General features: G+C 45.0%; 7 protein-coding genes across 13 annotated transcripts; 2 read left to right on the top strand and 5 right to left on the bottom strand.

Moving 5' to 3' along the window:
* Window positions 1-8,898: 8,898 nt before the first annotated feature.
* Window positions 8,899-9,956, bottom strand: ccl20a.3 (chemokine (C-C motif) ligand 20a, duplicate 3). Its single transcript, XM_055884250.1, has 4 exons — window positions 9,826-9,956; window positions 9,565-9,679; window positions 9,308-9,385; window positions 8,899-9,199 (listed from the first exon to the last, which is right to left on the bottom strand). Exons 1-4 carry the CDS (start codon window positions 9,911-9,913, stop codon window positions 9,118-9,120), a joined length of 363 nt encoding a protein of 120 aa, XP_055740225.1. The 5' UTR covers window positions 9,914-9,956; the 3' UTR covers window positions 8,899-9,117.
* Window positions 9,957-19,496: 9,540 nt separating this feature from the next.
* On the bottom strand, window positions 19,497-21,200 carry LOC129824507 (uncharacterized). Its single transcript, XM_055884205.1, has 2 exons — window positions 21,131-21,200; window positions 19,497-20,289 (listed from the first exon to the last, which is right to left on the bottom strand). Exon 2 carries the CDS (start codon window positions 20,103-20,105, stop codon window positions 19,497-19,499), a length of 609 nt encoding a protein of 202 aa, XP_055740180.1. The 5' UTR covers window positions 20,106-20,289; window positions 21,131-21,200.
* Window positions 20,650-37,693, top strand: capn10 (calpain 10). 4 transcript variants are annotated; one of them, XM_055884060.1, is made up of 14 exons: window positions 20,650-20,759; window positions 25,879-25,989; window positions 27,796-27,917; window positions 30,082-30,213; window positions 32,169-32,365; window positions 32,580-32,812; window positions 33,077-33,218; window positions 33,799-33,965; window positions 34,127-34,407; window positions 34,550-34,752; window positions 34,985-35,240; window positions 35,551-35,750; window positions 35,873-35,918; window positions 37,206-37,693. In XM_055884060.1, the coding sequence occupies exons 2-14, from the start codon at window positions 25,971-25,973 to the stop codon at window positions 37,233-37,235; spliced, it is 2,028 nt and encodes a 675-aa protein (XP_055740035.1). In that variant the 5' UTR covers window positions 20,650-20,759; window positions 25,879-25,970; the 3' UTR covers window positions 37,236-37,693. The 4 variants fall into 4 exon arrangements, 3 of the variants coding, with proteins under 3 accessions (XP_055740035.1, XP_055740037.1, XP_055740036.1); XM_055884062.1 differs by having other exon boundaries at window positions 34,145-34,407; XM_055884061.1 differs by lacking the exon at window positions 20,650-20,759 and adding an exon at window positions 20,795-22,204.
* Window positions 37,694-38,635: 942 nt separating this feature from the next.
* eif4e2 (eukaryotic translation initiation factor 4E family member 2) lies at window positions 38,636-48,398 on the top strand. 3 transcript variants are annotated; one of them, XM_055884064.1, is made up of 8 exons: window positions 38,636-38,744; window positions 41,285-41,429; window positions 45,409-45,543; window positions 45,663-45,767; window positions 46,221-46,373; window positions 46,472-46,608; window positions 46,720-46,796; window positions 47,020-48,398. In XM_055884064.1, the coding sequence occupies exons 1-7, from the start codon at window positions 38,725-38,727 to the stop codon at window positions 46,766-46,768; spliced, it is 744 nt and encodes a 247-aa protein (XP_055740039.1). In that variant the 5' UTR covers window positions 38,636-38,724; the 3' UTR covers window positions 46,769-46,796; window positions 47,020-48,398. The 3 variants fall into 3 exon arrangements, with proteins under 3 accessions (XP_055740039.1, XP_055740040.1, XP_055740042.1); XM_055884065.1 differs by having other exon boundaries at window positions 46,720-46,779; XM_055884067.1 differs by having other exon boundaries at window positions 41,285-41,399.
* On the bottom strand, window positions 47,553-54,693 carry LOC129824421 (phospholipid scramblase family member 5). The gene is made up of 8 exons (XM_055884063.1): window positions 54,572-54,693; window positions 53,063-53,420; window positions 52,831-52,908; window positions 52,445-52,637; window positions 51,258-51,369; window positions 50,967-51,066; window positions 50,764-50,822; window positions 47,553-48,849 (listed from the first exon to the last, which is right to left on the bottom strand). The coding sequence occupies exons 2-8, from the start codon at window positions 53,415-53,417 to the stop codon at window positions 48,823-48,825; spliced, it is 924 nt and encodes a 307-aa protein (XP_055740038.1). The 5' UTR covers window positions 53,418-53,420; window positions 54,572-54,693; the 3' UTR covers window positions 47,553-48,822.
* An 8,966-nt stretch (window positions 54,694-63,659) lies between these two features.
* Window positions 63,660-78,673, bottom strand: prss56 (serine protease 56). Its single transcript, XM_055884068.1, has 14 exons — window positions 78,257-78,673; window positions 76,076-76,234; window positions 75,580-75,834; window positions 75,127-75,316; window positions 74,832-74,940; window positions 74,507-74,663; window positions 74,030-74,172; window positions 73,073-73,232; window positions 72,703-72,891; window positions 68,019-68,195; window positions 67,483-67,670; window positions 66,673-67,213; window positions 66,262-66,368; window positions 63,660-66,027 (listed from the first exon to the last, which is right to left on the bottom strand). Exons 1-14 carry the CDS (start codon window positions 78,351-78,353, stop codon window positions 65,854-65,856), a joined length of 2,646 nt encoding a protein of 881 aa, XP_055740043.1. The 5' UTR covers window positions 78,354-78,673; the 3' UTR covers window positions 63,660-65,853.
* Window positions 78,674-85,122: 6,449 nt separating this feature from the next.
* On the bottom strand, window positions 85,123-89,923 carry LOC129824424 (COP9 signalosome complex subunit 7b-like). 2 transcript variants are annotated; one of them, XM_055884069.1, is made up of 7 exons: window positions 89,847-89,923; window positions 89,359-89,528; window positions 89,090-89,165; window positions 86,899-86,987; window positions 86,508-86,710; window positions 86,165-86,270; window positions 85,123-85,653 (listed from the first exon to the last, which is right to left on the bottom strand). In XM_055884069.1, the coding sequence occupies exons 1-7, from the start codon at window positions 89,866-89,868 to the stop codon at window positions 85,480-85,482; spliced, it is 840 nt and encodes a 279-aa protein (XP_055740044.1). In that variant the 5' UTR covers window positions 89,869-89,923; the 3' UTR covers window positions 85,123-85,479. The 2 variants fall into 2 exon arrangements, with proteins under 2 accessions (XP_055740044.1, XP_055740045.1); XM_055884070.1 differs by lacking the exon at window positions 89,847-89,923 and adding an exon at window positions 89,674-89,802.
* Between the last annotated feature and the right edge of the window lie 33,989 nt (window positions 89,924-123,912).

A 123,912-nucleotide genomic window follows, 5' to 3' on the forward strand; every position in this document is an offset into this window, starting at 1 on the left:
GCCTGCCTCAATATGGCTTAGATTTGGCTTTGAAACACGATAACATTTCACAAGGCAAATAGTTAGTAGGAAAACCTTTTTTCATGATTGTGAGGTCGCCAGATTAACTTTAGATGCAGTATTACTTAAGCCAGCTAACTAAGATTGTGGGGACCACCGTATTAGTACTGCTAGCCATTTTTATCAAATTTGCTAGTAACAGTTATGGCAAGATTGAAATCTCTAAAATTTGACAACATCATAATATGGCAAAGTTGTTTCCTACAAAGGATTTGCCTACTTTTCCCAGTCTTTCTTTTTCTCGCCATCCTGGTTTTGACCCTTGCCTGTCCTGACTCTAAGCCCGCCTGCCTGACCACTCTGCCTAACCTGACCCTGAGCCTGCCTACCGTCCAGTACCGTTGCCCCACCTCTGTATTATTGACCTCTGCCTAACCTGACCCTGAGCCTGTGTCACGACCGTCGTAACTTTGAGGAAGAGTGGACCAAGGCGCAGCATGAGAGAAATACATCTTCTTTTATTTAGAGAAGACGAAACACGAAAAACAAACACTTTTACAAAACAACAAACGACCGTGAAGCTACAAACGTAAGTGCATACACAAGCTACAAACGTTAAACATAGACAATTACCCACAATAGCCTAATGCAGCTGTCTCTGATTAAGAACCATTCAGGCAACCATAGACTTACCTAGACACCTACACTAAACACAACCCCATAACCTCTACAAAACAACCACCCAAGACGAGACAAATACACACAAACATGCCCCCTGTCATACCCTGACCTAACCAAAATATTACAGAAAAAAAGAATACTAAGACCAGGGCGTGACAGTACCCCCCCCCCCCCCCCCCCCCCCAAAGGTGCGGACTCCGGCCGCAAAACCTGACACAGAAGGGGAGGGTCCGGGTGGGCCTTCCTACGGCGGCGGCTCGGGTGCGGTACGTTGTCCCCACTCCATCATATTTAATAACCGCTCTGGTGGCTCTGGCAGATCCTGGCTGGCTGGCGGCTCTGGCAGATCCTGGCTGGCTGGCGGCTCTGGCTGGTCCTGGCTGGCTGGCTGCTCTGGCTGGTCCTGGCTGGCTCTCGGCTCTGGCTGCTCCTGGCTGGCGGGCGGCTCTGGCTGCTCCTGGCTGGCGGGCGGCTCTGGCTGCTCCTGGCTGGCGGGCGGCTCCTGTCTGGCGGGCGGCTCTGGCTGCTCCTGTCTGGCGGGCGGCTCTGGCTGCTCCTGTCTGGCGGGCGGCTCTGGCTGCTCCTGTCTGGCGGGCGGCTCTGGCTGCTCCTGTCTGGCGGGCGGCTCTGGCTGCTCCTGTCTGGCGGGCGGCTCTGGCTGCTCCTGTCTGGCGGGCCAGACATCTGCTCCGACCACCCAATCCATCTCCGCTTCCTGTGCCTCGCTCCCAGTCGAGGTACCGGCATCTGGGGAAAGTCGCCATTGGTAATTACAAGCTTCCTGAAGAATGCTACACGTCATTCCAGGGAATTTGCACGTAGTGCGTGGCAATGGACACATGGACTGGTGCACAGGACTGGTTCGAGCGAGCGCGCCTGAGCGTGATCCAATCCAAGACAAACTGCTCATAGATTGGGAGTATCTTTCAGAGAAATGCTATAATCGCATGACTGGGGGCATGTGCTTAACCCCAAACCCGTTTTAGGCATTGCCGTCTCGGTCGTTTTCTTAGCCATCTTACTCATTGCACCAGCAAATTGAAGAATAACTAATTGTTTGTTTTAGTAGTGTAAATCGTTCCTGTTTACACCGAGGTGATAAGCGAAATAATTGAAAGAATGAATCCAGCCTCAGGCTTATCACCTGGCCTTGTCAGGCGTGATTGTAGATCTTTCGACCGAAGTCGCAAGAGTGCAACTCCCCATAGTATGTTGTAATGAAGTTGCCTGACTGAAATGGAACTAGTGGCAACTGAGCTGCCACCAATGTTTAGGAGCGACTGCCCCTATAAATCAATTAATCCTTTTGAAATGCCTACGTGGCATCGATATGAGTCAGAAACATTTATTCACGAGTCAAAATTGACTACAAAGTTTAAATAGGATCATTATAGTCATAAAGTCAGTATTGTCTGAAATGGAGTTTGGAACCTCAGTGTGTCACAACAAGTAAATTAAGGTTGGGTTTGGATTACAATTGTGTCAACAAATCATGCTTCCTTTTGCCAAGCTCCAAGTGCAAATCGCCCCTCTGCCACCTCGCTTCTCTTCATTGAATAGGGATCCTTTCTTTCATCGCCCCCATCCAACACGTTCAAAGGATCACGGACATTTGAGACTAGCTAGCTGGCTAACGTTAACCTGCCTCAATATGGCTTAGATTTGGCTTGGAAACACGATAACATTTCACAAGAAGGCAAATAGTTAGTAGGAAAACCTTTTCTCATGATTGTGATGTCGCCAGATTAACTTTAGATGCAGTACACCTTACGCCAGCTAACTAAGATTGTGGGGACCACCGTATTAATATTGCTAGCTATTTTTTTATCAAATTTGCTAGTAACAGTTATGGCAAGATTGAAATCTCTCTAAAGTAAATTTGACATCATAATATGGCAAAGTTGTTTCCTACAAATTATTTGCCTACTTTAGCAATGTCATCATACTGTATTTCCATACCACGCTGCATTAGTGTAATTTAGATGAAACAGTCATTAGCCTCTGAGGTGTAACCCATGTCTAGGGCACAAATAAATATTGTATGCAGCTACTGTATGGCGGTATAGCTAACTCATGTCTGACTACAACTAGCAGCAACAAATTCAAACCAACCCGAGGGCCATAGCAAAACATGTCAAAGTTGGTTGCATGGTGTAACAGCGTCACCAACCTGAATCTTATTGTCACGGCTGTCTTCCTCCTCCTCGACTGAGGAGGAAAAGTTTGAAGGATCGGAGGACCAATATGCAGCGTGGTATGTGTTCATCTTGTATTTAATAGAAAGAGAACACTTAGCGAAACTAATCCAAAAACAATAAACGACGACCGTGAAGTAAATAACAAATAGTGCTGACACTAAACACTACACATAGACAATCACCCACAACACAAAACAGGCTACCTAAATATGGTTCCCAATCAGAGACAACGCAAAACACCTGTCTCTGATTGAGAACCATATCAGGCCAAACACATAGAAATAGACAAACCAGACATACAACATAGAATGCCCACTCAGATCACACCCTGACCAAAAAAAACATAAAACATACAAAGCAAACTATGGTCAGGGCGTGACACTTATCCAATTTGGGGCCAGTCAGTCTACATCTATAAAGAATATAATTATATTACAAATGAGATTACGTTATTTCTCGAGCTATGTTTATAATTGAGGGATGGTGACAACCGTTGACCCTGTTTTTCTGCCAGACAAAGTGCATCATTGGGTGCCAGAGTGATTCCCTGGTCAGGCTCCCGAGTGGCGCAGCGGTCTAAGGCATTGCAGTGCTAGAGGTGTCACTACAGACCCTGGTTCGATTCTGGGCTGTATCACAACTGACCATGATGGGGAGTCCTATAGGGTGGCGCACAATTGGCCCAGTGCTGTTAGGGGAGGGTTTGACCAGGGTAGGCTGTCATTGTAAATAAGAATTTGTTATTAACTTACTTGCCTAGTTAAATAAAGGTTAAACAATTTTTTTATGGATGCCAGGACCTACCAGAAGAAGCAGGTGGGTATCATAACATGTCTAGCAATGTGATTGCAATGGTTTAGCAACCTCCAAAAAATCATTAAATTCACTATTCATTTACTATTTTCACAACTTGTCAGGCAAGACCTCAGAATAAAAGTGTATAATTTGACACAAGTACCCTTATGACACCACCTCCATTGTTGCCAGAGTCTGCCTCAACTCCTATGAAAAGGACACGCCATCACGAGGCCTCTGATAGTGACCCGATCTTTTCTCAAAAGAACCCCATCAGGTGGATGGAAAGTGTCATTAAAATGGACGTACGACTTGATACTTCAGACAAGGAAAAATGATGGATAGCTAATTCAAATGAAAAACAATCCACTCAAATCTTAGCATGAAGCTCTAGAATTGCATTGTTGTCATCACTGGGAGTCTGTGTAGAGCTTTTTGTCAGTCAGTCAACTAGTCAGCTAACCACTAGCACACTTTTATGATATCAATGACAATAGACTTTGTATTGCTCAAATTATGCATAAACTGAATGGATTCTGAATTAACAGCAGAAAAATGCATATTAAACACACTTAGAGAAAAATATGGACTACACAATGCAGGACAAGGACATACATGAAAAAAATCCTTTTCTTAATTTGAGTCACTGTAAGCATCCCAAAACTGTTTCACTTACTTGTCCACTTTGGGGTTGTAACATGTACGCTAATAGTCGGGAAGCATGTACAGGGAGTGAATTTTATAAATAAACGAACATGGAACAACACAAGAAACACGAGTAGCGTACAGACATGAAACAGAAACAATAACACCTCAGGAAAGAACCAAGGGGAGTGACATATATAGGGGAGGTAATCAGGAAGGTGATGGAGTCCAGGTGAGTCTCATGAGGCGCATGTAACGATGGTGGCAGGTGTGTGTAATAATGAATAAACTGGCGACAACAAGCGCCAGAGAGGGGGAGCGGGAGTAGACGTGACTGTATCCCCTCCTTGACTCGCGGCTCCAGCCGCAGGACGCCGACCAGACCGAGGACCAAGAGTGGGCCGGTCGCTTCTGCTGAGGCGCGGAAACCTGTAGAGCCAGCTGAGGCATGGGAACCTGTAGAGCCGGCTGAGGCGAGGGAACCTGTAGAGCCGGCTGAGGCGAGGGAACCTGTAGAGCCGGCTGAGGCGAGGGAACCTGTAGAGCCGGCTGAGGCGAGGGAACCTGTAGAGCCGGCTGAGGCGCGGGAGCCTGACGAGCCGGCTGAGGCCTCCCCGGTAGCTTCGGCAATGTAAGTCTGACGAGCCAACCGAGGCTTGTGAACCAATCGAGCCAGCTGAGGCATCCCCGGTTGCGTCGGCAGCCGCCCTTGGACCCGATGTTACCAGTAAAAAAAAAAACGGAAAAATCCCTGTTGCTTCCCTTTGGGGAGCCCTTATTCTGTAACGTGTACGCTAATAATCTGGAAGCATGTACTGGGAGTGAATTCTATAAATAAACGAACATGGAACAAAACAAGAAACACGAGTAGCGTACAGACATGAAACAGAAACAATAACTCCTCAGGACAGAACCAAGGGGAGTGACATACATAGGGGAGGTAATCAGGAAGGTGATGGAGTCCAGGTGAGTCTCATGAGGCGCAGGTGCGCATAAAGATGTTGGCAGGTGTGTGTAATAATGAATGAACTGGCGACAATGAGCTCAAGTGAGGGGGAGCAGGAGTAGACGTGACAGGGGTGATAAAGTTTTATGATGATTTTCACGAAGGTCCATGTCTGTGGGTCATATTCTGGTATGGTAGCTACTTATGGGAGGATACAAAATTAGAATCATATATATTTTTTTAAATTGTTTCACTCATGCTCTGTTGGAGCGCGGCGTTGAAGTATTTCACTGTACCCTGCAACTACACCTGAGACCCTGTGCATGTGACTAATCTAAATGGGGCATTGGTTATTTGGGTCAAGAGGACAGAGGGTATAAATGTAATTTTGTATTATAAGGGAACAATCGTTGCAAAATAAAAGATTATTATGTGTTGAATACGTCAGGTGTAGACTTTACTAAAGAAAATGACATTTGACATTTGAAAAAAGCAAGTGAGAAATTATAAATGTAATGTTTTCCGGGTAAGACGATTTTAACTTTTTGGGTTACCATAACTCCTTGGCCGGAGCGTCCATTGTGTGCTATGAATGCTCTGAGAGCAAAACACTCTGAACTTACAAACGGACAATCTGACAACGCTCTGGGTTCTCGCTGTGATTTGAAACTCCAGGCAGCTGCGACAATAGTCTTCCACGGCCCTCCTCATCCCAGGCCAGTGGAACCGGGCGGCGATCCATTTCCGGGTCTTCTCTATTCCCAGGTGCGCACCCAACAGGTGGCTGTGGGCCAGCTGAAGAACGGTTCCCACATACCGTTGGGGAAGCAACAGTACCTCTTGAAGTTCCCCCTGTTGGCGTGACTGCTGATACAAAAGGTTATTCTTGATTTGGAAACGGGGGTATCGCCAGTCACTCACCCTCAGAAGTAGCTGTCCATCAGCAGCTTTCAAGTTCGTATCCTCCCACTCGGCAGTCCCGAATTGTCCCCTCAGTTGGCCCCCAGTGGGTGTCTCGACTTGTCCCTCGAAATTGAGGATGGGTTCACCAGGGGGGTCGGGTTCCCGGCGTCCCTTCCGACTCCGACTCCGTCCCTACCGACTCCGACTCTTGACACGTAGATCTGGGTTTGTCAACCGCTTGCTTCCGGACCGCGCAGGCGACGGGTTGTCCCCGCTCTTGTCTTCGGCCGGGTCGTACCTATTTCCTCAGTTCGTGCCTCCACAGTGCCGCGAACAGCGGACAATCTCGTCCCACGAGGAGGTGTACCGGCATCACCAATACGGCACCCACCATCATCTTGCAGCTCCCTTGTGGTGTCACGATATTAGCCCGTACGGTTGGATAACGCTTTGTGTCACCGTGGACACAGGATATGGACATCTCCCTACCACATTCGGTCTCCTGATTCAGCAGGCTCGTGGTTACGAGCGTAACCATACTTCCGGAGTCTAATAGAGCTTCCGTGTCGTGTCCGTCAACCTTCACCGGGACCATGGGTGCCGTTGGTTCGTGGTGTGCCCAACAGGAGGTGACGTAGTTCTGGCCCACCTCGCTTCCGGGGTTTGCTGACAGCATCGACTCTTCTCGAGGCGGACAATTCCAGGCCACACTCAAAACACCTGCTTTGGTCTCCATCTACCTGGGGGCGTCAGGGGCGGGTCGGCTCTCCCCCAACAATCTCTCCACCGGTCTGCGGCCCTTTGGCCCTGCTGGCTGTCGGTTCGGGGTATACAGGGGTGGGGCTGTCCTTCCGTCCCCTCGGACGGGTCCCCAAATCGGCCCGGCTCCCACTCAGCAGGGCCTCAGTGTTCTGATGCGTCTTCACTGCTCCCAGGAGGCCCTCCAAGGTCTGGGGTGTGCATAGACTCACTGCTCTCTTCATATTGTGGTGTAGGGCCCGTAAGAAGCGATCCAGGACCACTTTGTCTAGGATGGAGAGGGTGGATACGTTGGTTAGGAGCCATGCCCTGGTGACGCGCAGTAGGCTGCTCATCTGGGCTCGGGGGGGTGCGTCAGCCACGAACCTCCAGTTGTGGAACAGTTGGGCCCGACGGGCCAGGCTGTACCCATAGTGGCTGAGTATCTCCCATTTGAGTCCATCGTAGTTAGCCGCTTGTTCGTCATTAAGGTCCATTTTGGGCATTCCCGGAGAGGAACGGGGCCAGCCGACTTACCCACTTCGGCCTTGGCCATCCTTCCCGTAGTGCTGTCCGTTCAAACGTACAGAGGTATGTTTCGATGTCGTCGTCTTCCGTTAGCTTGATTAAAAACTGGTTTGGATGTGATTCAGTAGGAGCTCCTCCTTGTAGCTTCCGGATTTCCTCAACGTGGCGAACATTTTGTAGCCCTGTTCCTCCAACGTTCGTTCCTGAACCGCCTGTTGTGCTTGTTGGGCCCAGACGAACTGAGCTATCAACTCGTCCATGCTGATGCTGCATAAACGTCAACCCTGATCTGACCACGTTATCAGAATGCTCACCACCACTTGTGGCAGACCAGGGGGGTTGGTCAAGACGTTTACACAGATCAGACACGGACAGAGTTGGGTTATCTCAGTTTCAAAGGTGTTTATTTAAATAACAAACAAAAAGAAAATAATAGTTCTCCGGAATACCATAATCTGGGCTCCGGGTCTTGCTGTCTCCTGTGGGGAACAATACTGAGCTCCCTCCGTTATCCCTGGGACTGAGCACGACTATACAGTAGCAACCTCTCTTCCCCCAGTCCCCTTTCCCGTGTGCTGCCCTTCCGGCAGCTTTATGGGACTCGTCCAGCTGGTGAGCGATCAGCCCCTTGATTACTCACTAACCACAATCAGCCCCAATTTGTCCTGGCCGGAGAGCCCGTCGAGACCAGGCATGTCCAGCAGAGGGAGCCATCGCCTCGTGATGTAGACTCCGTCTGTCACCAGGCCTCGACGAGTCTTCCCCTGGTGGCTGACCTGTTGTACTCTCCAATTAATTAAAATATTATCTGAAAAATCATCGTCAATCAATATTAACGCTATAAATCCTTTGCAATTTAAAACCATTTGATTGTATGAGAGACTGCGATAACATACTTCTTGTGTTTTGATGATGCCTTTTACATGCACGAAAACACCAACAACGGTTTTCACAGTACTAACAAGAACCCACCAATGTTCCGATTGAAGGACCACTTTCGGTGTTTCCGAGTACTTCCATTCTGTTTTGAAATACATTCAGTGTATTATAACACTTACATTGGGGTGACATTCAAACACCCTCCAAACACCAGATCTCAGCTAAGGATGCACTACTTTTCATGGTTTGACTACACGATCATGGTGTTTTCAGTCTTTCTGTTTTAACAGTGCATACAAGGATTACTTTTATAAGAAGCCCTACAAGTGATCCATCCACTGGTGAACTCTCATGATGTAGTGTACTTCACACAGTAACTAGGCCGACACAATATCTTCTCTATCTGCTTTATCCGTTATCTGTCACTGTGCTTTCTATGCTACCTCTTCCTTTCACCACACACAAGATGAAAACACAGGTATGTATTCTTAGTAAAATATAACACATTTATTACAGATGACAAAATGTAACAGAAGTAACAAAAGTTTATGAATTAAAAACACACAAAGTATGACTTTTCTGATGGTCTCACAATGAGATCATAAGCCTCTTGTATATAAAAAAATTGTATTATAACAATATCCTTCATATTTACAAAATATATTCACATAAAATCATCCCAGAAAATATAGAATTTAGAAGAAACAGGTCTTGTGACACCCTTGTCATTGATTTTATTCTTGGTGCTGAGAGGACAGATTAACAGTGGGTGTTGTGTTCAGTTTCTGACTGCGTACTGTTCCTTTATACCCTGAGTCCCCCTCTGATAGTTGTGATGTCATCGTTGGATTTGGCCTGTGAGGTCTTGATGTGAGCCGCTTTGGTCCTAAAACGGATATAAAATGTCAAATGGATATCATTCATTTGTGTTGTCACGGCTACAACCACACTTTTAGTCTCACTTTTAGTCTCTGTTCATGAGAATGATTCTTACCCCAGTCGGCTGACGTGCTCTTTCACCCAGTTCTTGTCTGGGTCTGCACACACATCCTTACCCTTTTCAGTGTGGAACCTGGAAGAGACATAAAGCATAAGTTCATATTCAACTCTCTGTTTTTACACTTACAGCATTGTATAATTGTTTGATTGCTAAAACTACAGTACAGTAGGCTATTTATAGTAGCTTTAATGGCATTCTTCTGGCTTTATCACTTGCCATACAATGCAATCAGATACTCCAAAGAAACTCACCTGATGGCAAAGATACGGCAGGTTTCTGATATGGTCTGTAGTGTATAGCCTTCGATAACTGCAAAAGGTATTTTACGAGGAGTATAACTCTCACAGCATCCTCTCCTACGACGTGCTGTCAAAAAGGAACAAATGAAGGATTTACGAGGAATGTTGAGAAACACAAAATATTACCCTAATTGTCCAGTTGTTTATTTCTGTATTCAGTAATTAAACACAGAGACTCAGACTAAGACAAAACTTTCACAGCACAATATTTACGTTGTTTAGCTGCAGAAGTTTCCTTAGCAAAGACCCCCAAAGCCAGTAGCACCAGCAGTACAATCACAGGGGCTCTCATCTGGGCCATTTCTTCTTCTGTGATGCTGTGGTTAGGGATGAGTTGAGCTGCTGTCTTGTCTTCAAAGAGAAAGCTTCAGTGGCTGTGTGAGGTCCTACTCTCTATATATACTCCTTCTGCAGGTGGAAACGTCTGCTTTGAGAGTTGAAATAGGCTTTCTTACCCACCCCTTAATGGCAACGTCCCACGAAAGAATTTCCCCATCACTAACCCACATTGAGCAAGAAAGCGAACAACATTACTCAAAAGACGGACAACAAGGGATGTTTTAACACAAATGTTATTTGTTTATTCAAACATTTATCCTCAGATGGTTAAAATGTACTACAAAGTACAATGAGTTGATACTCTGTCCTATGATCCTTTATGAGCTACTCAAACATATTTCCAAGCGTCAATTTAACATTTTTACAGTATAGACTATCGAGTGGCGCAGCGGTCTAAGGCACTGCATCTCAGGACTAGAGGCATCACTACAGACCCTGGTTTGATTCCAGGCTGTGTCACAACTGCCTGTAATTGGGAGTCCCATAGGGTGCACAACAATTGGCCCAGTGTCGTCCGGGGTTAGGGTTTGGCCGGTAGGCCGTCATTGTAAATAAGAATTTGTTCTTAACTGACTTAAGAACAGTTAAATAAAGTTTAAATAACTTTGGAAGCTTTCAACTTTCCAGCTGAAATAATACATTTGATAAAAATATGATATACATGTCCTGAAGCTAAAATATACACAAATAATACATTATCTGATAAAATTGCTTTAGAAAGGGGCACAAGACAGGGAAGTCCCCTCTCCCCCCTCCTGTTTGCACTGGCAATTGAACCGCTTGCAGAAAGAATTAGACAGCACCCAAACCAAAGTATCAGTATTGGTAAAAGTGAATATAAACTAAACTTATTTAGAGATGATCTCCTGATATACCTGACCAATACTGAAAACTCAATGCCCCCTTTGCTAAAAATATTTTCAGAATACGTGGAGACATTTTTTTATTTTACAAGAACCAATATCACTCCCTAAAAACACAACCTTATGGAATAATTCTTGAATAGTTTTTCAGAATTCACAGTTAAATTGGACCACATGGAAAACTATAGGCATAGAAACCGTAAATGACTTGGTAATAGGAAATGCTTGTATTTCCATGACAGCTTTAAAAAGCAATTTTGGATTGGCCAATGTAGATATTGTCAAATACAGTGGGGCAAAAAAGTATTTAGTCAGCCACCAATTGTGCAAGTTCTCCCACTTAAAAATATGAGAAACGCCTGTAATTTTCATCATAGGTACACTTCAACTATGACAGACACAATGAGGAAAAAAAATCCAGAAAATCACATTGTAGGATTTTTTATGAATTTATTTGCAAATTATGGTGGAAAATAAGTATTTGGTCACCTACAAACAAGCAAGATTTCTGGCTCTCACAGACCTGTAACTTCTTCTTTAAGAGGCTCCTCTGTCCTCCACTCGTTACCTGTATTAATGGCACCTGTTTGAACTTGTTATCAGTATAAAAGACACCTGTCCACAACCTCAAACAGTCACACTCCAAACTCCACTATGGCCAAGACCAAAGAGCTGTCAAAGGACACCAGAAACAAAATTGCACCAGGCTGCGAAGACTGAATCTGCAATAGGTAAGCAGCTTGGTTTGAAGAAATCAACTGTGGGAGCAATTATTAGGAAATGGAAGACATACAAGACCACTGATAATCTCCCTCGATCTGGGGCTCCACACAAGATCTCACCCCGTGGTGTCAAAATGATCACAAGAACGGTGAGCAAAAATCCCAGAACCACACGGGGGGACCTAGTGAATGACCTGCAGAGAGCTGGGACCAAAGTAACAAAGCCAACCATCAGCAAGAGCATTGAAGATGAAACGTGGCTGGGTCTTTCAGCATGACAATGATCCCAAACACACCGCCCGGGCAACGAAGGAGTGGCTTCGTAAGAAGCATTTCAAGGTCCTGGAGTGGCCTAGCCAGTCTCCAGATCTCAACTCCATAGAAAATCTTTGGAGGGAGTTGAAAGTCCGTGTTGCCCAGCAACAGCCCCAAAACATCACTGCTCTAGAGGAGATCTGCATGGAGGAATGGGCCAAAATACCAGCAACAGTGTGTGAAAACCTTGTGAAGACTTACAGAAAACGTTTGACCTCTGTCATTGCCAACAAAGGGTATATAACAAAGTATTGAGATAAACTTTTGTTATTGACCAAATACTTATTTTCCACCATTATTTGCAAATAAATTCATTAAAAATCCTACAATGTGATTTTCTGGATTATTTTGTCTCATTTTGTCTGTCATAGTTGAAGTGTACCTATGATGAAAATTACAGGCCTCTCTCATATTTTTAAGTGGGAGAACTTGCACAGTTGGTGGCTGACTAAATACTTTTTTCCCCCACTGTACATGCAAATTAAATCACATTTTGACTTGGAAAAAATCCCCAAATTTCAACTTGAATTTTTTTTGCCCGGCATCCCACCTGGGCGAGCCTGACAGGCCAGTGACAAATATAGTGGAGGCAATCAATAAAGTAATAGAGTCGAGGTGAGTCCCATGAACGCGTAACGATGGTGACAGGGGTGCGTAATGATGAGCACCAGACGAGGGGGAGCAGAAGTGACAAGTAGAAAGTTTACTTTTAATCCGTCTGTATATTTCAAGACATGGCATATGATGGAACAGTGACATATCCCATGGGTTGGACAATACTTTTCTTAAATAAACGTATACTTAAAAACGGGAAATTAACCAATCCTCCATCATTAACGCAATGGTAAGATAAAATGCTTTATTAACAAAAAAATATAAGTGCGTGGGCTACCGAGAAAAACAAAATGGTGCAGTTTGAGGCCATGTGGTGTAAGGTGACGCGGGCATTTGATATGGGGATGTGTGCTAGTGGGTCTGGGCAGATGTGATGTTGTTGATGTTTGTATGATGTTGTCGTTTGTATGTGCTTCTACACCTGCATTGCTTGCTGTTTGGGGTTTTAGGCTGGGTTTCTGTACAGCACTTCGAGATATTAGCTGATGTACGAAGGGCTATATAAAATAAACTTGATTTGATTTGATTTGTGTATGTTTTCTATTGTTCATAAAAATAAAAAAAATCGTACAACAACAAAATAGTGTCACAGTATAATGCACTTTTGGCCTCATAACCAAATCAAGGCCTATATTCAAACAGAACAACACGTTGGTCTCAAATTCACACCTTTGCAGTGATTTGGGTTCTACATGGAACCCAAAAGAGTTCTACCTGGAAGCAAAAGGGTTTCTTCAAAGGGTTCTCCTATAGGGACAGCCGAAGAACTGTTTAAGGTTCCAGATAGCACACTTTTTATTTATTTATATATACACACTTTTTTTCTAAAAGTGTGTATATACAGTTATCAGATTTTTCAGTTGATCTACCCCAATGGGTAAGGCTATACAGTCATACCAAGGGATTGCCACTGTTTGTGGCCTTTGTGGCCTGGTGAATGGCACATTTGAGATTGTGATATTGATCAGATAATAAAATTAGCAAAAGAAGATACGTCACTTTTTCAGGACCCTGTCCTTCAACGTTAATTTGTAAAAATCCAAATAACTCCACAGATCTTCATTGTAAAGGGTTTAAACACTGTTTCCCATGCTTGTTCAATGAACCATGAACAATTAATGAACACGCACCTCGTTAAGACACTAACAGTTTACAGACGGTAGGCAATTAAGGTCAGTGACTCTGACTCTGAAAAACACCAAAAGAAAGATGCCCAGAGTCCCTGCTGATCTGCGTGAACGTGCCTTAGGCATGCTGCAAGGAGGCATGAGGACTGCAGATGTGGCCAGGGCAGTAAATTACTGTGAGATGCCTAAGGCAGCGCTACAGGGAGACAGAACGGACACCTGATCGTCCTCGCTGTGGCAGACCACGTGTAACAACACCTGCACAGGATCGGTCACATTTGAACATCACACCTGCGGAACAGGTACAGGATGGCAACAATAACTGGCCGACTTACACCAGGAATGCATAATCCCTCCATCAGTGCTCAGACTGTCCACAATAAGCTGAGAGATGCTGGACTGAGGGCTTGTAGGCCTGTTGTAAGGCAGGTCCTCATCAGACATCACCAGCAACAACATTGCCTATGGGCAAAAACCCACCATCGCTGGACCAGACAGGACTGGCAAAAAGTTATCTTCACTGATGAGTCGTGGTTTTGTCTCACCAGGGGTGATGGTCAGATTCGCAATTATCGTCGAAGGAATGAGCGTTACACCGAGGCCTGTACTCTGGAGCGGGACCGATTTGGAGGTGGAGGGTCCGTCATGGTCTGGGGCGGTGTGTCACAGCATCATCAGACTGAGCTTGTTGTCATTGCAGGCAATCTCAACGCTGTGCGTTACAAGGAAGACATCCTCCTCCCTCATGTGGTACCCTTCCTGCAGGCTCATCCTGACATGATCCTCCAGCATGACAATGCCACCAGCCATACTGCTCGTTCTGTGCGTGATTTCCTGCAAGACAGGAATGTCAGTGTTTTGCCATGGCCAGCGAAGAGCCCGGATCTCAATCCCATTGAGCACGTCTGGGACCTGTTGGATCGAAGTGTGAGGGCTAGGGCTATTCCCCCCTGAAATGTCCGGGAACTTGCAGGTGCCTTGGTGGAAGAGGGGGGTAACATCTCACAGTAAGAATGGGCAAATCTGGTGCAGTCCATGAGGAGGAGATGCACTGCAGTACTTAATGCAGCTGGTGGCCACACCAGATACTGACTGTTACTTTTGATTTTGTCCCCCGCTTTGTTCAGGGACACATTTTTCCATTTCTGTCAGTCACACGTCTTGGAACTTGTTCAGTTTATGTCTCAGTTGTTGAATCTTGTTATGTTCATACAAATATTTACACATGTTAAGTTTGCTGAAAATAAACACAGTTGACAGTGAGAGGACGTTTCTTTTTTTCCTGAGTTCACGTGATCTGTAAGATAGCAAATAAACCATAATGGCACCACAGAATCCGTAAGAAAACTAGGAATTCAGGTTGAGTGCTGCACTGACGATGATCAAAAACTATAAGCTTACAAAACGTATGACAACTATTGAACTGTTTACATAGACAATATTACATAATGACCTCAGAGCTCTGATGTATGGTCAAAATTCCACACTACCGCCTCCCGAGTGGCGCACTGCTAGCTGTGCTACTAGAGATCCTGGTTCGAGTCCAGGATCTGTCGCAGTCGACCGCGACTGGGAGACCCATGGGGTGGCGCACAATTGGCCCAGGGTCGTCCAGGTTACGGGACGGTTTGGCCGGCAGGGATGTTCTTGTCCCATCGTGCACTAGCGACCCCTGTGCTGGGCCGGGCGCAATGCACGCTGACACAGTCGCCAGGTGCATGGTGTTTCCTCCGACACATTGGTGCGGCTGGCTTCCGGGTTAAGCGGGCATTGTGTCAAGAAGCAGTGGGGTTGGCTGGGTTGTGTTTCGGAGGACGCGCGGCTCTCGACCTTCGCGTCTCCCGAGTCCGTACGGGAGTTGCAGATATGGGACAAGACTGTAACTACCAATTGGATGCCATGAATTTGGGGAGAAAAAGAGATTAAAAAATTTACAAAAATAAACAAAAACAAATAACAATAATTGTCCACACTATAGGATCCCTCCTAGAACGTGTGGAGAATGGGGGAGCTATGAGAGGAACTTTCATGTGTAACTTTGTTTGGGTAGTGCTATAAATCTACACAGCACTGAAATACAATTCAACGAAAGACAAAGAAAAGTAATATCTTATCTGTTCAATCCAATAGTCACGTCTGTGTGTGTGTGTGTGACTTGCATGGATGTGGGCTGTTGCATATAGGTTGTCTTGAGGTTATAATATGGTTCTTTTCTAGGTCAGAGGAACACATAGAAGTGATGATGTGACAACTAAATAGGTCATTATCAAGTGGTTTTGAGTTCTTCTTCATTTGTTGCATCATAGCTGTCCCTGTGACAACCACAACCTTTTTACCCATGCATATGTCACACAACGCTTGAATTGGGACATTTGATCATGTTCATATGAATACTGAAACATTTCAAATGTTGGTGTTGCTTTAGCACTACAAACATGTATTTGCATGGTTATTACAATGGTAGGTACAATGTGAAAACTGCAGTTAAGCTGTTGTTACATACAACTTAACCTTAAACAACTACCATATGAAAACTCAGCCTGGTCTCAATGACTAGACGTAACATAGTAAATGTAAATCCAGGACACTGAAATTAGTATGATATGTTATGTTCGGGATGGTTACATAAGACAGAAGGCTACTTACACTACCGTTCAAAAGTTTGGGGTCACTTATAAATGTCCCTTGTTTTTGAAAGAAAAGCTAATTTTTTGTCCATTAAAATAACATCAAATTGATCAGAAATACAGTGTAGACATTGTTAATGTTGCAAATGACTATTGTAGCTGGAAACGGCTGATTTTTAATGGAATATCTACATAGGCTTACAGAGGCCCATTATCAGCAACCATCACTCCTGTGTTCCAATGGCACGTGGTGTTAGCTAATTCAAGTTTATAAGAGTCTGCGGTCCAGAGAAGGCAGTATATTTCCAACTATGTAAGTATTTAAACTACATTACAATGCCAGATCATTGTATCAGATTATCTTTGTATCTTATTCGGACAATAGAGTTACATGTATCTATCCAACTTTACTGCCTGCCTAGAACTCTGAACCTGACAAGATAACAAAGCTTCTGGTGACTCTCTCTACACTGCATGTGCTGCCGGTGGCACTGACGACTCTGTGCGAAAGTAGTAAGTAGGACATGAACTGTCATTTATTGTGGGTTTAGTCATATTTTAGTAGAGAAAAGGTTGTGCATTGCTTCTGTTTTGAGCTATGCTTTGTTTCTTTGTTTTTACCCTGAAAACGGCAATCTATTTTTACGATGTCTTTTCTACCAATACGTCTAAATATCTGAGATGCCGTCTGTCTTGTGGAGGTCCACTCGAAGCTGCACAGAATACACAGAGAACGCTATCCCTGTGACGAAACCGGAAAGAGTACAGAATCCAACATGAGACTGGGATCTGCGATCTGCGACATCAATGCTGTGATGGAAGCGTATAGCTACTGTATATTATATTGTCTTTAAACAGCTTCAGTACATAGAAACAGGAAAATTGTTTTTTAGAATGTTCAAGTGACATTATTGGATTGATTGTTGAATCTGATGTAACATTTCTGTCACGTTCTGACCATAGTTCCTGTGTGTTTTTCTTGTTTTAGTGTTTGGTCAGGACGTGAGCTGGGTGGGCATTCTATGTTGTGTGTCTAGTTTGTCTGTTTTTATGTTTGGCCTAATATGGTTCTCAATCAGAGGCAGGTGTTTGGTGTTGTCTCTGATTGGGAATCATATTTAGGTGGCTTGTTTTGTGTTGGGATTTTGTGGGTGGTTGTTTCCTGTCTTTGTGTTTTCTCTGCACCAGATAGGGCTGTATCGGTTTGCCACATTTGTTATTTTGTATTGTTGTAAGTGTTCACAGTTTCGTTTTATTAAACATGTTGAGCACTGGCTACACTGCGTGTTGGTCCGATCCCTGCTACACCTTCTCTTCTCGTGAAGAGGAGGAAGGCTGCCATTACAATTTCTAAATCCACCTCTCCTCTCTTTTATAACAGGTCCACCACCGTGAAGGACAGACTTGTCTGTGCTGACCCCGACAGCAAGTGGGTAGAGGAAGCCATTTAGCACATAAAGTAAGATAAACCCATCACAGTAGCAACACTTTTCCATTTTATTAAACAGTAACACAAAACTGTTCGAACTATATATGATGTTGTAAATGACCAAACATTCTTTTTTCTTCCCAAGGAACAAAAGGACCGCAGCCTGAACGTGATGGCACCCACACAAACAATCTGTTGGGTGATGACAGATATGACACAAGTCTCTTTCCCAGTTATGGTGTCTGTCTGTCCACTGTTAAGAACCACATTTGAATTCCGTTTCATTTGTTATTGAATGTGTAGTAGTTGTGGCTGGGAAAAGTACTGCAATGTCAAGATGTAAATGTTCAGTACAAGACGTTATACCGTAGCTATATTTTTGGAATCGTGGTGTGGTTCACTGAATACTCCAGGTCAATGGATACCAACACTGAGCACCAGTGCTGGTATCTGTCCAACACTGAGCACCAGCCATTACTGGCCACCATATTATCGCTCCCTACATTTGATGTCGGTGTTTAACTTTAAGTCCTGGTTGCTGCCACCATTTTTCAAGACTATTTATGCCTCTGGTGGGTATTATGTTCAGTATAAAATGAAACCTAATATTTGAGCAGACTAAGTCCAAATAGAACTATTTCACATAATTTCATACAATTGAAATAAGGTATTTCCTCATTTACCAGAGAGAATCTACTGTGACAATGTACTCTACACATTTTGTTAATGTAAAGCTTATGTTGGTATACTTACTTGTAATTTCCAAATCATTTAACCCATGAATAAAACCTTAATACAGTATGGTCATTTCTTATCAAAAGGGAAAAATAAAGTATTCCTGTACTGTCTACAACTAAAATTGGTAACTTAATGAAGACAATTATGATTGAGTTAATACTGTTAAATCTGTTTTCATTCAATTCAAATTGAATCAAGGTATGTCAAATGACATATTAGTATATTCTAATGTGGCCCAAACATAGATGTCTATAATGCACTGTATTGTACTTGACAGTAAACTCAAGTATAGTTCTGTGCAGTACAGGAAAGTACAGTACAGATCAGTGCAGTATAGTTCAGTACAGTACGGTACTCTACTTTTCTATACTGATTTAAACTGTACTGTACTGAACTATACTCTACTTTCCTGTAAAATCAAATCAAAATGATTTTGTTACATGCGCCGAATACAACCGGTGTAGACTTTACTGTGAAATGCTTGCTTACGAGCCCTTCCCAACAATGCAGTTTAAAAATAAAATAGTAACACGAGGAATACAATAAAATACACAAGAATTTAGGAGCTATACTGAACTATACTGTACTAAAGTTTACTGTACTATAGTTTCTTACAATTCACAGGGTATACATTCTTACAATAAATAGTTTGAATTAAATACCAGCCTTGCTTTTTTCAATGGTCCTGATAGGTCGTATTTCATTGGGGCCTGGAGTAGAGAACCTAGACACAGCCGTCTGATATCAAACTCGTTTGACACAGTTCCAACGGGAGATCAACTGGTCTGCTGGTTTATTCTTGTGGGTTTTTGGTTGCAAGCTAGTTTGTTTTAACACGCAGGTGCATGTAATCTCCCATTAGTAACGTTTCAAGAAATCCAGCGCTAAAAGTTCTGCCTGTTGGTTACAATTGACCATTGCTTGTTTTCTGCTGGACACACAAACAATGATACAGAACATAGACAGTACACCTTGGGATCAAAATGGATCTACAGGGTTATAACCAACCTCAACACACACCATAGGGTAATATCTAAAAACCACTATATTCTGGATGTAATTTAGTAATCTCAGAGCTCTAGCAAAACCATAACTTTACTGAAACTGTCTCATAGGAACCACTGTGGCACTGTGAAGGATGTTGTTTGACTAATTCCTTGTACTGGGCCACTGTCTTTGGCCCCATCCAGTCTGGCCAGCTGAATCAGCATCTGGACATGGAAGGACGCTCCGTTGACCCACATCCTCAGAGCCCACGAGCTCATCTGTCCGTCCAGCAGCATGAAGTTCTTCAACTGAGTCAGGGCAAAGCTCAGGTTACGCTCCACGTGCTGGATGTCACTCTTAAGCTCTGCCTTGTTGCGTATGTGCATGAGGTGCCTCTTGAGGTACTCATCCATTTGGTCTTTCACAGCGGAGGCCTTCTCTGCAAAGATACGACGCAGCAGATAATCTGTGCTATCCTTAGGGGGCTCTATGGCAGATACAAATCTGTCTATTACTATAGAGATAACCAGGGACCCCAAGCCTGCAGCATCAGGTATCGCAATCAAGCCGACAAGCTTTTCAGTAAGATCCTTTATCCGTGCTTTAGCATTTTCATTCAGTTCCATCTCTCTTTGTTTGTAGTGTTGGATCAGCTTCTCCAAGGACCTAGGACATGAGAATTGCAGCAGAGCTTTGTCTATGTCCACATCTGGAAAGTATTTTGAGTTCATCTGATATCATTTGCCTTTCTTCCTTTATCTTTTATTCTGTACTCTTTGATTGACCCATGTTTTCTTTGTTCTGGTCTCTGGTAGAGGGTGTTAGAGTAATTTCCTTTAGTGTGAGCAAGCAGTCGTTGGTCTCTGTTGAGCATGTCTGGTCTAGGGCCCTTAGACACGTTCGTTCAGTGAAGGCCTAAAGAAAACACAAAAACAAAAGGACAAGTCCAAATCAGATTCAGAATACAAATCAGAATTAAATATCCTGTGTAGGGCAGTAGCCGGATTGTGTGCAAACACATATTAAAAAACAGGAGAGGGCATTGATCTCAAGATCATTAAGCACTTAACCGTGATTGCTCCTGTAATTTGGTTTGGATAAGAGCGTCTGCTAAAAGTTGGCTAAATGTTATTCGAAGTAGCCTACAGCGGTAACCCTCTTAACCTCAACCTGTTTTCTTATATCCAAACTTCCATCCAAGCAAGCGAAAGTTATGTCATGTGACGCGATGCCTGTCCATTCCAGATAAACCTTGTGTAATGCAATGTATAGCCACGGGGTGGCACCATAATAACAAAAACTCGCGAACTGGAAGGATTCGCATTATGAATGGGCAGCTTGCTGTCACTGTCCTTCCGGGAGAGATTTGGCAGGACTATATTCAGGTAATTACCTGCTACGTTTCTTTGCAGTTTTATAAATTGTATTATGCACTCTTATGGTAACAATGTGTGATTTCAGCGTTTCAAGTAGATGCTATCATTGTCTAATAACGATGTAATAACGTAGTTAGCTAACATGCCTAGTTTACTAACGTTAGCTAGCTAGCTGGTTTGCTAAAGCTAACTAACGTTAGCTAGCTAGCCATCATCCACATTATTTTAAAAACGCTGACTGCAGTGCATAGAACGATGCACGACTTTGGCAAGTAGCTAGCTAGATCTCTCACTCTGAGGCTGTAAACCAGGGTTCTTTAATGACTAGTCTGATACGCGTGCCATTGTGTTTGTTCTCTATTGTTTCTGCATGGGATTACCTTTATAGCTAGCCTACTACCAAAGATGTTTATAACCAACCCAAGATAGACCAGAGCCTGTCGTTTCCCATGGGAGCAGATTAATCATAGTAGTGGGCAGAACAAACAAGGAGGTGGGCAGAGCCAAGCGTGAGCTAGTGAGATCCTATTGGCGCGTTCAATCATTTATTTGCATATATCCGCTAGGGAACGCCTCACCTGTGAAATGCGTGTGTGCACACACTTAATTCGACCTTGCACTCCTAAACAACGCAATAAAAAACATAACTAAACTTTGGCAAAGTGCCAAGTCTATAAAACGTAGTGCACTGTGTTGGTAACATATTTGTAGTTTTGGGAAAAAATATTGAGAAGATGTTTCATCCTTGAGAAAATGTGCAGAATGTCGGCCAGTTTCACCTAGTTCTATCCTCTTCCAATACCCGCGACTGGACTGCCTCCCACTACCATATTCGGTGGTTAGAAAACGTTCTGAACGATGCTTCATCTTTATAGCCCCTGTGACGTGTCTCGGTTTCCCCTTTGTCTGCGCTTGCACTCCTAAACAACGCAAAACTGTGTGGCCACTGGGCTTCCTCCCGTCACCGTATTTGGTATTGAGTGGAAACGCCAACTGAATGATTCACATTTAATACATCCGGTGAAATATCTGTCTCTTTGTTCTATCTGTGTTACTACTGTTCTCTTGAGACAAACTCCACTCTGTTGATCTACGTGCGTGCGTACACGTGTGATTTTTGGAGTAGCAGCAGGGTTGCCAGGTCGAAAAATAATTAATCAAATCAAATTTTATTTGTCACATACACATGGTTAGCAGATGTCAATGCGAGTGTAGCGAAATGCTTGTGCTTCTAGTTCCGACAATGCAGTAATAACCAACAAGTAATCTAACCTAACAATTCCACAACTACTACCTTATACACACAAGTGTAAAGGGATAAAGAATATGTAAATCAAGATATATGAATGAGTGATGGTACAGAACGGCATAGGCAAGATGGAAGGATTCGCATTATGAATGGGCAGCTTGCTGTCACTGTCCTTCCGGGAGAGATTTGACAGGACAATATTCAGGTAATTACCTGGTTTCTTTGCAGTTTTCTCAATTGTATTTATTCACTCTTATGGTAACAATATGTGATTTCAGCGTTTCAAGTAGCTTATGACAACTCAACCCGCCCACAAGGCTTGAAAACTAGCACCCAATTTTTACGCAGCAGGTGGAGTTGGCACATGTTTCCAACAGGTGTCTCTACAATGACAATCTATGTAAATACAACTGGTAAAATTGCTCTAACTTTAAACTGTTCTCTGCTTATCTCCCTTTGTTATTGGTTTACACCAAATTATTTAATATGAACTATAGAAGTGAAAAACCGAAAAGCCCCAACATTTTGCTATTTGTCTTTTATTTAATACAACATTTAAATGAATATGTGGCTGCAGGCAGCCTGATGTCCCAGTCATTTATTTTACCTTTACCGTTAAAAAACAAATTCTTATTTTCAATGACAACCTAGGAACAAGGTTAACTGCCTTGTTCAGGGGCAGAACGACAGATGTTTACCTTGTCAGCTCTGGGATTCGATCTTGCAACCTTTCGGTTACAAGTCCAACGCTCTAACCACTAGGCTACCTGCCACCCCTGACTATTTAGTAGTCAGTAATTCAGTTAATTGGCTCCTCTCTGTCCTCACCTCCGCTGTGCTCCGCACTGCTGCACGCCGCTCTCTCTCTCCTCTGACTTCAACTTTCTAGCCAATGTTAGCTAGCTAGCTTGCTACATGTATGTAGACTAACTTTTTTTCCATCACCGTCCCAGAATTGTCCTGAAGTGCAATTTAAATAGTCCCAAACTGAAGATGATCTTCCCAAATTCAAATACGTGTTTTTGTTGTTATATGCCAACATGGGTCTACTCTATAACATATAGGTCATTCATTCATAGTGATTTAAACGGCTAATAAGATTAGCATACTACTAAAATAAATAAATGGAACTGTCAACTGAGCCAGATATTAACATAAAATTGCCTCTAAAATGGACAACAATAATATTTACATATATTATGCATAAATATACATAAATAATTAGCCTACATGTAAAAGTGTAGCCTAGGTTATTTAAGCAATAAGGCCAGAGGGGGTGTGGTATATGGCCAATATACGACGGCTAAGGCTGTTCTTATGCACGACGCATCATGGAGTGCCTGGACACAGCCCCTAGCCGTGGTATATTGGCCATATACAGTGCCTTCGGAAAGTATTCAGACCCCTTGATTTTTCCCACATTTTGTTAAGTTACAGCCTTATTCTAAAATGGTTTAAATTAAATCCTCAGTAATCTACACACAATACCTACACACAATACCTAATACGGATCTGGGGACCCCTGCCAAATCTTTTCAGTCTCCTGAGAGGGAAAAGGTTTTTGTCGTGCCCTCTTCACGACTGTCTTGGTGTGTTTGGACCAAGATAGTTTGTTGGGGATGTGGACATCAAGGATCTTGAAACTCTCGACCCGCTTCACTACAGCCCTGTTGTTGTTGTTAATGGGGGCCTGTTCGGCCCTCCCTTTCCTGTAGTCCACAATCATCTTCTTTGTCTTGCTCACATTGAGGGAGAGGTTGTTGTCCTGGCACCACACTGCCAGATCTCTGAGCTCCTCCCAATAGGCTGTCTCGTCATTTTCATTGATCACCGTTGTTTCATCAGCAAACTTAATGATGGTGTTTGAGTGGTGCTTGGCCACACAGTCGTGGGTGAACAGGGAGTACAGGAGGGGACTAAGCACGCACCCTTGAGGGAGCCGGTGTAGTAGGATTCAATCTTAGTCCTGTATTGATGCTTTGCCTGTTTGATGGTTTGTCTGATAGCACAGCGGGATTTCTTATAAGTGTCCGGATTAGTGTCCTGCTCCTTGAAAATGGCAGTTCTAGCCTTTATCTCGGTGCGGATGTTGCCTGTAATCCATGGCTTCTGGTTGGAATATGTACGTACTGTCGCTGTTGGGACGACGTCTTCGATTCACTTATTTGATGAAGCCTGTGACTGAGGTGGTATACTCCTCAATGCCATTGGATGAATCCCGGAACATATTCCAGTCTGTGCTAGCAAAACAGTCCTGTAGCGTAGCATCCGCGTCATCTGACCACTTCCGTATTAAACAAGTCACTGGTACTACCTGCTTTAGTTTCTGCTTGTAAGCCAGAATCAGGAGGATAGAATTATGGTCAGATTTGCTAAATGGAGGATGAAGGAGAGATTTGTATGCGTCTCTGTGTGTGTTTGTAAAGGTGGTCTTTTCTTTTTTCTCTGGTTGCACATAGTTGCTGGTAGAAATGAGGTAGAATGGATGTAAATTTGCCAGGATTAAAGTCCCTGGCCACTAGGAGAACCATTTCTGGATGAGCATTTTCTTGTTTGCTCATGGCCTTATATAGCTTGTTGAGTGCGGCCTTAGTGCCAGCATCGGTTTGTGGTGGTAATAGACGGCGACGAATAATATAGATGAGAACTCTCTTGGTAGATAGTGTGGTCTACAGCTTATCATGAGGTACTTTACCTCAGGCGAGCAATACCTTGAGTCTTCTTTAATATTAGACATCGCGTACCAGCTGTTATTCACACCTATATCAGCTAAAAATAGTTTCGGTCATGGAGAAAAATAATATGCCTCGCAGCTGTAACCTGGAATCACTAGGTTACAGCAATCACAAATACATTTAGGAGGGGATTCTAATAAGGCTACAATGTTGTTTGGTTTATCTTTTGAACAGTCGCTGAGATTATGTTTGCTTATCAATGTCAAATAGGGTACTTCGATGCATAGCCTGTAGATCAGATCAAGGAACCAAGCAAGCTCCATTGCCTACACAACACTGCCCCCGCGGCTACTGACGGGATGATATTGCGCGTTACAATTTGCATGTGGCACGGGATTACGTCGAATGTCGGAGCGCACTTCAAGGAGTCGCCCCTTTTATGGCGGAAAAAAACGACATTGCGATACTGCGCTACCAAAGCCTTTATAACTAACCCAAGAATGACCATAGCTTGCCGTTTCCAATGGCAGCAAATTAATCATAGTGGGCAGAACCAGCAAGGAGGTGGGCAGAGCCAAGCACGAGCTAGCGAGAGCCTATTGGCACGTTCTAGTATATATTTGCATATTACCATTAGGGAACGCCTAGTCTGTGAAGTGCGCGTGTGCAATACCTACATTTGCCCTTGCACTCCTAAACAACTATTTATATTTTTACTTTGGCAAAGGGTAAAGTCTACAAAACGTAGTCCACTCTGTTCGGAACAGTTCTAGTTTTGGAAACAGAAAACTGTATTGAGCTCAAATGTTTAATCGATGAGAAAAGTTGCCGAATGTCGGCCAAAATCTATCTCACTCTATCTTCTCCCACTACTGGCCACTGGGCTTCCTCTCACCACCATAAGGGTTACATTAAATACATAAAACGCTCCATCGACTCCGTTTGTGTATTCTGTGTAGACCCCTTTAGCCTATGGCCATAGCCAATGATAAAGGGAATCACTATAGGATATGGTAATTAAAGAGTACAGGAGCATGGTTTAAATTGAGCAATGGTGAATCTAGCTAATAGTCTATATTTGCATCAAAGCCCATCTGTTTATCTGGGCGGTTTGTTTTGATATGCAAATGCTGGCTACCAATTTATCTTGCCATTACAGTCTGTTCTGATTATTTTGAAGAAAACATAATGCTGTATTTTCAAGAATGGTGGGGTCATGAAAAACCCAGCTCCTTGGTTGTGGAGTAGAGGAGAAGTAGTGCATCGTGGGTGATTCCCGGACAAGACAGGGAGGCAATGGAGGAAGATGAGCGGGGTAAGTTTGAGGGTGACAGTCTCTTTTTAGTAAACAACTGTTGGTAACTTGACATTACGTTGCCCCTATACCTGTGTACTGCTGCTATTAGCCTATGTATTTATTTCGCTTTACTGCTATGTTGAAGGATCAATTACAGTTGAAGTCGGAAGTTTACATACACCTTAGCCAAATACATTTAAACTCACAATTCCTGACATTTAATCATAGTTAAAAATTCCCTGTCTTAGGTCAGTTAGGATCACCACTTTATTTTAAGAATGTGAAATGTCAGAATAATAGAAGGGAGAATGATTTATTTCAGCTTTTATTTCTTTCATCAAATTCCCAGTGGGTCAGAAGTTTACATACACTCAATTCGTATTTGGTAGCATAGCCTTCAGATTGGTTAACTTGGGTCAAATGTTTTGGGTAGCCTTCTACAAGCTTCCCACAATAAGTTGGGTGAATTTTGGCCCAATCGTCCTGACAGAGCTGGTGTAACTGAGTCAGGTTTGTAGGCCTCCTTGCTCGCACACGCTTTTTCAGTTCTGCCCACAAATGTTCTATAGGTTTGAGGTCAGGGATTTGTGATGGCCACTCCAATACCTTGACTTTGTTGTCCTTAAGCCATTTTGCCACAACTTTGGAAGTATGCTTGTGGTCATTGTCCATTTGAAAGACCCATTTGCGACCAAGCTTTAACTTCCTTACTGATGTCTTGAGATGTTGCTTCAATATATGTACATCATTTTCCTGCCTCATGATGCCATCTATTTTGTGAAGTGCACCAGTCTCTCCTGCTGCAAAGCACCCCCACAACATGATGCTTCCACCCCCGTGCTTCACGGTTGGGATGGTGTTCTTCGGCTTGCAAGCCTCCCCCTTTTTCCTCCAAACATAACGATGGTGATAATGGCCAAACAGTTCTATTTTTGGTTCATCAGAACAGAGGACATTTCTCCAAAAAGTACAAGCTTTGTCCCCATGTGCAGTTGCAAACCGTAGTCTGGCTTTTTTATGGTGGTTTTGGAGCAGTGACTTCTTCCTTGCTGAGCGGCATTTCAGGTTATGTCAATATAAGACTTGTTTTACTGTGGATATAGATACTTTTGTACCTGTTTCCTCCAACATCTTCACAAGGTCCTTTGCTGTTGTTCTGGGATTGATTTGCAGTTTTCGCACCAAAGTACGTTCAGAGACAGAATGCATCTCCTTCCTGAGCGGTATGACGGCTATGTGGTCCCATGGTGTTTATACTTGCGTACTATTGTTTGTACAGATGAACATGGTACCTTCTGGCATTTGGAAATTGCTCCCAAGGATGGACCAGACTTTTTTTCTGAGGTCTTGGCTGATTTCTGTTTATTTTCCCATGATGTCAAGCAAAGAGGCACTGAGTTTGAAGGTAGGCCTAGAAATACATCCACAGGTACACCTCCAATTGACTCAAATGATGTCAGAAGCTTCTAAAGCCATTACATAATTTTCTGGAATTTTCCAAGACATTTAAAGGCACAGTCAACTTAGTGTATGTAAACTTCTGACCCACTGGAATTGTGATACAGTGAATTATAAGTGAAATAATCTCTGTAAACAATTGTTGGAAAAATGACTTGTGTCATGCACAAAGTAGATGTCCTAACCGACTTGCCAAAACTATAGTTTGTTAACAAGAAATTTGTGAAGTGTTTGAAAAACCCGTTTTAATGACTCCAACCTATGTGAACTTCCGACTTCAACTGTATATGTTGCAGGAAATTACATTTTATAAAATAGATTTGAATATCCCTTCTAGTGTTGATAACATCTCCATCACTGTTTTAGCTGTAGAATACAAGGGTCTGTTTGAGGACCCTGCCTTCATCTGTGAGGACTCCTCCCTGTTCTCAGACTACTCCACCCCTATCGCCAGGTTCCAGGATGACATCACATGGCTCCGGCCACAGGTGAGACCTGGGCCTACAACTTATCCAATCAGAATTGGCCTTAGGTCACTAATAATATGTCATAATAAAATATAGAGTGCCTTCTGAAAGTATTCAGACCCCTTGACTTTACATTTTTTTTGCTACTTTACAGCCTTTTTCTGAAATTGATTAAATCGTTTTCCCCCCTCGTCAATATACACACAATACCCCATAATTGACTGATTTATAAAAAAAATAAAAAATAAAAACTGGAATCACATTTACATAAGTATTCTGACCCTTTGCTCAGTACTTTGTTGAAGCACCTTTGGCAATGATTACAGCATCAACTCTTCTTGGGTATGACACAACAAGCTTGGCACATCCGTATTTGGGGAGTTTCTCCCATTATTCTCTGCAGATCCTCTCACGCTCTGTCAGGTTGGATGGGGAGCATTGCTGCACAGCTATTTTCAGGTCTCTCCAGAGATGTTCGATCTGGTTCAAGTCCGGGCTCTGGCTGGGCCACTCAAAGACATTCAGAGACTTGTCCCAAAGCCACTCCTGCGTTGTCTTGGCTGTGTGCTTAGGGTCATTGTCCTGTCGCCCCAGTCTGAGGTCCTGAGTGCTCTGGAGCAAGGATCTCTCTGTACTTTGCTCTGTTCATCTTTGCCTCAATCAAATCAAATCAAATGTATTTATATAGCCCTTCTTACATCAGCTGATATCTCAAAGCGCTATACAGAAACCCAGCCTAAAACCCCAAACAGCAAGCAATGCAGGTGTAGAATCACGGTGGCTAAGAAAAACTCCCTAGAAAGGCCAAAACCTAGGAAGAAACCTAGAGAGGAACCAGGCAATGAGAGGTGGCCAGTCCTCTTCTGGCTGTGCCGGGTGGAGATTATAACAGAACATGGCCAAGATGTTCAAATGTTCATAAATGACCAGCATGGTCAAATAATAATAATCACAGTAGTTGTCGAGGGTGCAGCAAGTCAGCACCTCAGGAGTAAATGTCAGGGAATCCTGACTTGTCTCCCAGTCCCTGCTGCTGAAAAACATCCCCACAGCATGATGCTGCCACCACCATGCTTCACCGTAGGGATGGTGCCAGGTTTCCTCCAGACGTGAAGCTTGGCATTCAGGCCAAAGAGTTACATTTTGGTTTCATCAGACCAGAGAATCTTGAGAGTCTTTAGGTGCCTTTTGGCAAACTCCAAGCGGGCTGTCATGTGCCATTTACTGAGGAGTGGCTTCCGTCTGGCCACTGTAACATAAAGGCCTGATTGATGGAGTGCTGCAGAGATGGTTGTCCTTCTGGAAGGTTCTCCCATCTCCACAGAGGAACTCTAGAGCTCTGTCAGAGTGACCATCACATTCTTGGTCACCGCCCTGACCAAGGCCCTTCTCCCCTGATTGCTCAGTTTGGCCAGGCGGCCAGCTCTAGGAAGAGTCTTGGTGGTTCCAAACTTCTTCCATTTAAGAATGATGGAGGCCACTGTGTTCTTGGGGACCTTCAATGCGGCAGACATTTTTGAGTACACTTCCCCAGATCTGCGCCTCAAAGGAATCCTGTCTCGGAGCTCTACGGACAATTCCTTCGACCTCATGTCTTGGTTTTTGCTCTGACATGCACTGTGGGACCTTTATATAGACAGGTGTGTGCCTTTCCAAAACATGTCCAATCAATTGAATTTACCACACGTGGACTCCAATCAAGTTGTAGGAACATCTCAAGGATGGTCAATGGAAGCAGGATGCACCTGAGCTCAATTTCAAGTCTCATAGCAAAGGGGCCGCTCCGACAACGGATCAGAACCAGGGGGCTCTGCCAACGAGGCCTCCAACCACAGCTCTGGCTCTGACAGTGACTGAGGCTTCAAACTCAGAACGGACTTTTTTCCTACTGAATACTTGTGTAAATAAGGTATTTCTGTTTTTTATTTGTAATAAAAATTTGATAAAATTTGATAAAATGTATAAAAACCTTTTTTCACTTTGTCGTGAGTGAAAAGGGTTCTGAATACTTTCCCGAAGGCGCTGTATATGCGATTTATATTCTGTGTTCCTTCCAATGCATGTTCTTTTTTCCTCAACACATTGTGAACACTTGATCACATAATGGAAGCAAGCATGTGTAATCTTCTCACAATGATTCTGTGTGTCTGTTAATGGTGACATATTTCTTTCTCTGTCCCTCCAGGAGATCTGCCCGTCTCCTGCACTCTTCCCTGACAACACCAATGACGGCCATGCAAAGCAAGGCCTCCTGGGAGACTGCTGGTTCCTCTGTGCCTGCACAATCTTACTGAAGTACCAGCATTTGATGAACAAAGTAAAGCTCCACAAATCTGTAACGTATATGTGACCGACCGGCTCGATTCGGTCTTACGTAGCAAAATTTGAAATGGTGTTTTTAACAAACACTTTTGAGAAAATGGCCCTTGAATTTTTTGGTACCTACTGGAGAGCTGTTTTTTGTCTGCACCCAATCAGCATCGTTCACACCCTTTTAAGCTTTAGCCCCACATGTGAGGCTATGTACTAAACAACCAAAGATTTCAACACTAAAGGCTGGTTTATACTACGGGTGTGTTCGTACATTTTATCTGGAGTGCCAGAGTTTGCTCTGGGCGTTCGTAAACTCAGAGCGTTGTAAGATTGGCCGTTCGTAAATTCAGAGCGTTTCGCTCTCGAAGTGTACACTAGTCACTCTGGCCGAAAAGTAGGGTTGATCCGAACGTTCTGTCCTAACAACAGCAGTCAAGCACCCAAGCTAACTGGCTAACGTTGGCTTGCTTGCTAGCTACTTCCAGACACAAATGAAAGAACAGCTCACTCTGACCATTTTACTCGCCCTAGCAAAGCTGGTTAGGCTGTTTACATGTTATCCCGAGCGTTGGTGAATGCAACTGTGCTGCAGGCAACAATTTAATTACGCTTTTTTTGCCAACGTTTACTGACACCGGCCATATTCAACGGGTGTTGAACGTTCCTAAATTCGTCAGTTGTTCTGCGCTCTGACACTCGTCTGAGTGTGCTCTGATATCGGAGTAGATAGCCAGAGCGAATTTACCAGCTACGTCTAGCGACGGTTGTTGCAGTGACATCATACAAATTCTATTGGAATAGTTACTTGCATAGCGGAGTCTTTTGTTTAGACATGTAGCTAGCTAGCTAAACAATGAACCATAAACCCAAGTTATAACGTTACTTCCCTGCATGAATCTGCAGGTAGTTAACCAGGTTCAATGTTAGCTAGCTAACATTAGGCTATATCTAGCAATGCAAATGGCTCTGTGATACGAATAACATTACTACACAGATCATACACGTAACGTTAGCTAACTAGCCAGCCAGCTAACGTTAGCTAGCTAGCTAACAGTACACTTTAACTTGAAATTAAAATGACTTTCTGACCAAATTTGAAACGTGTAATATCTGAAAATGTAGCTAGCTAGACTCTCATACCCGTATACATGGATGGACTCTTCTCCCTCTCTGTCACGGATGCCATGATTGCCCTTAGCTTGAAGATGTAATCCGGAGCCTTCTGTGTTCTCTTTTTGACTCTGTCTGCTTATTTGCTATCAAACGGCAGTATTTTCTCCATCTTGTTAGCTATCATACTCTAATTCCACTGATTTCAAAACTTGGTCGTCCCGAAAGTGGAGAGCAACACTGATGCAGTTCTACTATGTGATGTCTTCCAAAAAAAGCACCGTTAGAAACGATTACCTACACATTCTGACCAGCTCATATTAAAGGCAGAAGCATGCTACATGGCAGACCAATCCAAACTCATCTCTTGGATTGTCCAGCCCACTCATTATCTCAGCCAATCATGGCTAGCGGGAAGGTTCCTGTCTCTTTCCATGGCTAAACCAACTAGGCTTGTAATTTAACATTTTTTTTGTATTTACAGATGGCATACAAGTTTTGTTATTAAGGCACATGAACGTTCACATGTTTCAGAAGGCATTTCTGCCAAAAAACACATTTTGATTTTTAAAAAAAAGGTTACGTTCAAATGGCGCTCCTGTGAAGCAGCGACATACGTCTAGTTTCCTGAAACGAGTCACGCATGTTTTTGCGTTGAAGTATTTTTTTGCTTTTTGGTTTTGCTGTGAACAGTAAAACTACAACTGTAGGTTACTACCACAAATTCAAGTCTTACAGCAAATACACTATGCTTCTGCCACTGACCTAGTCCATTAAGTGCTTGGTGACTTTTATCAATACCAAAATACTGTGAAAAACTCAGTGCCCTGTACCCTTTCTGTCCCCCAGGTGGTACCCCCTGCCCAGCCCCAGTGGGGGGAGAGGGGGTACCGGGGCTCCTTCCTCTTCCGTCTCTGGCAGCATGGCTGCTGGACAGAGGTAACCGTTGACGACCGGCTGCCCTGCCTCAGCGGCAAGCTCTGCTTCTCGCGCTGCCAATCCCCCACTGCTTTTTGGGTTGCTCTGCTGGAGAAGGCCTACGCCAAGTGAGTGACAGGTGGAAGGTTGAAAGTGACCTCAAATTTTTTTACTAACAGCGTTTCTGCATCTAGTCATTAAATTGGGTCTCCAAATATTCTATACTGTTCCAATCACATACCATTCCATACTGATCCATTCCACACCATACAATACTGTAGTTAGGTTTTGTGATATTCTCTGATACCCCCATGTTGTCTCCTGTCCCTACTCCTCCCCCAGGCTGCAGGGGTCATATGAGCGCCTATGGGCAGGGCAGGTCTCTGAGGCCCTGGTAGACCTGACAGGGGGGCTGGCGGAGCGCTGGAGCCTGGGGGATTGTGGGACAGAGGAGGACCAGGGTCGGGGGTCATCTGACAGTGACTTGGTCAGGAGGAGGAGGCTGGATCTGGACCTGTTGCATGCGGTCAGAGAGGGCTGTTCAGTCAGCTGCTCTGTACACAGCGCCCCCGGAGGTGAGGAGGAAAAATGACTGGTCTGGAAATATTCTGCTGTTTTCACATTTTAAACACAAAAATAGCTCTGGGGCTATGCAGACCATCGTTCTCCAATGGAGAAGGAGTGCAGTTTTCTAAGAATCTTACTGAAAGCCTTCCATTGAAATCTTGTGACTGACCTTTTAAAGTCAGGTACTGGCACACCCCCAAGTCTGCTAATAGGCCAGTAGCTAAAATATTGTTTAGGGCTATATTTACACCCACTGCCCCCTTACACCCTAGGTGCCAGTGAGTTGGGGCAGTTCCATGCCCTGAGTGTGATGGAGTGGGTGGACGTGAGGACGGTGGAACGTGGAGGAGTACGTCTAATCAGGATCAGAAACCCCTGGGGCAGACGCTGCTGGGAGGGAGCATGGAGAGAGAGGTAGGGTGTGTGTGTGTGTTAGAGCTGTACTACCCGAGCCCACACAGCTGCGGTCCCAGCGGTAGTGTTCCCCCCTCCCCTTCTGCTTTTCTGCCTGTGTGTGCGCCATTGCTGTGACTTCTGTTGCACAGACAGCTGCTCCCACTCTTGTTTGCAGCAGAATTTACTGGGAAATGTGTAGCTAGAATCCTTTACCGATTTAAAGTCGCTGGAATGGTCTGAAAAAACTCACTAGATATAATTACAAAGGCTCTAAGTTGGCAACACTGCAGAACTACAAGCATTGCAGAGCCACGCACACAGTGTATGCTGCGCAGGGTGCGAGGAACAGACAGACAAACAGCTAATTGGGTACTAATTATGTTATTTTGGGCAGGGCTGGGCCTTAAATTTGGCAGAAGCAATCGGGCCTGGGTAGGGCCTGAACACCACGGGCTTGAGTAGGGCTTAAAATTCATGCCCGTGCAGGGCTCACGCGTGTGTGTGTGTTCTTTTGTGTCATTTTGAGCCTGGATCCATCTATAATTATTTTCTTAAGAACCTCTGTCTTAGTAATAAACTGGCCACTCTTGCCTGGCAGTGGAGAAGGCTGGAACTCTCTGGACCCGGCCTGTACTCTGAACTTGCTGAGCCGGGCCCAGGAGGCAGAGTTCTGGGTGGACGAGACTGAATTCCTGTTGCAGTTTGATGATGTCACAGTGGGGTATCCTATCAATGAGGAGGGACACCTGCAGAGCATCTATTCTGGTATACTCACTCAATACTTCCTCATTATACAAGCATTAGACAAAGTTGAATAGTTTTGAATGTATGAGAACGTCTGACGATCTTTGGTTTGGGGGTGAACTATCCCTTCATAAAAGGAAAGCTAAGCAAAGCCAGTGTTGTTGTGATTGTGTGATTCACAGCCCCTATCTGTCCAATAGGAGAGCTGCTGACTCACAGCCACCAGACTGGCGATCGCTGGGTCAAAGGTCACTCAGCAGGTGGTTGCCGTAACAACAGTAGCTTTGGCAGCAACCCTCAGTTCTGGCTGCGGGTGTTTGAGAGGGGAGAGGTGCTGGTGTCTCTGCTACAGCACAGAAGGTATAGCAGGAACACAGGACGTCACTACACACAGTCACCAGAAGAGGGCAGAAGCACCACACGACACCAGCACTACCAGGCCATCGCTTTGCACATGTGGAAGGTTGGTACTGCACTGTGGCCTTGTAGCTGATAGATGTTAAAATAAGAATGTGTGTGTGTGTGTGGCTTTTAATTATTTCATCTTTATCTGTGTGTGTGTGTGTGTGATACATCTGTCTCTCTGTCTGTCTGTCAATCCCCAGGTAGAGAAGAAGTGTTTGAACCTGTCTGGGACTCTGAACAGCCCTCCCTGTGCCTCCACACACTGCCACGCCTACGAGCGCGAGGTGGTGCTACACACACACCTGGACCCTGGCTGCCACCTGCTCATCCCCAGTACCTTCCTCCAGGGGGGCGAGGGGAGCTTCCTGCTCAGGGTCTTCTCCTCTTCCCCCACCTCACTCAGGTCAGTGGGACTAACATTGACATTTGAGTCATTTAGCAGAAGACTGTGACCATAAAGAGATGGGTCAAACGGGGAGGCTGGACCAAATACGCATAGGATTAATCAAAATGTATCAGAAGTTTTGCTTTTCATTCATCAAAAGTGGTTTATGTATCATTCCATTTGTTTTGTAGATCATGTTGTCTTACAAGTCTAGGAAACTGGATCTTTATGTTCCCCCATCCTCCTGCAGTGCTGTGAAGACCCCGGGGCCCTCTTTGCCATTGGTAACAGAGGGGGAGTGGGAGACAAGCTACTTACGGGGCGCATGGGTCACGGGGTCATCGGCCGGGGGGAGCAGGAACTTCCTGTCTCACTGGCAGAACCCTAGGTTCCCGGTCACCATGGGTGACAACTTAGCGGGGTCAACAGGGGTCAATGTTAGGGTCACCCTTCACCAGAACTGCCCTGACACTGATCTCCAGGCCATCGGCTTTCACCTGTACAAGGTGAGCTGAGTTGTATTCATTAGGGAATACTCTAGCAAAACGTTTTGGAATGAAAAAAACTAAATGAGTTTATTATTGAAGAAGTCCAATTAGTCCCTCCTTGTTTTAGTCCATTTTCTTCTGTTTTGTGCCAAATAAAATATGACCTTGGTTTATTAAGAGTATGTGGTTAGCCTATCTAAAAGATGTCCTTAATGTAGAATCTATGTTTTAGCCTGTTGATATGTTGTTTTAAACCTCCTTTAAAATCTGTGCATATGAAGATGATTATGTTGTGACTAGTTACATGTGAACCTCTCTGTGTATCCAGGCTCCAGAGGGACAGGAGCAGGCCGAGTCGCCAGTACCCAGGGAGGAGGAACCGGTGGCCAGCTGCATTCCTCACTGCTACACCCAGGCTGTCAGTCTGGCCTGCTGCCTTCCTCCAGGGGCCTATGTCATAGTGCCCTCCACCTACCAGCCTGACTCCCCAGGCCAGTTCACCCTCACTGTGGCTCGCAAAATACACAGGTAGACCTGGTTCTATTCCACTCCCCACCCCCTTAATACCTTCTCCTAGGCCCTATGCCCTTGTGATTGTGTTCATTTTATTTTGGGGAATAATATGATGGTGTTTTGTACATGTGTTTCAGGAGAGTTGTGAAGAGTCAGGAACGTCTGGGGAGAGCCATTCAAGAGGTGAGTGAGTGTTGGGCTGTGTGTACAAGACCTATACTTTGCAACAAACACACTTCCTAGACCGATTTAGTGTACCATAGTGCACAAACACTTTTCAACTGTGTTGAATGGCAGTATTTAATCAATGTGTGTTAGTGGTGCGCGGGTTAGTTGTGTGTTAGCAATTGCTAATAACCCATCCGCAACGGCCCGACTATATGTGATAAAGTGAACATCTGAGGCCCGCATCCGACCCTAACCCGCTAATATAGAACATGTACTGTAGGCTACATTCAGAGACGGCGGAACAGTGTTTTGACAGGGTGCAGGATTTATTTAGCCTGATTTGAAATGTTTCTGTTTTTAATTTACAACATTTTTGGTTGGCTATTTGTTTTTCAACTCTTAATTCGATACAGACAGCTTCTCTTCTGTTAATGATATGTTGCCCTAGAAGACAAAATAAACCCTTTGCTCACCAGAATAATCGATAGAATCTAAAGTTCTCCGTCATCTCTGCTTCTTTCGCAGAGCGAAATGTCCAAATGACATCAGTTTGACCGGTTGTAGGGAGATAGAAATCTGTGAAAACAACCAACAACAATGTTTCTGATGACATTTCAGTTCGAGTTGGGTGCATATTTCATCTGGTTGAAATACTATTTTACGATGCAGATACAGATAGATATCATCTGTAGAGGTGGTAACTGCGCATTTCGCATTCTCTCAAGATGCTGAAAGAAAGTCATTCTATTTCTCTACTCCTGTTCCCCAGTCAACATTTTGTTGCGAGACATTCTTAGTTCTGCAGGAGTTAATATGAAGGCTATGTGAGAGGTTATAGACCTACAGTCAGTGCCCAGTCAGTTTCCATTTAACCCATCTGAACAGTAGGCTATAGTTCCCTTGACGTGCCGTAGGCCTATATGAAGTCCCCATCTTGTGACTGTGCTTCACAATCATCACACATAACATCGCCGGCACTATCATCCTCTTTCACCACATCACCAAGTCTTTCCCAAACATACCCTTCTCTTTATTTTCAACTCTCCATTTTGCAGATTTTCTCTTATTGAATTGAACTCAAGACGTTTCCTTTTTGCGCGTTCCCAAAGGCATTTGGCGATTGGCGGTGTCGGCTATTTTGCGAGTGTGCAGTTCGGCTCTAAAGCTCATTATAACACACTAATATCAGATGACCTCAAATAATTCAAGGAAAGCCTCAATGTAGCCTGTAGATATAAATTGCACAAGAATGATACATTGATGGATTTTATAAGGTCTCTCTCTCTCTCTCTCTGGCGACAGGTCTCTCACATATCTGTGATGCGTAGTTAGCTCTGGGAGCTGTGCTGCCGCTCTGCTGACGTGGGCTCACATCACTTCGGCCCTTGGCCACAGATGAAAGGAGCGGGTCTACCCCCTCCTCCCCATGCCGAACACTGTGTGTGTTTGTGTGCGCACGCACGGCCTGGGCTCAGGGCCTTTATCCCCAGCCTGGCGAGGCTCAGGGAGCCGACCGGCATCTCTTCTTTCCGTCTCTCTCTCTCTCTCTCTCTCTCTCCCTTTCTCTCTCTCCCGGCTGCGATTAGCACATCACAGGTTGTCGTTGGGCCAGGCGCTAATGGGAGCTGACGGGGCTGGCCGGTGTAAACAAACAGCCGCCATTGAAGAGGCCCGCTCACTATGCTCACTCGCTGGCCCGTCGGCCTGGGACAAAGGGCCCACTCATGGAGCTCCTTGCTGGGGCAGAGAGGGCAGAAGCAAGGGGTCGGACCTCACCACACTGCAGTGCACCCACCCAGCCTCAGACCCAAACCCCAGGGCTGCCTGTGACTGAACTTTGCCTTCATCCATGCCCCCAGAGTAGGTAGAAGTGTCCCCGAACCATTGATATTTTGTCAGCCCCTTAATGTTTGAGTTTAGGATTAAGGGTATGGTGAATGTGATTATAAATATGTGGCTAAGGACAGCTTTAACATCAAACCCTTGCCCTCCGACCAAAAACAGAGTAGCCCCTTGCCCCCTCACCCCCACACCTGAGACTCTGCTGCAGCCTCCGTCCCTATCCTTCTCACACCCTTAGAACTGGACCTGACCCGGACTGCTGTTTGAAGTGGCTGCATGATGAACAGATGAGGCTGAGGGGGAAGTACAGGGGGCGATATAGGGCGAGGCGGCACTACTTAGGCAACAGATTCTTTGGAAGAAGCCGCCAGTGTTTTGGCTCTGCACGCAGTGGCTGAAAAGGCAGGGTGGGTGTGTGTTTGTTTGTGTTTGTGTGTTGCTGGTGGGGTAACTTGGGTACCACTGCCACTCCAACTGTTGACTGATGACAATGGTTTCATTATCTAAGAGTATTACTGTGTTATTGTACTTTTGTTTTCAGTGTGTTTGTGTGTTTAATTATACAGAAGGTGCAGGTGCTGATGTTACTACAATAAAGTTGTTTCCTGCAAACCACACTTCAGCTGTGACCATCATGATTGAACTATTTTGTGTTATCTAATGATGATTTTTGGACCATATCAAAATACCACACAATTCTTTACACACAACATGTCTTGAGGATCACAATAACTACTCCGTATACTCTAGTGTCCACGGATGAGGGACAGTACTTTTTCTGCAACACACAAACTGTATTCTGCTACTGTAGGCCTATCTACTCATTAATCTGTAAGCAATATGCGCTCTGGGGCACGTCAACATCGCACGATACTGTAGGCTACGCGCGCGTCCCCCGCTTCGGTCGTGCGCGCCGCCGTTCCTGCGGAATTCAGGGAGCTGTGGTCGGACTGAAGACTCCCACCCCACCTAGAGAATAATGAACAACAAATTTGATGCGTGAGTAATCAATGCTATTTTGAATATTTGGTGGACAATGGGCGCCCCGCTGTGAATGCAAATTCGTTGAGCAATTAGGCCTATGCCTTGCTCGTGGGTTGCTTGGAGAAAAAGAGGTGTGTCCGGTCTGGTCTGCATGCCTTGCAGGGACTGGGGGACACGCGAGTGCTTGTCATGTCTCATCGTAGTTACGCATTTCACATAACAATATTCATGGTGACAACGAATCAATCGTTTAATAGGGAATGCTTGACCCTTCTTGCGATAGCCCTTTTAGCGTCGAGCCCCGCGGGCCGTGGCTGAATCCTCGGCTTGCAAGTGGTTGAAAGTCAGGGGCAGGTGCGCGCAGAGTCGGCTAAAACTATCCCCCATGCCCCTGATCACATTTAGTTATTTTAGGAGAGACAGGTGGGGAAAGGTTTTTATTTAGCAAATATTAATACGCTATTCCGCATGGAAACGTTGACAGCGACAAGCAACCGTGTGTTATGTGTATATTGGAACCACTAAAGTGGCCACTGGCGAGGCTACAATGTTGCACTGGTGAGTGCATGCTTATAACTGTCAACACTGCACATTCGACCACATTGCTAGTGAGAGATGTTAACAAGACCCTGTTACTATACACGTTGATCCAAGCAATGAAAAGCCAATCACTTTCAGCTGACAACTGTGACCCACCATAGTATTCACATTTATATAGTGATTATTACAATGTAATAACATAGTACATGTACACTGAACAAAAATATAAATGCAACATGCAACAATTTCAAAGTTTTTACTGAGTTACAGTTGATATAAGGAAATCAGTCAATTTAAATAAATTCATTGGGCCCTAGTCTATGGATTTGGGAATACAGATATGCATATGTTGGTCACAGATACCTTTAAAAAAATGTAGGAGTGTGGATCAGAAAATCAGTCAGTATCTGGTGTGACCACCATTTGCCTCATGCAGCGCTACACCTCTCCTTCGCATAGAGTTGATAAGGCTATTGATTGTGGCCTGTAGAATGTTGTCCCGCTCCTTTTCAATGACTGTTAGAAGTTGCTGAATGTTGTCTTGAATTGGAACACGCTGTTGTACACGTTGATCCAGAGCACCCCAAACATGCTCAATGGGTGACATGTCAGGTGAGTATGCAGGCCGTAGACAGACTGGGACATTTTCAGCTTCTAGGAATTGTGTACAGATCCTTGCGACATGAGGTGATGGCGGCAGATGAACGGCACGACAATGGGCCTCAGGATCTATGCATTCAAATTGCCATCGATAAAATGCAATTGTGTTCGTTGTACGTAGCTTAAGCCTATTCATAGCATAACCACACCTCCACCATGGGGCACACGTTGACATCATTAAACCGCTCGCCCACACGACACCATACAGTACATGATGTCTGTCATCTGCCTGGTAAAGTTGACACCGAAGAGCACACTTCTCCAGCATGCAAGTGGCCATCAAAGGTGAGCATTTCCCCACTGAAGTCGGTTATGATGCCGAACTGCAGTCAGGTCAAGACCCTGGTGAGGACGATGAGCACTCAGATGAGCTTCCCTGAGATGGTTTCTGACAGACATTTTTCAGTTGTGCAAACCCACAGTTTCATCAGCTGTCCGGGTGGCTCGCAGTTGAAGAAGCCGGATGTGGAGGTCCTGGGCTGGCGTGGTTAGCAGTTGTGAGGCCGGTTTGACGTACTGCAACATTTTCTACAACGACGTTGGAGGTGGCTTATCGTAGAGTAATTTACCTTAAATTCTCTGGCAACAGCTCTGGTGGACATTCCTGCAGACAGCATGCCAATTGTACGCTCCCTCAAAACTTGAGACATCTGTGGCATTGTATTGCGTGACAAAACTGCACATTTTAGAGTGGCCTTTTATTGTCCCCCAGCACAAGGTGCATCTGTGTAATTATCATGCTGTTTAATCAGCTTCTTGATCTGCCACACCTGTTAAGTGGATGGATTATCTTGGCAAAGGAGAAATGCTCACTAACAGGGATGTAAACAAATTTGTAAACAAACATTATCGAGAAATAAGCTTTTTATGTGTATGGAAAATGTCTGGGGTCTTTTATTTCAGCTCATGAAACATGGGACCAACACTTTACTAATACTAATATTTTACAATAACCTAGTTAGATAAGACTATTCAAAGTGTGTACTCAACAAGGACCTTCATTGTTGTAAGTAATTACAGTTCAATATCATACTTTGCTTATGTGTATGAGTACAGAATTTGTGTGGATGGATGGATTAGTCTTGTCATGGTGCCTCATTGTATTTTAGATAAGGTTCTTCTGTACAGTATCTTATGGTCTTATTCTCCTCACTGACTAGATATCCCCTTTCCCTTTCCTCTCCTCGATATATTCTATCTATGCTGTTTATCCTCTATATATTCTGTCTGTGTACTGTTTATCCTCCATATGTTTTGTCTGCATTCAGTTTATTATCTCACAAGGTCAAATTCCTGGTATATATAACTGCACCTGGCAAATAAAGGCAATCCTGATTTTGATTCTGTGTGTTCAGTCTGAAAGATGATGACAGTGGGGACCACGACCAGGATCAAGGCTCACAGAAAGACTGTGAGAAGGAAAAAAATGACAATGATGAGGACGATGATCAGAACACTGCCAAGAAGAAGGTGTGTGTGTCGCCCAAATATAATGCTACAGTATGTATTGTTTGTTATGCTTTCTAAATGAGATACATTATAGATGTGATGGCTCAGTTTGTTAGAGCCAAGGCCGGACTACTGCATTTGGGGCCACGGGGCACCACCCCACAACCCCAAAAATAAAATATATATATGTGACCGACCGGCTCGATTCAGTCTTATGTAGCAAAAATTGAAATGGTGTATTTAACATTGGATAAAAGAAGAGACTCAGAGCAAAACAATTGTATATCATACACTACAGTCGAGGAACAATGGAAAGTAATTCTGCTTTGAAAGTTGATAAAGCTTAAACCCCACTTTTGAGAAAATGTCTCTTGGTACATTTGAGAAAATGTTTTGGTACACCTACTGGAGAGCTCTTCTAATGTCTACACCCATTTAGCATCGTTCACACCCTCTTAAGCCTTAACCCCACCCATCTCTTTAAGGAATCACGTGAGGCCATGTGCTATACAGAGTGAGTATGGTACTGTACTAAACAACCAAAGATTTCAAGATTTAAGGCAGGTTTATACTACTTCTATCGTCATGTCTGTAGACAGTTGTCACAGTGACATCATGAATGTTCTATTGTCGTCCGAGATCAAACTTGTCGTTATGAAAAAGTATAAATACAAAAAATGACAGGCTGCACGATGGTCCAAAATACTTAACTGGTGTATTTTAACACCAATAAACTCATTAGTTTAAAAATAAATGTAGTATATGTCTAGCAAATATCTAGCAAACCAGGCAACTAAAAGCAACTTTATAAACAATGTTTAGTTTCTAGCTTGTTAGCTAGCTAACATTAACCACATCATATAGCTGACAACATCTTAGCTTTAGCTAATTTGTATTCGTTATTACAGGAAAATAAACTCTCAACAAGATCATTATTTACAAGTTAATGGCGAGTGACAGAAAGAAAATAGCTTAAGGTTGTGAGTGTGACGAAATATAAGCATGGCATTCTACCGGAGAATTTTAGAACATGGTCACTGTCTCGTTGGCCTAACGTTATACCCTAATTTGACTTTGGTGTAGGTCATGTTGTTCTTCACATTACCGTCTCTGGAACACACATTATATCAAATAAAATCAAAGTTTATTTGTAACATGCACAGGATACAGTAGGTGTAAACGGTACAATGAAATGGTTACTGTAAGCTAATGCACTTCTGTACATAGCGCTGTAATGTACAATTGACCTTATTTTAGCGCCCCAAAAAATGACGGGTGGGGAAGTGAAACCTACTGCGTGATAGGGAAAGGGGGAGATAAGCCGTGTGGGGAAACAGCTTTTTTCACCCGATCTGTCCAATTTATCACCTCTAATATGTAAATAAAACACTATAAGGAGTTTATATAATGTGTCATTGCATACCTATTTGAGGGTTTGTTTCGAATTTGAATCAGGTTTTTAGGGCTGCGCTAAAGTTATCTTCAGAAGTAAACAGCGGCTGTTGCGGCTTTTGAGAGTCATGATGGCTTGCGGTAATGATGCAAAAAAGGAAAGCATTCAGTTGTACAATTGACTAGTGATCCCTCATTACCCTGTCCCTGTTCCTTTCTTAATTTTAAACTGCGTGAGAAGCGCTACACACCTGTTGGAGAGCTGTACGACACAGAATGAGTTGGTTTATGCGTGCTGTACGTTACGTCATGACACGTCAACATTTAACGTAGTGTTGGAGGGGTCCGTTTTTTCAACTTTTCTCCAATACTATTGGGCCATTACCATGTCAATCAACGCTTGAATATAAACGTAGTTCACACCCCAGATTTTGAAGCCAACACAGTCGCTACATTCCCAATAGTTTTCATTGCAGCCTCGTTTGAATGCCACGGTTGCGCAAATTTGTACGGAATGGGGTTAGTCGACAGTACTTCCATAGTGGAGTCTTTTGTTTAGACATGTAGATAGCTAGCTAGCTAGTTTAACAATGAACCCTAATCCCAACTCATAACGTTACTACCCTACATGAATCTGCTGGTAGCTAAAGCTAACCAAAATGTTACAGTTTTGAAGCAAATTTCCTGCAATTCAACACATTTTGCCATTGCTTATGACCCTGGAGGTTGTGGGCCCCAGGGCACATGTCCTTTCGGTAACCCGGCCCTGTTTGGAGCACAATGTTGATATCTGAACTTTAAGCTTTATGAGTACAATTCCTGCCTCATATGGTGTACTGAATAAAGGAGTTACCATGACTTCAGAAAGTATTCATACCTCTTGACTTATTCCACATTTTGTTGTGTTACAGCCTGAATTCCAAATCTATTCAAGATTTTTTTTTATCTCACCCATCTGCACACAATACCCCATAATGATAAAGTGAAAACATGTTTTTATACATTTTTGCTAATTTATTGAAAATAACTACATAAATATTTACATAAGTATTCACACCCTTGAGTCAGTACTTTGTAGAAGCACCTTTGGCAGTGAATACAGTTGGGAGTCTTTCTGGGTAAGTCTATAAGAGCATTCCACACCTGGATTGTGCAACATTTGCCCTTTATTCTTTTCAAAATTCTTCAAGCTCTGTTAAATTGGTTCTTGATCATTGCTAGACAACAATTTTCTGGTCTTGCCAAAGATTTTCAAGTTGATTTAAGTCAAAACTGTAACTCGGCCATTCAGAAACATTCACTGTCTTCTTGGTAAGCAACTCCAGTGAAGATTTGGCCTTGTGTTTTAGGTTATTTTCCTGCTGAAAGATGAATTCATCTCTCTGTGTCTGGTGGAAAGCAGACAGAACAAGGTTTTACTCTAGGATTTTGCCTGTGCTTAGCTCCATTCCATTCATTTTTTTACTCCAAACATACCCATAACATGATGCAGCCACCATTATGCTTGAAAATATGGAGAGTGGTACTCAGTAATGTGTTGTATTGAATTTGCCCCATGTTTTTGCAGGATTCCTTTAGTGCCTTGTTTCAAACAAGATGCATGTTTTGGAATATGTGTATTCTGTACAGGCTTCCTTCTTTTCACTCTGCCAATTGGGTTAGTATTGTGGAGTAACTACAATGTTGTTGATCCAGTCTCAGCTTTCTCATTTCACAGCCATTAAACTCTGTAACTGTTTTAAAGTCACCATTGGCCTCATGGTGAAATCCCTGAGCAGTTTCCTTCCTCTCCAGCAACTGAGTTAGGAAGGACGCCTGTATCTTTTTAGCGACTGGGTGTACTGATACACCATCCAAAGTGTAATTAATAACTTCGCCATGTGCAAGGGATATTCCATGTCTGTTCCATTTTTTTCCCCATCTACCAATAGGTGCCCTTCTTTGCGAGGCAATGGAAAGCCTCCCTGGTCTTTGTGGTTGAATCTGTATTTGAAATTCAGGGACCTGACAATTATCTGTATGTGTGGGGTACAGAGATGAGGTAGTCATAAAAAAGAATGTTAAACGATATTATTGCACACAGAGTGAATCCATGCAACTTATTCCGTGACTTGTTAAGGACATTTTTACTTATTTTGGCTTGCCATAACAAAGGGGTTTAATATTTATTGACTCAGGACATATCAGCTTTTCATTTTTTATTAATTAACAAACTTTTCGAAAAAGATAATTCCACTTTGACAATAAGGAGATATTGTTTGTAGGTCAGTGATATATATAAATATATTTAATAAATTCAGGCTCTAACACAACAAAATATGGAAGAAGTCAAGGGGTGAATACTTTCTGAAGGCACTGTAAGTGTGAATAAGTGGCGCAGTGGTCTAAGGTTCTGCATCTCAGTGCAAGAGGTGGCTCTACAGTCCCTGGTTCGAATCCAGGCTGTACCACATCCGGCCGTGATTCGGAGTCCCATAGAGCGGTGCACAATTGTCCAGGTTTGGTCGTGGTAGGCCTTCATTGTAAATAAGAATTTGTTCTTAACTGATTTGCCTAATTAAATAAAGGATAAGTTACTTTAGGATAAAAGTGCCTGCTAAATGACTGTATCTTGTCTCTTCTCTGTTCTGTTGTTCAGATTGCAATTCCAGGGGTAGGGGAGCACCCCCTCCAGTATAACTACTCCTTCTGGTACTCCAGACGCACCCCCGGCCGGCCTGCCAGCACCCAGAGTTACGAATCCAACATCAAACAGATCGGCAGCTTCGCCTCGGTCAGTTCCTATTGGGAACCATTGTTCTTTGCCTTTCACCATTGCAGTTTCTAGACTGAGCTGATCTAGTTTAGTATGGATCTAGGGTTCTAGACTAAATCTGTCCTCCGGTCCACCAGGTGGAGCAGTTCTGGCGTTTCTACAGTCACATGATCCGTCCGGGCGACCTGACGGGCCACAGCGACTTCCACCTTTTCAAGGAAGGGATTAAACCCATGTGGGAGGTGGGTAGCAAAGATGGTGGATAAATGGAGATAGTTCACTCAGGCCGTTTACCATTGAACATTTCTGTCTACTTAAGTGGGTGGCTCTACCATAGACACCAATGCGATAGCAGCTGGGTCTTGTCTACTTAGTTCATTTTCTTTTAATTGGGGGAGTGGGATGTCTCGCTTCCTGTATTCTTTTGATCTATCCTTACCTTTATGAGCTCACTCAAGCTGACCTTAGATCACTGTCTTCACCTGTTTATACTGTTATACCAGTACCAGGGTTGTATTCATTAGGAAGCAAATAGAAGAAAACAGACGGGATCAGGAAGGGACTGCCTAAACTAATAAGGAATGCTCATTTTCCTTTTCAATTGCAGAATGTTTTGTTTTGGTGTGCCCTAATGAACATGACATATTTGTTTCCTGCCTAATGCCCATGTCTATCTTCTCTCTGTGTCTCTCTAGGACGATGCTAATAAGCTAGGTGGGAAGTGGATCATCCGGCTGAGGAAGGGCCTGGCGTCTCGTTGCTGGGAGAATCTGATTCTGGCCATGCTGGGGGAACAGTTTATGGTGGGGGAGGAGATCTGTGGCGCTGTGGTGTCTGTACGCTTCCAGGTACACACATACATCGAGCCAGACGTGCAAACACACACATTCACTGTTCCAGTGTCTATTGTTGCCAACACCATGCTTCCCTCATGTCTTTCCTCCAGGAGGACATAATTTCCATCTGGAACAAGACAGCCAGTGACCAGGCCACCATTACCCGGATCAGAGACACTCTACGTAGGGTCCTCAACCTACCCCCCAACACCATTATGGAGTACAAGACACACACCGACAGCATCAAGTAAATACACACACACACACAAACACAGAGCTAATGCCTGAGCTACTAGGCTTTAGCTCAGTAGGCTAACACAGTCTGTGATACCTGGCGGGGGGTTCTGTCTGTTCTCAGGGCCTGGGAGGACTTCCATGGTCTGGTGAACGCTGTTGGTGGTCGCTAGTCTCCAAAGCTGTGAGTTTCTGCCAAGGGTAGGAGCTGCTATGTCTTAATTCATATTCCTACATGCACACACTGGCTTGCCTCATGTTCTTACTTCTGTTGTGTCTCTGTGCATGGAAATCATGACACTAGTCATGATCAGTACTATTAGTAGTACTACTGTATTAGTACGCTAGTAGTCAATTATAGGAACTGAGTGTTTCAATAACCTAACTGTCTCTGTTTATGTTTGTATCTCTCTCATATCTCTAGATTTGTGTGTAGTGTCTTTTGGATGAAATCCGGAGGAATAATACCTTTTTAAGGATCAGTACTGTTTTACATGGCGACAGCGAGGGAGAGATAGAGAGAGAGAGATAAAGAGAGGGAGGGACAGTGGCAAAAGAGCATTCCTTCCTTTCTATGGCTCATGGAACCCATTTGAACTTAACTGAAAAAGAAAATCCACTGTACGGAACACGGAACCAAGCCGGTTGTCGGTTGGTTGGAGCAAATAAGAAAAAATATTTTTTTTATCTGCCTGCCAGTCAGAGATGAATGAAACCTCAGTGGGTGTATTTTTTTCGAGCTACACTGTCCCTGATCTGCCAACAGAGGGAGACTTTGGCCAATGACTGTGGACGGAATCTTCTTCTAACAGAATATTAAACCAAACCCTTCCCATAAATAGGTAGATACAGAATATTCATCATTGTGTAGCACAATCACAGTTCCCTCTGGTAGAGTTTTAAATGTACAGCAGAGAAAATGTATCTGTTTTTTTTAAACTCTGAAACTAAACAGGGTTGCAGGTGGAAGTTATTTTATTATAGTGCAGTATTTTAACTACAATGCCTCTAGTCATTTAAACTAGAAATATTATTGCGTGCAAAAAATATATTTCTAGAAAAAGATATGTCCTTTTGAGAAATCTATTTACTTAACGAGAATCGAGAACAGGATTCTTTACCTTTGACCAGGAAGTTTTCAACCCAAAGGATGGGAACCATCCTAAAGGGGGACTGCGGGTAACGTGAAACGGCCTCTTTAGAATGGACTGCCTAGCTGCCTATATCACTGTGCCTGGCCTCGAGACGGACCCAACCCAGATTAAACATTCAAAATGCCTTTCAAGATCCCACAGTGAAGATGGACATAACATTACAACTTTAACAACAATGTAATAATGTTGTAACAATGTTATCTGTGACAACATAATCTCTCCAGTGTGGAATGGTGGTAGCCTGGGTGTCAGTCTGTTTCTGCTCTCTTGCCAACTCCTTTTGGAATTGTCATGCAAAACAGTTTGGCTTGACAATGATCATGGAGTTAGTCAAAATCACAAACAGATCTGGGACCAGGCTAGAATGGTGGCCCTGCTGTGATATTTCCCCCGGGTAGAAGGAGTCCCTGAACACTGACCTGGAATCAGCTCATCTGACCCCCTCACCATTTAGTGCTACAGAACAGAAACTGGTCCCAGGCCATAGCTTGTGGCTCCTTCTATCTTCTCCCTCCTGATGGTATACTGCCTAGGATTGGGTGGGTGGTGCTGGAAAAAGGGTGTCTTGTCAAAACGAGGAAAGTACTGTCTGATGGATATACACCTGATGGATTATAGCAATAAATGTTGATTATGCATCTGCTGCTAACCAATGGCTTCAGTGTTCTATTCTGTGATGTCACCGGTGGCATATGTATGATGAGGAAAACATGTATCTTTCCAAACAAAGATAGTATGAACTGATTGTCAGTCAGTCAAATTGTTGTGATGGGAGCATAAGCCAATGCAAGGTATCTATTAAGTTTAATTGGATGTATCTCTTCTACTAGGACAACTAAATGAGAACTAAATAAAGGAAAGGAGGTCATGCCATGCAGACTAGTACATCTTTGGTGTCGCTAACATTTGCACCCCTCCCCCAAACAACTGTCCATGTGTTCTATCTCTGATGATGCTGCGGCGTGGCATCGGGCGAAGCTGTGAAACTCGCCGATGGTCATTTGACCTCTGCAGTTCTCATGGTCCACTTTTGATTATCTACATTTTCTCATCTCTGATTGTCTGGTGCCAGTTCAGCTCATCTCAAAGAACATATAATTCTAAAGAGAGAGGGAGAGAATGAGAGAGAGAGAGATGGCATGGTCAATGTAGGGAGTACAGAGTAGAGGTCGACCGATTATGATTTTTCAACACTGATACCAATACCGATTATTGGAAGACCAAAAAAAGCCGATACCGATTAATCGGCCGATTTTTAAAATGTATTTGTAATAATGACAATTACAACAATACTGAATGAACACTTATTTTAACTTAATATACTACATCAATAAAATCAATTTAGCCTCAAATAAATAATGAAACATGTTCAATTTGGTTTAAATAATGCTAAAACAAAGTGTTGGAGAAGAAAGTAAAAGTGAAATATGTGCCATGTAAGAAAGCTAACAGTTTAAGTTCCTTGCTCAGAACATGAGAACATATGAAAGCTGGTGGTTCCTTTTAACATGAGTCTTCAATATTCCCAGGTAAAAAGTTTTAGGTTGTAGTTATTATAGGACTATTTCTCTCTATACCATTTGTATTTCATATACCTTTGAATATTGGATGTTCTTATAGGCACTTTAGTATTGCCATTGTAACAGTATAGCTTCCATCCCTCTCCTCGCCGCTACCTGGGCTCGAACCAGTAACACATCGACAACAGCCACCCTCGAAGCAACGTTACCCATGCAGAGCAAGGGGAACAACTACTCCAAGTCTCAGAGCGAGTGACGTTTGAAATGCTATTAGCGCACACCTCGCTAACTAGCTAGCCATTTCACATCGGTTACACCAGCCTAATGCTTGAAGCATTGCGAAGAGCTGCTGGCAAAACGCACAAAAGTGCTGTTTGAATGAATGCTTACGAGCCTGCTGGTGCCTACCATCGCTCAGTCAGACTGCTCTATCAAATCATAGACTTAATTATAACATAATAACACACAGAAATACGAGCCTTAGGTCATTAATATGGTAGAATCCGGAAACTATCATCTCGAAAACAAAACGTTTATTCTTTCAGTGAAATACGGAACCGTTCCGTATTTTATCTAACGGGTGGCATCCATAAGTGTAAATATTCCTGTTACATTGCACAACCTTCAATGTTATGTCATAATTACGTAAAATTCTGGCAAATTAGTTTGCAATGAGCCAGGCGGCCCAAACTGTTGCATATCCCCTGACTCTGCGTGTAATGAACACATGAGAAGTGACACAATTTCACCTGGTTAATATTGTCTGCTAACCTGGATTTCTTTTAGCTAAATATGCAGGTTTAAAAATATATACTTCTGTGTATTGATTTTAAGAAAGGCATTGATGTTTATGGTTAGGTACACGTTGGAGCAACAACAGTCCTTTTTCGCTAATGCGCACTGCATCGATTATATGCAACGCAGGACACGCTAGATAAACTAGTAATATCATCAACCATGTGTAGTTAACTAGTGATTATGATTGATTGATTGATTGTTTTTTATAAGATAAGTTTAATGCTAGCTAGCAACTTACCTTGGCTTCTTACTGCATTCGCGTAACAGGCGGGCTCCTCGTGGAGTGCAATGTAATCAGGTGGTTAGAGCGTTGAACTAGTTAACCATAAAGTTGCATGATTGAATCCCTGAGCTGACAAGGTAAAAATCTGTCGCTCTGCCCCTGAACAAGGCAGTTAACCCACCGTTCCTAGGCCGTCATTGAAAATAAGAATGTGTTCTTAACTGACTTGCCTAGTTAAATAATGGTGTAAACATTTTTACAAAAATAGGCAAAATCGGCGTCCAGAATTACCGATTGTTATGAAAACTTGAAATCGTTCCTAATTAATCGGCCATTCCGATTAATCGGTAGACCTCTAGTACAGAGTTTGCGTCCCCAGGTCAGGTTCACGTTGTATTCATTGATTCTGGGGAGTTTGTACGTTGTATTTTATCTGGGGAGTTTTTTGTGGGAGAGTTTTTCTTCATGCTTACCAGTAGGAACGTGGCCGCCAGCAGAAGAAGTTTGGTCTGTGATGTCATATCCTGTGGAACTGCAGGATTAAGAGGTTTTAGGAGGGGGGGGGGGGGGGGTTGCACTATTCTCGAACAGTAGATACTTCTATTTGTTTTGAAGGTAAAGCTATTAAGCCAAGGTTTAGCTATATGGCTTCGGGTGTAAACGAAGGAAAGCTCACCCTCTAACCCAAAGTATTCATGATCCATGTTGCATTCTTCGTTAAACCCAGGCCATTTCTTCCATATGGAGCCAATTTTCTCACCGATGGCTGAGACCACCTGATGTTTGACAAAGAGATAAAAATGCATACAGTAGAATGGAAGTGGTGAAACAGATATTTCCATGTGGCATAAATTATCTACTGAAATAATTATTCGAAAATGAATTAAATAATATGATAATCAACCAAATATCCGACCAATCAAAGTCAATCAGATAATGGCTGGTAATGGCCTGAAATGATAATGACCTGGAATTCTTGGTTAGAGAGGCATCGGTAGGGGCAGCACGATCCCTGGATTCTTACAGTGGCGGTTCCATCGGAATCACACACTTCCAGGAGAGGGGTGAACATACTCCATCTGTTAACAGGTACAACTGGTGAACACACAACCCCTCCTGCACCCACTCACAGACGCTGATAAGAGACCAATCCTGGGTGGTGATTGTTCTTGTTTTTTTGTATTTCCTAGCGTGGGTTGATTGGTTGCATGGTCGGATGGATGATCAAGGTTTCAGCTGGTCAGTTTTCTATTGCATTGCACCACTGAGGCCATTGTCCACTTGGTGTCATAAGAGGTCTACCGGGGTGACCCCTCCATACTGTAGAATAGAGATACAACACAGATCTAATTCAAACTTCTACTTTGCTCTGAGCTCTGTTAATTGGATACAGTGATTCTGGTGGCCTTGTCTGCAAGCTCTACTAAATAAACACACAAAGGAGACCTCTTCTAACCCTAGAGAAATACTTGGGAGAGAGAGGGTCAGCATTTCAGAGAGAGAGCGAGGGAAAGAGAGAGGGAACGCAAGAGAGAGGTTGGGCATTTCAGAGAGAGCGAGGGAAAGAGAGGGAACGCAAGAGAGAGTTTGGGCATTTCAGAGAGAGCGAGAGAGAGAAATAGAGGAAACGATAGAGAGAGGTTGGGCATTTGGTCAAAAATAACTAGGCCTAGTCTTTTCCATTTTTCCACTAAATTAGCCACCATTTTGATTGAGTGGTGTGGAAACGGTGATGTAATGAGGGAAAACAAGAGGCGCAGCCGCCAGACACAAAGCTGTTTTTCCTAGTAGGAATGAAACCACATTCCTCCCCACCCAGGACACCAGCAACCTAGGTTAGCCTGGCTCCATCCATCCAGACAGCTGTGCTATGCGCTAACTCCCCCCAGTTTAGCCTCCCTGGAGACTGGGCGGGAGTGGGGAGCGAGGAGAGAGGAGCACCACCCATTCTATTTACAGTCCTGGGTCGTATTCATCAAGCCTCAAAAAGAAGAAACAGTCTGAAATGGAGGGACTATCTGAACATTAACAAACACTATTTTCGTTGTCCGTTGCACCGCGTTTTGATTCTGGAGTGAGTGGGGGTAGGGATAAATGTGAGAAATATTCTGGGAGAGAGGTAGAGGTTGGAGGTTGATTTCAGGATAGACATACCTCTGCCGTACGCTCCCTAAAAGCTGCCGTTGGGGGGTGTAGACCCTCATTTCCATCAAGCAGCAGCCAAGGCAGCACGCGTCCACCCTGAGGGGTCTTTCAAACAGGAAGACCTGGCGGGCCTGGCGGTCAAAACCTTGTAGGGAGCAGGACCGGGCCGGGCCGCAGCACTGCAGACACATACAGGAACTCTCTGAGAAGGAGTAACACAGAGGGCCCAGTTCAATAATGAAATGGTAACCAGAAAAATGTCCATCCCAGATGGGCAATAAAATTATATTCTATTCTATAAATACTATTCTATTCTATGGCCACAGCTCTGTCTGTCTGCAGACACATTCAGGATCTATCAGTGTAATGGCTGCATGTTACTGTTATTGTTGTACCTTCTACAGCCACGAAGAGCTGCTCACTGCTGTCCCCGGTGGCAATGCTGTAGGTCCTGCGGGACACACATTGTGGACCTGGAACACAGCAGCATGACATGACCAGGTCAGAAGGACTATCACTAATACACACATCATACCGTGTCTCATAGAATCAATAGGCAAATTGTTGGCAGAAAATCATTCTTTCCTCTGATGTAACTGTATATGTCACACATGAAGTTGCACAAACCTTGCAGCTCTGGCCTAGCTGTGATACGTAGTTGGCTGACTGCGTCCAGGAGAGCCAGACCCTCCTGTCCACCCGCACCATTCAACCAATGCTCCCCTGCTATCTCTGGCCCTCCAGAAGCCCTGGGCCTCACGTGGCCATTTTCCCCTTGACCCCCCGGACCTCCAGGGCCGAGGCCCAGCTGCTGGTCCTCTGAGCCCAGGTCAGGTGGCCCGTGGTGGGGTATGGAGCAAGGCAAACTCTGGGGATCGGCGGAGAGCCTCGTTCGACTGTGGAAGGCTCTGAAGAACCTCTCGATGTGCTTCTCTCTCTCCAGACGGCCGAAGGGGAGGGGCTGGGCGGTCACTGCTGACATAGTCTGGGACAGGATGCAGGAAGCAATGACAGGAATAACTGTTCAAGGTTGGGGCTAATTTATAGATATAAATAGAGGACTCTGCGCACACAGACGCCAAAATGGGACAGAGTCCTCTATCATTCTCTATGGGTCAATTACATTTGAATTCAGTCTATTCTCAATTCAGGAAGTACACTGAAATTCCAATTCCAATTGTCATCAATGCTCTTCAATGAGGAAATATTGGAATTGGAATTTGGTTTACTTTCAGAATTGACTGGAATTGAGATGGAATTTTCTATCACTCACTTTATCCCAATATCATCACACTATTAACCCCAATAATCTGCAAATTACATCAGGTTCTCAAACAATCCAAAGGATTAGACCCCAAATTAACAAAAAAACAAATGTCTTTATACATGCGTCTGCTTCTTGCTCCACAGTCAACACATCCCTGGCACCGGGACAATCTCAGCTCTCTGAAGACGGAGTGGAAGCAACACAGTGGCCAGCTCCTGGCTATTTCATATTCACGCCACAGCATCACTGAAACCACTACATCCATCTCCTATTGAAAACCTGTCGCAATCTACAATACCTCTGGTTCAGACACTCAACTCTACGGTAATATGTCACCGTTGATTCGTATTTGGTGACACTTTAAGTTCCTCTTCACACTCCGTGTTTCTCAAACCTGTGTAGTTACACCGTAGTTACTCGAGTAACAACATTGTATTAAGGTATTGCTTCTGTTGCTACTTGAGTAATTAGTGTAACTACAGAGGTATAAGAGCCATTTACCGTGTATCTAACCTGTGTCTGAAACCTACTGCACATAGTCTGACTCCATGGACTCACAGCAAAGTGTAGCATATTGCACAGTTGTTCCTTTAACAGTAGTGGTGACACGCTCTATTTGAAAGCTCCGTGTACTCCGCTCCAGAAGCAACAAGTGTTCCAACGCTATTCAATGGCGTGCGAAACAACCTCTCCATGTCTGTCTTTCTCCTCATATGGTCAAATAAATCAAAAATTCTCCACAACATTATTTTCATGATGAGTTACATAACAGCAAAGTATGTACAGTGTTGGTGGTTTACAATGAATATAGATGGAAGTAAGTGAGTAGTTTTTTTTTAAACAAATGTTGCCATTTCTCAAGCTCTTACCGTCTAAGGTGCACTCCCTGGTATCTCTTGATTGAAGTGTCTAGTGTCTAGTAGGCAAGCATCTGGGTTTTTGAAAAAAGGATGGGTGAAGTAGGCTTCTATCTAGCCTTCAAGTGTGTGTGGGGGTGTGTATGTGTGTGTGTGGGGGGGGGGGGGGGGGGGGGGGGGGGGTTCTCAACCCACTGGTTTCTCTGACTCTGTCTCCCCCCGTCCAGTTTCCATCCCAACCAGCCGGATTTTTCTTTTGTTGGACCAGAAAGGCACCACTCACCCATGTAATTGAGATCCTGCTTCTGGGAGAGGGGGTGGGTGGTGGGGGTGAGGGGGGCAGTAGAGAATCGGGGGATGGCTGTGTGAGAGAGGGCGTACAGGGAGACACCCCCCATCTCTCTCCATGCCTCCGGAATTTGTACAACCCAAATGATGAACTGCATTGATCCTTACATGGAGGTTTGGCTGATTTCTAGAAATGATGTTGTTGAAAGTGTGAACATGGCTCCTATCACAAAGAGTTGTTATACCATTACCTTTAATAAGAACAAGTTGTTATACCATTACCTTTAATAAGAAAAAGTTCATATTTGAACAAAAACACTGCATGTTCAACACACTAGATTTCAAGTAAAATAAAAATCATAAAGTCAACCATTTTACAAAAAACATTGAAGAATGATGGTTGCCTTTAAGTAAGTACATATTTATTTTTTATTTCACCTTTATTTAACCAGGTAGGCCAGTTGAGAACAAGTTCTCATTTACAACTCGACCTGGCCAAGATAAAGCAAAGCAGTGCTTTACACTGAAATAAAACAATAGGAACTAACTGAAACAGCAGTAGACAAGGCATATTGACATTAGAGAGAGGCATAAAGCAATCACGGGAGTTGATCAGGAGAGCTAAGACAACAATGGGTAAATGACGATGAATGGGCAGAGCGGGTCAGTTAGGTACACACAGGACCTGAGTTCGAGGTCCCACATATAAACAAAAGGATGTACCTTGTTAGTGAACAGTCCAGCAGGCATCAGCTGTGTAGCTGAGTGATCATAGGGTCCAATGAGCAGCAATAGGTGAGTCAGGGAGCCGTTCGGTAGTCGCTACTACGCTAGGCGAGCGGGAGACACGGCGTTCAGAAAGCTAGCGGGCCGGGGATAGCAGATGGGTCTTCGGCAACATCGCAATAGAAAAGCCTGTTGAAACCACATATTACGATTACGTCGGCAGACGAGTCGTGATGGATCGGCGGGGCTCCATGTCGACAATAAAGGGTCCAGGCCAACTGGCAAAAGAGGTATTGTAGCCCAAGAATTAGCCGATATACTCGTTGGCTAGCCGGTAGATGGGCCAAGCTCGAGGCTAGTTCAAGGCTAACTGATGCTTGCTTCGGGACAGAGGCGTTAGCCAACAATAGCCACTCGGTTGCAGCTAGCTAGCTGCGATGATCCAGTGTAATGGTCCAGAGCTTGCGGCAGGAATTCGGTGATGTGGTAGAGAAAAGCAGTCCGATATGCTCTGGGTTGATATGGCGCTGTGAAAACTGGCAGGTATTGACCGAGCTAAGGCTGACTGGTGTCCGAGCTAAAGGTGAAGACCGCTAGCAGTGACTAACAATGACTAATAGCTAGTAGCTAGTTAGCTGCTGATGGAGGTTCCAGTAATAAAGTATAAAAATAGCAGATCCGTACCACTTTGGGTGAGGCGGGTTGCAGGAAAGTATATTTAGATCGTAGATGGAAAGTGACATTAAAATATATACGAAACCCCCCCCAGAAAAAACAGACTATTTACATGGGACAAGACAAACACATGTCCGACTGCTACGCCATCTTGGAATTGTTAACAGTGTGATACAATTTTTGCATATTACTCAGTGGTAATATCTCTGTTAAAAAACACCTTCAACCATTGCTCTGAATCACACATATCATGCTTCTAGAATATAAGGCATCAGTGCCTATGGTCAAGCCCTCTGTATACAGCACGGATATCTACGGCCAAAACCCTTCTCATCTCAGTGAATGGGCAAACTCATAGACTGCAGAACCTGTGGCAGACCCACATGGTTTAGTTTCAGTCTCAGACCCCCTCTAGCCTCAAAAACCTGTGCTAAACCCCATTCATGACATGCCTCCTTGTTAATGGGTATGTCATGCCCTTTCATATAGTGTTACCCCAGTAGATTTGCTCCAGTTTCATTCCTAGAGGGATTGGTGATGTTATTCCCCATTGGAGGAAGTCACTTCCTGGTATCACCAGGGAAAGACACGGAGGGCGGCCGGTTGAAATGCCCCGTCAGGAAGATTCCAATGGTACCCGTGAGGAACGACAGCGCCATGGTGATGAAGCACACCCTGTCAATCACCCGTCCAACCAGGAACCACATCTTCTGGCACAAAATAGTAGCCGTACATCACCCAGGTGGGCGCGACACTTTGAGGAGACTCACACTCTCTAAGTCATTTTGTTGCCGGGCACCCGGCGCACCTCCTGTGAAGCCTAGGCCAGGCTGGCCCCCAATTCTTGGGTCGTACCCCCCTCCAGACCGATATCTAGGGTCAAACAGAGAGCTATAGTGATAAGGAATCAACCGATACAAAAATTTAGAAGATTTGGTAACATTTTACATTACACTGTCCTTATTAATGTGTAATTATTCCTGTCAGTACAGTGCAACAAGTATTGTAAGTACTCATTGTCAGGGGCTGACTGAAACAATAATTCAGGCCCGGAATTTGACTCCACCCCAAGCCACCCTGTTCACGCAAACCACCAGACCGCTAATTTTGTAGGCTAACCGTATTTGTTGATGTAAAGGGTACAAAAGCAGTTATACATTTGGCCACTATATTTATCTGTGAAGAAAGTTATCCACATTACAAAATACAAACATTTGGGACTGACCAACCTGTAGCCTATCGGAACACTGAGTTTTCAAGGTATGCTATGGCTATGGGTGCACCCTCAAAAACTCACTAGGAATACACCAATCACAGCACATGCAAATGTACAAGGCTAGACGCACAAAACAATTAGCCTACACTTCTTAAAAAGAGAATGAGATATACAGAGTTAGCTCAAATGTTCAAATGATTATCTTCATATTCAAGCATCAAGCATATCAAAAGTATCAAAAAACTTCACACACACACATTCACTGAACTTGAACATAAGCTACAACGATGTAAGTAAGTATAATACAAAAGTCAAAAAAGCACTCTACAATTTTTTTCAGATTACACTGTTCACTCACTGGTGTCCATAAAGCAAACAGCACACAATAAACACTGAGTCAATGAAATTGAACATTGGCTACATAACTGCAAGTATAATACGAAAGCCCCAAAAACGTGCCTCTGTACAAAAGCTTTAACTCACAGCAAATTTTCTTTCACCCTTGTCAGCCTGTTGAGGAAGAGTCGTAGCATAGCTACGAGTAACCAGTAAGTAATTACCACTAGTAAACCAGTAGGTGGCGCAGTAACTCTCTGCCATCATGTCAATGATGTCATCTTTGTCAAGTCCCATAAGAATCTCCTTCTCTGTTGCCATCAAAAGGAACGCTTCAAGGTTCTCTTGAGTGAGGGAGGTTCTTAGGCCGTTCTTCACGAATTTCAGGGTGGAGAAGGTCCTCTCACAAGCCACCTGAGTGATGGATAGGGTGAGGAGGAACTTGTAGCCCAAACCAATGATGTGATACGCATCCGTGAGCAGATTGTACTGAGACAGGAGAAGATAGCAACATATTGGGGGCGGTTTTAACATGTGGAACAACTTCTGCTCACCAACTCCACCCTTTCATCAGGATCCTCAAAGCCTTCCCCTGATTTATCACTGGCGGCGGTGGCCCTGGGGTTGTACTCCTCCAATGCTGACTGTTTCAGTCTTTCCCACTGTTGTGCATGGCTGATCAGTTCAGCCTGCAATGCCGCAACAGCGGAATGTTCATCAAATTCCAGTAAGCATTTGCTGAGCTCCTTCATGGCTGTCTTTGGAAGGCCCTTTTCTCTGATCTCAGGAAAAGGCTTGGGATTCATGCAGGAGACATCTGCACACAGCACGGCATTTGCTGCATAACGGCGGTGAATACTTTCAACAACAGTGTCCAGTACCAGATTGTGGATCTTGATTTTGTAATCCATGTTTGCATTAGCAATGGGCTCGTCTTCTGCCAACTCGCCTGGTTTTCTCTTCTTTATTTTGTTCTCTTCTCTGGGAGAGCAGTCTGAGCTTCGGCATCACAGTCCTGCTGCTCCTCCAGAATGCCATTGGCCCACTCAACAATGTCGTCTGCTGCCCTCTTCACACCCTCAAAGTCTCGGGCACACTTTCTCAGTTTATCCTACCAAGTGCTGTGCTGTTACGATATCCATGCCACTTGTTTGCAAGTATTTAGAGAGAGGGGACGTCTGCTTAAAAATCCTGAGAAAAACCTCAGCTGTAAGTCTGGTTTCATACTTTAGGAGAGCATCCTTGTACCCTTGGGCCTTGCTTCGGATGGCAGGTTTTATGTTCATATCCTTTTCAATTCTTTCCATAGTGATGACCACATCCGTGTAAAGTGTACGGTCAGGCTTTGCAAAGCTTCCGAATACTTTCCTCAAGGCCTCGTCTTTGGCCCACCGGCGTGGTTCACCAATTACATCAAGCCGTCCGTGTCTCCTCTCCTCACTGGTTTCCTCCCATAGCTTCATGCGCTTGTAGGAATCTCGAACGAACACTGCAATGTCATTCAGTAGTGAGAAAAGGGATTCACTTGCCACAACAACCCCAGTGGTGTCAGTTAGCACAAGGTTGAGGACATGTGAGTAACACCATATGTGTACTTGGTTAGGAGACTCTCCTGTGAGCGATGCAGAGAAGCCCCTGTATTGTCCCTGCATATTAACTGCTCCGTCTGTTGCATTACCAACACACTCTGTTTGATATCTATGTCAATCTTCTCAAGGGTCTGTTTCACCAGGTCCACAAAGTACTGTCCAGTCGATGACCGCAATGAGTCTCTGGTGGACAACATCAGTGACATATCGCAGAACTACTGCACACTGGTCTTTGGATGTTAAATCCTGTGTTGTGTCCATTTGTACTGAGAACATCCCTGCCTTTCTCACTTCAACAGCAATTGCCTGCTGAATCAACATTCTGATGACTTCAATTACTTTATTTGCTGTTGTTTTGGACATCAAAGTTACCAAGAACCCTTTTCCTTTACTTCCCATCTGCTTCTTGCTCTTCTCAATGCGATCACTAACATGCTCTTGTAGGCAGACATCATATTTGCTTAGCAACAATATAAGCTCAAGAAACTTGCCATGATTGACGGCCATGTTTTCCAAGTTATATGCAGCTTCGTGTCTGTGTCCTCTGTAGCTAAGCCAAACATTTACCAATAACTTCACATTTACCAATCACACGTTCCATGACCTGCCTCCTCTTTCTGACCTGGTCTCGAACTGACGCTCTAGTGCTGCTGCTGCTTCCTTCTCCACCTTTCTAGTGCTGCTGCTGCTTCCTTCACCTTTCTAGTGCTGCTGCTGCTTCCTTCACCTTTCTAGTGCTGCTGCTGCTTCCTTCTCCACCTTTCTAGTGCTGCTGCTGCTCCCTTCACCTTTCTAGTGCTGCTGCTGCTTCCTTCACCTTTCTAGTGCTGCTGTTGCTTCCTTCTCCACCTTTCTAGGGCTGCTGCTGCTTCCTTCTCCACCTTTCTAGTGCTGCTGCTGCTTCCTTCTCCACCTTTCTAGTGCTGCTGCTGCTTCCTTCTCCACCTTTCTAGTGCTGCTGCTGCTTCCTTCTCCACCTTTCTAGTGCTGCTGCTGCTTCCTTCTCCACCTTTCTAGGGCTGCTGCTGCTTCCTTCTCCACCTTTCTAGTGCTGCTGCTGCTTCCTTCACCTTTCTAGTGCTGCTGCTGCTTCCTTCACCTTTCTAGTGCTGCTGCTGCTTCCTTCTCCACCTTTCTAGTGCTGCTGCTGCTTCCATCTCCACCTTTCTAGTGCTGCTGCTGCTTCCTTCTCCACCTTTCTAGTGCTGCTGCTGCTTCCTTCTCCACCTTTCTAGTGCTGCTGCTGCTTCCTTCTCCACCTTTGCAAAGAAAAGACTCTATTATCGTACTCACTATCATTAGTGTATCAGTAGGCTACATTAATACAGCTCTGTAAAAAATTAAGAGTGGTCTCTTAATTTGGAGTGGCCTCTTAATTTTTCCCAGAGCTGTATATTACTCTAGTAACTTGTCATGTTGGTACTAATGGCGCCTATGATCTTTGTCATTGCCTGTGCGGTGTCACACAGGCTACTGTGTTACGTTCATGGATGTATTATGGTTACGTTACTGTAGCCTGTTTCGCTGTACAGTGTATGTGCTCTTTCCCCAGCTTATGTGGCATGAGTCATGACCGAATGCTGGCAAGTCCATAGTCTAGGTTTACTATTTTTTACTAGTTGAAACATATTGCCTTCAATGTCATATTATGATCGCTATGTTGCACTCATTGCTATGATATAATTCCTCCACGAAGACGTAAGACGTGCAAACTGTTTAGCCTACCGGCCGCTGTGTCACTATTATTAGCTAGGCTACTTAGCTAGCCATTCTGGGTGTCGTGTGTGTGTATCTGTGTGTGTGTTTTTGACTGACCTGCTCCCTAACTGGCGAACATGTCGCTTATTTTGCAGCATTTAGCTGCGTCTGTGGCAAGGGCCTTTCTATTTTTTATTCTCTCTCTCTATGCTCCACCTTTCGATTTCTGACCGTCCAATTTGCCGTGCGACTTGTTTAAAATGTTATCGCTAGAGAAGCAGGTAGACGGTTGCTATGTGCGTCGCGGAGAGACCTGATGTCATTTTTGGCGCACGCACCCTCGCGCGGGGACACTGCAGCGAGAGAGTCATGCCTGATGTGTGGATTCTCTGTCAACTCATTCCTGCTTGATATATTATCGCTGGTCAAGTTGACTATTCATGGCAGGCAAAAACGACCCTCAGGCCAGTGCTCCCGACGGACAGTCCGCCACTGCTCATTGTAACACTGTACTGTACTGACAGCAGTAGCCCTAACCCTAGATCTAACCTTAACCTTAACCCTAACCTTAGCGTCATGTCAACATCCTTGTTTAACCCTTAACTGTAAGTGCAGGGTAGGTACAGTGTAACCAAAAATTCCCATCAATTCCCCATATTCCCCTGGAAAATATCCTAGTAACCCTACTCTAACTTATTTTAGTGTAGAGCTGGTTGATCAGCTTCTTAGCAGGCCTGTGCTTGATGTTCCACTCCCCATTCTCTGGCAACAGTAGAGAGCTAGAGTTAATATGAATAGTGTCATGACTTCCAGATATGCTGCTTAGAACAATATCCAATTCTGGCTAGAAAAAGAGAGAAAAAGAGAGAGAACGAGAGAGCAATGGATGTTGACAGATTTTTTTTTTTTTTAATGGAATATATAGAGGGTACGGATAATGCCTCTACCTGGCCTGCCAATGAGCACACAGTAATTTAAACAACAAATATGAAGAAGACCAAGTTGGTCAACATGATAGACAGCTTACTGATATGTAAGGTATGTGTTTTTGCATTCATCCACCTGATCCACATTTTTTTTTAAACAGTCCAAGAAAATAACAGTTCAAGAAAGGAAGGTACTTTAATATTCAGATTTATTCACGGTCTTTCTTCAATCTCTCCCTGTCAGCCAGGCCAGGGACAATACTCCTAACAAACATGCTAATGTCTCCTTTCAGCATGCTGTCTTGTAAACAGTAATGGATGACTGTGTCTCCCCTGTGTTCAGTTCCCAGACCTACAACGTTAACGAGATAGAACTAGTTCTCACAGAGGAGGACAACCAGCTTGTGGAGTGGGTGGTGATCGACCCCGAGGCTTTTACAGGTAGTAACCCGACGCCTCAAATCACTGAAGAGGTTGGGGGTATGTCTTGGCTAAGGGGATGTTTTGTGTTTTCTGATTGGGAGTGTGTATGATTCCCACACCGGAAGAACATGGTGAAATTCTGCCAGTCGAAGAGGAAGAGGAAGTAGTTGACGATGATGGAGCGGGCACTTCGGTAGATGACATTTTAATTGAAAACAATCACATTAAGATACTTAATTGTTACCCAGAAATGATTTGATATTGAAATAAAAATAGCTGCATTGGACCTTTCACACTTCCAATAGGTAAACACACTGGCATTGATTTGTCAGCTAAAGCAAAAATACTTTGGATACTTTCCCCAACGGTATAGAAATATACACAGAACTAAAATGATCTATGAATGTATACTGTATTCCCCCCCAAAAAACAGCTACCCCCCCATGAAAAACAAAAACATTCATTTCAAAATACAGATTTCCTGAGGGCAAGACACTGTAGCGCACATTGCTCTTTTCATTCTAAGTATTTGTCTATTAATTCACTTTGAACTGAGCAAAACGTGTCTGAAAGCAATATTTTTGAAGCTTCGTTTAACGCATTGTTATTACATAACGTGTCTGCCACACTCTCAGAAAATCTATAGGCTACTGAGCCACACCGTGACATTCCTCCCAAATACCAACTGAATTTCCTCCAATTAACAGCCATGCCAACAGGAAAATTAGACGCTAACATTCTTACCAGCGTTTATACCTTCATGTGGGGGTACAGAGCTATAGGCCTACAGTATGTTGATACAGCTGTTGCCTATGCTCCTTGCCAGCTCTGTTTTAGCTGTCGCAAAGTTGAGAGGTGTTCCTGTAAGTAAGCATTTCATTGTACTGTGTACACCTTGTGTATCCTGTGCATATGACAAATAAACTTGATTTGATTTAGGAGCCCCAAACCTCTTTTGCTGTCCCTCTGTGCAGGCTTTTGTTTCAACCCATCAACTAGTTCTGGTGTTCATAATGATTAGTAATTGAATCTTGAATTGCTCAACATCCATTTTGACTCGAGGCAACGTCCTCACAAAAGCGAGTCTGAGCCATTCATATTCATATATTCAAAAATATATATATTTTTTTTTTTTACAAATGAATGAATCCGAGTTGAAATGAGGACAAGGATTCTCTGTGCACTTCACCAGACATAGAATATCTAACCAAGCACTACAGATAGAATAATAACAATTTTATTGATATTTTATTAGAAAAATACAAAGCAGTTCTCTATACAAATAAATATAGCAACGAAAAATAATATACCAATGTACAGTATGAAGGGGCCTACAGTCTGCTTGCTTCACAAGAGGCTCAACCTTTTGCAGAAAAACAAACATTTTGAATAACTTATTTATTTATACAGGCTCAAAAATTACAAAGGGTTGCGTCCATAGAGATAGACACATGGATATAACCCGTTTTAGCATGGCCATCGCCACTGTGGGCTTCCACCATTTTAGTGGCACAGATACAAAAATGAGTTCTCTATCTACTTCTATGGCTGTCTCACTGCGATACGCCAGCAATGTAAAAAAAAACAACTCATCTCCACGAATGGTTGCTAAGCAGGATGGTCCAATACATTCAGGGCTGTGTGTACATATAGAGGTCAGGCTCTCAGGTGGGTTGACAAGATGTCATATTGTAATGTCACTCTCCTGTCTCTGTTCTTCAGCGTTTGCCAGCAGAGTCACACACTGTGTGTGCGTGCGCGTGTACACTTGCGCCCATTTGCGCGGACGATTTGATACGCATTTGGACACATTGGCCCCAGTACAATACAGGAACGATACGTTTGGTTTGATTAGGGAAACTAATTGATGCAATTCGGTTCAATGCACTTTTTTCGCTGTTGCATTGAACACATTAATTTTCAATTTTTAATTAATAACTGCTGCTGATGGGAAGCTGGGCCTCTCTGAGATGACTTCTCTAAGCTGAGTGGCCCTCAGTGTGTGTGTGTGTGTGTGTGTGTGTGTGTAGATACGTGAGCAGACTGAGCATCTACCACCCCACTATCAGATTAGGAGTGGGGAAATGTATGCTTTTTCTCCCACCACTTTTTCTCTGACATCACCATCGCCCACTGATTAACTTGTCATTTTTTGCAGATTAAACATGTTTCGAGCTAGTACTATGTCAATATTTCTCTTTAGAAATTAGCATGGCATTTAGCCAATTAATATAATGCAGGTTTGGATTTTACCCCGTCTCAAAAGGGAATGGTTTAGACCACAGGTGTCAAACTCATTCCAAGGAGGGCCGAGTGTCTGCGGGTTTTCGCTCCTCCCTTGTACTTGATTGATGAATTAACATCACTAATTAGTTAGGAACTCCCCACACCTGGTTGTCTAGGGCTTTATTGAAAGGAAAAACCAAAAACCTGCAGATACTAGGCCCTCCGTGGAATGAGTTTGGCACCCCTGGTTTAGACCATTTGGAGTTTTATGGAGAGCTTCTCCATTCCGACCAATGAATGAACGCAACCATGCGCAGCTGGCAAAACGTATTTCCGTCCCTAATGAACATACCCTGTTCATGTTGAAATGACCAAATACACCGACTGTTTGAAGCAAAACTACCAAAACTATTTCTTATAGTGAACCTGAACTATTAAATGAAATCTGAATGATTGAAAACCCAAAATCTGCAGTTGGATGCGAGTTGCATCCATTCCGGTAGGCGACACAACTCGAGTAAAAAAACAAAAAAAAACAACTTTCTACAGCTCATTTGGTAACAGTGACCCGAAATGACCCAAATTACATTTGTTGTCACTCAACTAATAAAGCCTAGGATTTGACATTGTGAAAGCCATTACAAGCATCTGAATGCAGATGTACGAATAGCCCATTAGAACAACCTCTCGTTGGCGCGAGCAGCCGTCTCCAGCACTGTATGCACAGTTGCTCTCACACTCATACGCAGTTACGTCAGAAAAAAAGTTTGATAGGCTACTGAACTGAAGGAGGACGCATCAATCAGTGTTTTCCCCCCGGAATAACACTATATAAAGTCAAAAACAGTTCACTGTCAATTTGGAACATTTTAAAATGGGTTTTCTGACCGACGCATGCGTCATTTGGATCAGTTTGAGCTCCCGCCCACCAATAAACTTGACGCACTCGCATCTTACAACATTTGAACCGGATCTGATGTGTATTGGTGAGTTGTTACATTCCTAATGTTTAGGTCTCCTAGAATGCCCAGTGCCTGTCCTTTCGCCTCCCATCTGAATGAGTAGTCGCCAGTTTCAAGGTCCCATTGGGTTCGTTCCCCCTCTCTGGTCTCTGCCACCACCAGCTGACTCGACCTTCGCTGAGCCACCGAGTCTTTGACGCGTGTTCGTTTTTGTTGAAGTTGATGCCGTTTACGTTTTGAGAGCATCCAGAGCCAGCGCAATGATGCGCGGCATGCTACGGTAGAAGGACTCATTCTCCAGACCCACCAGGCTGTAGAAGGTCAGAGGTCGACCCCCCACCACCGCCCTGACCCGAGCCTCGTACAGACCCCGATCGTTCTTAGAGCTCAGGTCCACCAGCAACTGAGGAGGAGGAGGAGGAGAAAGAGAGTGTGAGAGAGAGGGACGTTGGTCAACCACACAGGACATGATGACAGTAACACAGTAACACATTACTTGAATAGAGAAAAAGTGATGGAAAAAGTCTGATTGGTTTGAGTTGACTTGTCTGACATAACATGCACAATCCCAATATCTACATAATTATATCCCTTATTAATAGACCTTGTAAATATTGCCGTGCAGAGATAAACTGACCTCCTGGAAGTTCATGTGGAGGTTCTTGGTGGGGATGCCCAGGATCCACTTGTATGTGTCTCTGATACCACTGACTTGCTGGGTGGACTCTGCTACTCCTGGACAAGCTGTCAAACACCCACAACCTATTATTATGTTGCTAATATCCAACACTGATAATGTTAACATATACACATGCTATGAGTGGGGCTAGGGGTTTCTCCTGACAACGTGACCTGACCAGGAAAAACTCCAAGCCTTATGTTTAGTCTATCTAGGGCCCAGAGTGTTTCCTAGTCATGTCACATGGTCAGAAAAATAAAAAACAAAATCAGGGTCGTAATAATGTGACACTGTTGAATACTGAGTTGTTCCATCTTACCATCACAGACACATACAGTACAGACATACAGTACTAGCTGTGACACGTACCTTTAACCCCAGGGATCTGCCTCTTGCGGAGACTCCTGCGTCTCCGGTGGTCGAGGGACAGCTGGAGGGAGGGAGAACCAGGAAGTAGAGTCTGTCTGGAGTCAAAGGTCGTTGCTACGGGAGACATGGTGCTGCCGATGGTGGACAGAGACGGGAACAGGCGCTGTAAGGATGTCTGCTCGGTCACAGCTCTGTTAAGCCAATCTGTAGTCTCTATAGAACTGACTGGTGTTGGATCAGAAAATGTGTCCTCTTCAAAAGATGTTACACTAATTTCTGCATCTTCTGTCGCCATTTCATTCTGTGTCCCAAATTTCCGGATTTCACTGATGAGGGCTGTGAGCGACTCTGACCCCTGAAGGGGGAATGAGGAGGGCGACTCTTCAGTGGGAACAGCATGAATGTTGGGAGAGTTTTCCTGGAGGAGGGCTGTATTCAGGTGCAGGATTGGAGGAGCAGGTCTGGAGTCCAGTTTGGAGTGTAAGGCTGAGATGATGGTCTGGTACTTCCCCTTTAGCTGATGCAGAGAGGGGTCCTCTGCCTGGAAATGACATCATAAAGAGGGTTAAAAAAGGGTATAGTAAAGCACAGACTAACATTAACGTACAGCAACAGTATAGCACAGTACACCAGTAAAGAGTACTGTTGATAGTGTTGATATAGCTACTGAATATAAAGCAAGAGTACAACACAGTCTCATAAGCCAGTGGTCAACATGGGAGACGATCATAAAGATAGTTCCCAAGATAGACAAAGTGACTGAAAATGACCTTTACAAAGTATTGAAGAGTTGAGTTCACTATGGCCTACCTGGAGGAAAAGACTCTCTTCTTGGCTCAGGGGTTTGGAGCCGTCTGTCTGTCCGTGTGTCTGTGTGTCCAACTCCACAGCGATGCCCCTGAGGTAGTTCTCCCAGTCAGCCACCAGGGGGCCTACCTTCTGGAACAACTCAGGACCAGTTTCCTCTGACCCTGACCGGACAGCACCCCATACCTGTTCTTTAATAAATAATACCCCTGTTAGACACATACAATGGCCATGTGACACACACTTCTGTATGAATAATATAATACATACTGTTAATAAATAGCTTTTTAGCTTTTTCAATAGGTAGTAATGCTAAGGTAGGCTGTGTGGGTAAGATTGTGTTTTTGAACATGGTTTTGAGGAGGAATGGGGTTGTTGTGGGGGTAGCAGGGGTGTAGGGGGTTACAGTACTGTGATGTGGAGTAGTAGGGTGTGTGGAGGTAGGGGATAAGATGAATGTAGGTGATTAACAGAATGTGGAGGAATAGAGGGTACGAGGGGGCTAGAAAGAGTACAGTAGTGGGCTGCCTGTGTTGTACCTGTTTCCTGTGGGATCTCCCTCCTCTCCCTCTCCTTGGCGGTGAAGGCTGTACTGTAGATGTGCTCCACCAGTTGAGGCAGGGTCTGGGTGAAGAAGGTCAGGTCTACCTTGTCTCTGATATAGTCCTCTGCTCTCTGGAGCAAGTCCAGCAGGGTCTGCAGGAACGAACGCAACTCTGAAGAGAGGAGAAATCAAGGATACATTATGTAAAGACCTGCGAGAGACATGATTCATCTGAGAAATCCGCTGAGGATTAGATCATTACAAGATCCAATATCCATCTCCACTGTAACAACAGCATCTCCATTATTGCTTTATACAATAGGTCTTCAAACTGTTCTTGCCCACGGACCCCATCCCAGGCAAACTGGCAACCCACCATCAAAAAAAAAAAAAAAATCTCACATCTGGTCGTATCAGGTGAATGATAATGGCAAGGAGAAGCAACATTTACAAATGAATAGATTTGGTAGATAGTTCATTATTTTGACATCCCAACATTACAATTGAAAGAGGAAGAGTAAACTCTAACATAGCCTATTAGCTAGAAAGGTACGCTAAATTGTATCGCTAAGAGCAGCTGTTTACACAAAGGTTAGCCACAGGGTTGGGGCCAATTCCATTGAAATCACAGTCAATTCCGGATGTATACTGAAATTCAAATTATTTTCAAAGCTTTTCAGCACTTGCTGCACTGGTAGCCTATTCGCGGGTGCTTTTTCAAAGCCTATTTTCTACATTGTAGAATGATAGTGAAGACATCAAAACTATGAAATAACACACATGGAATCATGTAGTAACCAAAAAAGTGTTAAATAAAATTTTTATACATTTTATATTTGAAATTCTTCAAAGTAGCCACCCTTTGCCTTGATGACAGCTTTGCACACACTTGGCATTCTCTCAACTAGCTTCATGGAGGTAGTCACCTGGAATGCATTTCAAATAACAGGTGTGTCTTGTTAAAAGTTAAATTTGTGTAATTTCTTTCCTTCTTAATGTGTTTGAGCCAGTCAGTTGTGTTGTGACAAGGTAGGGGTGGTTAACAGAAGACAGCCCTATTTGGTAAAATACCAAGTCCATATTATGGCAAGAACAGCTCATATAGGCAAATAGAAATGACAGTCCATCATTACTTTAAGACATGGAGGTCAGTCAGTGCGGAAAATTTCAAGAACTTTGAAAGTTTCTTCAAGTGCAGTCCCAAAAACCATCAAGCGCTATGATGAAACTGGCTCTCATGAGGACCGCCACAGGAAAGACCCAGAGTTACCTCTGCTGCAGAGGATACGTTCATTAGAGTTACCACCCTCAGAAATTGCAGCCCAAATAAATGTTTCACAGAGCTCAACAAACAGACACATCTCAACATCAACTGTTCAGAAGAGACCGCTGCAAAGAAACTACTACTAAAGGACACCAATAAGAAGAAGAGACTTGCTTGGGCCAAGAAACACGAGCAATGGACATTAGACCAGTGGAAATCTGTCCTTTGGTCTGATGAGTCCAAATTAGATTTTTGGTTGCAACCGCCGCTTCGTTGTGAGACGCAGAGTTGGTGAACAGATGATCTCCGCATGTGTGGTTCCCACCATGAAGCATGGAGGAGGTGTGACGGTGCTTTGCTGGTGACACTGTCAGTGATTTATTTAGAATTCAAGGCACACAACCAGCATGGCTACCACAGAATTCTGCAGCGATACGTCATCCCATCTGGTTTGCGCTTAGTGGGACTATCATTTGTTTTTCAACAGGACAATGACCCAAAACACCTCCAGGTTGGGTAAGGGCTATTAGACCAAGAAGGAGAGTGATGCATCAGATGACCTGGCCTCCGCAATCACCCGACCACAACCCAATTGAGATGGTTTGGGATGAGTTTGACCGCAGAGTAAAGAAAAAGCAGCCAACAAGTGCTCAGCATATGTGGGAACTCTGTTGGAAAAGCATTCCAAGTGAAGCTGGTTGAGAGGATGCCTTGTGTGCAAAGGGTGGCTACTTTGAAGAATCTCAATTTTAAACACTTTTTTGGTTACTACATGTTTCCATATGTGTTATTTCATAGTTTTTATGTCTTCACTATTATTCTACAATGTAGAAATTATTAAAAATAAAGGAAAACCCTTGAATGAGTAGGTGTGTCCAAACTTGACTGGTACTGTACATACAGTGCATACGAAAAGTATTCAGACCAGTTTCCTTTTTCCACATTTTGTTACGTTACAGCCTAATTCTAACATTGATTTAAAAAAAAATCAATAAAAATAAATACCCACAATACGCCATGATGACAAAGCAAAAACAGGTTTCTAGATTTTTTTTTGCAAATTGTTAAAAAAGAAAAATAACTTATTTACATAAGTATTCAGACCTTTTGCTATGAGACTTGAAATTGAGCTCAGGTGCATCCTGTTACCATTGATCATCCTTGAGATGTTTCTACAACTTGTTGGGAGTCCACTTGTGGTAAATTCAATTGATAGGATATGATTTGGAAAGGCACACACCTGTCTATATAAGGTCCCACAATTGGACAGTGCATGTCAGAGCAAAAACCAAGCCATGAGTTTGAAGGAATTCTCCGTAGAGATCGAAGGACAGGATTGTATTGAGGCACAGATCTGGGGAAAGGTACCAAAAAATGTCTGCAGCATTGAAGGTCCGCAAGAACACAGTGGCCTCCATCATTCTTAAATGGAAGAAGTTTGGCACCACCAAGACTTTTCCTAGAGCTGGCCACCCGGCCAAACTCAGCAATCGGGGGAGAAGGGCCTTGGTCAGGGAGGTGACCAAGAACCGATTCTCACTGACAAAGCTCCAAAGTTTCTCTGTGGGGATGGGAGAACCTTCCAGAAGGACAACCATCTCCGCAGCACTCCACCAAATCAGGCCTCTATGGTAGAGTGGCCAGACTCTCTAACATAGTCAAGGGGTCTGAATACTTTCTGAATGCACTGTATACACACAGTACCGTGCAAAGATTTTAGGCAGGTGTGAAACAATTCTGTAAAGTAAGAATGCTTTCAAAAATAGACATGTTAATAGATTATATTTATCAATTAACTAAATGCAAAGTGAGTGAACAGAAGAAATATCGAAATCAAATCCATATTGTGTGACCACCCTTGGCCATCAATTCTTGTAGGTATACTTGCACAAAGTCAGGGATTTTGTAGGCATACCGTCAGGTGTATGATTAAACAATTATACCAAACAGGTCCTAATGATCATCAATTCAATATGTAGGTTGAGACACAATCATTAACTGAAACAGAAACAGCTGTGTAGGAGGGATAAAACTGGGCGAGGAACTGCCAAACTCAGCTAACAAGGCGAGGTTGCTGAAGACGTTGTATGACTTTTGACAGTAAACCATGGCAAGACTGAGCACAGCAACAAGACACAGGGTAGTTATAATGCATCAGCAAGGTCTCTCCCAGGCAGAAATGTCAAGGCAGACAGGGGTTTCCAGATGTGCTGTCCAAGCTCTTTTGAAGAAGCACAAAGAAACGGGCAACGTTGAGGACCGTAGATGCAGTGGTCGGCCAAGGAAACTTACTGCAGCAGATGAAAGACACACCATGCTAACTTCCCTTCGCAACCGGAAGATGTCCAGCAGTGCCATCAGCTCAGAATTGGCATGAAAACAGTGGGACCCTGGTACACCCATCTACTGTCTGGAGAAGTCTGGTCAGAAGTGGCCTTCATGGAAGACTTGCGGCCAAATAGCCATACCTCTGACGTGGAAACAAGGCCAAGCGACTCAAATATGCACGAACACACAGGAACTGGGGTGCAGAAAAATGGCAGCAGGTGCTTTGAAATATTTGGCTGTAGCAGAAGGTAGTTTGTTCGCCGAAGGGCTGGAAAGCGGAACACAAATGAGTGTCTGCAGGCAACAGTGAAGCATGGTGGAGGTTCCTTGCAAGTTTGGGGCTGCATTTCTGCAAATGGGAGTTGGGGATTTGGTCAGAATTAAGAAATGATCATCAATTCAATGCTGAGAAGTACAGGCAGATACTTATCCATCATGCAATATCATCAGGGAGGCATCTGATTGGCCCCAAATGTATTCTGCAGCATGACAACGACTCCAAACATACAGCGAAAGTCATTAAGAACTATCTTCAGCGTAAAGAAGAACAAGGAGTCCTGGAAGTGATGGTATGGCCCCCACAGAGCCCTGATCTCAACATCATCGAGTCTGTCTGGGATTACATACACTTGAGGCTGCCTGAATCCACAGAATAACTGTGGTTAGTTCTCCAAGATGTTTGGGCAAACCTACCTGCCGAGTTCCTTCAAAAACTGTACCTAGAAGAATTGATGCTGGTTTGAAGGCAAAGGGTGGTCACACCAAATAATGATTTGATATAGATTTTTCTTCTCTTCACTCACTTTACATTTCGTTTTTTTGATAAATATAACCTATTAACATATCTATTTTTGAAAGCATTCTTACTTCACAGCATTTTTTCACACCTGCCTAAAACTTTTGCACAGTACTGTACATATACATACATATACACATACATTTACACAGATCCCCGGTTGAATAACCCTGCAAGATAGGGGTTGGTTCATTTTTAATGCACTAAACATAGGGCAGTTGAGAGTTCATGGTCCTCATGCTCACTTCACAGCCAAAAAATGGCTGTGAACGTTACAAGTCTAACACTTACGGCACTTCTTGAAGCGGCTGCGACATTTCTCCTCGACGAGGCGGTTGCAGGCGGCAGCCCCCTGGCTGGGGGGGCAGGTCTGGGCGTAGAAGCGACACAGAGAGACGAACTCCGACCTCTGCTGCTCCTCCGACAGCTCCGATGTCTTCAGCAGCTCAGGACACGTCGGCTCCCGACTCCCAAAGGACTCTGGGTAAACCAGGGAGTGAATGTTAGATTGCTGGCTCAGTACTGTATCACGATTCACATCAGGATACGTAATATGTTTTAAAATGTTTCACTTCAAAAAGCTTTAGAATCAATAATTTAAATGCATGGCAAAGCATAGTGTCTTCAAAAAAATGATGATGCTTCAAAAAAAATGAGTTACTTTGTATCTCAGCGAGTATCCAATCGGAGAAGGCGCTGACCCGTGTGTAGACCCCAGGTTTGCCCTTTTCCCCACAGCCGTCTCCCCAGGACGTGATGCCGTGCAGCTGGAAGCGACCTGACATACGGTCCTGGTAGATCAGAGGGCCTCCAGAATCTCCCTACAGGACACAGACAGTATTACAGCTATGAAGTACACCCGCTATGAACTCATAAATATGCCATTCAGCAGGCACTTTTGATCCAAAGCGATTTAAGGCGTCCGCATGTTTCCCAGACAAAACAGTTCGGAAGAGTTTGTGCATATATTATGACGACATTTTGTGATGTTTTTGTTCGTTTTGGACTTTTCCGGCTGTTCGAGCACACAACATTTTTTTGGGGGAGGCAAGCCGGAGACAGTAGATGAAGTCTACGCCCCTTCGTCAGTGATTGGTCAACAGTAGGGATTCTTCAATAAGTCTTTGTTGTCATTCAACGAGAGACGCCCCGTTTTCATGCAACATTTTGATTTTGCACCAAACATCTTAGATGGAAAGTTGCACAACACAGATCTCCTCGGTAAAAATGAATGACAGATTTCTTAGATAATACACTTCCTCAGCACACTCGTTTGGTTCGCATAGACGAGGTCCATTAGGCGCCAGCCGAACTGAAGCACGCTGACACCTTAACAGTCATGCATACCGTGCATACATTTTTCACATATGGGTGGTCCCGGGAATCGAACCCACTATCCTGTCATTGTAAGCGCTATGCTCTCTACCAACTGAACACCAGAGGACCTCACTCATCACAATATAAATCCACAGGAGCAAAGCTCTGGAGGACATTTTGAATACATTTAAACAAACGCAAAGACAATCTTAAATCATAAATCTCATTCCTCCGAGTCAGTCCAGGACCTGGGCATGACATGATCTTAATCTCAGTCCATTGATACGGCAGTACCACCCACCTGGCAGGAGTCGATGCCCCCAGAGAGGTATCCGGCACACAGCATGGTGTTGGTGACCAGCTCCTTGCCCAGGGAGCTCTTACAGGTGCTCTGTGGCAGCAGAGGAACCTTAGCCTCCATCACTACGTCAGCTGAAGGACCATCTGAGGTGATAGACAGGAAGTAGTTCAATGAGTACATCTCATACTGTGTGTGATGGCTTCAAACAAAGTTCCATTTAGTCACTTCCTTAAGTCAATGCATTTGCTTCTCTATACAAATGAGGCCTATAACCCTACGCATGTAAATAACCTGGCCCAAGAAAGTTACTTGAGAAACAGACAACTTTGTAACACAGTATGATATATAGAGTTGTATTGTCGCTCACATTTACTTATCCAGAGCGACTTACAGTTATAATGCATTCATCTTAAGATCGCGCCACACGTCTTTGGCGAATTAATCATATATTAATGACGGTTAAAATAATAGCTGTACCTTCGTAGAGGGAGCCCCAGCCGGCCACCAGACAGGGGCTGCCAGTAGGCGGTTCCAGACCTGACGGCAGACACACAGGGGTCACGCGGTCCGACAGGACCGCCGGAGACGTCAGCTCCACCAGCGCTATGTCGTTGTTAAACGTCTTGGGGTTGAACTGCACAGAGGTGGAGGGAGGATTGATTAAGTTGATTGACATCGCTCTAGCCGGGAACATGTGATCTTCGGAGAACAAGGCGGCGGCGCCGCAACACTCACACTGTAGTATAGACGCAGCTCTGCAGGCAGGATGCACAGTAAGAAAACACGTATGAGAAACACACACCTTGGGATGGGAGATGATGCGGTTGACCTTGAGCACCTGCTCGTCAGGGTCGGTCTTGGTGATATCAAACTCTCCCACCACAGCCGTCCAGGAGCTATCACTGCGACTGCTACAGTAGAGAAACACAGAGAGAGAGAGAGAGAGCGAGAGAGGGATAAGGTCAATTATGCGGAACTTTTTACTCTGAGGGAAAACATTCAGAGAGACAAAATTAGAAGAGATGTGTCACACTCTCTCCATTTAACAACCAGTACCAAACAACCAGTACAAAAAGGACCCACACTTACACACTTACCCAGCGAAGCAGTGGGCGGCGGTCACCACCCAGGAGCTGTCCACCAGCACCCCTCCACACATCAGCCCTCCGTCCAGCTGCAGGTTGACCAGCCAGGGCCAGCTGCCAGGGGGGGCCGGGGAACCCCCCACAATACGGGAGCGGGGCTGGGTCACGTTCTGCACCGCCGACAGCCTCTGGCCACACACTGCTGCTGGGAAAGAGAGGGGGGAGAGTCAGGGGGGTTCCGAAGAGTTCCACATTTTCAATCGGCAGAAAGTAATACAGAACTCAGGTTCATATTCATTAGGCACCAAACCAAAGAAAACCCACTGAAACAGAGATGTACTACTACTGGAACTTGTCCAATAAGAAACACTTATGTTTCATTTTTACATTGCAAAACATTTTGCTACGTTGTGCCCTAATGAATACAACCCAATAGAGTGCAAATTGTGTGTGTTGCTCACCCACCCTGTGTGCGTGTCTGTGTGGCAGGCTCCAGGTTCTGCATGGTGTTCAGGAGGCTACACTGGAGCACGCGGGCACTGCAGCTCTCGCCCATGATCCTCACACAAGTCTCCTTCTCCGTTTCGCCCGACGGGCACCGCCGCCGGTAGTACCCACATGCCTGGCTCAGTGCCCAGCTCCGCTCGCCCTCCTCCGGGACTTTCTGAGCCTTGGTAATGACATCACAGCTGGGCTCAGCCAATGTGCCGTCCAGAGAGGCTGTAAAGAGGAAGTAGAGATGAGGCCACGATTATAACCACAATGATTAAATGGCACCATGTACGAACACTTATTCTCATCTTGTGTGATCGTTGTGAACTTCTTTAAACGCCATCAACCGTTCTGTATCCACTTACACAAAATCAGTACAACAAGACATTAAAACACTCTTAAGACCTAGCCTCATGTTGTCACATGGGGGATGGGAAGAGAGAGATAAAAGCTATGGATGTTTCCTTACAGCAGGGTCCGGAGCGCTGTCCGCAGTCCTGAAAGAGACAGGGTACACAGTCTCTACAGACTGCCTCGGCCTGACTCCGCTCCGACGTTGCCAGCTCCAGAGCCGACAGAGCACTGGTCAACGCTGCCTCCAGAACCACAGTACCCCGGTCCGATAGAGCTACAGAGAGAGAGACAAGAGAAGAGAGATGGAGCGAGAAAGGGATATGTGAGCTGGGTAAACTTGAAGAACAGTACGACCAACAGCAAACGGTCAGTGCTGAAATGAACAGTAGAAAGTCAGCAATGTGACTCTCAGCACTAGGACACATAAATGCACATCTTTAGACTACTCAGAACAGTTGAGACTGCATTTACATGGTCTTATACTGTTAGGGCATTACGACAGGTTTGTATGTCATTCAGACAACGTGCATGGCACTGTCTTGGCACTCTTGGAGGAGACAATTATAAGAGGCACATTCGGAGGACATGCACACGACTGACACATTCCTTGAGTGTGGGAAAGTCAGAGTAGTTGACCGCACTCTGTGTTTGTGTGTGTGCTTGCAAGAGCGAGTACAGAGTGCGTTTATGTGTGTGTGTGTGTGTCACTGTGCGGAGCCCCATTTTTCTCATGATGCTCCTTTGAGCCCTTTGGCAGCGCGTTAGTGGAGCGAGCTCACGCACAAACACGCTGGCGAGGGCTGTGCTGACGCACTTCAATTGTGCCGCCGCCCCCCCCCCGCGCCCCTCCTCTGTGCGCGCCACATCACAGGGCAGGCCGCTAGCTAACAACGACAATGCTGATTAGAAGACTTAATTAGATGGCAGAGACGGCCCGAAGCATGGAGGAAAGGGGACACGGGCTGGCAGGACAGGGGCGGCAGATAACCTGCACTCTTGGAACCCTTGTTTCGAACCGCTACAAACACTCAGCACTGTGCGCCGCCATCATCATCGCTTTGCTGTACTCAGCCTCCAAAGAGATCTAGGGATCTCTACTCTTAGGTTTCATGCCGATCAGTGTAGCTGCTGTAACAGCCCTGGGAAAGCTCAGGGAAGAGAGCAAGGTTACCAATCCATTCCTTTTATAAGGAGGTATTGTAAGTGATTGCACTCATCAAGATGAGATTTGGTTGGATATGTGCCGGCATGTGCAAGGTCCATTTGACTGTGATACAACGGTAAACCCCTAATTCACTCACCGTTATGTAGATGTCAAGATTACCTCTGCAGTGAACAGGATTAGAGAAGCCTGCTTCGACAAACTGTTGTATCTATCCTATGCTTATTCTGCTATCAAACCCCTACTGATCCGGGTAATTGTAACGCTTGTGCTTTCCAATGCCGCATGGCTCCAGTGTCTGACCACCCCTACTTGAAATGTATGCACACATGACTAAGTCACTTTGGATAAAAGTGTCTGCTAAATGGCATATGTTATTTATTATTTTAAAACACCGACACCAAACGACTTACTACGGTCACTAACGTCTGGAACATGTCACCATGTTATACAGCAGTGTCTGTTCACTGTGTGAACCCAGTTTACCAATCTGTATCGGTTAGGCTTTTGACCTCAGAGAAATTGCTGCACAGGCCTATAGTTAACCGTGCCTTCACAAGGACAGAGAGAATGTCTGATCAAAACACTAAATAGAGTAGATCCCCCTCGCACTACCAAGACAATCGTGCTTTACTTCGAGTGACAAGCGCAAGATCAGACAGATAAAGGTGAGCTCCTCTGAACTGTGGTGACACCAACTTGTGGCGACGGTAGACTTGTATAGTGCAGCAGACTCGGTGTGCAGTGTGAATGACAAAACCAAGCATCATTAAAGTGAAAAAGTCAGCACTACCACTAATATGCGTATAAAGTACATGTACTCTCTACATCAGTGTTTCTCCAGAATCGCTCCAGATGATTCAAATGATCAAAGCTGGATGATTAGTTGATTATTTGAGTCAGCTGTGTAGTGCTAGGGCAAAAACCAAAACGTGCACCTGGGGGGGGGGGGGGGGGGGGGGGGGAGACCCTAGGACTGTGTTTGGGAAACCCTGGTCTATATCATCCACACTAGGCGACAAGTTATTCAGTGAATAGCCAAGAAATTGACATGAGAAACTAAACCCTCGCCGTGTGCAAAAGGCATGACACGTAGAGACACTGTCTAAATGACACGCAGACATGGCCTTTTACCTTTCAGAGCACTCTGAGGCATCCTGTACACCTCTCTCCCGGCTGGAGCGCCAAGGCAGCAGTCCATCGCCATCAGCAGCAGTAACACCAGCAACATGCCGTCAGATCACCGCTCAGCGGTGGAGAAAGAAATATCACAACAAAAAAAACGAACAAAAAAACACAGAAGAAGAAATGGGCTAGTGGTAGTAGTAAAAGTCTCTGTCCAGCAGCACCAGCTATTGTCTTGAGTCTCGTCTCTGTCGTGGCTGTCTCTCTGCACTCTCCCACACACACTGTGCTGCCGCGGGACATCTGTCTGCAAGTTTCCTTAGAGGAACAATAGGAAGGAGTAGAGTGGTCTGGAGTATATATAGAGTCCCTCGGGAAACACCAGCGAGGTGGAGGAGGGGCGAGAGTGGGGGAGGGAGGAGAGATGCTCCCATGGCCAATGCACAAACAGCTGAATTCATTAAAAACTGTGACAGCAAATCGAGTGCAACTTGCCAAGGCTGGAAATTACAAAGAGGTTTGGTTCTGTGAAAAGGGGGGGAAGAGGGAGGCAGGAGGGAGGGGGTGGAGTGATGGAGCTTGGAGGCAAGGAGGGGGGTGTTTGAATTCATTAACATTGGAGGGAGAGAGTTAGTTGTGGAGCTATGTCTGTGTGAGAGAGTTAATGTTGTGAAAGGGCTGAGCAAAGCGGGGTATCAGTGACAGAGAGATAGGGAAGACAGGGAGACGGGGACGGAGAGATGAGAGGAAGAGAGAGACAGAGCAGAGGACAGAGAGATGGGGGAGGGACAGTGAGAAGAGAGAGAGGAGCGTCTGCCATTCTCCCTGCCCGTCAAAGAGGGCATTGTGCTCGATGTCTCTCAGAGGATGCCCACTTCAAAGCCGTCCCCCGGGAATCACTCGGACACCGCCCCCATTGATCACTTACAGCCCTTTATCCCCCCCATTAAAATATTGTCAGTTCACATCACTTTTGTCTTTCTCAGATGAACTCACCAATCGTTATATAAAGATACATTATAAGAATGGTGGTCGTCATAAGTTGTTAATAAGTTGTGTCTTATAGTAGCAAACCGGTAGGTTTCAATTGAAAAAGTTTCACTCTTGGTAACTTGTTGCTGTATGTCTACGCATTGCAGCTCCACCGTGAGTAGCCAAAACAGCATTGATTGTTATGAAGACTTCTTTGATGTGCTGCCGGTATGTAATGAAGACCAGATTTAAATCAAACCGAATCTTGTACTTTATCCTTGTTATTAACATACCTACTACCTGTGTATACACAAACACACGTCTTACTCTAAAAACTAGTAGGCCAATATCTGTGAGGGCAGTTTACGAATATTTCTACTGGACTGTGAACCGTTCTGCTATTCTATCTGGGAACAGGAAAAGGTGTATGCATCTTCATTTTTAACGCAATGTGGGTTGGACCTGAACCCCAACTTCAGGGCAAAATGTGGTCCTGGGAACATAAGTAGCCTGTATTGGGGGGTAGCATATGTAACCTTGTGTGTTCCACTGTAGCGCTAAGCTGTTACGAACCACAAAGGGGAATGGATATGTGGAAAAAGAAAGAATAACGTCTGGTTTGGCCAGACTGACTTAATTTGTACTAGACAAAATGTTTGCACCTGTTATTTCCTAGAGGAACTAACGCATATTGTAATAGAAGAACCAGGGGGTTTTCCTGCGCATGTCACATGGCCAGGAAAGACTCCTAACCCAATCTATAAGGTTTTACAAATAGGTCAAATAAAGGTCCAGAGTAGAACACAGACCTTGAATCTAAACAAAGTGACTTCCAAGTTGGAACTTAGTGTTAAGTTTGAATTTTCCTCTGAAAATCGCAAGTTGTTCAGACACCCATCACCCAGGTTCTTGTAGAACCGACAACACAATGTGAGACTAACGGCAACCACAGAAGACCATACCACCAACACAGACACAATGTTCTGTACACCCACACACAGACTGTTAGTGGAGAGAACGTGGTCTAAGGTCACACATTAGCTAGACACCCACATAAAACGAGGTCTAGATACAAAGCACCAGTAAGCCAAAAGAGGGACGCAAATTGGAGTCATCTTTAAGCCAAGTGAGCGGCTGAGCGATGAAACGCAGCGCGGCTCCTACAGTAGCAGGACAGCATCAAAGGGTGCCGCTGCAACCCTCCCCACAGGCCAATGCTGACGGCAGGGTTCACACTGCATGACCAAAACCCTTCCCTTTATCCACATTGTTACGTTACAGCCTGATTCTAATATGGATCAAATGTATTTACTTCCTCGTCGATCTAAACACAATACCCCATAATGACAAAGCGAAAACAGGTTTTTCGAAATGTTAGCAATTGAATTTGGTTAGAATATAACTTCGAGACAGGATTGTGTCGAGGCACAAATCTGCGGCCAAGAACCAAAAGTGTCTGCCGCATTGAAGGTTCAAGAACACAGTGGCCTCCATCATTCTTAAAATGGAAGAAGTTTGGAACTACCAAGACTCTTCCTAGAGCTGGCCGCCTGGCCGAACTTAGCAATCGGGCGAGAAGGGCCTTGGTCAGGGAGGTGACCAAAAACACAATGGTCACTCTAACAGAACTCCAGAGTTCCTCTGTGGAGATGGGAGAAACTTCCAGAAGGACAACCATCTCTGCAGCCCTCCACCAAATCAGGCCTTTGTAGTACAGCAGCCAGACGGAAGCCACTCCTCAGTAAAAAGGCACATGACAGGCTGCTTGGAGTTTGCCAATAGGCACCTAAAGGACTCTCAGACAAGATTCTCTGGTCTGACAAAACCAAGATTGAACTCTTTGGCCTGAATGCCAAGCGTCATGTCTGGAGGAAACTTGGCACCATCCCTACAGTGAAGCATGGTGGTGGCAGAACCATGCTGTGGGGATGTTTTTTCTGCAGCAAGGACTGGGAGACTAGTCAGGATCGAGGGAAAGATGAACGGAGCAAAGTACAGAGAGATCATTGATTAAAACAATTCTCCAGAGCGCTCAGGACCTCAGACTGGGTCAACGGTTCACCTTCCAACAGGACCACGACCCTAAGCACACAACCAAGACAACGCAGGAGTGGCTTCGGGACAAGTCTCTGAATGTCCTTGAGTGGCCCAGTCAGAGCCCGGACTTGAACCCGATCAAACATCTCTGAAGACCTGTCAGAGCGTGAGAGGATCTGCAGAGACGAATGGGAGAACCTCCACAAATACATATGTGCAAAGCTTGTAGCGTCATACCCAAGAAGACCCAAGCCTGTAATCGCTGCCAAAGGTGCTTCAACAAAGTACTGAGTAAAGGGTCTGAAAACTTATATAAATGTGATATTTCAGTCTTATTTTTTGTCATTTAGTAACGTAAACAAAATGTGGAAAATGTCAAGGGGTCTGAATATTTTCCAAATGAACTGTATGTGGACACCTGCTCATCGGACATCTAATTCCAAAATCATGGGCATTAATATGGAGTTGGTTCCCCTTTGTTTCTATAACAGCCTCCACTCTTCTGGGAAGGCTTTCCACTAGATGTTGGAACTTGCTTCCAATTCAGCCACAAGAGCATTAGTGAGGTCGGCACTGATGTTTGGTAATTAGGCCCGGCTCGCAGTTGGCGTTCCAATTCATCCCAAAGGTGTTCGATGCGGATGACGTCAGGGCTCTTTGTAGGCCAGTCAAGTTCTTCTTCAACACCGATCTCGACAAACCAATTCTGTATGGACCTCGATTTGTGCACAGGGGCAATGTCATTAGGAAACAGGAAAGGGCCTTCCCTGAACTGTTGCCACAATGTTGGAAGCACAGAATCCTCTAGAATGTCATTGTATGCTGTAGAATTACGATTTCCCTTCACTGGAACTAAGGGGTCTAGCCCGAACCATGAAAAACAGCCCCAGACCATTCATTATTCCTCCTCCACCAAACTTTACAGTTGGCACTATGTAAATCGGGCAGGTAGCGTTCTCCTGGCATCTGCCAAACCCAGATTCGTCCGTCGGACTGCCAGATGGCGAAGAGTGATTTATCACTCCAGAGAACGCGTTTCCACAGCTCCAGAGTCCAATGGCGGCAAGCTTTACACCACTCCAGCCGATGTTTGGCATTGCGCATGATGATCTTAGGCTTGTGTGCGGCTGCTCGGCCATTCAAACCCATTTCATGAAGCTCGTGGCGAACAGTTCTTGTGCCGATGTTGCTTCCAGAGGCAGTTTGGAACTTGGTAGTGAGTGTTGCAACAGAGGACAGATGATTTTTATGCGCTACCAGCTTCAGCGGTCCTGTTCTGTGAGCTTGTGTGGCCTACCACATCGCGGCTGAACCGTTGTTACTCCTAGACTTTTCCACTTGACAATAACAGCCCTTACAGTTGACCGGGGCAGCTCTAGCTAGGCAGACATTTGACAAACTGACTTGTTGGAAAGGTGGCATCCTATGACAGTGCCACGTTGAAAGTCATTGAGCTTTTCAGCGAGGCCATTCTACTGCCAATGTTTGTCTATGGAGATTGCATGGCTGTGTGCTCGATTTTACACCTGTCAGCAACAGGTGTGTCCGAAATGGACTGTATATACACATTTGTGGATTTGGCTATATGTGAAGTGTGTGCGACTGTGTGTATGAGTGGCTGTGCCGCAGTTTGAGTGAGTGCCCAACTTTGGCAACATCAGAGGGCTGTGCTTTGAAGTTGCGGCATAACAGAGAGAATGGGTGTGTGAGAGAGACACACATTGGTGGATGGAAAGAGAGAAAGGAGGAAAAAAGGAGACAGTAAGTAAGTGTAATAGAAAGCGCTCATTTTTCCGCTCTCTGAGTACTTTGTGTGTGTGTGTGTGTGTGTGTGTGTGTAGTGATTGTGGGGGAATCGAAACATTTACATATCGCAATATTATTTTGGACGATATTATGACTGATCAAAACTCATTCTCTCTCGTCTCCCTCTCTGCAGCAGACATATAGTGAGCAGTATGTTTGGAACATCAAATCGCAATATCAAATAGAAGAATCGTGAGAATCGCAATAAATATAGTATTGGCACCAAAGTATCGTGATAAATCAAATCAAATGTTATTGGTCACATACACGTGTTAAGCAGATGTTATTGCGGGAGTAGCGGGATGCTTGTTTCTATCTCCAACAGTGCACTGCTATCTAACAATTTCCCAACATAGACCCAACACACACAAATCTAAATGTCGTGTCGTGAGGTCCCTGCTAATTAGCAGCCCTGGGATGGTGTGAGTCTGTGTTGTTTTTTAAGTTTGTAGTGTTGTGTTGGTAGTGTAGTGTGTATGTGTCGTGTCCCAGCCCCATACATGCACCCGCGCGGCACAATGGCCCTGAGATCTGTAAGCCAACTCAGGCAGAGCGAGATGGCATGGGACAAACAGTCGGCCCGCTTTCATCCTATCCCTCCATCCCCCTTTGATGTCCTTTGATTAATCTGGCTTCCGCTCCTCCCATCCCTCCCCCTCAGCTAGCCAGAGTGGGCATACTGTACTGTAGCCTCCCCCCCCCCCCCTTTCTTTTTGCCAGTCTACCGCTCAGTATTACACCTCTTTTACCAGTGTCAGCGGCACTGACCACACAGAGCTAGACCAGCAAGCAAGGTTGAAGAAGAGAGAGGTCAGCAGTCTTAGAAGGGAAAGTGAGAGATACTAAATGGAAGATGAGAGAGGACAGCTAGACAAACAAGTGGTTTTCAGGCGTCTCACCTCTCTCGCCTCTTCTTGCTGTGACGCCACACCCGCTGCTCTAGACCTGAAATACATCAGAGAACATTAAATCAAGCCAAAGCCACACGCTTAAAATTGAAAACGCACATATCCAGAGAACGCTTAACTTGAAAGGGCATTAATGTACTGTTAAATCATGGCATGACTGACATCGTATGGAGAGGTTTTGGAGGCGCACTTACCAGAGCCATCTCCTCTAGCCGGCCACTTCAGCAGTCTCAATCAAGGGTTACATCTCACTGCCACAAGAAGTGCATTGCAGAAGCCTAGACAGGATTTGCTTTTGCCAGTCCACATCTCCATTGAGACAAGAAACCCAGTATTTGGAGAATTGGGTTTGGGGTCTGTGTGTGTGTGTGCGTGCGGTGGTTCCTGCCCTAGGGGTCAGCGGAGGTTACACATGGTGCTGACATAACACACACAAGCCCTACAAAGACACTACAGTGGGCAAGGGTCTAATAACGGTCATAACCTCTCTGCCAAACAACGCATGCTGGATTTTGGAAAAAAAGACCAACAACGTGAATGAGTTAGTAAGTTGGCGTGAGAAAGGAGAGGTTTTGTAAAGGCTGTCAACGGGGACATTTGAGATCTCGCTATAAGAATTACTTTGAGACCCTAGGGTGAGGACAAAGTGTGTGTGGCAAGGGCGTTGGGTACTGAAACTCCTCGCTGGGGGGGGGGGGGGGGGGGGCTGCATAAGTTGGTTACATAAAGAGTGCACAACGCTCGACACACAATCACACCACAATAGGAACCCTTGACAACAATCGTGTTGAATAACACCCAGGTATTGTGTGTGGTTATGAAACCATTTTCTCCCATTGTCTCAGGCAGAAAACAATTGAAAACTAGGTCAGCGGGGTACGCAGGGCCGGGCAGGGGAGAGAAGGGGTTCCCAACATGGCAGCACAGACAGACCTAAAAACATACACTTCAGCCCCCAGACAATAACTCAAGCAAAAGCATGTCGTCTGTGTAGGGCTGGAGCGGAAACGTAAGCGGAAAATGTTTTCATTTGAATATTCACAGATTTGGATAGGGGACAGGATAAAACCGATAAGATCAGCAACATTTCCTAAACTACATAGCAGTATGCTGATGAAAGTTGTTTGCTTATTCAAGTGATTTGTGATAAAATCTGAAAACATAGCTTTTAATATTAGCAAATAAAATGACAAAACTCAGCACATTTAACAGGAAATACATTCTCTCTTTATCCCAATTTTTTTAAAGACAAAAATTAGAAACAACTTTTTTACATCTCCTTTTTCTAAAACAGGGGAAAGGATTGTGCCTTAAACAAAAGATTCCTAGTCCAGGCCACAAACCCATGGAATACATCTTAAAAGTGTCTTACTCTCCTTGTCTCCTCCCTTTCAGTTGTTTAAAGGCAGTGCAGACTGAGGGAAGGAGACAAGGCGTGGAAGCCCCTTCAGACCATTGAGCAGCCTATGTCTTAATAAAACAGTACATGCCCGTCTCAGGCTACAGTGGTCAGTGTCTCTGGTTGTTGAGGCTCTTGGCCTTGGAGATCATCTGTAGGGGGGTCTGCCTGCGCTCGGCCCCAGAGCCTGCCATGGCCCCTTCCCCCTCCTGCTCCCCCAGAGGGTCCATGTCCTGAGTGGACGTAGACGTGCTTGCTGACATCATCCTGCGGATGTTACCCACCTGACCGAGACAGGAGAGTGACAGAGACCATATTATAGACACATATTATCCTCAGATTACACAGACCCACAAAGAATTCGAAAAACAAATCCAATTTTGATGAACGCTCATATTTATTGGGTGAAACACCACAGTGTACAATCACAGCAGCAAGATTTGTGACCTGCTGCCACAAGAAAAGGGCAACCATTGTAAATACAACCAATATTTATTTTCCCTTTTGTACTTTAACTATTTTCATAGTCACAACACTGTATATAGACATAATAGGACATAAAAAAAAAAAAACTCACAAATGTTATGTCTAATGATCTATTTCACAAGCTTTGGCAATGTAAACATGTTTCCCATGCCAATAAAGCCCCTTAAACTGAAATTGAAAGAGAGGAGGAAGGACAGAAAAGTGACAGGGAGACAACACTAAAAAGCATGCACCACAGAGCACACTTGAAAATGGAGCACTTATTCTTTCTTACCATCCACCTCAACCCTCTCTGAATGTTTCCCTCACCTCGGTCTCGATGTGCTGCACAGCTTTGAGGTGGCTCTCTCTGCAGTGGCTCACCCTGCCCACCTCCTGCTCTATGGACGCAGAGATGCTCTCACAGCCACTACACCTGTGGACACGCATACAATAGAAAGATCAGCAGAATCTATATGTGGACAGAGAAACAGGCATAAAAACATACAGTAGAAAAGCAGGACTAAGGATACAATGATTAATGATTCATCAGATACAGACAACGACATGGCTTTTGTTGGGGAAAAAACGACTCGTAACCGGGTCTATAATCTCAAACATTAATATGCAGAACTGTTCTATACGTAGACCCCCCCCCCCTCCCTCCCCTCACCACTGTGCCAGTATGCTGGCGATGCGGCCCATGCTCTGGGAGCGGATGTCGCGGCCGATGCAGGCGTCCACCTCCAGTTGCTGCCTGCACTGGTCCAGCTTCCCCCGGATCACGTCAGCATACACAGCCTCGATCACCAAGTCCTCTAGCTCACGCACACTGCCCACCTCCAGGTCCTTCAGCAGCACTGAGTACGGGATCACCTGCAGTCACCATAACAGTGAACAGAAGTGTGTGAGAGTGATGCTGCACATTACACATTTGCAAACTGGTGCTGGACCAATAGGAAGAAAGCCTACTGCTCTCGGTTTCTTTGATCAAACTGACTGCACCACACAAACAATAATTAGGGCTGCTTCGGGTCTGTTGCAGTTGACAGTCCTGTACGGACCTGCATGTTTGCAGCCAGGTTGACAATGGTCAGATGCCTTAGTTTGTTCTTCTGGGTCTCAGTCAAGGGGGGTAGAGTATCCTTGAATGCTGAAAGGACAAATAGGACCAAAAAGAATTATATTTTCCTACAAGCATAGATTTAGCTGATAACTAATTATTGAGGGACGATGTACTTTGCTACGACTGTGAATTGTAGGACCCCTTTAGGTATCATTTTTATGGGATGAAATATTGAATTTGGCCTTTACTACTATAGCCCATAGAAACGCATTGAATACCACATTCATAAATGGCAAAAAAAGACTGTCAACTAGCTTAATAAGGATCCGCTCCTTTAAAAATGTTTTTTGCCTAAAATGACATACCCAAATCTAACTGCCTGTAGCTCAGGACCTGAAGCGAGGATATGCATATTCTTGATACCGTTTGAAAGGAAACACTGAAGTTTGTGGAAATGTGAAATTAATGTAGGAGAATATAATACATGAGATCTGGTAAAAGATAATACCAAGAAAAAAAACGTGTTTTTTTACCATCATCTTTGAAATGCAAGGTATCTGTATCAAGACTGCCCAAATGTGCCTAATTGGTTTATTCATACATTTTCAAGTTCATAATTGTACACTCTCCTCAAACAATAGCACGGTATTCTTTCAGTGTAATAGCTACTGTAAATTGGACAGAGCAGTTAGATTAACAAGAATGAAAGTTTCAGCCTATCTACAGATGAGCAGAAGGGGGGATGGGGGGGGGGGGGGGTTTACCGATCCTGTAGAGATTAAATTGATAGATTTTGATGGGGATTTTAAAAATAATGTTAATTAGATTGAAGCAATAGACTTAAAGATGCACTATGCAGAAATCGCTCTGCCATTTCCTGCTTGCTAAAATTCTAATAGTTCGCATCATTTCGGTTTATGCGATAAAACAAGCAAGTATAGTGTAGAGCAGGGTTCTGCAACAGGTTGATCGCGAGCTGCCAGTGGCTCGTAGACTCACATACGAGTAAATCGCTAAACAATTCTGAATGTACATGCAATTTGACAAGTATTAGATACCGCAAGCTCCTTGCTACTATCTAATCAATGCAACATTGACATTATTGCCCGTCTGTCTGTGTGGTGCATGCGTTTTTCTATCATTCCGTGTGTAGCCAGTTGATGCAATAACCATCTTGTGGGTTGACAGAAATACTTTCCCCAAAATCTTCTCAATTTAATGGTAACTGAGAAGGCTTACCTGGCAGAAGTATATAACGAATAAGTATGTCATTTGTACCTATTATTTGTTATTGCAAACTTTGCTGTGAAATGAGCAACAGCAGTACAGAACCATCACTAGACACCCACATTTGATGGCATATTCCTTGCTTGCTAGATGCATAATTAAAGAGCCAGATGCACAACTAAAGGGAAATGACGCAACAAAATCTGTTCTACAAGACCTGATTTAAAAAATAATAATAATTAAACATGTACTCAGAACATCCAATTTAGTTGTTTCTCTATTAACAATTGTAATTGAGACTGAAAAACCAAAAATCTAAAACCAGGATTTTTTTTCCTGAGAAAACAATCTGGTAAAATATATTCCAGAAAATATTGTGCACTACTTTCTATTGTACACTGAGGACCTGGGGAAGAGTCGCAGGGGAGAGAAGATTGTGTCTATTTGAAAGCTAGAAAAAAATGAGTAGCTCAAAAATGAGCAGCTTAAAAATGTAGCTCTCATGCTAGAAAAGGTTGGAGACCCCTGGTGTAGATAATAATTGTATCATCTAAACTGCTGTGAAATCATTTTCATAACCAAAAATATTTCATTTTCAGCTGTTTTAAGCTGGCACACAAAACAGGAATTAAAAAGATGCAAAAACCAAACTTAATGAACAGGAAGCATAGAAATATTATACATTATACAGATCTATCTCTTCTTTGACTTGATTGCAATGAGAATGACAGCTCTATAGACTATTCAAAACATTTCTATGTGAATTTGGTCAGTCGCCCAAAAAGTTACATATTATAGCTTTAAGGATTTTAAGATAAATGCACTAATTGTTATTCGCTCTGGATAAGTGTCTGCTAAATTGACTAAAATGTAAAAATGTAAATCAACCCGTGGATACTGTAGCACCATGACCGTGTAACATGAATAACACAAGCAGAAGAAAGCATGAAAGGATCAACTACCTTTATAATCATGGTATGTGCCATAAGCAAACATGTTGAGCAGTTGACTGTAGCCTTCATTGGGACCTTTTGACATCTACAAAGGGAGAGCAGGGAATTAGGAAAAATTGACAACATTCTACGCAGTCACATACCTTGAAAACAGTGACATCTAGTGTTGTGGGGTTAGCCATTACATTTGAGTAAAAATGAATGCACTCCACATTCATACACAAGTCACTCCACTTTAGAAAACAAATAAAAAGAAACTGGTTAACTAGCTAAGTTACCTGTTGAATGCAGGGGAGGTCTAGGAATTCTCCGAAGACATATACCCCCGGAGCTTCCAGTAATTGTTTTATGAGGGCAATCAAAGCGGGTCCTTTAGTATTTTGGGCCAGCAAAATGAACTGCTCGAGCTGGTTGCTGTGTTTCGGCTCTCCAGCCATCTGAGGAAAAACTGAGAGGAGCTAGCTAACGTTAGCGATGTCATTTTAGCTGGCTAGCAAACTGGCTTATGTTACAAACCACAGCAAGGCAATAAAGTTGACTAGCAAGTTTTGCTCACAGGCAGTTACCGAAGTTTGCTACTGTAAAGTACTCACATCGTTTTTGTTAATCTTGTCAAGAAATATTTTTTCGAGCTGCTTGACTTAATGCCAACTTGTTTTCAGGAGAAAGATGTGGGGGCGTGTCTAGGCAAATGACACACGCTTTTACAGGATACATTAAAGGGATATTTCATCAACATTACAAAATTATGTGTTGGTTTCCTTACTCTGTAAGCAGTCGATGGTCATCGGGAAGTGTGCAATTTACTCCTCATCCTGAAGTGTCGCCACTTGCACCGTTGGCCGACCAACTGGGTCATTCCTACAATGTGGTGTCTTTTGGATCTCATAACTTTTTTGAGGAAAAGTACATGTTTTTTTTGTATTCTATCAGAAAAAGGACATGATTGACTTTCAGAAGAACATATTGGTCAAGTTCAGGCACTTAAATCAGGGCCGGTCCTAGCCTTTTGGGGGCCCTAAGCACCTCGCAGGCAAAACATTTTAGTGGTCCCGTCTTGATGGTGGAAAGTTTTTAAGTACATTTCCTGCAATTCTACACATTTCCCCATGGGGCTTAGAGAAAATGTTGCAGTTTTAAAGCCGTTTTCTGCAAATCTACACACTTTGCCATGGGTGGAGAGAAAATATAGCAATTTTCTAACACATTTCATGCAATTGTACTCATATTGCCATGGGGCAGAGATATATATACACTACCGTTCAAAAGTTTGGGGTGACTTGAAAAAGTCCTTGTTTTTGAAAGATAAGAAAAAAGAAAATAATTGTCCATTGAAATAACATGAAATTGATCCGAAATACAGTGTAGACATTGTTAATGTTGTAAATGACTATTGAAGCTGGAAATGGCAAATTATTTATGGAATATCTACATACACGTACAGAGGCCCATTATCAGCAACCATCCCTCCTGTGTACCAATGGCACGTTGTGTTAGCTAATCCAAGTTTATCATTTTAAAATGCTAATTAATCATTAGAAAACCCTTTTGCAATTTTGTTAGCACAGCTGAAAACTGTTGTCCTGCTTAACGAAGCCATACAACTGGGCTTCTTTAAACTAGTTGAGTATCTGGAGCATCAGCATTTGTGGGTTTCGATTACATGCTCAAAATGGCTAGAAACAAAGAACTTACTACTGAAACTCGTTAGTCTATTCTTGTTCTGAGAAATGAATGCTATTCCATGCGAGAAATTGCCAAGAAACTGAAGATCTCGTAAACGCTGTGTACTACTCCCTTCACAGAACAGTGCAAACTGTCTCTAACTAGAGTAGAAAGAGGAGTGGGAGGTCCCGGTGCACAACTGAGCAAGAGGACAAGTACATTAGAGTGTCTAGTTTGAGAAACAGACCCCAATTAGTCGACTGGTGGATTGCTTGGTCGTTAGGCTGTTGGTCGACCAAGATTGTTTTAGTCAAGCAGATACAAATATATATACAGTACTTGTCAAAAGTTTGGACACACCTACTCATTCAAGGGTTTTTCTTTATTTTTACTATTTTATACATTGTAGAATAATAGTGAAGACATCAACACTATGAAATAACACATATGGAATCATATATTTTATATTTGAGATTCTTCAAAGTAGCCACCCTTTGCCTTGATGACAGATTTGCATACTTTTGGCATTCTCTCACCCAGCTTCATTTGGAATGCTTTTCCAACAGTCTTGAAGGAGTTCCCACATATGGTGAACACTTGTTGGATGCATTTCCTTCACTCTGCGGTCCATCTCTCTCATCCCAAACCATCTCAATTGGGTTGAGGTCAGGTGATTGTGGAGACCAGGTCTTATTATGCAGCACTTCACCACTCTCCATGGTCAAATGATTCCATATGTGTTATTTCATAGTGCTGATGTCTTCACTATTATTCTACAATGTAGAAAATTGTAAAAATAAAGAAAAACCCTTGAATGAGTAGGTGTGTCCAAACTTTTGACTGGTACTGTATATATTTGCGGCCATCTCAGTGAACTAATTAATCCATTGCGGAGGCCTAGACTAAAATACCATTTATGCTTGATCCGAAAATGTGGTCGGAGGCTCCATATCATGGGGGTGAAGCAATTGCGGAGCCTCCAGAGGCCAAATCGAGCTCTACCATTTCGCCATGCGCCTCCCAAATGTTGTAACAATGCGGAGGGCTCTTCATTGACATGATTGGTTGACGGTAGGTGGGGGCGGTACATCCTGTATAAACGCAAACACTTCATTGACGACAGCGCTGCACTGCTCGGTGAATCGCAAACAGTATGATAGCCCTGAACTCTCATATCACCGTAAATGCTGCATGACCAATGCAGAAGTCGGATTGACCATGTCCCAGATGCTCAATGCACTTCTCTCTCCAGAATATGCTCTCTCCCGCCAATTTGTGCACATTCATTGTTTCATAACTTCATTGTGTGAATTGTTAGTGTATATCAATTTCCCATTACATATATCACCCAATAGTAGGCTACATTTATCGTTAATTCCTATGATTTCTATATTCTAACGTTTAGTTGTGGTAATTATTTTAATGCATTCAACATTATTATTCCTGTCTTCCCGTTTTCATTGTCTGAGTGGACACATTGTTGGCAGAGATTGCCCAACCTATACTTACACTTGTGAAAAGCAAGTTTTGGTTTATTTAATTCAATTTATGAGTTTTGTCAATTCAGTCATTGTCTTTTGTGTGGAGCGCTCCTGTCAATGTTGAGTAAGGACGCGCACGCATAGAAGTAGGCCGATATAATAGGCTACCTGAAAAATCTTTCCAGCACTGAAGAGGAACGGGAACTCAAGCAGTAGAACATTTGAAGGACCGGCACTCAGCTCCGGTGAGCTACTGCCCAAGTCAAACACGGCTTCTTATCCCTTGCACAAATAGGCTACAGCTGTGTCTGTCCGGTCCTCACTGCCGTGGAAACTCTGTGTCCAGAACATTTTATGCAATGTTGGAAGTTTGCTAGCGCAAACTCGGGGCTGGACCCAATTTAATAGTTGATACAATGTTTCAAGTTCGTTGCAGACATGTGTAGCCAAAGGGATTTATATGATATTTATTTTTTATCAGGATATTTCATACATGCAAACTGCAATTTTGATGTGTTGTCTTTATGTAGGCTATTTTTACATAGTTGGCAATAGAAGTTCCTTTTTAGGTTTCTATCGTTTTCATTTACATTTGGATATAATTTTGATTAACCACATGACAATGATTTTCAGATATGAATATCTTATTATAAATTAAATGAAACTGTTTCACGAAAATGTGCATATGAAAACCATTACTGGCACGCAAATCGGTAGAAATGGTAAGATACATTGGCATTCAATATGAGAAAGATTGCTGACTCCTCTCAGGAGCGGGAGGAGAATAGTTGGGTCAGGTTAAGGTTGTTTTCTTCTGGTTATCTAGATCTCTGGCGCCATCCTGAGGCAATTGTCTTATTTCATCAAACCATAAGCTTTAAGAATCAGACAAGCTCAATGCATATAGTTAATTTTATTAAAACACAAAGGGTGTGTCTATATATGGAAAAATACACGTTTAACATTTCCAGATTGATCGAAAGAACAGATGACTTTCGGACGACCAAGATCATTTTTAGTCGGGGACAGCCCTAAATTCTACATAGTTTGCCATGACTTATGTCATGTTAATTCTTTAGAGTCGAAGACATTGGGGGAGGGGGCCTTTACTACTAAACCCATAGAAATGCATTGAATAACACATTCATACATGGAAAAAAGGACAGTAAAAAAAATATCATAAGAAACAAGGTTTTGAAGTGTCTGTAGTAAATCTAGGGGATAAAAAAAAATGGAATATATACAGTCGTGGCCAAAAGTTTTGAGAATGAAACAAATATTAATTTCCACAAAGTTTGCTGCTTCAGTATCTTTAGATATTTTTGTCAGACGTTACTATGGAATACTGAAGTATAATTACAAGCATTTCATAAGTGTCAAAGGCTTTTATTGAGTCAATATATGTAGTGTTGACCTCTGTAATCCGCCCTGGGATGCTGTCAATTAACTTCTGGGCCACATCCTGACTGATGGCAGCCCATTCTTGCATAATCAATGCTTGGAGTTTGTCAGAACTTGTGGGGTTTTGTCTGTCCACCCGCCTCTTGAGGATTGACCACAAGTTCTCAATGGGATTAAGGTCTGGGGAGTGTCCTGGCCATGGACCCAAAATATTGATGTTTTGTTCCCCGAGCCACTTAGTTATCACTTTTGCCTTATGGCAAGGAGCTCCATAATGCTGGAAAATGCATGATTTGTCACCAAACTGTTCCTGGATGGTTGGGAGAAGTTGCTCTCGGAGGATGTGTTGGTACCATTCTTTATTCATGGCTGTGTTCTTAGGCAAAATTGTGAGTGAGCCCACTCCCTTGGCTGAGAAGCAACCCCACACATGAATGGTCTCAGGATGCTTTACTGTTGGCATGACACAGGACTGATGGTAGCGCTCACCTTGTCTTCTCCGGACAAGCTTTTTTCCGGATGCCCCAAACAATCGGAAAGGGGATTCATCAGAGAAAATTACTTTACCCCAGTCCTCAGCAGTCCAATCCCTGTACCTTTTGCAGAATATCAGTCTGTCCCTGATGTTTTTCCTGGAGAGAAGTGGCTTCTTTGCTGCTCTTCTTGACACCAGGACATCCTCCAAAAGTCTTCGCCTCACTGTGCGTGCAGATGCACTCACACCTGCCTGCTGCCATTCCTGAGCAAGCTCTGTACTGGTGGTGCCCCGATCCCGCAGCTGAATCAACTTTAAGAGACGGTTCTGGCGCCTGCTGGACTTTCTTGGGCGCCCTGAAGCCTTCTTTACAACAATTGAACCGCTCTCCTTGAAGTTCTTGATGATCCGATAAATGGTTGATTTAGGTGCAATCTTACTGGCAGCAATATCCTTGCCTGTGAAGCCCTTTTTTGTGCAAAGCAATGATGACAGCACGTGTCTCCTTGCAGGTAACAATGGCTTACAGAGGAAAAACAATGATTCCAAGCACCATCCTCCTTTTGAAGCTTCCAGTCTGTTATTCGAACTCAATCAGCATGACAGAGTGATCTCCAGCCTTGTCCTTGTCAACACTCACACCTGTGTTAACGAGAGAATCACTGACATGATGTCAGCTGGTCCTTTTGTGGCAGGGCTGAAATGCAGTGGAAATGTTTTTTGGGGATTCAGTTAATTTGCATGGCAAAGAGGGACTCTGCAATTAATTGCAATTCATCTGATCACTCTTCATAACATTCTGGAGTATATGCAAATTGCCATCATACAAACTGAGGCAGCAGACTTTGTGAAAATTAATATTTGTGTCATTCTCAAAACCTTTGGCCACGACTGTATATACTGTATATATACACACACACACATACTGAACAAAAATATGAATGCAACATGTAAAGTGTTGGTCCCATGTTTCATGAACTGAAATGTAAAATCCCAGAAATGTTCCATACACACACACACACACACACACACACACACACACACACACACACACACACACACACACACACACACACACACACACACACACACACACACACACACACACACACACACACACACACACACACACACACACACACACACACCTTATTTCTAGCCAATTTTGTGCAGAAATGTATTTTCATCCCCGTTAGTGAGTATTTCTCCTTTGCCTAGATAATACATCCACCTGACAGGTGTGGCATATCAAGAAGCTGATTAAACACCATGATCATTACAAAACAAAGATACAGTAGTTCTATCTTAAATTGATACATTTTGATGGGGATTTTTTGTTATATAATTTATTGTAGATTGACACACCGGTGCGTCAATCGACTCTAAAGGGGGTTAAAGATATCTGAGTGAGAGTGAATTACAAAATCAATGGGGGCTTCCTGTAGGTGAGTGCCCCTGGCCACGTGCCCTGCGTGCCTGGTCGGTATTCGGCCATGATTACTACAAGTTTAGATAGTTGGCTTGACTAATTTACCAATTCAAAAATTGGTAGCTGACATGGCTAATTGAGTGACTGTCAGTGACTGACATCACAAGAGAAAAACCGCTGATGCACAACCACATTTTGAAATTGCACTTCGTCTATTCTACTATTCTAACTCTCAACATTAAGTTAAGACCCTAGCGGCCGGGGGTCCTAAGTGGCCGCTTATGTCACCTCTGCCTGGAGCCGGCCCTGACTTAAATCCTAATAATTATAAGCAGATTATTCACACATGGACCATGAGATATTTCCACCCTGTTAGGGACATACACATAACTATCTCAAAGTGTTAACAATGCATGTACACAGCTAGATTTCGATTTTCTAAGACATCAAAGGTTCATTTATTTCTTCAAATAATTATAAAACAATGATTATTGAGTGAAACGTATGTTATTTATAGGGGTCGTTGTCCTGTTGGAAGACAAGCATTCGCGCCAGTCTGAGGTCCTGAGCGCTCTGGAGCAGGTTTACAACAGGGATCTCTCTGTACTTTGCTCCGTTCATCTTTCCCTCGATCCTGACTAGTGTCCCAGCCCCTGCTGCTGAAAAATGTACCCACAGCATGATGCTCTCCCCACCATGCTTCACCGTAGGGATGGTGCCAGGTTTCCTCCAGGGGTGACGCTTGGCATTCAGGCTAAAGAGTTCAATCTTGGTTTCATCAGACCAGAGAATCTTGTTTCTCGTGGTCTGAGAGTACTTTCGGTGCCTTTTGGAAAACTCCAAGCGGGCTGTCATGTGCCTTTTACTGAGGAGTGGCCACTCTACCATAAAGGCCAGATTGGTGGAGTGCTGCAGAAATTGTTGTCCTTCTGTAGCTCTGCCAGAGTGACCATCGGGTTCTTGGTCACCTCCCTGACCAAGGCCCTCCTCCCTTGATTGCTCAGTTTGGCTGGGCGACCAGCTCTAGGAAGAGTCTTGGTGGTTCCAAACTTTTTCCATTTAAGAATGATGGAGGCCACTGTGTTCTTGGGGACCTTCAATGCTGCAGAAATATTTTGTACCCTTCCCCAGATCTGTGACAAGCGTCACATCTGGAGGAAACCTGGCACCATCCCTACGATAAAGCATGGTTGTGGCAGTATCAGCGACACTCCCCATCCAACCGGACAGAGCTTAAGAGAATCTGCGGAGAAGAATGGGAGAAACTCCCCAAATACAGCTGTGCCAAGCTTGTAGCGTCATACCCAAGAAGACTCAAGGCTGTAATCGCTGCCAAAGGTGCTTCAACAAAGTTCTGAGTAAAGCGTCTTAACACTAATGTAAATGTAATATTTCAGTTTATTCATTTTATATACATATACATTGCCCCCCAAAAAATACATCAGTTTTTGCTTTGTCATTATGGGGTATTGTGTGCAGATTAATGAGTGGGAAAAACTATTTTATCCACTTTAGAATAAGGCTGTAACGTAACAAAATGTGGAAAAAGTCAAGGGGTCTTAATGGCTTATATTTGAGGAATATAACCCGGGGTACATGGCAAAAACCCCTACATCCACTGAAAACAAAATGCCTAAAATTAACTTTGAGATCCATATTTTGGGGTTTTTATGGTAAAGGGACAACTAACTTTATATTTATTGCCATTTTGAATCCACATTTTACCCCAAATATGAGGTGATATTTCCTCGGGACAGAAAGTGCACCAGATTTTTAATTTTAATTTCCCCCTTATTTTACAAGGCAAGTTGACTGAGAACAGATTCTCATTTACAGCAACGACCTGTGGAATAGTTACAGTGTCACGCCCTGACCTTGGAGATCCTTTTTATGTCTCTATTTTGGTTTGGTCAGGGCGTGAGTTGGGGTGGGTATTCTATGTTTTGTGTTCTATGTTTTGTATTTCTTTGTTGTTTGGCCGGGTGTGGTTCTCAATCAGAGGCAGTCTCTTTGTCTCTGATTGAGAACCATACTTAGGTAGCTCTTGCCCACATGGGTTTGGTGGGTAGGTGTTTTCTGTCTTTGTGTCTGTACCAGACAGGACTGTTTCGTTTCATTCTCTTTGTTATTTTGTTTAGTGTTCTGTTTTTTAAATAAATTAACATGAACACTTACCACGCTGCACTTTGGTCCGACTATTCCTCATCTTCAGACGACGAATGTTACATACAGGGGATAGGAGGGTGGATGAATGAGCCAAATGAATGAGCCAATAGCATTGTAGGAATGACCCGACTGGTAAGATGCAGAGGTCCTGGGTTTGAGCCTTGGGGTGAGATGAATAATGGTGCCTAGTGTGTGAAAGCCCCTTAGATATTCATTTACAATTAGATCTACAAGGCCGTTTTATTGATCTGCCAGTATTTTCATTTAGAGATTCTGGTCAACTCTTTGATGTTTCCTTTCATGCATCCTACCAATTATTATTGGATTATTCACCATGGCAAACATTTGTTAGTATAAAAACAAAACTTATTTCTCAGTTTGGTTGGCTTTCGTGGAGATCAGACCATTTTCATTTGCAGAGATATTTGTGCGCTTTTGACCAAGTAACACATGTATACTCTGGTTCATCATTGAACTCAGACTGGTTTTCTTTGTCTATCATCACTCTTTAACCAGAGTACAGTCTTGTATCCGTTTACTCCCAGTAGCCTATCCACACATTAGAGAGCACCAGACTCCGTTTTACCTAGTGACTTGGACCTACAGGTGCGCTCAGCTCAACACTGGGGTCACTGTTGAGTAAGGTTAAAGGGTGAATGTAGCACATTATCACAATGTAGCCTGAAGTGTCGCCCTTATGCCACCGAATTGTTAAAGTCCTCCTCCAGTCTCCTTTTCAACTCATTTAACAAATGATTTACTTCGCAAAAGGCACATCTCAATTGGTCGTCCAGGCATGACATGACTTGGCACAAGTGGTGGGGTGGAACGTTCCTATTTTGTTCTCTATTGGTCCTCTACTGTTCCTCAAGCAAGGGAGGAGGCTGATGACATCACTTCTGACCTTCAAACTTCCTCAGAACTCCTTGAAGTTTGCAGTTGTGTCTAAAAAACACTATTTTGCTCAAAACATATTTTTTTTACCCTGTAGTGATTAGAAGATAATAAAATAAGGAGGTGCAGTTCCCCTTACTGGTCTGTAGACAAGCACCAGGGTATTGAGGATGATGCGAACTTTGACTGGAAGCCAGTGAAGTTTGCGAAGGAGCGGGGTAACATGGGAGAGCTTAGGAAGGTTGAACACTATGCGGGCAGTGGCATTCTGGATAAGTTGCAGGGGTTTGATTGCACAAGCGGGGAGCCCAGCCAACAGAGAATTGCAGTAGTCCAGACGGGAGATAACAAGTGCCTGGATTAGGACCTACACCGCTTCCTATGTGAGGAAACGTCGTGTTCTACGGATGTCGTAGAGCATGAACCTGCAGGAGCGAGTCACTGCTTTGATGTTTGCAGAGAACGACAGGGTGTTGTCCAGGGTCACGCTAATGTTCTTTGCACTCTGGGAAGGTGACACCGTGGAGTTGTCAACAGCGATGGAGAGGTTTTGGAGCGGGCAAGTCTTTCCCGGGAGGAAGAGCAGCTCCATTTTGTCAAGGTTGAGCTTGAGATGGTGGGTCGACATCCAAGCTGAGATGTCTGCCAGGCACTCATAGATGCATGTCGCCACCTGAGTGTCAGAAGGGAGGAAGGACAACAGTAGATGAGTGTCATCCGCATAGCAATGATAGGAGAGACCATGTGAGGATATGACAGAGCCGACAGAGCCAAGTGCAGACACAGATCCTCTCCACGCCACCCGGTAGGAGTGACCTGCCAGGTAGGATGCAATTCAGGAGTGTGCAAAGCCTGAGACACCCAGCCCTGAGAGGTGGAGAGGAGGATCTGAGGGTTCACGGTGTCGAAGGCAGCAGATAGATCTAGGAGGATGAGAACAGAGGAGAGAGATTCAGCTTTGGAAGAGCGGAGAGCCTCCGTGACACAGAGAAGAGCAGTATAAGTTGAGTGAGCTACCTTGAAGCCCTACTGGTTAGGGTCAAGAAGATTGTTCTGAGAGAGATAATGAGAGAGTTGGTTCAGAGACGGTACGCTCAAGTGTTTTAGAAAGCAAAGAAAGAAGGGTTACCGAAGGGGAAGGTCGGACCGGACAGGAGGAATGGGGAAAATGAGAGTCAAATGATGCAGAAAGGTAGAAGAGTAGGGTCGAAGAGGCAGAGTCAGTAGACAGAAGGGAGAAGGACGTAGCAGAAGAAAGAGAGGATGTGACAGAAGAGGGGAGAGTAGCAGGAGAGAGAGCGAAGTTTGCGGTGGCGCATTACCATCTGGCTTGGGGCTGATGGATGGATAGAAAGGGAAACAAAGTAGTGATCAGAGACACAGAGAGGGGGTTGCAGTGAGATTAGTAAGCGAACAGCCTCTAGTGAAGATGAGGTCATTCCTTTTGTCCAGGTGGGTGAAGGCAGTGTGTAGTACAATGACGATTGCGACGTCCATGGATGTGTCGGGGCGGTAGGCGAATTGGAGAGGGTCGAGTGTGTCGGAGAGGGAGGAGGTGATGTAGTCTTTGACTAGCCTCTCCCAGCACTTGATGATGATGGAAGTGAGTGCTACTGGTCGGTAGTAATTCATTTCAGTTACTTTCCCTTTCTTGGGCACGGGATGATAGTGGACAACTTGAAGCAGGTGGGGATAATGGCCTGAGCTAGAGAGATATGAAAACGTCTGAAAATACAACAGCTGGCTGGTCTGCACATGCTGCGAGGGCGCGGCTAGGGATGCCATCTGAGCCGGCAGCCTTGCGAGGGTTAACACCCTTGAATGACTTCCATACGTCCTCCGTGGAGACCATAAGCACCTAGCCCTCGTTGTCCTCAGGGGCTCACCTCGGCAACTCAGAGTCGCTATGCTCGAAATGTGTCGTCTGGTAGGGAGGCGTTGGAGTCTGCAACGTGATTGGCTTTCTTTTTGTAATCCGTGATCGTTAGAAGCCCCTTCCACATACGCCTCATATCCGACCCGCTGAATTTCTCCGCCACTTTGTCTCTATACTTGTGTCTCGCCATTTTGATGGATCTGCGTAGGTCGTATTTGCAGTGTTTATCCATACAATTTTCCCCGGTCACCATGCCATGTTCATAAGCAGCATCTCTCTCCTTCAGTTTCCCAACCATGCTGGGTATGTTTTGAAAGACACCATCGCTATCACGTCATCCATACATTTTTTTTTAATCCGGTGACTGAATTGGTGTATTCATTGATGTTATCCACAGAGGCGCCCGGAACATATTCCAGTCTATGTGATCAAAACAGTGTGTGTTCTTTACTGTATTTGTATATTTGGGATATCGCTTTTCAACAGGAATTGTTCAGAAATTGCTGGAGGACGTCTTTAACTTTTCGTGGCACCGACTCGTAAGATGCTTTGGGAGGGCGGTCACTTGTGCTAGCAAAGCAGATGTCCTGGGTTTGAGCTAGTCGGTGTGAGATGGCAACAGTAACAAGGTGTAATGAATACTTTTTTTGGGGGGGGGGGGGGTGTTTCTTTAAGACCATCAGGAAATGTCCTGACAACTGATAACTGTTCTTGCAGCATTCCCATTAAACATGTCTACAACATAAATATTGTATGTTCTAAGAATATGGCAACCATGTTCTGTGTATGTTTGGTAGGACGTTGATGGGAAAATTTCCAAACCCTCAGAAAACTGGACACCTGAATGTTCTTGCAGCTTTCCTATGAAACATGTTCAGAATATTAACCATGTTGTGGATAAATTCTATTTGACATTAAGGGAATGGTCTCTTGCACATCACCCTAATGGGAGTCTTAAGGGAAAGTTCTGTAACGTTTTGGGGACGTTTCTTTTTATCTGGGCTACTATTCCTATTGTAATGAGTAGATTGCATAGTCATAATTTAGGCTGATAATATACCTCAATCACTGTTTGCAAAACAGACAGCTCTGAACAATGCATGACTGACCGCGTAGTGACATAAAGTAGGCCTAATCAGAGACGTTTCTTCTCTTTTCTCTGCATGGGAAAAATGTGGCCATTTATAAACACATTTCATGCAATTCTAGTACACTTTATACGACTGAAGACATAAGCAACATGTCTTTGTTAATACGACACAAATTAGTAGCCTACTCTGCTGACACTGACAAACAGATCAGTAAAAACGGCCTTGTCTGCAACCATCTGATTTAGGCCTGCGAAATGGGGAGTTGTGTACAATATGACATCCATCTAGCCTGGAGGAGGAAATGATTGTCCCCAGAAAAACTTCACAGTGGTACTGATCCAATGATAAAGAGTGAATATGCGCACATATCCAAGATATGGCCAAAAAGATAGGCTACTGGTCGCTCAATTGGGGGATGGGAATTTTGATAACTTGAGACAGATTCGAGTATTTTCTTTGTCTTCTCTTTTCAGCAATAGCCACTTGCTTTCTAAACTATGGTTTTCTACAATGTTTGATAGGCCTATTTAACTGCTTTTCTGTCACGTTCCTGACCTGTTTTCCTTTGTTTTGTATTCATTTTAGTTGGTCAGGGCGTGAGTTGGGTGGGTTTGTCTATGTTTGTATTTCTATGTGGGGTTTTGTGTTCGGCCTGGTATGATTCTCAATTAGAGACAGGTGTGTATTGTTTGTCTCTAATTGAGAGTCATACAAAGGCAGCCAGGGTTTCACTGGTGTTTTGTGGGTGTTTGTTCCTGTGTCAGTGTTTGGGCCACACAGGACGGTTGAAGGTTTGTTAGTTTGTTGTTTTGTAGTTTGTAGTGTCTTGTTTGCTGTTCTTCATTAAAAGATGGCTTATTTCCCTCAATCCGCATCTTGGTCCTATCCATGCTCCTTCTCGTCTAAGGGGGAGAACAACATTGACTGCCTTTACAGAAACACCCACCACAACAGGACCAAGCGGATTGAGGAGAGAGAGAAAGAACTAAGGCACTGGACACAGGAGGAATGGTCTTGGGAGATCATGGACGGAAAAGGACCCTGGGGAAGGGTTGGAGAGAATCGCCGCTCTCGGGAGGTGAAGAAGGCAGCCACAGCCCAGGAGCGGTGGATTGAGGAGGCAGCACGGATGAGAGGCTGGAAGCCCGAGAGGCTCACCCAAGAATTTCTTGGGGGGGGGCTAAAGGGGAGTGTGGCGAAGCCGGGTTGGATACCTGAGCCAACTCCCCGGGCTTGCCGTGGAGTAAGAGGGCGTCGTACTGGTCAGACACCGTGTTATGCGGTAAAGCGCACGGTGTCCCCAGTACGCGTGCTTAGCCCAGTGCGGGCTATTCCACCTTGCCGCACTGGGAGGGCTAGGTTGGGCATCGAGCCGGATGCCATGAAGCCGGCCCAACGTATCTGGCCTCCAGTACGTCTCCTCGGGCCGGCGTACATGGCACCAGCCTTACAGGTGGTGTCCCCGGTTCGCCTGCATAGCCCAGTGCGGGCTATTCCACCTCGCCGCACTGGCAGGGCTACGGGGACCATTCAACCTGGTAGGGTTGGGGAGGCTCGGTGCTCAAGAGCACGTGTCCTCCTTCACGGTCCGGTATATCCGGCGCCACCTTCCCACCCCAGCTCAGTACCACCAGTGCCTACACCACGCACCAGGCTTCCAGTGCATCTCCAGAGCCCTGTTCCTCTTCCACGCACTCTCCCTATGGTGCGTGTCTCCAGCCCAGTGCCTCCAGTTCCGGCACCACGCACCAAGCCTCCTGTGCGTCTCCAGAGCCCTGGACGCACTGTTCCTTCTCCCCGCACTCGCCCTGAGGTGCGTGCCCTCAGCCCGGTACCTCCAGTTCCGGTACCACGCACCAGGCCTAGAGTGCGCCACGAGAGTCCAGTGTGCCCTGTTCCTGTTCCCCGCACTCGCCCTGAGGTGCGTGCCCTCAGCCCGGTACCTCCAGTTCCGGTACCACGCACCAGGCCTATAGTGCGTCTCAGCCGGCCAGAGTCTGCCGTCTGCCCAGCGCCGTCTGAGCCATCTGTCTGCCCAGCGCCGGCTGAGTCATCCGTCTGCCACGAGCCATTAGAGCCGCCCGTCTGCCACGAGCCATTAGAGCCGCCCGTCAGTCAGGAGCCGCTAGAGCCGTCCGTCAGTCAGGAGCCGCTAGAGACGCCCGTCAGTCAGGAGCCGCCAGAGACGCCCGCCAGTCAGGAGCCGCCAGAGACGCCCGCCAGTCAGGAGCCGCCAGAGACGCCCGCCAGTCAGGAGCCGCCAGAGACGCCCGCCAGTCAGGAGCCGCCAGAGACGCCCGCCAGTCAGGAGCCGCCAGAGACGCCCGCCAGTCAGGAGCTGCCAGAGACGCCCGCCAGTCAGGAGCTGCCAGAGACGCCCTACAGTCCGGAGCTGCCCTACAGTCCGGAGCTGCCCTACAGTCCGGAGCTGCCCTACAGTCCGGAGCTGCCCTACAGTCCGGAGCTGCCACTCAGCCCGGACCTGCCGGAGTCCCTCAGCCCGGACCTGCCGGAGTCCCTCAGCCCGGACCTGCCGGAGTCCCTCAGCCCGGACCTGCCGGAGTCCCTCAGCCCGGACCTGCCGGAGCTGCCCTACAGTCCGGAGCTGCCCTACAGTCCGGAGCTGCCCTACAGTCCGGAGCTGCCACTCAGCCCGGACCTGCCGGAGTCCCTCAGCCCGGACCTGCCGGAGTCCCTCAGCCCGGACCTGCCGGAGTCCCTCAGCCCGGACCTGCCGGAGTCCCTCAGCCCGGACCTGCCGGAGTCCCTCAGCCAGGACCTGCCGGAGTCCCTCAGCCAGGACCTGCCGGAGTCCCTCAGCCAGGACCTGCCGGAGTCCCTCAGCCAGGACCTGCCGGAGTCCCTCAGCCAGGACCTGCCGGAGTCCCTCAGCCAGGACCTGCCGGAGTCCCTCAGCCAGGACCTGCCGGAGTCCCTCAGCCAGGACCTGCCGGAGTCCCTCAGCCAGGACCTGCCGGAGTCCCTCAGCCAGGACCTGCCGGAGTCCCTCAGCCAGGACCTGCCGGAGTCCCTCAGCCAGGACCTGCCGGAGTCCCTCAGCCAGGACCTGCCGGAGTCCCTCAGCCAGGACCTGCCGCCCCTTATCCCGGTGTTGCCCCTTGTCCCGGTGCTGCCCCTTGTCCCGGTGCTGCCCCTTGTCCCGGTGCTGCCCCTTGTCCCGGTGCTGCCCCTTGTCCCGGTGCTGCCCCTTATCCCGGTGCTGCCCCTTATCCCGGTGCTGCCCCTTATCCCGGTGCTGCCCCTTATCCCGGTGCTGCCCCTTCATTTAGGTGGGGTTAGTGGGAGGGTGGTCATTGGGAGGGGGATAAAGAAGCGGGGATTGATTATGGTGGGGTGGGGACCTCGTCCACCGCCAGAGCCGCCACCGTGGACAGACGCCCACCCAGACCCTCCCCTAGACTTTGTGCTGGTGCGCCCGGAGTTCGCACCTTAAGGGGGGGGTTCTGTCACGTTCCTGACCTGTTTTCCTTTGTTTTGTATTCATTTTAGTTGGTCAGGGCGTGAGTTGGGTGGGTTTGTCTATGTTTGTATTTCTATGTGGGGTTTTGTGTTCGGCCTGGTATGATTCTCAATTAGAGACAGGTGTGTATTGTTTGTCTCTAATTGAGAGTCATACAAAGGCAGCCAGGGTTTCACTGGTGTTTTGTGGGTGTTTGTTCCTGTGTCAGTGTTTGGGCCACACAGGACGGTTGAAGGTTTGTTAGTTTGTTGTTTTGTAGTTTGTAGTGTCTTGTTTGCTGTTCTTCATTAAAAGATGGCATATTTCCCTCAATCCGCATCTTGGTCCTATCCATGCTCCTTCTCGTCTAAGGGGGAGAACAACATTGACTGCCTTTACATTTTCACTGACTGCTGCGACAGAACAATTGGCTATTTGGTAGGCTATTAGCCATGCGCTGCCCAAATTGTGTGCTGAAAACAATCCATAGCTCATTTTAAAAAGAAGCTAATTATTGTCTGTGGCCAAATCATGCTCTCTTGTGACATATGTTGAATGATTTAATTCTGTAAAAAACAAGTAGTTATAGGCTCCAGCTAATTTCCATTTACTTTCAATTTAATTTTACTAAAGCTTGTCTTCCCCTAGCCTATTTGAGTCACAAAGCAATTGGAGCACCGCCTAAACCGCTGACCGGCAAAGCAAGCTGCCTGGCTCTGTCTCTGTACCTTTTCTCGCACTTTAAGAAAGCAATCTGGCAGCTTCTCTCCAAGCGATGCTCCGCATGTTCCTAAAGCCAGCCTATTTGATACTCTAAACAGCCGTTGCATTTTAATGGGGATTGGATTTTTTTTTTGTCAACTTCTTTGTTGACCAACTTTTACATTTTTGGTCTTGATGGAGAACATCTCACTGGAGGGCAAGACTAACTACTTTGTGAAGCGTGTAGGGGAGTTCCAGAGAATGGGTATGATGTCTGGCACCATGGGCATGATGTCTGGCACCATGGGCATGATGTCTGGCACCACAGACAAAGCCTTCCGGCTGGATGCTGACATCTAAAACTCTTACAGGGCCCCCCAAGATGGCCTTGACATCAGACTCTCTTGCCTAACTGCCAATGTTTTATTTCACCTTATTTTAACATTCTGTCATAAAGAGCACATGTTCAACTTAATAAAACATCACTTTTCCCATCTCAAGAGGTAAAAAAATAATAAAATACTATAGTAAGTGCCTATTAACTGCCAAATAAAGTAACATGGTTGACTGTAACAGGGTTGACAACTTCCTCTTAAATCAGACACAAATCCCACTGTGACAGGGGAATGTGCAACAGGGAGGGTTAACTGGATACCAGAAAAGGTATTGTCTATCTATGGGTAACAGGGTGGATGTGTTATGCTCGACCCGCTCAGTTTCCCACTACAAAACACCAGAAAATTGCCATTATTATTATTTTTAAAAAAGGAATAGTTTCACCACAAGAGTTCAGTTCACATAACAGGGTTGACCTTAAAACGAGGGACAAAATAACTAGGACTTTACAATGACGGGGAAAACTTGGAGACGTGTTGGGGTTAAGTGGGTTAAAATCTTCCTAGAAGTCATAGATGTACAGAGAGACTTGTCAAAATGCAGAATATTGGCATTTTAGCAAGTCTTTATTCCTTTTAAAAGTCATATTTATTAAATTGTCCATGGTCTATATTAAAGGGAACTTAATTTAATACAACAAGCTTTTAAAATTTCAAGAGCCTATTTGTGCACAATTTCTACTTAAAATATCAAAGGGAAGGTGCTCATTTTGTGAAACAACCCAAAGAATAACTTCTCTTCGGCCCAGATTTACTTAATTTGTACTAGACGAATGTTTGCACCTAAAAACTCTATGCCTAATAAATGTGTGTTTTTTTCATGAAAATAACTCTAAATAATTTTTTTATAATTTTTAAATAATTTATAATACATCTAACATGACCTGTGTGAAGACTATGCTGTTCTGTGTGTTTCTATTGATGCGTTTTCTATATCTGAGTTTGTGCTGTTAACCAGAGTTGGGGACCCTGTCACCTACCCTGTTATATTCCCTTTGCTTTGTTAGGTGGGTGACTCTCCAGCTTGTAGAGAGGGGAGCCAGCCATTCCTTGTTTGGTGTGTTCCTAATGCATACGCGTTCATTCAATTCCTATTTCTTTTGCACGTTCTAAATCAGGGCTCTCCAACCCTGTTCCTGGAGAGCTACTGTCCTGTAGGTTTTCGCTTCAACCCTAATCTAGAATCTAGCGCACCTGATTCTAATACTTAGCTTGTTGATCAGCTGAATCAGGTTAGTTACAATTGGGTATGGATTGAAAACCTACAGGAGGGTAGCTCTGTAGGAACAGGGTTGGAGAGGCCTGTTCTAAATATATCATCTATTTTGTTTGCCTCTATTCAGCCTCCTTGTCTGTTTGAGTTGTATACTGGTTTACTAGGAAGGTGAGAGTATTAGTATGATCAAAAACCTGTTCATTGGATCCATGTTGTTCTGAGGTAGCCTACGTTAGTGGGAAAGGCAGTTTATATGGAAAGCATCTTATCTTGCCTGATATAGAGTAGGTTAACGATATGTGACTGCCAAATAAATTAGATCGCAGGGCTATTTAACTTTTTTATTCTATGCTAAATAATGTGTGTATGATGAGCATAAACTGGGTCTCGATTCTCCTCTAGTTACACGTGTAATGGACTACTACTCATCCTTAGGTGCAAAAAAATGAATGCACCCCTTGATGCACTACATGTGGACACACACACACACACACACACACACACACACACACACACACACACACACACACACACACACACACACACACACACACACACACACACACACACACACACACACACACACACACACACACACACACACACACTCTCAGGTATTATTGACATAGTTGGGTGCAATGAAGGCAAACATTGTCTCCAAGGCAGTTGTCTCCAAGGCAATAGAGTAGAGAGAGAAGCTTTCATACTCTCTCCTGCTAAATAACAGAGATAATATAGGAGCATAAAGGAAAGACAACACAGCAGGTAATAACATGTATTAATTTTGTTTAGTTACAATACAATTCATTCAAAAAATATATACAGTACCAGTCAACAGTCTGGACACCTACTCATTCTCGGGTTTTTCTATATTTTTTGCTATTTTCTACATTGTAGAATAATAATGAAGACATCAAAACTATGAAATAAGACATATGGAATCATGTAGTAACGTGTCAAACAAATCAAAATATATTTTATATTTGAGATTCTTTAAAGTAGCCACTTTTTGCCTTGATGACAGCTTTGCACACTCTTGTACCTAAATCTGTTAGGTACAGTGGGACTTTTTGTAAAAGGGCGTTATGAATGAAAACATAGCAATGTATCAACCTACGTGACGTCAAAGAGGGCCAACCAACTTTCTGCAAGAGAATGCAGTGATGAGTACTAAAATTGTCTCCCATATAGTGGGTACTTTGAAGAATCTCAAATTTAAAATATATCCTGAGTGGCGCAGCAGGCTGGGCCACTGCATCTCAGGTGTCACTACAGACCTTGGTTTGATTCCAGGCTGTATCACAACCCGGCCATGATTGGGAGTCCCATAGGGCGGCGCACAATTAGCTCAGCGTCGTCCAGGTTTGGCCGGAATAGGCCGTCATTGTAAATAGAATTTGTTCTTAACTGACTTGCCTGGTTAAATAAAGGTAAAATAGTAAACCACCGTGTGTCATGATCAACTGCATCTAACGGCTTTAATGAAGTGGCAGTTGTGTTCATAGCCAGCAGCATACCACCCTGCATACCACTACTGGCTTGCTTCTGAAGCTAAGCAGGGTTGGTCCTGGTCAGTCCCTGGATGGGAGACCAGATGCTGCTGGAAGTGGTGTTGGAGGGCCAGTAGGAGGCACTCTTTCCTCTGGTCTAAAAAATATCCCAATGCCCCAGGGCAGTGATTGGGGACACTGCCCTGTGTAGGGTGCCGTCTTTCAGATGGGACGTTAAACGGGTGTCCTGACTCTCTGAGGTCATTAAAGATCCCATGGCACTTATCGTAAGAGTAGGGGTGTTAACCCCGGTGTCCTGGCTAAATTCCCAATCTGGCCCTCAAACCATCATGGTCACCTAATAATCCCCAATTTACAATTGGCTCATTCATCCCCCTCCTCTCCCCTGTAACTATTCCCCAGGTCGTTGCTGCAAATGAGAACGTGTTCTCAGTCAACTTACCTGGTAAATAAATAAATAAATAAATATACAGGAAATTATGTCACCATAGCCTAGGACCAATTGGAACATCGACTGAATATTCTACTATTTAGCGAGAGGCAGGACCTATTTCTATAGAAGAAGCCCATTTTCACGAACTTATCGATATGCTTTTTAAGAGACAGCTTTTCATCTGTCCAGATGCCCAGATATTTGTAAGACGGACATGTTCAATATGGACACCATCCAAAGTATATATGCTTAAATCAGTTATTTTTTATACGTTCTAGAGAACAACATATACTTCGTTTTATCTGCATTCAGTACTAATTTCAAGTCAATTAAGTTTTTCTGTAATAAGATAAAGGCAGACTGTGGTTCAGCTAGAGCCTGGTCAACTATGGGGGCAATAACATACACAACACTATCATCGACATACAAGCACAGGTTACAGTTGTTTACAGACAAGTCGATTTTGTTCATGTAAACAGGACCCAGAATTGACCCGTGCAGGAGACATGCCGTAATATCCAGGAAACCTGATTTAACACCATCAGTAAATATGTCAAGTAATTTTTAAACCAGTTACATGCAGCCTGGTCTAGGCCAATTGAGGAAATCCTCTGAATTAGAAGTGAGTGATCAACAGTATCGAAAGCCTTTGACAGGTCAATGAAGAGGGCAGCACGTTGCTTTTTATCAGCAGCGATAGTGCTATATTACCTGGTCTAAAACCCGACTGATGTACATTTAGAATACATTTCAAAGATAAGAATGATCTTAGCTGATATTTTATTTGATTTTTTATCTTAATCGAGGATTCTAATATTTTAGCTAGGCAAGAAAGTTTAGAAATAGGGCGAAAGTTATTTAGGTCACAAGGGTCACCACCTTTGTGAAGGGGGAGTACATGGGCCACTTTCCAAACCTTGGTGATAGTACCAGATATAATCGTCAGGCTAAAAATAGGTTTTAATGATTCAGCAATCAGTGGGGCATAGAGTGCAGCAAAAATGGATAAAGCATATCAGCCCCAGTAGATTGTTTTTTACATCAATCTTAAGCAAGGCGTCTAGCACATCACAGACAGGAAATTGTTGAAATGAAAACAGATTCACCTGAAGTTCACGGGTTAACCGTAGACTCAGCTAGAGGCTGGCAGAGGGAAGAGCAGTCGATTGACTGACCAGGGTCAATTAAACCAGCGTTTCTCTCAAATAAAAAGCCTGCTGAGAGAAAATTATGATTAAGAGCATCATTTATTCTATTCTTCTCAGTTTCGATGTCAGATTCCGACAGAACTTGCTTAGGCAGGGAAGAAGAGGAATTTGTACGCTTCAGTGCATTGACTGTTTTCCTAAATGATCCAGCTGTCTTAATTGAGATAGTACATCTGTTTTTCAGTTGTCCGAGAGATCGCCAGTCCTCTACAGAGTTCGTATTTCCTTGCTCTGGCCCAGGCCTGATTTCTCATCTGAATGAGCTCAGATAGCTCTGAAAAAAAACAAGCGCTAGATTTATCTTTGACTCTGAATTGTTTGAAAGGGGCGTGTTTTTCTGCCAGAGGAATAAATATGGAGGAGAAATGTTCTAGAGCCAATGCAGGGTCAAGAATTCAGGAGATAGTGGTTAAATCAGAGTAGAACATGTCATGTAAAAACAGTTGAGGATAAAACTTTTTAAAATATCTCTTCTTAATTAAACAAGGATTAGTATTTTGGTGTTTCATATCTCTAATACATACTATGGGACAATGATACCTGAGATCATATGCAAATACTAAACTAGACAAATATTTATGGGGGTTATTAGTAAGAATGAAATCAATCAATGAGGAGTTAACAGGGTTTTTCACATTTAGCCGTGTGGGTTTTGAGATCAATTGAGCCAGATTAAAATCATTGCATATACTCTTACATTGAGCTGAGGCCGGGGATATCCAATCCAGATTAAAATCCTCGAAAATGACCCAACATCAAGGATAAAAAAGGTGTTAAACACTCTGATATAGCACCAATAGCATCCGCCATGGCAGTGGTAAATCCCAGCAACAAATAAATGTGTATTCCTGTTTATAGACATACAGTGGGCTCCAAAGTCACTGGCACCCCTGACTGGCAATGCACAAACAATACTTAAACAAATATAAACAATATAATTATAGAGAGAAACTCAAAATACCAACATGTGAAAAATACTGTACTTTATTAATGTTTCAATGGATCCCAACAAAATAATTTATTGATTTAATTAAAAATCAATATCCTCTAAATCAAGGCTTCACAATTAATGGCACCCTTAAATATTATTGTATATAAAATCTACCAAAATTAAACCAGGAATTAAATTCCACTTATTTAAGTTTATCTAAGTGTTAAGGAACTACACTGCTCAAAAAAATAAAGGGAACACTTAAACAACACAATGTAACTCCAAGTCAATCACACTTCTGTGAAATCAAACTGTCCACTTAGGAAGCAACACTGATTGACAATAAATTTCACATGCTGTTGTGCAAATGGAATAGACAAAAGGTGGAAATTATAGGCAATTAGCAAGACACCCCCCAAAACAGGAGTGATTCTGCAGGTGGTGACCACAGACCACTTCTCAGTTCCTATGCTTCCTGGCTGATGTTTTGGTCACTTTTGAATGCTGGCGGTGCTTTCACTCTAGTGGTAGCATGAGACTGAGTCTACAACCCACAAAAGTGGCTCAGGTAGTGCAGCTCATCCAGGATGGCACATCAATGCGAGCTGTGGCAAGAAGGTTTGCTGTGTCTGTCAGCGTAGTGTCCAGAGCATGGAGGCGCTACCAGGAGACAGGCCAGTACATCAGGAGACGTGGAGGAGGCCGTAGGAGGGCAACAACCCAGCAGCAGGACCGCTACCTCCGCCTTTGTGCAAGGACGAGCACTGCCAGAGCCCTGCAAAATGACCTCCAGCAGGCCACAAATGTGCATGTGTCAGCATATGGTCTCACAAGGGGTCTGAGGATCTCATCTCGGTACCTAATGGCAGTCAGGCTACCTCTGGCGAGCACATGGAGGGCTGTGCGGCCCCACAAAGAAATGCCACCCCACACCATGACTGACCCATCGCCAAACCGGTCATGCTGGAGGATGTTGCAGGCAGCAGAACGTTCTCCACGGCGTCTCCAGACTCTGTCACGTCTGTCACATGTGCTCATGTGCTCAGTGTGAACCTGCTTTCATCTGTGAAGAGCACAGGGCGCCAGTGGCGAATTTGCCAATCTTGGTGTTCTCTGGCAAATGCCAAACGTCCTGCACGGTGTTGGGCTGTAAGCACAACCCCCACCTGTGGACGTCGGGCCCTCATACCACCCTCATGGAGTCTGTTTCTGACCGTTTGAGCAGACACATGCACATTTGTGGCCTGCTGGAGGCCATTTTGCAGGGCACTGGCAGTGCACCTCCTTGCACAAAGGCGGAGGTAGCGGTCCTGCTGCTGGGTTGTTGCCCTCCTACGGCCTCCTCCACGTCTCCTGATGTACTGGCCTGTCTCCTGGTAGCGCCTGCATGCTCTGGACACTACGTTGATAGACACAGCAAACCTTTTTGCCACAGTTCGAATTGATGTTGTCACGCCCTGGCCTTAGTATTATTTGTTTTATTTATTATTTTAGTTAGGTCAGGGTGTGACATGGGGTATGTGTGTATTTTGGGGTATTATATGGTAGAGGGGGTGTTTGGTGTAGTTTATGGTTTGGTGTTGAGTGTATGTGTCTAGCTGTGTCTATGTTGGGTGTAGTTCTAGGAAAGTCTATGGTGGCCGGAATGGGTTCTCAATTAGAGACAGCTGATTTCGGTTGTCTCTAATTGGGAGCCATATTTAAGGCTGCCATAGGCTTTAGCTGTTTGTGGGTCATTGTTTGTGTATCTGTATAGTTCGACGTAAGTAGTTTGTGTGTGCACTTACGTTTGAAGTTTTCACGATCGTTTGTTGTTTTCGTTAGTGTTGTATAAGTGTGTAGTGTTCATCTTCGTCGTTGCTATTAAAAAAGAAGATGTATTCAAATCATGTTGCGCCTTGGTCCGTCAATCCACCACACGATCGTGACAGAATGACCCACCTATATACGACCAAGCAACATGACCAGCGGCAACAGGAGCAATGCAAGGATTCATGGACATGGGAGGAAATTTTAGACCGGGAGGTACCAGGAGAATATAACCGCCCCAAAGCTGAGCTGGAGGCAGCGAAAGCAGAGAGGCGGCGATATGAGGAGCTAGCTCGGAGGCAGGAAAAGGAACCTACAAAGGATCTGGGCTACACTACGTGGGAGGAGATCGACAGGTGGGCGATCAACCCAGGGAGAGTGCCGGAGCCCGCCTGGGATTCTCTGGCGCAGTGCGAGGAGGGATACCGGCGAATGGAGGCAGCACGACGAAGCGGTAGGAAGCCTGTGGGAAAACCCCAAAAATTTCTTGGGAAGGGGCTTAAAGGGAGAGTGGCGAAGTCAGGTAGGAAACCTGCGCCTACTCCCTGTAATTACCGTGGAGAGCTAGAGTACGGGCAGACACCGTGTTACGCAGTAGAGCGCACGGTGTCTCCTGTACGTGTGCATAGCCCGGTGCGGGTTATTCCACCTCCCAGCACTGGCAGGGCTAGATTGAGTATTGAGCCGGATGTCATGAAGCCGGCCCTACATATCTGGCCACCAGTGCGTCTCCTCGGGCCGGTTTACATGGCACCAGCCTTACGCATGGTGTCCCCGGTTCGCCTACATAGCCCGGTGCGGGTTATTCCACCTCCCCGCACTGGTCGGGCAACGGGGAGCATTCAACCAGGTAAGGTTGGTCAGGCTCAGTGCTCAAGGGAGCCAATACGCCTGCACGGTCCGGTATTTCCGGCGCCACCTCCCCGCCCCAGTTCAGTTCCACCAGTGCCTACACCACGTAACAGGCTTCCAGTGTGTCTCCAGAGCCCTGTTCCTCCTCCACGCACTCCTCCTCTGGTGCGTGTCTCCAGCCCGGTACCACCAATTCCGGCACCACGCACTAAGCCTCCTGTGCGTCTCCAGAGTCCTGTGCATCCTGTTGCTGCTCCCCGCACTAGCCCTGAGATGCGTGTCCCCAGTCCGGTACCACCAGTTCCGGCACCACGCACTAGGCCTAATGTGCGTCCCCAGGGTCCAGTATGCCCTGTTCCTTCTCCCCGCACTAGCCTGAAAGTGCGTGCCTTTAGCCCGGTGCCACCAGTCCCGGCACCACGCACCAGGCCTACAGTGCGCCTCAGCCGGCAGGAGTCTGCCGTCTGCACAGCGATGCCTGAACTGCCCGTCTGCCAAGCGCCATCTGAGCCATCCGTCTCCCCAGCGCCATCTGAGCCATCCGTCTCCCCAGCGCCATCTGAGCCATCCGTCTCCCCAGCGCCATCTGAGCCATCCGTCTCCCCAGCGCCATCTGAGCCATCCGTCTGCAATGAGCCTGCAAAGCCGCCCGTCTGCCATGAGCCTGCAAAGCCGCCCGTCTGCCATGAGCCTACTGAGCCGTCCGCCAGACAGGAGCCGCTAGAGCCGCCAGCCAGACAGGAGCCGCTAGAGCCGTACGTCAGACAGGATCTGCCAGAGCCGCCAACCAGACAGGATCTGCCAGAGCCGCCAACCAGACAGGATCTGCCAGAGCCGCCAACCAGACAGGATCTGCCAGAGCCGCCAACCAGACAGGATCTGCCAGAGCCGCCAACCAGACAGGATCTGCCAGAGCCGCCAACCAGACAGGATCTGCCAGAGCCGCCAACCAGACAGGATCTGCCAGAGCCGCCAACCAGACAGGAGCAGCCAGATCAGTCAGCCAGACAGGAGCAGCCAGATCAGTCAGCCAGACAGGAGCAGCCAGATCCGTCAGCCAGCCATGAGCAGCCAGATCCGTCAGCCAGCCATGAGCAGCCAGATCCGTCAGCCAGCCATGAGCAGCCAGATCCGTCAGCCAGCCATGAGCAGCCAGATCCGTCAGCCAGCCATGAGCAGCCAGATCCGTCAGCTAGCCATGAGCAGCCAGATCCGTCAGCTAGCCATGAGCAGCCAGATCCGTCAGCCAGCCATGAGCAGCCAGGTCCGTCAGCCAGCCATGAGCAGCCAGATCCGTCAGCCAGCCATGAGCAGCCAGATCCGTCAGCCAGCCATGAGCAGCCAGATCCGTCAGCCAGCCATGAGCAGCCAGATCTGTCAGCCAGCCATGAGCCGTCCAGCCAGGATCTGCCCATTATCCTGGTGTTGCCCCTTATCCTGGTGTTGCCCCTTATCCTGGTGTTGCCCCTTATCCCGGTGCTGCCCCTTATCCCGGTGCTGCCCCTTATCCCGGTGCTGCCCCTTATCCCGGTGCTGCCCCTTATCCCGGTGCTGGCCCTTATCCCGGTGCTGCCCTTTATCCCGGTGCTGCCTCTTATGACTATGGTGGGGTGGGGACCAGGACCAGTGCCGGAGCCGCCGCCGTGGAAGGAAGCCCACCCAGACCCTCCCCTAGACTATGTGTTGGTGCGTCCGGAGTTCGCGCCTTAAGGGGGGGGTTATGTCACGCCCTGGCCTTAGTATTATTTGTTTTATTTATTATTTTAGTTAGGTCAGGGTGTGACATGGGGTATGTGTGTATTTTGGGGTATTATATGGTAGAGGGGGTGTTTGGTGTAGTTTATGGTTTGGTGTTGAGTGTATGTGTCTAGCTGTGTCTATGTTGGGTGTAGTTCTAGGAAAGTCTATGGTGGCCGGAATGGGTTCTCAATTAGAGACAGCTGATTTCGGTTGTCTCTAATTGGGAGCCATATTTAAGGCTGCCATAGGCTTTAGCTGTTTGTGGGTCATTGTTTGTGTATCTGTATAGTTCGACGTAAGTAGTTTGTGTGTGCACTTACGTTTGAAGTTTTCACGATCGTTTGTTGTTTTCGTTAGTGTTGTATAAGTGTGTAGTGTTCATCTTCGTCGTTGCTATTAAAAAAGAAGATGTATTCAAATCATGTTGCGCCTTGGTCCGTCAATCCACCACACGATCGTGACAGAATGACCCACCTATATACGACCAAGCAACATGACCAGCGGCAACAGGAGCAATGCAAGGATTCATGGACATGGGAGGAAATTTTAGACCGGGAGGTACCAGGAGAATATAACCGCCCCAAAGCTGAGCTGGAGGCAGCGAAAGCAGAGAGGCGGCGATATGAGGAGCTAGCTCGGAGGCAGGAAAAGGAACCTACAAAGGATCTGGGCTACACTACGTGGGAGGAGATCGACAGGTGGGCGATCAACCCAGGGAGAGTGCCGGAGCCCGCCTGGGATTCTCTGGCGCAGTGCGAGGAGGGATACCGGCGAATGGAGGCAGCACGACGAAGCGGTAGGAAGCCTGTGGGAAAACCCCAAAAATTTCTTGGGAAGGGGCTTAAAGGGAGAGTGGCGAAGTCAGGTAGGAAACCTGCGCCTACTCCCTGTAATTACCGTGGAGAGCGAGAGTACGGGCAGACACCGTGTTACGCAGTAGAGCGCACGGTGTCTCCTGTACGTGTGCATAGCCCGGTGCGGGTTATTCCACCTCCCAGCACTGGCAGGGCTAGATTGAGTATTGAGCCGGATGTCATGAAGCCGGCCCTACATATCTGGCCACCAGTGCGTCTCCTCGGGCCGGTTTACATGGCACCAGCCTTACGCATGGTGTCCCCGGTTCGCCTACATAGCCCGGTGCGGGTTATTCCACCTCCCCGCACTGGTCGGGCAACGGGGAGCATTCAACCAGGTAAGGTTGGTCAGGCTCAGTGCTCAAGGGAGCCAATACGCCTGCACGGTCCGGTATTTCCGGCGCCACCTCCCCGCCCCAGTTCAGTTCCACCAGTGCCTACACCACGTAACAGGCTTCCAGTGTGTCTCCAGAGCCCTGTTCCTCCTCCACGCACTCCTCCTCTGGTGCGTGTCTCCAGCCCGGTACCACCAATTCCGGCACCACGCACTAAGCCTCCTGTGCGTCTCCAGAGTCCTGTGCATCCTGTTGCTGCTCCCCGCACTAGCCCTGAGATGCGTGTCCCCAGTCCGGTACCACCAGTTCCGGCACCACGCACTAGGCCTAATGTGCGTCCCCAGGGTCCAGTATGCCCTGTTCCTTCTCCCCGCACTAGCCTGAAAGTGCGTGCCTTTAGCCCGGTGCCACCAGTCCCGGCACCACGCACCAGGCCTACAGTGCGCCTCAGCCGGCAGGAGTCTGCCGTCTGCACAGCGATGCCTGAACTGCCCGTCTGCCAAGCGCCATCTGAGCCATCCGTCTCCCCAGCGCCATCTGAGCCATCCGTCTCCCCAGCGCCATCTGAGCCATCCGTCTCCCCAGCGCCATCTGAGCCATCCGTCTCCCCAGCGCCATCTGAGCCATCCGTCTGCAATGAGCCTGCAAAGCCGCCCGTCTGCCATGAGCCTGCAAAGCCGCCCGTCTGCCATGAGCCTACTGAGCCGTCCGCCAGACAGGAGCCGCTAGAGCCGCCAGCCAGACAGGAGCCGCTAGAGCCGTACGTCAGACAGGATCTGCCAGAGCCGCCAACCAGACAGGATCTGCCAGAGCCGCCAACCAGACAGGATCTGCCAGAGCCGCCAACCAGACAGGATCTGCCAGAGCCGCCAACCAGACAGGATCTGCCAGAGCCGCCAACCAGACAGGATCTGCCAGAGCCGCCAACCAGACAGGATCTGCCAGAGCCGCCAACCAGACAGGAGCAGCCAGATCAGTCAGCCAGACAGGAGCAGCCAGATCAGTCAGCCAGACAGGAGCAGCCAGATCCGTCAGCCAGCCATGAGCAGCCAGATCCGTCAGCCAGCCATGAGCAGCCAGATCCGTCAGCCAGCCATGAGCAGCCAGATCCGTCAGCCAGCCATGAGCAGCCAGATCCGTCAGCCAGCCATGAGCAGCCAGATCCGTCAGCTAGCCATGAGCAGCCAGATCCGTCAGCTAGCCATGAGCAGCCAGATCCGTCAGCCAGCCATGAGCAGCCAGGTCCGTCAGCCAGCCATGAGCAGCCAGATCCGTCAGCCAGCCATGAGCAGCCAGATCCGTCAGCCAGCCATGAGCAGCCAGATCCGTCAGCCAGCCATGAGCAGCCAGATCTGTCAGCCAGCCATGAGCCGTCCAGCCAGGATCTGCCCATTATCCTGGTGTTGCCCCTTATCCTGGTGTTGCCCCTTATCCTGGTGTTGCCCCTTATCCCGGTGCTGCCCCTTATCCCGGTGCTGCCCCTTATCCCGGTGCTGCCCCTTATCCCGGTGCTGCCCCTTATCCCGGTGCTGGCCCTTATCCCGGTGCTGCCCTTTATCCCGGTGCTGCCTCTTATGACTATGGTGGGGTGGGGACCAGGACCAGTGCCGGAGCCGCCGCCGTGGAAGGAAGCCCACCCAGACCCTCCCCTAGACTATGTGTTGGTGCGTCCGGAGTTCGCGCCTTAAGGGGGGGGTTATGTCACGCCCTGGCCTTAGTATTATTTGTTTTATTTATTATTTTAGTTAGGTCAGGGTGTGACATGGGGTATGTGTGTATTTTGGGGTATTATATGGTAGAGGGGGTGTTTGGTGTAGTTTATGGTTTGGTGTTGAGTGTATGTGTCTAGCTGTGTCTATGTTGGGTGTAGTTCTAGGAAAGTCTATGGTGGCCGGAATGGGTTCTCAATTAGAGACAGCTGATTTCGGTTGTCTCTAATTGGGAGCCATATTTAAGGCTGCCATAGGCTTTAGCTGTTTGTGGGTCATTGTTTGTGTATCTGTATAGTTCGACGTAAGTAGTTTGTGTGTGCACTTACGTTTGAAGTTTTCACGATCGTTTGTTGTTTTCGTTAGTGTTGTATAAGTGTGTAGTGTTCATCTTCGTCGTTGCTATTAAAAAAGAAGATGTATTCAAATCATGTTGCGCCTTGGTCCGTCAATCCACCACACGATCGTGACAGATGTGCCATCCTGGATGAACTGCACTACCTGAGCCACTTGTGTGGGTTGTAGACTCCGTCTCATGCTACCACTAGAGTGAGAGCACCGCCAGCATTCAAAAGTGACCAAAACATCAGCCAGGAAGCATAGGAACTGAGAAGTGGTCTGTGGTCATCATCTGCAGAATCACTCCTGTTTTGGGGGGTGTCTTGCTAATTGCCTATAATTTCCACCTTTTGTCTATTCCATTTGCACAACAGCATGTGAAATTTATTGTCAATCAGTGTTGCTTCCTAATTGGACAGCTTGATTTCACAGAAGTGTGATTGACTTGGAGTTACATTGTTTTGTTTAAGTGTTCCCTTTATTTTTTTGAGCAGTGTATATTGAGCCATTACATCACTTCCTTTTTCACTAGGGTATAAAAATGAGGTAACACACATGCAATATCCCGCTGTCATCCAACACCATGAAGAAAACAAAAGAACTAGCAGTTCAAAGAGACAGATGGTCATAGACCTTCATAAATCTGGTAATGGCTACAAGAAGATCCACAAACGATTGAATATACCACTGAGCACTGTCAGGGCAATTATTAAAAAATTCAAAAAGATATGGAACAGTTGAAAACCTCACGGGTAGAGGATGCAAATGCATTTTGCCCCCCAGGATAGGGAGGAGGATGGTGAGAGAAGTAACAAGATCCCCAATAATCACTGTGAAAGAATTGCAGGCCTTGGTGGCGTCTTGGGGTCACCAGGTTTCAAAAAGCACCATCAGACGCCACCTCCACAACCACAGGCTCTTTGGAAGGGTTGCCAGAAGAAAGCCCTTCATGACCCCAAAACACAGACGCAAGTGCTTGGAGTTTGCCAAACGTCATTTAAATTATGATTGGACGAAGGTGCTCTGGTCAGATGAGACCAAAATTGAACGTTTTGGTCAGATACAGCATTGGCATGTTTGGCATCGAAACAGAGATGCATACAAGGAGAGGCACCTCATACTCACGGTGAAATATGGTGGTGGGTCAGTGATGTTTTGGGGATGTTTTAATTCCAGAGTTCCAGAGGCACTGGTTAAGATTGATGGCATAATGAATTCCACAAAGTACCAGGCAATTTTGGCTGACAGTCTGGTTGCCTCTGCCAGAAGACTGGGACTTGGCCGTAGGTGGACTTTCCAACAAGACAATGACCCAAAACATACCTCAAGATCCACACAGAAATGGTGACAACAAAATCAATGCTCTGCCATGGCCATCTCAGTCGCCGGGCCTCAATCCAATCGAAAACCTGTGGGCTGAGTTGAAGAGAGCAGTTGATAAGCGCAAACCCAAGAATGTGAAGGATCTTGAAAGGATCTGCATAGAGGATTGGTCCCAAATCCCTCCAAATGGGTTCCTTAACCTTGTCAAACATTACAGGAAAAGACCATGCTGTTATCCTTGCCAGAGGTGGTGGCACTAAGTACTAAATGAGGAGTGCCAATAATTATGAAACATTGATTTTGGTGAGATGCATTTTGTATTAAATAATTGTTTGATTTTGGTGGGTTCCATTGAAACATTAATAAAGTACAGTATTTCTCACATGTTGGTATGTTGAGTTTATCTCTATAATTATATTGTTTATATTTTTTTCAGTATTGTTTGTGCATTGCCAGTCAGGGGTGCCAGTAATTTTGGAGCCCACTGTATCTACAACCAGGATCTCAAATTTCAGAAATATAAATATTTAAAGATTGGGACGCCCTGAAATTTGATTTTACATACAGTATATGGCCACTCCTCCCCCTTTCTGTAATCTGTCACATCTAAATACATTATAATAATTTACTTCAATGTCTTTATCATATACAGAATCATTTAACCATGTATCTGAGAGTCCTGTACCTAAATATCAATTGTGTCCATTTTTTTATCATACTTTGCAAATGTAGGTGCATTAGCCCAAGCCCCTTACAAGATTAAAAGCTAGACGGGGTATTCAGCTCATTCCCATAAGAACTAACAGGCATAGGGTCATTCACAGACACATGAAGTCTATACTACACAGTATTTGAAATTCTGTTGTTATCGTAATACCACATGCAACAGCAATAATGGCCCACGTTTTGAATAGAGATATGCCCAACATTTCAATAAGAATTAACTTTCATGATATTTTTTGGAGCTGTGATATACAAATGGTCAGTTTTATATCATATGCATCCAGAGAGGTTTGCATCAAGGCTCAGAGCCACACCTCTATGGAGTGAGAATGCGGTGTGGCGTTAGAAGGCTTGTGATCGATATCTTATCAGGGCTTCATTTGAGCAGCATGTTATAAACCTGACCACGTGTCTCCTCTCTTAAGTACGACCTCTATCTGTAGCTCATGAAGCGTGGACCCAGAGATAGCTTGGAGGACGCTGTCGGCAGGGCTCTATCTGTAGCTCATGAAGCGTGGACCCAGAGATAGCTTGGAGGACGCAGTCGGCAGGGCTCTATCTGTAGCTCATGAAGCGTGGACCCAGAGATAGCTTGGAGGACGCAGTCGGCAGGGCTCTGACCAGGAGGCCCAAACAGCCAAGGCTAGACAACGGTATCCTCCACCTGACCCAGACCCATCTGTAAATGTGGTTACCCAACAACATGCAGAGGTAGTGTCAGTGTCAATGCATCAGCACCGCTCTCAGACTCCACAAGGCCTGTATGGTGGACACTTTATTACCTTTACTATCGCAGCTGCTACTGGTGCTGTGGTGCCATCTAGGCATCACCAGAGGGACCAGCAGAGAGACAGCTTTGCTCCACTGAGGGACCTAAGCGTCATGGCCTCCCCTGTAGGTAGGCCCATGTCCGCCAGGGGGCGCCGACGGCGACAGCAACCCTCCAATCCCACACCAGATGCAGAGAGGAACCAATCTCAAGTGGAAACTCATCGTCCACATGACCTGACTCCGAGTCAACCTCGCCAGGCATCGAAAATAGCCTCTGTCAACTGGTCTGGAGCTGGGGCTGAGACCCCCTACGTGTCTCAGGATGACCTGAACAGCGGGAAGAGTAGCAGTTCCTTTGACCAAGATGACCCAGAGGTGAAAGGTCAGAGAATCAGGCCCAAGTCATCTAAGGGACGGCAGCGATACCCAGTACAACCACAATCTCAAAGTCAGGAGGACCAACCTTGGAACACACACTACACTCAAGGACAGGGACAGGGACACCATCGGTACCCAGTACTAACTCAAAGTCAAGAGCACCATGCTCCAGACGCAAAGAGTATAGAGCGGCCAGGCAGTCATGTTTATCCCGGTCATAATCAAGCAGCCACAGATGTTGTGGATGTGGTGGAGTCCAATACAAATACGATGCAGTCGTACTCCTTGTCTACACATCCCCTCCTTGTACCTCGAGTATCCTGCAGCTCTCTCAACAAGTACAGTGTCTTGCCCTCCATCAGAAAGAGAGCTGCCAAGAGTCTTTCAAAGAATACGGACCAGTAGCCTCACCGTAACATGGATTTATAAACCTTTATTTTCAACAAACAAATATTTGTGTTGTTGTATGCTATGTGTATAGGAGGGAACTGAGTTATTGAGTGATACTGCTTATTTGTGTGGGGAATTTAATTATAGTAAATGAAATGAAGGTGAACTTGATCTCTCTTGTTGGTCATAAAACAGTCTGTCATGTGCTGTAGTCGGTGGTGAGAGAACACCTCAGCAATACCTGACTTTGTCTCTAGATGGTGACAAAGATGAATAAAAAGTGAAGTAGGCCTACATTTTGCATTTTTGAATTCAACAAGTAGAGAGGAAAGTCAGGACGAACAAATAAGTTGTTTCTGATTATTTGGCAAAAGGCTTTGTCTTGGGTACAAGGTACAAGCATGCTGTCCTCAATTCTGCAATCAATATTTTTTCCTTCAAGACAAACCCAATCAATGGGGATAGAAATCTATAATCAATGTAAACAGAAGATAAAAATCAATTATCTTAGCCATGATATGTATTTTGCTCACATTAAATCAGTTTGTCTATAAACTTTGATTCAATGTGCTATATTTGAAGTGACCTGTTGTCTGTGTGTTATTATCTGTTACTAAATTATGAATAATGTCTTATACACGTGATCCATACTCACAGCCTGACCACATTAAACTACAATCGTTATTCCATTCGTAAGGTAGCGTAATGTAATGTAACATATGACACTAAAACATATGACACAAATGTACGTCCCAAATCCAACGAAATGCCATGAGGCTAGGTTAACACTCAGTTACATCACTGCACCTGCACATGCAGGCCCATGACCCTAACGATCATAACAGGTGCAACACCTGCCAGTGCCAATATAACTACATACTGTACCTGTTACCATGGTTCCTTCACAGTAACTCAGACTATCCAGACTTAGTAAAGGTCAGTGAGAGCAAGTTCCAGGCAGGCATGTTCCATACCGAATAGACCTGTAAGGCCAGTGCAGTTAAAGAAGAGGGAGACGTTTTAGACTGTGATGTAGCCACTGTTTTCCTTTTGCCAGCGTTGAAACTGATGTACCAATGTACATGGGAGAATAGCATTTAATTGATTCCTCAAATCTTCTCTCCTCGCCTCCCTCTCAAAAAACCATTGGATGAGAAGGTCAAAGATCCCTTCCCTCTAACCTTCTCATCTAATGGGATTTGAGGAGGCAAGGAGAGAGGACATGAGAAATCAAGGAAATGAAATGAATATTCTCCCCCTGTGTCTGACTCTGAC

The sequence above is a fragment of the Salvelinus fontinalis genome, chromosome 26 (assembly GCF_029448725.1).
Source record: "Salvelinus fontinalis isolate EN_2023a chromosome 26, ASM2944872v1, whole genome shotgun sequence".
In the NCBI taxonomy this organism is placed as follows: domain Eukaryota; kingdom Metazoa; phylum Chordata; class Actinopteri; order Salmoniformes; family Salmonidae; genus Salvelinus; species Salvelinus fontinalis.

What these genes read in the sequence shown, in the direction of transcription:
- LOC129824507 (XM_055884205.1), bottom strand. Translation starts at nt 20,105, where the DNA reads ATGAACTCAAAATACTTTCCAGATGTGGACATAGACAAAGCTCTGCTG.
- eif4e2 (XM_055884064.1), top strand. Translation starts at nt 38,725, where the DNA reads ATGAACAACAAATTTGATGC. An exon ending in TGGTGTCTGTACGCTTCCAG is followed by an intron (nt 46,374 to 46,471) that starts GTACACACATAC and finishes TCTTTCCTCCAG; the next exon opens with GAGGACATAATTTCCATCTG. An exon ending in ACACACACCGACAGCATCAA is followed by an intron (nt 46,609 to 46,719) that starts GTAAATACACAC and finishes GTCTGTTCTCAG; the next exon opens with GGCCTGGGAGGACTTCCATG.
- LOC129824421 (XM_055884063.1), bottom strand. Translation starts at nt 53,417, where the DNA reads ATGTCAGCAGTGACCGCCCAGCCCCTCCCCTTCGGCCGTCTGGAGAGA. An exon ending in GCTCTTCGTGGCTGTAGAAG is followed by an intron (nt 52,638 to 52,830) that starts GTACAACAATAA and finishes ACTCCTTCTCAG; the next exon opens with AGAGTTCCTGTATGTGTCTG. An exon ending in TGAATACTTTGGGTTAGAGG is followed by an intron (nt 50,823 to 50,966) that starts GTGAGCTTTCCT and finishes TTAATCCTGCAG; the next exon opens with TTCCACAGGATATGACATCA.
- prss56 (XM_055884068.1), bottom strand. Translation starts at nt 78,353, where the DNA reads ATGTTGCTGGTGTTACTGCTGCTGATGGCGATGGACTGCTGCCTTGGC. An exon ending in ACAGCGCTCCGGACCCTGCT is followed by an intron (nt 75,835 to 76,075) that starts GTAAGGAAACAT and finishes TCCTCTTTACAG; the next exon opens with CCTCTCTGGACGGCACATTG. An exon ending in GGAGATCCCACAGGAAACAG is followed by an intron (nt 67,671 to 68,018) that starts GTACAACACAGG and finishes TATTTATTAAAG; the next exon opens with AACAGGTATGGGGTGCTGTC.
- capn10 (XM_055884060.1), top strand. An exon ending in ACCAGCATTTGATGAACAAA is followed by an intron (nt 30,214 to 32,168) that starts GTAAAGCTCCAC and finishes TCTGTCCCCCAG; the next exon opens with GTGGTACCCCCTGCCCAGCC. An exon ending in CCTGCAGAGCATCTATTCTG is followed by an intron (nt 33,966 to 34,126) that starts GTATACTCACTC and finishes TGTGATTCACAG; the next exon opens with CCCCTATCTGTCCAATAGGA.
- LOC129824424 (XM_055884069.1), bottom strand. Translation starts at nt 89,868, where the DNA reads ATGACCATCGACTGCTTACAGA. An exon ending in ACCTCCCCTGCATTCAACAG is followed by an intron (nt 89,166 to 89,358) that starts GTAACTTAGCTA and finishes CTCCCTTTGTAG; the next exon opens with ATGTCAAAAGGTCCCAATGA. An exon ending in ACCTGGCTGCAAACATGCAG is followed by an intron (nt 86,711 to 86,898) that starts GTCCGTACAGGA and finishes TGGTGACTGCAG; the next exon opens with GTGATCCCGTACTCAGTGCT.
- ccl20a.3 (XM_055884250.1), bottom strand. Translation starts at nt 9,913, where the DNA reads ATGGCCCAGATGAGAGCCCCTGTGATTGTACTGCTGGTGCTACTGGCT. An exon ending in AACTTCTGCAGCTAAACAAC is followed by an intron (nt 9,680 to 9,825) that starts GTAAATATTGTG and finishes CCTTTTTGACAG; the next exon opens with CACGTCGTAGGAGAGGATGC. An exon ending in GAGCACGTCAGCCGACTGGG is followed by an intron (nt 9,200 to 9,307) that starts GTAAGAATCATT and finishes TATCCGTTTTAG; the next exon opens with GACCAAAGCGGCTCACATCA.